The 126,547-nt window shown below is 51.7% G+C and overlaps 1 protein-coding gene across 3 annotated transcripts; it reads left to right on the plus strand.

Annotated features, from left to right (window-relative positions):
- The first annotated feature begins 24,778 nt into the window (after positions 1-24,778).
- UNC5B (unc-5 netrin receptor B) lies at positions 24,779-112,862 on the plus strand. 3 transcript variants are annotated; one of them, XM_032608184.1, is made up of 17 exons: positions 24,779-25,317; positions 90,099-90,323; positions 94,742-94,885; positions 95,352-95,455; positions 96,793-96,973; positions 97,713-97,880; positions 98,649-98,813; positions 99,026-99,058; positions 101,194-101,388; positions 101,733-102,122; positions 102,752-102,839; positions 103,694-103,862; positions 103,991-104,224; positions 106,277-106,426; positions 106,988-107,152; positions 108,195-108,376; positions 109,256-112,862. In XM_032608184.1, exons 1-17 carry the CDS (start codon positions 25,239-25,241, stop codon positions 109,419-109,421), a joined length of 2,838 nt encoding a protein of 945 aa, XP_032464075.1. In that variant the 5' UTR covers positions 24,779-25,238; the 3' UTR covers positions 109,422-112,862. The 3 variants fall into 3 exon arrangements, with proteins under 3 accessions (XP_032464075.1, XP_032464074.1, XP_032464076.1); XM_032608183.1 differs by having other exon boundaries at positions 24,783-25,317; positions 103,946-104,224; XM_032608185.1 differs by lacking the exon at positions 99,026-99,058 and having other exon boundaries at positions 24,784-25,317.
- Positions 112,863-126,547: the final 13,685 nt, after the last annotated feature.

Here is a 126,547-nt window from a genome sequence, read left to right on the forward strand (position 1 = left end):
CACCAGGAAGGTTTTGAGATCCTACAAAGACATGGCCCCAAAATATGTCACCTCTAGCCTTTCACAATGTCTAAACTTCCACCATTAGCACTGCATCCCTTTGTATCCCCAGTACTTTATGTTCCACTCAGATGTGAAAATACGGGGAGCTATATGTGAGAGACAGAAACAGCCCATCAGATAAGACCTTGGGGAAAATGAGCTGGCCTCTGGCAGAGTTGGGCTTGGGATGACAGTCAAGGAGGTCAGCCCAAGAACCAAAGATCAACTTCACAAACGCCATCATTTTCACTAGCAGGTACTCGGGCAGACAATCTTGAGATTTTAACCAACCTCAGGACCGACCCAGCACAGCCAAGCTTCCCTGCAGACTCATCTCCCACCCAGCCCCATTCTTGCCTCCCAACCCAGCCACCATGCTGTGCTGATTTAACTCCATCAGCAGCCACTGTCTGAGCACCCAGTGTGCGCCAGGCAATGTTCTCTGTGCCAGGGATTCAGCCGTGAGAGGACAGACCAGGCCCTGCCCTCAGAGGAAGACACACAGTAAACAAAAAAGTCCCCAGCAGATTGTGCAAGTGGTATGATCTGGTTTATGCTTTAAAGGATCACTGGCTGCTGGATGGAGAAGGGATTTTTAAGGAGACAGGAATGGAGACATTTGCCCAGGAAGCTGGAAAAGGGCCTCATAACCATCTTGTCCAACTGGGGAAACTGGGACCCAGAGCGGGAAGTGGCAGCAGTGTGGTGTAGTGAAGCCAATCTAGGCTGACTGGTCTCATCGTAAACCCAGCCTTGACATTATTGTGGAGTTCCTCAGCCTCTCTGAGCCTCACTTCCCACATCTGGTAGTGCGGCCCCCATCCTGCCTCGTAAGGACCTATGAGTGAGGATAAGATGACTTGTGCAAAGAGCCCAGAGCATAGTAGGTGCTCAGTAAACAGTCATTATTATTGCCATCATCATCAGAGTGACCTGCCCCAGGTCACACAGGAAGCAAGCAGACAAGCCAAGACTGGACCCCAGGCAGTGCAAAGAGGAAGGCTTTGGAGTGACCGCTGAGCCTGATTCCCGACATTCCCCTCTTGAGCCGGCTTTTTCCCAGTGACTGTGAGCTTCAGTGTCTTCATAAAGCACAGGGCTGGCAGCAACTTTCTTGTGGGGGCAGGGCTGCAAGAATCCCAAGGGACCTCATGTTGCAGAGACCAGGAGCACACGAGGGACTCAAGACTTGTTTGCCTCCCTGTGGGTGCAGGTCCCCCCTTTGGAGAGTGAGGGCAGAGGTGGTTTCTGGAAGGCGAGAGCAGGATGGAACTGGGGGAGCAGGGGCAAAAGGAGGAGGGTCGGGGGAACCAGTAGCTCCTTCTCTGGGTGGGGCAGGGGCAGTGGCAGCTCCAGAGCCCCAACTAGGAGGGATTCAGGGAAGAAACTCAGATACTGAGGAAGCACAGAGAGGGGCATAGGGGACACACTTGGCTGTATATTAGGGTCAATAAAGTAACACTTTCTAGGGCTTCCCTGGTGGTGCAGTGGTTGAGAGTCCGCCTGCTGATGCAGGGGAACGGGTTCGTGCCCCTGTCCGGGAAGATCCTACATGCCGCGGAGCGGCTGGGCCCGTGAGACATGGCCGCTGAGCCTGCGCATCCGGAGCCTGTGCTCCGCAGCGGGAGAGGCCACAACAGTGAGAGGCCCACGTACTGCAAAAAAAAAAAAGGTAACACTTTCTAAAGGGGCTTGTCTAGTTTCCTAGGGCTGCAACAACAAAGTGCCACAAACCAGATGGCTTAAAACAATAGACATTTATTATCTCACAGTTCTGGATGCTAGAGGTCTGAAATGAGGTGTCGGCAGGGCCGTGCTCCCTCTGAGATTGGGTAGAATCCCTCCTCGCCGCTTCTTAGCTTCTTGGTCGGCAGTCCTTGGAGTTTCTTGGCTTGCAGCTGCACCGCTCCAATCCTCCGTCTGCACGTGGCCTTCTCCCTGAGTGTCTTCATATCATCTTCCTTCTGTGCGCGTCTCTGTCCAAATGTCCCTTTCTTGTAAGGACACCAGTCATACTGGATTAGGGCCCACCCATATCAAGCAATATTATTTTGGGTGATGGCTTGAGGAAGGACAGATAACATCATGAGGGGACTAAAACCCCTACCAGGCCCTTTTTGTTGTTGCCACTGGTAAGAGACAGAGCTAAAGTAGCCCCTCCAGGAGAGGTGAGTACTCTGACCTCAGACTGGAGTAAGCAACGCTGAAAAGGAGGGGCTGGGCGTCAGGCACTGTGCTAATACCACACGGCTCATCTCATTTCCTCCTCACAGTAACCCCATGAGGGCTCTTTCCCAGGGAGGGATCATGCCCATTTTCCAGGTAGGAAACTGAAGTTGAGACAAGCGAGGGGTCGTTTTCAAACGCACACAACTGTCAAGGACAGGAGCTCCAATCCCAGTCCAAGCAGTCTGTCTCCACTGCCTTTGGGTTTCACCAGGAAGCTACGTTGCCTCTAAGAGAGAGGATCACATGGCGCTATGCCTTCCTCTAGCCGTTGAATTCCAAGGTCCTGTCAGAATTAAATCCAAAGGTAAACCAAAAGACCATCTGAAACTGCAGCCAAACCCTTTCCCAGCTCAGTAACGAGACTGAAAAGCTGCTCACTGCACTTGAGGTTGCGGATAGAGCTAATCATAGGTGACCTGATCTAACTAAAGTTGAAGCCCAACACCAATCAACTCAACCCAGGAAGAATCTTATTGATCTGCTCCTCACCACAGACAGAGGGAAGTGTTTATACTCCCTGTGAAAGACATAAGCAAATAAAGCAAAATTACAGCTCAGTCCTCATATTTTTTCTAGATAGTATTCATTTAAAAAATTTTATACATATGAGGACGTAAGAAAATATGCAGCGGTGTGCTGGAGCTAGCTCTGCTCATGCGAACCAAATGTGCACATCTTTTTATAAGTCGGTGTTCGGTTATGTTATTGGTATGTTGGTAACTTGAACTCAGCTTGAGTGGGAATATTCACACAATGGAAATTGGCAAACACTACAAATCAGGGCCGCTGCTGCTGCTGCTGCTTTTTCTTTCCCTTTCCCCTCTCCTCTTCTTCCTCCTCTTCCTCCATCTTCAGAGAGCTGGTTGTTAAACATTTATAACATATCACTGCAAATATGACCCATAACTAAGGAAAAAACGGTCACTAGAAGCAGATCCATAGATGACCTAGTTATTAGCTAAGCAGAATGGGATGTTAAAAAGAACTGTTATAGATGAACCAGTCTGCAAGGCAGAAATAGAGACACAGTTGTAGAGAACAAACGTATGGACACCAAGGGGGGAAAGCGGGGCGTGGGGGGTGTTGTGATGAATTGGGAGATTGGGATTGACATGTATACACTAATATGTATAAAATAGATAACTAGTAAGAACCTGCTGTATAGCACAGGGAACTCTACTTCACTTTGCTGTACAGTAGAAACTAACACAACATTGTAAAACAACTATACCCCATTAAAAAAATATTACAGGCTATGTACAGGAAAAGATGTGCATAACGGGTGAATAGATGGAGTATTTCAGGAAAGAAATAGTAACTCTAAAACTAAACAAATAATAGAAAAAATATTATATGAAATAAAGAATTCACTTATGGACTTAGACATTGCAAAAGAAGGGGTAAATGAAACTTGAAGTTAGGTCAAGACAATTTTCCAAACAAGAGCAGAGAAATAAAATTGATATAAAAATAATTAATGGAGCATCAGTGACCTGTGGGATAATATTAAGCTGTCTGACATGTATTTGGAGTCCCAGAAGGAAAGGATAGATAATGGGCCAAAAAAATTTTTTTTAAAACTAATGATTAAATGATGAGAAATATTAACTCACAGTTCCAAGATGCTCAATGAATCCTGAGCAGAATAAGCAAACAAACAAAACAAAAAACCAAGCAAAAAAGCTCACACAACCTAGATATATCATAGTCAAATCGATGGAAGTTAAAAATGAAAAGTACAGTAGTTTTATAACATGTCTACAAATTCTTTGATACCCTTCCCTTCAAGAGGTTATACCTAATTTCTCGCCCCTTGAGCGTAAGCTGGACTTAGTGCCTCCCTTCTAACAAAGAATATGGCAGAAAGGATAGTGTGTCTGTCAAGACTAGGTCATAAGAGGTGGTGCTCACTCTTGGATCACTCACCCTGGGGGAAGTCAGATGCCATGCTCTGAGGACCAGAGCATGACCCTTGGAGAGGTCCACATGTTTAGGAACTGGGGCCTCCTGCCAACAAGCAGCAAGGAACTGGCTCCTGATGGTGCCATGTGAGTGAAGCATCCTGGAAGTATATCCTATGATCTCAGTCAAACCTTTAAATGACTGTAGCTATAGCCTTGACTGCAATCTCATGAAAGATCTGAAGCAAAAAATCATGAAGTTGCTCCCAAATTCCTGGCCCACAGAAATTACAAAATAATTAATGTTCAATGTTGTAAAACTCTAAGTTTTAGGGTAATTTGTTACATAGCAATAAATAACTAATGCAAAAAGAAAATCTTAAAGCAGATAGAGAAAAATGACCCAGTATATTCAGAGGAACAGTAAGAACATTGACTTCTAAAAAGAAACAATGAGGGCTTCCCTGGTGGCGCAGTGGTTGAGAGTCCGCCTGCCGATGCAGGGGACATGGGTTCGTGCCCCGTTCCAGGAAGATCCCACATGCCGCGGAGCGGCTAGGACCGTGAGCCATGGCCGCTGGGCCTGCGCGTCCGGAGCCTGTGCTCCGCAGCGGGAGAGGCCACAACAGTGAGAGGCCCGCATACTGCAAAAAAAAAAAAAAAAAAAAAGAAACAATGAAAGCTAGAGGATAATGGAATAAGATTTTACCATGGTTGAAAAAAAAAGCTTGTCAACCTATAAGCCTATATTCAGCAAAAATAATCCTCAAGAATTACAACAAAATAAAGCATTTTTCAGATAAATAGAGTCTTAATTTATAGTTATTATATGCACATTAAAGAAATAATAAGGATACTCTTCAGGTTAATGGAAATAATGGTAGAAGGAAAGGCATTTGTATAAGAAATGCATCTATAAAAAGAAAGCTGTGAATAAATATAAAATACTGGTTTTCTTTTTTTAATTAAAGAAATTAAGTCTGTAAATTCTATAAATTTATAAATTCATAAATTCTTTCTTAAGAGAAAATTGTAAATTCTGCTCTTAGGATGAAGTAACAGGGGTTGCATATACCCTCCCATGTGAAATAACAATAAAAAAGACAAAATACATGGAACATGGCTTTCAAGACACTGGACATGAAAATAATGAAAGACAGTGATTCTTGAAATATGGGAAACAAATGAGGTATACCCAATGATTTCCCCAGCTTACTGCATTGAAAAAATTTCTAGGCTACAGTGCAAGGAAGGGGATTTCAGGCAGAGCCTGGAAGATACCCTAAGTTGAGGACACGGAGCTGAGAGTCCAGGGAGATTGACTCATCTAGAATTCACAAGACAGAGCACTAGAAAGGAGAAGATGGTACAGAGAAAGAATTCCAGAGATCTGCAGAGATTGCCCCTTGAGTATTCAGTAGAGTACTGATCAGCAAATTCATTTGAGGAAACTACCTGAGGCCGGGGTTGGAACCAACCAACATGATTTGAAGGAACAGTGCCTAAATTTCACACAGGGCTGAGATCAGCAAAAAGACAAGTGTGCTCACTGTCACCACTCTAATTCAACATAGTAGTGGAAGTCCTAATCAGAGCAATAAGGAAGAAAGGGAGAAAGAGAGAGAGAGAAAGAAAGGGCATCCAAATCAGAAAGGAAGAAATAAAATTGTCTTTGTTTGCAGATAAATATGATCTTATATACAGAAAATCCTAAAGACTCCACCAAAAAACTGTTAAAAGTAAACAATGAATTCAGTAAAACTGCAGGTTATAAAATCAACATACAGAAAACAGTTGCATTTCTATACACTAACAATGAAATATCTGAAAAAGAACTAAAGAAAACAATCCCATTCAAAATAGCACCAAAATCAATAAAATACTTAGGAATAAACTTAACCATGGAGTTAAAATCTGTACACTGGAAACTACAAGACTTTGATGAAAGAAATTTAACAAGACACAAACAAATGGAAAGCTTTCCCATGTTCATAGTTTGGAAGAATTAATATTGTTAAAATGCCCATCTATATATTTAATGCAATCCCTATTAAAATTCCAATAACATTTTTTCACAGAAATAAGGAAAAGCAATCTAAAATTTGTATGAAATCACAAAAGACCCCAAATAGCCAAAGCAATCCTGAGAAAGAACAAAGCTGGAGGCATCACATTTCCTGATTTCAAAGAATACTACAAACCTCTAGCAATCAAAACAGTATAGGACAGACATAAAAATAGACACATAGACCAATGGAACAGAATCCCAGAGACCAGAAATAAATCCTCACATATATGGTAGACTAATATCTGAAAAGGGAGCCAAGGATACTCAATGGGGAAAGGACAGTCTCTTCAGTAAATGGTGTTGGGAAAACTAGATAACTGCGTGCCGAAGAATAAAATTAGACCCCTATTTATACCACTCACAAAAATTAACTCAAAATGGATTAAGACTTACACATAAGAACCCAAACTGTAAAACTCCTAGAAGGAAACACAGGGGAAGAGCTCCTCGACATTGGTTTTGGCAATGATTTTTATGATATGAGACCAAAAGCACAAGCAACAAAAGCAAAAATTAATAAGTGAGACTACATTAAATACATCAAACTAAAAAGCTTCCGCACAGCAAAAGAAACAATCAACAAAATGAAAAGGCAACCTATGAAATGGGAGAAAATATTTGCAAATCATATATCTGACAAGGCGTTAATATCCAAAATTTTAAAAGAACTCATACAACTCAAGAGCAAAAAAAAAAAAGCCAATTTTAAAATGGGCAGAGGAACTGAATAGACAGTTTTCTAAAGAAGACGCACAAATGGCCAATAGGTACATAAAAAGGTTTTCAGCATCACTAATTATCAAGGAAATGCAGATCAAAATCGCAATGAGCTGTCACCCCACACCTGTTAGAATGGCTATTACCAAAAAGTCAAGTTAACAAGTGCTGGCAATGATGTGGAGAAAAGGGAACGTTTGTGCATATGTATAATGTAATATTATTCAGTCTTGAGAAAAAAAAGGAAATCCTGCCATTTGTGACAATGTGGATGAGTCTTAAGGGTATTATGCTAAGTGAAATGAGTCAGACAAAGACAAATATTGTATGACCTCACTTATATGTGGAAATTAAAAAAGCCAAACTCACAGAAACAAAGTAGAGTGGTGGTTGCTAGGGGCTGCAGGGGTGGAGGGAATGGAGAAATGTTGGTCAAAGGGTACAATCTTCCAATTATAAGATGAATAAGTTCTGGGGATCCAATGTACAGCATGGTGATTACAGTTAATGATACAGTATTATATAATTGAAAATTGCTAAGTAGCTCTTAAATGTCCTCACTACAAAAAAGAAATGGTAATTATGTGACACAATGGAGGTGGTGATCATTTTGTAATATATAAGGGTATCAAATCAATATGTTGTACACCTTAAACTTATACAATGTCATATGTCAATTATATCTCAATAAAGCTTGGGGGGAAAAAACATTATACAGGTTCTAGCCAGTACAATTAGGCAAGAAGAAATAAAAGGCAACCAAATCGGCAAGCAATAAACAAAACTGTTTATTTGCAGACAACATGATGGTCTATGTAAAAAATCTGATGGAATCTGCAAAAAAGCTAGAAGATTTAATGAGTTTAGCAAGGTTGCAGGATGTAAGGTCAATAATATATTTAAAAATCAGTTGTACTTCTATATATTGGCAATGAACAATTGTAAATTGAAATTTTAAAAAGTATCACTTATAATAGTATTAAAAAATAGTATAAAAATATAAAATACTCAGAGATAAATCTGATAAAATATGTGAACACCTGAACATTGAAAACTGCAAAATAATGCCAAGAGAAATTAAAGAAAGGCTAATATTGTTAAGATATAAATCCTCCCAAAATTGGTGTATAGATTCAATGCAATTCTAATCAAAATCCCAGCAGGGTTTTTAGTTGAAATTCACAAGCTGATTCTAAAATTTATATGGAAATGCAAAGGAGTTAGAATAGTCAAAACTACTTTGAAAAAGACGAACAAAATTGAAGAGCTAACACTACCTGATTTTCAAGACTTACTATAAAGCTAGGGCAATCAAAACAGTGTGGTATTGATATAAAGCCAGACAAATAGATTAATGGAACAGAATAAAGAATCCAGAAATAAACCCACACGTAGATGGATAACTGATATTTTACTAAAGTACAAAGGCGAATCAAAGGACATGAGTTAGTCTATTCAACAAATGCTGCTAGAAAAACTGGATGTCCATATGCAAAAAAAAAAAAAAATGGAGTTGGATCCCTACCTTGTACCATGTACAAAAAAGTAACTCAAAATGAATCATAGACCTAAATGTAAAACCTAAAACTATAAAATTTCTAGAAGAAAACATAGAGAAAATTCTTCATAAAAAAAAAAGAGATTTCTCAGATACATGACCAAAAACAATCCATAAATGAACAAATTGATAAACTGGATTTCATCAAGATGAAAAACTTGCAATCTTTAAAAGGCACTATTAAGAGACTGAAAAGTCAAGCCACAGACTGGGGGAAAATATTTTTTAAAGATTATATCTGATAAAGGACTTAATACCCAGAATATCAAATCTCAATAATAAAAGAAATAACCAACTGAAAAATGGACAAAAGATTTAAACAGATGCTTCATCAAAGAAGATGATACAAAAAGTACATGTAAAGATGCTCAACATCGTTAGTCATTAGGGGAATACAAATTAAAACCACAATGACATATTACTACATACCTATTAGAATGGATGAAATTCAAAAGACTGACCATGCCAATCGTTGGAGGAACTGGAACCACCATGCACTACTGGTGAGAATGTAAAATGGTGCAACCACTTCAGAAAACTAACAGTTTGTCGGTATCTTAAAGGTTTAAATATACACCAATGGTATAATCCAGGTATTCCATTCCTAGATATTTACCCAAGAGAAATGAAAGCATATATCCATATGAAGACTTGGACACAAATGTTCATGGCAGTTTTATTTGTAATAGCCCCAAACTGGAAACAACCCAAGTGCCCATCAACAGATGATTGGATAAAAAAATTGTGGCAAATCCATACAACATATTCCTACTCAGCAATAAAAAGGAATAAACTATTGATATACTCAACAACATGGATGAATCTCAAAATAAGTGTGCGGAATGAAAGAAAACAGACAAAAGAAGAGTACATATTGTATGATTCCATGTTTATAAAACTGTAGAAACTTCACACTAACGTGTAGTGGCAGAAAGTAGATCAGTGTTTGCTTGGCAGGGATGGAGAGGACAGGGTGGGATGGGTGGAAGAGATTACAGAGTCACAAGAGAAAGCTTTTAGGAGTGATGGATATGGTCACAACCTTGATTGTAGTGAAGGTTTTACATATATATCTCCAAAATGAATGTTTTTACATGTTAATTTAAAAATGAAGTTTATTACATGTCAATTATATTTCAATAAAGCTGTCTAAATTTTTTAAAGTGTATGGTACGGTCCATATGTACAATGAATCTAAGTTCATATTGATTTATTTGATAGATTTGTTTGCCTTTTATCTTACTGCTCAAATGTAACCATCTTTTTAATTATCAGTTTTGTATTGTAATATGTAAAACAAGTTTTTCGTAACATATAAGAAAAAATTGTTGCTATATTAATATCAGACAGCAGCCTTCAAAACAAAAACTATTACCGGCAATAAAGAGAGAGATTGCATCATGATAAATGGTCAATTCATCAAGAAGACATGATGCTACTAAATGTTTATGTTCTTAATAATGGAGCTTCAAGACACACGAAGCAAATATTCACAAAACTGAAGAAGTAGAGAATATTCCAACAGTAGTCTTTCAGCATTTGATAGAATAAGTAGATTAAAAATTTTCTAAGGATAGATTGGAACAAAACTATCAATTTGTTAGTCGTTTTCAACTAACAAACTACCTAATTGACATTTGTAGAATATTACAGTTAACAATTACAGAATGCACATTATTTATATGTATTTATTATTTACAAATGCACACAGCATATTCATCAAGACAGACCATATATGTTCATCCAGAAAACAAATTCTAATAAATTTTAAAGGATTGAAATCATGAAAAGTTTGCTCTGTGCCCACACTTGAGTAAATTAATTATCAATGACAAAAAGGTATCTAGAAAACACAACACATTTGGAAATTAAACAGCACATTTATAAATAATTCATGGGTCAAAGAATAATCCCATAGGAAATCAGACAGTTTTTTTAACTAAATGAAATTGATTTGAGATCCTTTTCTCTTTTCCAGTGTAAGAATTCAGTGTTATAAATTTCCCTCTCACCACTGTTTAAGCTGCATTTCAGAAATTTTGATATACTGTATTTTCATTATCACCCAATTCTAAGCATTTTTAAAATTTCTTTTGAAACTTCCTGATTGACCCACATATTATGTAATTATTTAATTTCCAAGTGTTAGGAGATTTTCCTGTTTTTTTTGTTTTGTTATTGATTTCCAGTTTGATTCCACTGTGGTCAGAGTACAGACATTTTATGATTTCAATTCTCTTAATTGAGATTAATTTTACAGCCTAGAGTATATTTTTGTGACTTTTCCATGAACACTTGAAAGAATGTGTATTTTACTGTTTGGGATGGGTCATTTTATGAATATCAGATCCTATTGGCTGAGTGGCATTGCTCTGTTTCTCCATAACCTTGTCGATTTTCTGTCTAATAGTTCCACCAGTTTTTGCAAAAGGGATGTTCAAGTGTCCAACTATAATTGCAGATTTGTCTATTTCTATTTCTCCTTTCAGTTTTATCAGTTTTTGCTTCATATATTTTGAAGTTCTGTTGTTTGGTTCATACACATTTAGGATTTCTATGTTTTCTTGACATTTCGTCTCTTTTATCAATATTTAATGTCCCTCTTTGTCCATGGTAATTTTCTCTGCTCTGACGTCTAGTTTATCTGGTATTAATATAGCCACTCCTGCTTTCTTAAAATTAGTGTTTGCATGGCATATTCCACCCCACTTTTTACTTTCAATCTACCTGTATTGCTGTATGTGAAATTAGTTTCTTGTATAGTCATTTTTATCCACTATGCTAATGTCTGTCTTTTAATTGATGTATTTAGATTATTTTTATTTAAAGTAATTATTGATATGGTTTAAGTCTGCCATTTTATTATTTGTTTATTCTGTTTCTCATTTCTTTGTTTCCTTTTTTTTTTTTTTGCCTTCTTGGAGGTTACTTGAACAAACTAAATGAAATTAAAAACAAAACATAACAAAATTTATGAAATGCAACTAAAGTGCTACTAAAAAGAAAATACTATTTTATTTTATTATTATTTTTTAACATCTTTATTGGAGTATAATTGCTTTACAATGGTGTGTTAGTTTCTGCTTTACAACAAAATGAATCAGTTATATATATACATATGTTCCCATATCTCTTCCTTCTTGTGTCTCCCTCCCTCCCACCCTACCTATCCCACCCCTTCAGGCGATCACAAAGCACCGAACTAATCTCCTTGTGCTATGCGGCTGCTTCCCACTAGCTATCTACCTTACGTTTGGTAGTGATTATATGTCCATGCCTCTCTCTCGCTTTGTCACAGCTTACCCTTCCCCCTCCCCATATCCTCAAGTCCATTCTCTAGTAGGTCTGTGTCTTTATTCCTGTCTTACCGCTAGGTTCTTCATGACATTTTTTTTCCTTAAATTCCATACATATGTGTTAGCATATGGTATTTGTCTTTCTCTTTCTGACTTACTTCACTCTGTATGACAGACTCTAGGTCTATCCACCTCGTTACAAATAGTTCAATTTCATTTCTGTTTATGGCTGAGTAATATTCTATTGTATATATGTGCCACATCTTCTTTATCCATTCATCCAATGATGGACACTTAGGTTGTTTCCATCGCCGGGCTATTGTAAATAGAGCTGCAATGAACATTTTGGTACGTGACTCTTTTTGAATTATGGTTTTCTCAGGGTATATGCCCAGTAGTGGCATTGCTGGGTCATATGGTAGTTCTATTTGTAGTTTTTTAAGGAACTTCCATACTGTTCTCCACAGTGGCTGTATCAATTTACATTTCCACCAACAGTGCAAGAGGGTTCCCTTTTCTCCACACCCTCTCCAGCATTTATTGTTTCTAGATTTTTTGATGATGGCCATTCTGACTGGTGTGAGATGATATCTCATTGTAGTTTTGATTTGCATTTCTCTAATGATTAGTGATGTTGAGCATTCTTTCATGTGTTTGTTGGCAGTCTGTATATCTTTGGAGAAATGTCTATTTAGGTCTTCTGCCCATTTTTGGATTGGGTTGTTTGTTTTTTTCTTATTAAGCTGCATGAGCTGCTTATAAATTTTGGAGATTAATCCTTTGTCAGTTGCTTCATTTGCAAATAAGAAAATACAATTTTAAATGCTTATGTTAGATAGGAATAAAGACTTAACATCAATGATCCAAGCATCTACATTAAGAAGTAAGAAAAAGAAGAGCAAGTTAACTCCATACTAAGTAGAAGGAAAGAATTAATAAAGAGTGGAAAACAATGTAGAAAATGGAGAGATAATAGAAAAATTCATCAAAGACAAATTTGGTTGTTTGAAAGATTGATAAAATTGATAAACCCTTAGCTGGCTTAAATAAAAGCAGAGAGAGAGCAAGAGGGAACTCAAATTACCAATATCAGAAGCAAAAGAAGGGCTATTACTATAAGTTCCACATACATATTAAAACCATATACAAATAAATATGACAACTTAGACAAAATGGATAAATCCCATCAAAGTACAACTTCCCAAAACTGGCCCAAGAAAAAATAGAAAATATTAAAAGCCCTAAGTGTGTTAAAGAATTTATAATTAAAACCTTCCAACAAAGAAAACATTAGTCCCAAGTGACTTCACTTGTAAATTCCATCAAATATGTAAAAAAGAAATAATACCAATTTTACACAAACTCTTTTCAAAACTAGAAAACGAGATAGCATTCCCTACTCATTTTGTGATATCAGAACCCTACATCTAAACCTCACAAAAATATTACAAAAATTAAAGTTATAAACTAATATCCCTCATGAACATCATTGCAAGCATCCTTAACGAAACATTAGCAAATCAAATCCAGAAATATATAAAAAAGATATCACGACTAAGTATTGTTTGTTTCAAGAATAAAGGCTGTGGCTTCCCTGGTGGCACAGTGGTTGAGTCTCCGCCTGCCGATGCAGGGTACACGGGTTCGTGCCCCGGTCCGGGAAGATCCCACATGCCGCGGAGCGGCTGGGCCCGTGAGCCATGGCCGCTGAGCCTGCACGTCCAGAGCCTGTGCTCCGCAACGGGAGAGGCCACAGCAGTGAGAGGCCCACGTACCACAAAAAAAAAGAATAAAGGCTAGTTTCACACTTGAAAATAAATCAACATAATTCACCACATTAAGAGAAAAAGAAGAAAAAAAGTATGATCATCTCCATAGATGCAGAAAAAGCATTTGACGAAATCCAATACCCACCCATGATATTAAAAAAAAAAAACCCACCTCAGCAAACTAGGAATAGAAGGGAGTTTCCTCAATATGATAACATAACTATGAAAATCTGACTGTTAACATTATACTTAAGGGTGAAATATGAATGCTTTCCCCCTAAGATCCAGAAAATGGGAAGGTCCATCTCACCACTTCTGTTCAACATTGTACTGTAGATTTTAGCCAGTATAATAAGGCAAGAGAAATAAATACACTTCATAACAATTGGAAAGGAATGAGTAAAATGTTTTTTATTCATAGATAATATGTTTGTGTATGTATAGAATCCAAAGGAATTGAGAATAAACCAACTAGTACTGAGTGAATTTAGTAAGTCCAAGGTCAGTATACAAAGTCAATGATATTTTTATCCAAACAATTAGAAAATGAGCTAAAAATATTTTAATTGCACAAAAACCTATAAGATGTATAGAAAGACATTTAATAAAAATGTACAAAGCCTCTACACTGAAAACTACAAAACAGTGCTGAAAGAAATTAAGAAAATGGAGAGGTATGCCTCTTTGTGGGTTGGAAAAAATATCAAGACATCAGTTCTCCCTAAATTGATCTATATATTTTGTATGGAAATTTAACAAGATGATTCTAAAGGAAATGGAAATGCTAATGATCTAGAAGAGCCAAAATCATATTGAAAAAAATGAACAGGGGTAGAGGGCTTAAAAATTAACTATAAACCTATAGTAATAAAGATGGCATGGTATTGGGGTAAAGATAGACAAATAGATTAATGAAACAGAATAAAGGATCCAGAAATAGATCTACACTTAACACAGTCCATTGATTTTGATAAAGAGGGCAAAACAATTCAGTGAGAAATGGAAAGTCTTTTCAAAAAGATGGTGCTAGAAAACTGGATAATCATATGGGAAAGAAATGAACCTCAACCTCTACCTCACATTATACATTTTTAAAAATTGGAGACTAAATAAAAAGGCTAATTACTATAAAACTTCTGGAAGGAAACAGACTGTCTTTATGACAGAAAATGCAGTAACCATAAAAGAAAAAAAGTATAGAAATGTCTTGATCAATGTAAAACATTGGCTCTTTGAAACACGCTTAACAAAATGAAAAAGCAAACTATAGACTGGGAAAAAGTATTCACAACATATGTCTGACAAAGGATGTGTATTGAGAATGTTTACGGAACTCCTACAAATCAATAATAAAAAGACAAACATCTCCATAAAAATTGGGCAATAGGTTTAAACAGATCCTTCATGAAGGAAGATATACAAATAGTTAATAAGCATATGAAAAAGTGATTAGCACCACTAGTCATCAGGGAAGTGCCAATTACAACTAAATTGAAATACCACTTCACACCCACTGGCTAACACTAAAAAGACAGACAATATCAAATGTTGATGAGGAACAACTGGAATGCTCATCCTTTGAAGGTAGGAATATAAAATGTTATAATTACTTTGGAAAACAACTTTGGCAGTTTTGTATAAAATTAAACATATACTTACCTGATGATCCAACAGTTTCACTCCTATACATTTCCTGCTGAAAAATGAAAACGTATGTCCACAAAAAAAAAATTGCTCAAAAATATTTTCAGCAGCTTTATTCATACTAGACTAAAATGGGAAACAATCCAAATGTCCAACATAAGTGAAGGGATAAACAAATTACCCAGTGTTCAAATAATTAATCCTCCCAACAATCTTGGGGAATGAACTTCCACTTTACCACAACAACACAGCACCCTGGAATGAACCTCAGCCATTAAGCTGTGAGAAAGAAGCCAGACACAGAAGACTACGTGTTATTTGATTCCATGTATGAGGCATTCAAGAATAAGCAAAACTAGTCTCTAGTGTTAGAAATCAGACCAGTGGTTGCCCCTGCAGGGTGAGGACTGACTGGGAAGGAACAGGAGGGAATTTTCTAAGATGATGGAACTATTCAAATCTTGATTGGGATCATGGTTACCAGGTGTTTTCCCTTACCAAATGTCATGGAATTTTATGCTTAAGACCTATGCATTTTGCTGTATGTAAATTACACCTCAATCAAATTTTTTTCAAAGAGAGAGAGAAGAGGACGCACTGGGCAGGAACATGGGTGTGCTAGTTCTTTAACTTCCTTTCCTCAAACTTGACCTTCTTCACCATTGGGCTTTCCTGGTTCCAGCAGATGATGCCAACCAGGTGACAGCAGTCTTAAGCCCTGATTTCTGCACATCTTTGGGTGATGATGTTCTGGGTAGCAGCCACTGGAATTTTTAATAGCTCTCTTAATTTGGAACTGAAGTTTTCACTTGTTTAAAAATCTCTCACCTGGGCTTCCCTGGTGGCACAGTGGTTAAGAATCTGCCTACTAATGCAGGGGACACGGGTTCGAGCCCTGGTCCGGGAAGATCCCACATGCCGCAGAGCAGCTAAGCCCGTGCACCACAACTACTGAGCCTGCGCTCTAGAGCCCGTGAGCCACAACTACTGAGCCTGCAGTGCCACAGCTACTGAAGCTTGCATGCCTAGAGCCTGTGCTCCACAACAAGGAAGCCACTGCAATGAGAAGCCCATGCGCCGCAATGAAGGGTAGCCCCCACGCGTCGCACCTAGAAAAAGCCTATGCACAGCAACAAAGACCCAATGCAGACAAAAATAAATAAAATAAATACATTTATTTTAAAAAATCTCTCACCATACAACTTAACCAAACTACTTGAAAGAAAAGGTAAAACTCTCAAGAAACTTAGCCATATTAAGACAGAATATGTATATCTATGTAGGCATTCACACTGACAGCCTCAAGTCCTGCCTAAAAGATGCCAGCATGATAGAATCATCACATATATACACTAATATGTATAAAGTAGATAACTAATGAGAGCCTGCTGTATAGCTCAGAGAACTCAGTGCTCTGTGGTGACTAAAATAGGAAGGAAATCCAAAAAAGAGGGGATATATGTATACACATAGCTGATTTACTTCACTGTACAGCAGAAACTAACACAACATTGTAGAGCAACTATACCCCAATTAAAAAAAAATGATAAAGAGACGTCAGGAACAGCAGCTCTAGAAGCAAATAATGAAAGCTAAATAGGTCCATCTTCGTAGTTCAGAGTGGAGTCGATTTTATAGCAAAGATGCAGAACAAAGAGAACCAGATGAGTTGATGGCTGATACTGCAAGAAAGAGCAGAGGATCAGAGGACCTGACAAGGAATGCTCCCGATAAGGAAAGGTTTTCACTACCCCTCCCCTTATACACACCCTCTCCTATGGGGTTTCTTTCCTTTGCTTCTTCCTCCAATTAAGATCTTTCTTGCTGATGCATCCCAGGGGACAGAGTTCACAACTCAAGGACCTCTTCTTCCTCCTGGTCCTGTGGAAAGCTTGTATGCTCAACCTCAAGAATCCTTTTCACTGTAGGGTATCTTTGGTGTGTATCCTGAAAACAATAGTGAGTTATCTTCAGTGTTGACTCAGGCTTCAAAAGAACCTGCTCCTAAAAGTCCACAACCACAAAAGAAACGCAGGAATTTTGCCTCTCTTCCAAATTAATTTTGAATTCTCCCTCTGTCTTAGTTTAAGGAACTGCTGTAACTAAAGTGGTCATACTTTTGCCCAAAAGAAAGCTTTACAGAATTATAATTATCAAGATAGTGTTTTGTAAATAAAGTTGATTGAAGTATTAATCTCAGTGAGTGAATTATTTACATTATCTTGTAGTCTCTGCATAGTTTAAATATTGTGTTTAATTTGATTAACTGTCCTTATTATATGAACAATACTGGAAATGTCACATGAGCAATTCTGAAATTAGACATATTTGGGTTTTTTTTTATTTTTTAAATTTTTATTGAAGTATAGTCGATTTACAACGTTGTGTTAATTTCTTCTCTACAGCAAGGGTGATTTAGTTATACATATACACATTCTTTTTCATATTCTCTTCCATTATGGTTTATCACAGGATATTGAATATAGTTCCCTATGCTATATATAATAGGATCTTGTTTATCCATCCTATATATAATAGTTTGCATCTGCTAATCCAAACTCCCAATCCTCCCCTCCCCTAACCCCCTCCCCCTTGGCAACCACAAGTCTGTTCTCTATGTCTGTGAGTCTGTTTCTGTTTTGTAGATATGTTCATTAGCGCCGTATTTTAGATTCCACATATAAGTGATATCATGTGGCATTTATCTTTCTCTTGACTTACATCACTTAATATAATAATCTCTAAGTCCACCCATGTTCCTGCAAATGGCATTATTTCATTCTTTTTTATGGCTGCATACTATCCATTGTATATATATATATATATATATATATATTCCACATCGTCTTTATCCATCCATCTGTTGTTGGACATTTAGCTTGTTTCCTTGTCTTGGCTATTGTGAATAGTGCTGCTATGAACATAAGGGTGCATGGATCTTTTTGAATTATAGTTTTGTCTGGATATATGCCCAGGAGTGGGATTGCTGGATCATATGGCAACTCTATTTTTAGTTTTCTAAAGGAACCTCCATACTGTTTTCCATAGTGGCTACACCAATTTACATGGCTACCAAGAGTGTAGGAGGGTTCCCTTTTCTCCACACCCTCTCCAGCATTTGTTATTTGTAGACTTTTTGATGATGGCCGTTCTGACTAGTGTGAGGTGATACCTCATTGTAGTTTTGATTTGCATTTCTCTGATAATTAGCGATGTTAAGCACCTTTTCATATGCCTATTGGCCATCTGTATGTGAAATTAGACATATTTGAAATGGCAAAGGGCATTTCTATATGCCAAGGGCTGTATTCTATAGTTTTAAAACAAATGTGAAGTGCCTTAATGTTTTTATTAGGCAAAGTAACTTGATGTTCACCTGAATACATTTAAATTGGAATGTTTATAACAACAGAGTATGAGAAAGTTTAAAAGGTCTATCTTGCTATATTTTATAGTCTCCCTATTAGATTGTACCCTCTCCTCTTCGTCTTCCCTCTACATCAATAATTTCCCACTGAATTCCAGAGAGGATCTGGAAGAGGCTGGTAGTGTGGACTGGTCATAAGAATGTGGGTTTAAAGCTCAGTCAGTACTTACCAGCTGACCTTAGGCATGTCCCTTTCCCTCTCCGAGCCCCAGTTTCCATTTTAATGGGCCCATGATTAACGCCTACCTCCAAGAAAAATGGAAATGAACAAAGGGAAATCACATTGTTATGATAAAAAAAAACAAAAAACAACTACACCCAGGGGATTTGTTGGATGTGCAGGCTCTGGAACCAGGCTGCCTGGGTTTGAACCTGGCCTCTGTCTCACTAAGAGGGGATAATCATAGCATCAATCTCACTGGTTACCACGATTGAAGGAGCTAATTCATGCAGAGCCCTTGGCACAGTATCTGGCTTGCTGCAATTGCTTTAGTATACGTTAGCTGGCTTTGTTATTTTTCAAGACGGTGACCACTGCTGTAATCACTGGTCAGTGCTGCGGTCACAGCTGTGTGCTGGGAAGTCCATAGCCACCTCTGACTCACCACGTGAGGACCTGGAGCCGCTACCCCCAATCACACCATCCACATTCCTGACCCTAGGCCTTCCTCACAAATGTTCCCTCTGCCTGGAATGCAGTCTTCTTTCATGTTTACAGTTTCCTTCTCGCCCCTCCGTCTAGCCCCCAGTGCTTCCCCTTCAGAGCACTAAGTAAGCCCCCTCCACCAATGCATGCAGGACCAAGCCATGGTGGCCACAGTCTGCAGCCTGTTCCAGCTCTGGCTTCACCTGCCTTTTCTGTGCCCCGTAACCCACAAGCAGAACCTACTGCATAATTTATGGGACCCGGTGCAAAATTATTTTGAACAGGGCTCCTTGTTCAAAAATTATTAAGAACTTTAAGATAGACAAATCCCAACTGAGGGGTATTCTACAAAATACCTGATGAATAATACTCAAAACTGTCGAGATCATCAAAAACAAAGAAAGTCTAAGAAACTGTCACAGCCAGGAGAAGCCCTTAGTGTCCTGACTACTATGTGTAATGTGGGATCCTGGAACAGAAAAAGGACATTAGGTAAAAACTAAGGAAATCTAAATGAATTTTAGTTCATAATAATATTTCAATATTGGTCCATTAATTGTAGCAAATCCACCATACTAATGTAAGTTATTAATAATAAGGGAAACAGGGGTGAGGGACATATGGGATCCTTCTGTACTATGTAATTTTTTCATAAATCTAAGACAGCTCTAAAATTAAATTTTTTTAAAAAATTAACAACAGCAAAGAATTTTGAGAACACAACAGCAGAGTAAATTGTCCAAGACAGAGCCAGGATTTGAACCCGGATCTGCCTGACCCCAGAGCTTTTGTGAATGACTGCTTACACTGCTTGAATTCCCAGGAGAAAGCCCTCCCCTGGAGGTAAGAGAAAAGATGTGTATGGAATGGGGGAGGAGGTGGAGGGTTGTCACATTATTTAGTAGAGAGGTTAAGAGCCCAATCTTGATGACTCAGGCCACATAGTGTGTGATTCCATTTATATGAAATTCCCAGAATAGGCAAATCCATAGAGACAGAAAGTAGATTTCCTGGTTGCCATGGGCAGGGGGAGGGGAGGGGAGAATGGGGAGTGACTGCTTAATGGTATGTGGTTTCTTTTTGGGGTGATGAAATGTTATTGAATTAGATAGTAGTGATGGTTGCACAACCATGTGTAGATTCTAAAAAACACTACATTGTACACTTTAAAATAGTTAAAGTTGTAAATTTTACGTTATCTCGATTTAAAAAAAAAAAGAGTACAAGCTTGAGATCCATTCTGCCTGGATTTGAATCTCCAGGGTACCCTTTACTAGCAGTATGCGACCTTGGGCAAGCTACCTCTTCTCTGCCTCAGTTCCCTCATCTGGTAAATGGGGTAGTAACAGTAGCCATCTCATAAGGTTGTTGTCAGCAAGGTCCAGGCGTTTGGGGTCCATCCTGGCCTTGATGGGTCAGGGGAGGGATTATGTACTCATCCCCAAATCTTCCCACCCAAGATCTTGCAAACCGAGTGGTCTGAGAGCCCCCTCCCCTGTCAACCTGAAGTGGAGACCCACTCCTGGGAGGCCCCAAGGTGGAAGCCGGAGCGAATCTCCCTTCCAGACCCGCTGCTTTGGGATGCAGGCTGAAGCGGCCGCGGAAGAGGTGTGCGCTGCAGCGCGCCGCCTAGTGGCACCTTCGAGCATACCAGTACCGGCCGCAGGGTGAAGCGCCAGCCAAAGGCTCCAGCCACGCCTGCAGAGCACCCTGACAGCTGCTCCTTATTATAAAATAAGTGGCTTGTACTCAGCCAGATTAGGGCATTCTGTATATTCTTTTTAATCCCGCGATCTAGTTATTGTTCCCATTTTATAACTGATGGAACTGATGCTTGGAAAGGTTCAGCAGCCAGCCCAAGTTCTCCCAGCAGGTAAGAGCAGCCCCACGTCTGGTTTTCCATCAGCTCAGCTCCATATTCCAGTACTCTGTCTCCGACGCTCACTTGTGATTTGGGATAAATGAGGGTAGCCCATGGAAGCACTACAGCCCCCGCCAAGTGTCAGAACTAGCTCTGAGACTGATTTCAAAGCTGCTATACTGCACAAAGGCTGCCCCACTTCCAGCCTCAGGCCCCATAAACCCCCTAGGAAATGGAGGGGAGGTGGGAGGCTCCTTCCAGGGCTCATTTGGCAAGGCTGTAGGCCCTTTAACCAGTAACCCCTCTTTCCCCAGCCTCACTGATGCGTCCACTCAACCAATATTTATGTATGCTTACTATGCGCGGGACAGTCTGAGGTGCTGGATATATCATGGTGAGCAAGAAAGGGGAGGCCTGGCCTCCAAGCAGCTCACTGCCTCATCCTCATTCATTCATTCATTTACTTATTTATTTTTAATTAATCTATGTTTTGGCTGTGCAATGCGGCATGTGAGATCTTAGTTCCCTGACCAGGGATGGAACCAACACCCCCTGCATCGGACCACCAGGGAAGTCCCTCATTCTCTTTCTTAACTCACAGCAGAACCTCTTTGCTGTGAGTCTGATGGCACTGGGTTTGGGAACACCCTGGTAAGTCTTAATCCAGCTACTCCAGTGTGTCATCCCAGGGCCAGGGCCTTGCCCATTCTTCACCCATACTGGGGAAAGGTGTGGGCTCAGGGCAGTCTGACTCCCTCTGAAGTCCTTTCCCTGGCCCCAGCTGAGGGCCAGCACTTGGAGATGCCCAGGCTGGGAAGCAACCACACCCGCAGTGGTTGCTTAGCTGCAGGTGACTGGGGAAGGGGCGTTCTGGACACTGGAACAGCAGGGGATCGGGTGCAGGGGAGTTATGGAAGGACCCTAATGTGGTAAGTCCCCTACCCTGGTATGGGAGCCCTGGAGGGAAAGCAGGGTCTAGGGCCTCCCATGGGCATATTTCTATGCTGGGGCTTGGGGGAAATGGGACGAGGGCCAGCAGAAGACAGGGAAATGGCCACTCTCCTTTTGCCTGCACAACCCCCCCCATCCCCCTTCTCTCCAGTTAGGAATTAAAGTCTTGAAACCTGACATTAGGACTAGAAGGGCCTGCCTGGTACAATTACTGTCTGAACAGCAAAGTTCTGAGCACTGGAACTTTTTTGAAAAATCTCCAATAACCCACCGTCCTTCTGGTTAAGAGAGAGAATGAGACAGAGAGAGTGAGCGCGCCTGCCCTGTGGTCCCTGCCTGCCGCGGTCCTACTGAGGTCCCTGCTGAGTTATCCAGCATAAAGCCCTTGACCTTGTGCCTGTGCCAGGTGTTGACAGTCAGATGCTGGGCCTCGGATGTGTCCCTATATGTGTTGCCTGGTGAAAGTTAAGCATCTAAGTATCTATTTGTCTTTAGCGTCATCTGCCCAAGAGTGTATTTGTGCTTTTGGATGTACGTGCCTGTGTGCGTGTTCATGTCTGTGATGAGGTGTATGTGTGTGCTTTTTAAAATCCTGTGTCTTAACTATGTGGGTGTCTCTGCAGTTGGGTGCCCCTGTAATGTTTCTGGGAGGGTCATTTTGCACCTGTATATGTTTGTTGTATGTTTGCTTGTGTGTACCTTTGTAGGTGTGCCTGTAACTGTCTAGGGCTGCGTGTGCGTATGTGTGCTTGTACTTCTGTGGCTGGGTGGGGCTGGCTGGGTGTGATGCGCTGTTGACTCCCTCACCCACTGCCCTTGCCTGGGCCAAGCTAAAAATAACCCACTTATCTTTGCCCACGGGGACCTTTCTTAATTGACCTAAGTTCTTCCCAGGGAGTCCCACTCACCCATATCCACCCTCCTGGTCCTGGGTGCCTGGCCAGGGAGGGCTAAGGAGGTAGATTGACCACATGCACACTCCCCCACATGTTCCAGACCCCAACCTGTGGGGGAAGTGTGTGTGGATAGGAGTCCTGGGCAGTCCTACCTTTCTCTCTTCTCTGGGGAAACAGCTGGGGCAGGCCCTTGTTGCTTCTCTGCCCCCTCCAGCAACCCTTCCAACCTACAGTTCTGGCCCCCAAGTCCTTTCTCCTCCAGTCTAGAAAGCGCCCCTGGGGACACTGACCCTATTCCAGCCTACCCCCCTACTGACTCCTGGGCCTGGACCAGAGAGAGGCTGGACCTCTCTCTGCCTTCCTTTACCCCTTCCTGAAGCAGCCACTGCCTCTGTATTTGAGGAATGATTCCAGATCCCAGTTCTGGAAAAATCCCAAGTAGTGAACAGATCAGTGGGGAGGAGGCATTCCTGCTGGCTGCCAGTCATTTCTCACCTGCCAGCCCCAGAAGAGGTATAAGTGTCGAGGATCCCCAGCTCAGAGGGTTTCTTTCCAATCCTCTCTCTCCTGCCCTTTTCACTCACCCACTCATTCACTCAAAGCTGTGTGATCTTGGGCAAATGACTTTACATCTCTGTGCCTCAGTTTCTTCATCCATAAAAGGGGGATACAAATGGTACTTACCTCAGAGAGTTGTGAGGATTAACTGAAGTGACGCATATAAAGTGTTTAAAAGTGCTTAACCCCACGCCTGGCACATACAAGGACCCTGCCAGTGTTAGCTGATCCATCCCTTCTAATGTCACTGGGTTTCAATCTCAAGATATCGCCCACTGCCTAACCTCCACCTGACTCCACATGCCCTTTGGCTCACCCTTGGGTGGTCAGGATTTTCCACCAGGAATCAGATTGGCTGAGAGGGGAGATCTTGGAAAGAGAGATTACTGACATTTGTGCTGCAGTTTCTACATATATATTTAAAAATCAGTTCTACATTCCCTTATAAAATTATTATCATTTTTCTCCATTTTGGAGATGACGATGATGAAGGAAGCATCAGAATGGTTAAGTAACTTGTTCAGGGTCACACAGCAGGTAAGGAGCAGAGCCCAAATTTACACCCACCCGAGCCAAAAATGGCTTCCCTATGCCCTATTGTCACTTGCAGAGGGTGGGGGTGGGGTGGGGGAGTAACATCCTAGGCCCTGGGTGCTACAGGAGGTTCAGAGGGGTCTAGTCAAACAGTTCTGCCCAAGGTCATACCCACAAGTAGGGCCAAACAGGATGATCCAAATCCATACCCAAGTCCACATAGCTGTAAGCCCCTGCTTAACACGGACTTGAGTGTTTGAGATTTCCTCATTGAAGGAGCTTTTTTGGTAAAGACCCGCCCCCCCCCCCGCCCCCTGTAGAAGGCTTAGATTCTACGTAGTACAAACCAGGGAGCCAAAAACGACGGAGTCCTGAGTTTAATCAGAGGAGAAAGCTGACACAGCCAAGTCAGAGGAAAGCGCCAAGATACATTTCTTTAGTTTCTGGAAACAAAAATTGGGCAGACTCCGCTTCCAGCTACGATCTAGCGGCCGGGATTTCCAACGCTCCGGGCCCAGAGTTTCGCGCGTACCCCCCGTGAAGGGCCCCAGCTCCGCCAAGGCCGCGCCCAAGGGGCCGTCGTTACCCCCTAGAAAGGCCCTCCGCCGGCTCCGCCTTTGCCCGCCCAGGCCCCGCCCCGGCCGCGCGGTGCCCTGCTCTGCTCGCGGACTCATTTGGGCGAGCGAGCGGCAGCGCTCGGCCTTGTGGAAGGCGGCGGGGGCCGGCGAGGGCGCCGGAGCCGCGGGCAGCGGCGGGGCGCAGGGAGGCGCGCACGGGGGCTCGGACGGCGCGGCGTTGGCCGCTGCGGGCGCCGCTGAGCGCTCTCACCCTCAGTCGCGCAACTTTGAAGCCAGGACGCGGGAGTCAACGGAGCGCTCGAGCCCCGGAGCCTGAGGAGCGCAGAGAGGGGCACGCCGGAGCCTGGTCGGAGAGCGGGCGCCGGGTACCCATCGCGTTCCGAGCGCCGGGCAGCCCTCTGCGAAGCGTGGCTGCCTCTGCCCCCACGGAGGGCACGGGCTGGCGCGGCCGGGCGCCGGGGAGGACGGCGAGGAGGAGGCGGCGGCGGCGGAGACGGCGGCGGCGAGGCTGGGGCCAGGGAGAGAGCCCTGGGGGAGAGGCGCCCGAGCCGGGCCGCGGGAGCATGTGGGCCCGGAGCGGAGCGCGGGGCGCGCTACTGCTGACACTCCTGCTCTGCTGGGACCTGAGGCTGAGCCAAGCAGGTAGGGAGCGTTCGGGCATGGGGGAGGGGAGCGAGGGGACCCTGGCGCCTCACTCTGCTCTGAAGTTGAGGTGGTCTATCGCTCCGTCAGTGCGCACAGGGAAAGCGGTAAGGGCGCCCAAGTTAAAAGGTAGATTTTTCTGCCCCAGCAAAGTGGGCGATGGCGCAGCCATCTCGCGGGGCGGGGCGGGGGTGTTGCTCAGGCCCTCCAGCTCCCGCCTGGAAGGGAGAGATCGCTTCTTTTCCCTGGAACGGTGTCCAAGTCGGGGTGTGCGCCTCCCGGAGTACCGGCCTCCGGGGGACCCCTGGCTTCGCGCGCGTCTGGCAGCGGCGCCGAAAAACCACAGTTGCTGCACAGGCCAGGTGTGCGCTCGCTTGCCGTTCGCCGGCAACTTCCTAGTCCAGGTCCCGGCTCGCCCAGACTCCTAGCGTGGCACAGACCCGAATCCGCAGATGAGAAGGAGGGAGCGAGAAACCTGGGGAACACGGGAAGCGCGGGTCCGCTCCGCCAGCCAGATGAGGCCGGCTTGCAGGGTTTTGTTATCGAAGGGAATAGGGCTGTCTTGGCACGTACAGCTTTCCTCGAGATCTTGGGATCCGCAGGCCTGGAAGAATTTTTTTCTGGGTGTTGGTGTTGTGTGTTGTGGGGAGGAGTATGTAGTGATCCTGACGAGTTTCCTTTTAAATGAGTCACTGACAGTCTCCCTGTCTGGGAAGCCGACAAGGTGCGCTCTCCACGCTCCTACTCCAGACCCAGCAAGATGCCTTAAGGGAGTCGCTGGGCTCCTAAAATAAAGTCCCTAATTCCCCTTCTCCCGCCGTGGTTGTGTACACGTCTCGCTGGTCTGTAGCTGGGCCGGGCGTAGCTGACTGGGCTGCGTCTTCCTGGGGAGCGGGTGGACACACGGGAGCCAACCCATCTCTGTCTCTCTCTCACTCTCTCTCTCTCTCTCTTTCTCTCTTCTCTCTCTCCCTCTTCTCTCTCTCTCTCTCTCTCTCTCTCTCTCTCTCTCTCTCTCTCTCTCTCTCCCCTCTCTCTCTCTCCTCTCTCTCTCTCTCTCTCTTCTCTCTCTCCCTCTCTCTCTCTCTCTTCTCTCTCCCTCTCTCCCTCTCTCTCTCTCTTCCCCTCCCTCCCCCCCTCCGTCTCTCTCACTCTCTCTTCCCCTCCCTCCCCCCCTCCGTCTCTCTCACTCTCTCTCCCCAGAAACCAAGCACCGGGCTTCCGAGGTTGGGTGGGCGTGGGCCGCATCCTGCATTGACTCCGAAAACTGGTGCACAAAGTGGACAGATGACGCAGCCCTCCCCCCTCTACCTTCCGCTTGGATGTTGACGTCCGCCGCCCTCCTCCCCCCCCCCCCCCCCCCCCCGCCCCGAACGTCCCACTCCCGCCTCTCCCACTTATAGTCAGCTATTCCGCACTCTGGAATTAATGATTCTTTTTTTTTTTTTTTGCCAGCCTTGTGTTGTAAAGTTACGACACAATCATTTGATCCACGTTAATTATGATTTGGGCAGAGTGGTATTTAAAGCAGTGTTTTGAAGTTGGAAGGTAATGATGGGGGAGGAAGCAGGCTGCTGAGTGACCAACTTTGTTTTAAAGAGTGCAGTTGGGTGTGGGAGGTGCTGGGTTGGGGTGTTGGTTTCTGGTTTGGGGGTGTTTGAGGGGAGGTGATTGGAGGGTTGGGTGAAGTCTCTGTAAATGGCATATGGGCAGGATTGGGTCTTGGGAAGCTGTGTTTGGACCGGCAGGGCAAGGGTATCAGGAATAAATACTGGGGTTACTGGGGGTGGGGAGCTGGGGAGGCAGGAGAAAGACAAGACTGTTTGGCCTAGAGTTCTCCAGAGCTGCAGAGTAAGCTCTGCTGGGGAGGCTGGGGGTGGCCTGCCTTGCCTGCTTAACAAAGCCTCTGGCCCCCACCTTCCCCAGAAGAAACGCCAGGCCCAAGGCTTTGATGGATTTGAGCACGATTGGTGCCCAGCCAGAAATGGGTGGCTAATACCGGGCTTTGATTTCTCACTAGCGAGCAGAACTGGCCTTGGAATTGTGCTCATTACTTAGCGCAGCAGGGGTTGCCTGTCCACCAGCCTGGAGAGGGGCCAACTGGTGGGGTCAGCCTGCTGCCTTCCCTTTGCCCTCAGAAACCTGCCTTCAGGAGAGAGAACATGCCCCTTTCTCCTACACAGCCCTTGTACTCTAATGCCACAGGCACAGAACATTTTTCAGAATGTTCTTTAGGTCTTCCCAGTGATTTCTTATGAGCTCCATTGCACAGATGGGGAAAATGAAGTCCAGGATGTTGCCTTTCCTCAAATCTTGCCTTCACGTGACCGCAGGTTGCAGATTTGTATCCAGGGCTCCTGTCCGATAGCGGGCTGATTCAGGCTACTTTGGACTCCTCCTTTTGGTCCCAGCCATGGGAGGGGGAAGCTCCTTCTTGGGCGTGTCCAAGCTCTCCTCAAGGGGCAGGCATCTCTCTCTCCTTTCCCCTACCCCCATTCCCAGTGAATATGGGAATGAGTTCCCTTTCCAGCACTGAGAATTTTTTTTTAAAGCCATGAAGTTTGATGGTGGAGAAATCAAACCTGGAACCGTAAGCCCGAGACTCTTAGAAGATTTCAGCAAGTGACTGGCCAGGAGAGGCCACTTCAAAAGCCCAGGCTGGCCCTGGGAATCTCCTCCCACCCACCCCTCAGCCTTTCCTGGAGCTTTTTTTTGTGTGTGTGTGGTACGCGGGCCTCTCACTGTTGTGGCCTCTCCCGTTGTGGAGCATAGACTCCGGACGCGCAGGCTCCGGACGCGCAGGCCCAGCGGCCATGGCTCACGGGCCCGGCCACTCCGCAGCATGTGGGATCTTCCCGGACTGGGGCACGAACCCGTGTCCCCTGCATCGGCAGGCGGACTGTCAACCACTGCACCACCAGGGAAGCCCATTCCTGGAGCTTTTAATGAGCCTTTCCTTGGCCTCTGGCTGGGATGGTTGAGAAGGAACCAAGGTGTCATGATAGCACTTCTTTTTAAGGTGCAATTAAAATAGGAGTTTTCCTAATGTCTCTGCTGTGTGTGTGTGTGTGTGTGTGTGTGTGTGTGTGTGTGTGTGTATGTATGTGTGGTGGTGGCCTGTCCTTGTCTTCCTCTACTCTGTACCAAATGCCCATTTCACTTAAACAAATGGAAAATCAAGAGCGTCTTACTGGGTTTTCTCATTAAAGTGAAAGTACCACTGCAGGGGAGGAATTTTGTATGTAGTTTCTCTCCCCACCCCACAAACTGGGAATTCCATAGGAATTCCGAGACAATTCCTCTCTCTTCCAATCCACTTGTTTAACTGCTGAAGCTTTGGGACGGGCCCTGACTTGCCCAGGACTGCACTGGGACTCAAGGATAGAGCTGACATTTGAACTCAGGCCTCATAAACCTCATTCTAGTTGTGGCTCCTTGATTCCACCTGGGCTGCAGACTGGCCGCATGGGTCTGGGATTGAGATTCAGAAATCAAGGCCCAGCTAAGGCAGGCAGCTAATGATGAAGTAGGTTTGGTAGCTGAGTTAGACTGGGACTTGCTGGGGGATGGTGGAAAGAAATTGGGAGCAGGGACCTGGGAGAGGTGGAACAGGGCTGGACCAAAGGTCAAGGGGAGACCCTGAGACCAGGCAAGTGCCCAGGGGTAGCCTTCCAACACTGATCCTCTCAGAAAAAGCCCCCACCTGCCCCAGGTGAGATAAATCACAAGCCAGCCTCAGAGCTCTGTACCTATTTGTATAGTTGGGGGCAAAATAGGTTTTTACTTTTTTATTTTGAAGCTTTGGGGGCTCATCTCCTGCACTCACTTTGTTGTTGAGTTTCTCCTGGACTGAGGTACTATGACCTGTTCCTGGCTGTCAGACCACGTCGTCAGGTCTGCCTACCACTTCCCCTTCCCTTTTACCAGCAATGGCTTCTAAGGAGGGTCTGGGCTGCCTGGGACTTCGAGGATGAGGCTGGAGGGGAGGTGGATCTCTTACATTCCAAGCGCTTGGTTGGTGATTCTCATTGGCCCATCCTGGAGCCTCCTCCTGGGCCTGCTGGCCAAACATATGGTCATTTGAACCTTATCGCTGGGGTTGGAGTAACAAGGAGGCACCTTGGAGCGCCCTAGGCCTGGAGGAAAGGGAGGAGAGACAGGGGTCATAGGTTGGGGTTTAGGCGTTGGCTTCGTGGGGCTGGGGAGTAGAGAGAAACTGCTGCCTAGGCAGGCTGGCACCAGGGGCAGAGAGGACGATGTTGGCCGCTGAGGCCAGAGCTGGTGACTCTGGCCTCTTCCTCCTCCTCTTCGTCCTCCCCGGTTTTCTAAACAGCTTCCACAAACGGAATCATTAAAGCTGTGAAGGCAAAATGAAACCAAACAAGTGTGTTCTGTGCTTTTCTGTTTCTTTCCTTTTATTAAAGGAAAATTTAGAATACCGTGATTAGAATAATATGAGGAAGGGCAGTTTCAGAAGGGTGGAGGGAATGTGTGCCCTCCATCCTTTTGATTTGCTTCTGAAGTTGGGCCTGGGCCGCCACCTCCTGCCCGCCTTGGACCCGCACCCGGCCTGGAGCCCCGGGAGTTTCTCCCCCACCCAACCTAGTGCATTTTGGCGAGCCAGGGCCAGGTGAGACCCCGTCCTCTGTGCCAGCCGCTGCCCCCCACGACCCCGCAGGGCAGGCAAGCCCTGGCGAGGCCCGACCACCGGTACCCCGTGGCGCCCCTTTCTCTCCTAAGCTGCGAGGCTAATGGCAGCGAAAACATTTGCTGAAGTGCTGGCATAAATCAGCCGCCTCCCCGCTCCCCCAACCCTACCCCCTTTGTTTCCTCTTCCTTCTCTCCCAAAGCCCTGGGTTGCTGGAAGCTTCCTAATTTACCCTTGCGGACACAGCGGCCCGGTTAGCATCTCCGCCTGGTGGGCTGATTCAGCGCGGGTACCTGGGGGTTGTGCACACCTTGGCACCGCCCGCCCCCCCTTCCCTTCCTATCCTGAACCGCCCTGATCCCCCTCAGCCCCCTGGCCAGTCCCGTCCACCCCGTCCCCTGTGGAGCTAAGTCAGTCTTTGGGAGTCCGCACCTCTCAGGGCACGGTTGGTTAGGGAGTGAGCTCACAGCAGAGCCTCCCTCCTTCTCACCTCCCAGAGCAGGCTGCCCCCAGTGCCTCACAACTTCCCCGCCGCTGGGCGGCTCTTTTCTCGAGGAAGACAGGATGTGGGTGTGAGAGCGTGCATGGAGGAGTGAGTGGGGTGAGAATGTGTGTGGAGGAGGTGGGCGGGGGCGGGAGTGTGCAGGGGGAGGTGAGGGTAGGTGTGGTGCTGCATTGGGTGCTGGGCGTGGAGGTGAAGTGTGCAGGAGGAATGAGTGTGTGTGCTGAGTTGTGCCTTTTGCACATGGGATGTGTGGTGTAGGTGGCTGTGTGTGTATTTGGGTGGGGGAGGTATGCAGTGTACATATGGGTGCAGCTGTGGTGTGTTTGTGTGTAAATAGGAATGTGTTGTGTGGGGACGGTGAGTCACCACCAGGCTTGGGAAGCTCCTCTCTTGTATTCTTAGGGATGCCTGTTTGAGGTGGGACCCAGGTGAGCAGGATTTGGTCCATTTGGTCTGAATGCCGGGTTGTGGAGTTGGAAGGGTGGAAGCTGGCTTCCCCCACTGAGGGCGGGTGGGACAGACTGGCCACAGACAAGCCCTAAAGCCAGTCCAGGAGCTTCAGTGCCTACCCCCAGGAGGACAGGTGTCCGAGTCCTGGGGTCTCCTGCAGTCAGCTCCCAGCTTCCCTAGAACAGTGACAGGGCCTGTGGTTTGAAGTTCTGCTCCGATCTGGGTCCGGTTCATGCTTCACCCTCCAGGGGGAGTGGGGTGTCCACTGGAATTTGCCAGAGAAGAGGCAAGCAGAGCTTGGGTGAGTGGCATCCCTCATGGAGAGCAACATGGGCAGGCACGGCTGGGCCTGGGACTCTCGTGGATGCAATTAAGAGGACACATGCACACACAGACACATACATGAGCCCTGGACTCCTCTGTTCCTCATTTCCATGATCACAAAGGGCTCCCCTGCTTTCCCAGTTCCCCTGCCTTCCTTAACTCTAGGATAAGGTGTGCTGTTGTGGACCAGAGAGACCTATAGGAAAATCACAGCTCCACCGATATACATATTGCTTTACAGAGTATAAAACCCTCATACGTAAGACCTCAGTTTGTCCTTGTAAGAACCCCACTGGGGAGGTGGGTGCCACTTAGGAAGCCCACCTCAGACCTGGGTCAGAGCCAGAGCAGCCCTGGCCACAGCCCTGTCCCCAGGCCTCAAGGTGGTCACTGTGTGGGAGGGATGCTGATTTCCACTCCAAAAAATGGTAAATGACATTCCGAGGGCCCCTGTATGTAGCAAATGAGAGCAACGACACTACAGCTGACCTTTGAACAACTCGGAGTTAGGGGCGCTGACTCCCCAGCAGTTAAAAATCCTCTGTTTGCTATCTCAGCCCCAAAAATAAAGGAATTGATAAGCTACTCACCCAAAGGCAGGAAGCTGAAATGGTTTGGATAGAATCAGGACTCAAACACTAGTTCTTTTGATTCCACATATTATAATCTCTAATTGAACATAAACTCATCCCCACAATTAACTTAAAGATCTGTAAAATGAAGATACAGCTACTATGTTTATTGGAAAAAATCTGCCTATAAGTGGACCCACACAGTTCAAGCCCATATTGTTCAAGGGTCAACTGTCTATTCAGGGAAGAGAGCCTTGGGGCTTCCTGGAGGAGGTGATGTGAGCCAGACCTTGACTCTCATTTTTGGGTCTTTCTAAGAGCATTTCTGAGGAGGAGACAAGATGGGGGCGGGGTGAAGAAGACCCGAGACTTCTCCCACTCTTGAGAAGTTGGCCCTGTCAGCATCTGCAAGGCCTCTATCCTGCGTGGACACCAATCCTTGGTGAGTCAACCTTCGGCCATATTTCCGTCCTGGCCTTCCCAGGCCCAACTGAAGGGGTGTGCCTTGGGGGACCCGCCCCTCTCAGCTACTTCTTGCATTGGAGATGAAAAGATTTCTTATTCTTTGATTTGCTCTCTGTGGTTCTTGAAGATGGAGTGTGCCCAGAAAACGCGTTTTAAGAAATGGTAGGGATTATGTTGGGGGTGGAAGCATGGGGAGGTATACTTCTTTGCCTCCTGCCAGGCCCCCATCAGAGAACACAGAGTGGGTAAGAAGGGAAGCACAGAATCCTCAGCCCAGCTACTTCCATGAGCCAGTTGGAGGGGGCAAGCTCACTTCTCATCACCTCCAGGAAGCCCCAGCCCCTCTACCTACCCCTTCTCACAGAGGCCCCTCCCCAGGGCCTCAGCTGTGGGTGCATGGTGTGGCCAACTGGGATTCTGAGGAGTTTAGCATAGCCCCCCAGCATTGCCACTTACTAACTCTGTGGCCTTGGGCAGTTCACATAACTATGCTCTGCCTCAGTTTCCTCATCTGTAAAATGGGGATGATAATAATAATATTGTCCTCACAGGGTTGTTTTGAGGATCACATGACCTGATATATTATAAAGTACAGGGCCTGGCACACAGAGCTCAGGGAGCACTCAGGCAAAGCCTCCTCAGGAGAGAGCCGTGCAATGCCAGAGACGTCCTCCTCCAGGGGAGTGGGGGGAGGAGAAAGCAGGGAGGCTCAGGGCCTGGAGGCCCAGCAGCTCCTGGCCTGCGAGTTAGGGGACTCTGGTTTTTGCTCTTTCTCTGCTGTGTGACCTTAGGCAAGTGGCTTTCCCTCTCTGGGTCCCATCTGTAAATTTGGGATGGGGGAAAGGTGGAAGGATGATCCTTAGGGGCTCTGGGGTTTTTGTCTGGTTCCATGTGAATAGGCCCCAGCAGCCAACAAGAGACAGAGGTAACCATGGCCCAGAACCACTGTATTTACAGAGGCCCCTCCAGAAAGTCAATATATCGACTAGAATGCCCTTGTGAGCATTATGCGGCCCTGGGTCTCTCTCTCCAAAGCTATAAATCACCCTCTGGGACCTCGGTCCCTTTTTCTTGTTTCATGAGCATCTCCTGCCTCACAGACTCAGAGCCCCAGATGCCAAGCAGGGCCCGGGAGGCAGAGAAGGACCCCATCGCCAAAGGCATCCTGGGCATGTGAGCAGAGAGGCACTTGCTGCCCGACCCTGCCACTGCCACAAGGCCCAAGGGGGCCCTCTGGAGGGTGTGGCAGGAACACACTGTCTACACCTGGCCATCCCATCCACTGTTTCATTTCTCAGGAGTGGAGGGTGGCTGAGCGCGGGGGTGGGGAATGAGGACTCCTGTCACCACATTGGGTGTTGGAACACACCGAGCCCTAAAACTTGGTGCACATGGACATTCGTTCAGTCTGAGCATTTGCTGGGCTCTGGGGTCAGAGGTGGGCAAAGTACCGGCCTGACCCTTGAATTGATTTGTGTCTCTTCTTGAAGCATAAGCCACGTGCCAGACCCGTGATGCTGGGGTGCAACAGGAGTGTATGATGGGGCAACAGAGAGGAGCCCTTCTGAGGACGAGCCAAGATGTGTGTACTGGGAGGGATCTGGCATGGTGCTTAGAGGGCCGACTGTGCAGTCAGACTACTTGTGTTCAAATCCTGGCTATTCCAGCATCTGGCTATGTGTCCTAGAGCAAGTTGTCTACCCTCTCTGAGCTTTAGTTTCTTCATTTGTAAAGGGGGAGTGGTAATAGCACCAATCTCATCAGATCCTTGTGGGGATGAATGAGATAATGTATGCAAATGCTTTGCACATTCTAAGTCGCTCAGTAAAACTCACTGTCCTCCTTCTCCTCCTCCTCGTTGTTATTGGTGCCACGTATCGGGTGATAGCAACAGGAAATCCTTCAGCTGTTGAGAGAAGCTCCTGTGGGCCTGGGTGGTTGGTCAGGGAAGGCTTCCTGGAGGAGGGGAGGGTGGTGCTTGGCTGGCTTTGGAAGGGTGAGCAGAGCTTGGGTGAACAGAAAGGGGGCGTGTCTGTGAAGGTGCGGCGTGGGAATGTCTGACACATCCCCCAGGAAACGGATTCTGAATTCAGCCACCTGATCATCTGGTAAAACAAGACTTCTGGAGCCAGGGGTCCCTTCTTGGTCGGAAGAGCCAAGGCTTTGGAATTAAAAGGATTTGACTCTTACTGAGTGCCTGGGCCAGGTGGCTCAACCTCTGTGTACCCCGGCGTCCCCATCTGTGGGGTGGGGATGACCCCGCTGACTTCACTGGATGGTGATGTGATGTGAGATAAACATGCAGTCCTGGCACAGAGTAGGTTCCACTGATCCCCCTTGGCCTCCCTCCTACCTGCCTTTCCCTGCCCCCAGTCTGGCTGCCCCCTTGGCTGGGCCTGGGCCCTGCTTCTCTCCCTGTACATCTCTGGGCAGGAAAGCGGGGGGACAGAGAGTTCCTGGTGGCGGTTTCCTTGTTGACCAGAGAGCCAGGGAGAGGGGCAAGAAGAAGGAGGCTGCCTTTTCTGGTCCCTGATGCCCACCTGGGCCTGGTGGATATCAGGAGGCATCCCTAGGGTCTGGGAGGAGCGTCTTCTGCTGAGATCACCCAGGAGGCTGTAACCCCCAGAGGCCCTGACTGGTATCTGGAGGCATTACTGGCGTCAGGAGACAGAGCCGAAGGCAAGCAGCTCTGTAATGCAATCAGAGGCGCCCGCCTGCCCAGCCTGGGCCTGGGCACCCATGGAGGATGCAGAGCTTATAAGAAGTTGACCAGGATTCCAGGAATGTTGTTCCCGGCTCCCCTCCTCCATCCCACCTTTGGTCATTCTGTGAAAAAGCAGGACAGAGACTCAGAGACAGAGGGGTGACCTGGGGTGGGGTGGGGTATGTCTTATGGGGCAGGTTCCCACCCTTCTGTTTCCTGTCACCCAAGCCAGGGTCCTGGGGACAAGGAGGCAGGGTCAGCGGGTGGAGACAGGATGGGGTTGAAACAACTAGATGACAGGAGAGCAACTGTGACACTAGGTGCCTAGGGAGCCTGGGTCTGCTTGGTCTGATTTTGCTCACTCGCATGTCCCTGGCACCCAGCACAGTTCCTGGAACACAAAGCGTGCTTGATAAACACTTGTAGAACAGATGAACGAGGATCCACGCAAGCCTTCCTCACCCCAGAGCTTGCTGTGACTCACTCCCTGCCACGCTTTGGACTTGCTACTGTAGATGCGCAACCAAAGAATTAGAAGATTCTCGTTGCTTTGCTCACAGCCCCACCCCTCCCCCGCTCTGCCTGCCTCTCTCCCTTCATTCTCTCCTGCTTTCCATCTTTGATCACTTACTATGCACAGGGTACCATGGATGTCAGAGCCAAGTCTTCAGTGGTCAGAGCCCCTAGGTAGCAAAGAATTTACTCACTAAATCCAGTGGAACCACAAAGAATTAATTGAGGACTGCCGTCAAGTGCCCTCTGCCCCTTTGTGTGGAGAAAGCAGACTGGCAGACATTTGCTGGGCTGGTAAACTTCGTACTCCCCTGCAAGGTGGCCTTCACAAGCCATAGCTGGCTGGTCCAGGCCCTTTAAAGATGTTTGTTTCCTGGGAATTCCCTGGGGGTCCAGTGGTTAGGACTCTGTGCTCTCACTGCTGAGGGCTCTGGTTCGATCCCTGGTTACGGAACTAAAATCCCACAGGCGACACGGCCAAAGAAACAAACACAAACAGACAAACAAAGATGTTTGTTTCCTATTTGCAGTCTCAAGCCCATTGATCATTCCCCTCCACCTTGCCTTCTAGTGGCTCAAGAGAAAGTCCGTTGCAGGGACACTGGCCCTGGGGCCTGGGAGCAGGTGTGGGCTGAGACAGTATATCTGAAGGTTCATGGGCAGGGTCTGACTGGAGGCCTCAGCCCTCCAGAGCAACTTCCAGCAGCGTCTTGGCAGGAGCTGGTTTGATACAGGAGAGCAGTTTTGACTGCAGAGTCTGGCTAAGCCAGGCTCCCCTTGGCACTGCATCCAGTGTTAACATTCAGGGAGCATCCCAGGGAGATTAAACACCCCCAGGCCCTTAGCCGAGGCAGCAGTAGTCCTGGGCCCATTGCCACACTCACAGCTGGGCACCCGCCGGCCCTTGCCAGGAGCCCCTAACACAGGTTCATCTGGAACTCCTGCCTGGCAGCCCAAGATAGCCGGAGCTGATGGACACAGCAACCCCTGCTGCCAATGTGAGACCTCACATTTTCCTGCTGGTTCGTCCCACTCTGTACAGACACACACATATAGAAAGAGTCCTAAGCTGAGGAGTGGGAAACCCGGATTCTAATCCTGGCCAGCAGCTAATCTGCTGTGTGGCATTGAGCTAGTCCCTTTCCCTCTCTGGGCTTCAGTGTCCTCATCTGTCCAGTGCAAGAGGGTCTGCCCTAGAATCAGTAAACTGGGTTCAAGTCCTGGCTCCGACACTAGCTGTAATTCCCCTAGCCTGCATCGCCTCACTGTGAAATGAGGGTCCTGATTGGTTGTTGGGGAGATGAAAACGAGATGAGGCATGGTCAGTAAAGGTCATCCCCCTTTTCCTTCTACCTGGGAGGAAATCAATCTGCAAATCGCTGGTTACACCCCTCCTTTCTTTCCAATATTCCCCTCTTGACATAGGGAGTATTAGACGTAAAGTTCAGGATGGCCCACAGGGTGACTTGGTGAGCCGCCTGAGGGGAAGCCTGCGTTGTCATAGCATTTGGAAAGAGCACTGGACGCGGAGTCTGGAATCTTCAGCCCTAAGGTCAACTGTGTCCGTACAGAGTGGGATGCACCAGCAGGAAAATGTAGGGCCAGATCTGTCTTTGTGTGACAGGCAAATCACTCACCCTCTCTGAGCCTCAGTTTACCCGTCAGCAAAAGGAATAAAAGAAGCTGAACGCTAGGTAGGGCCCAGGGAGAAAATGCCTGGACAGGTGCTTTGGAAACTTCTCCAAACCCCAGGGGCCACTGATCTGAGGTGGAAGGAGGCCGGCACAGCAGTCTCTGTTCCCCCAGGGGCTGTGCAGAGAGCTGTTCGCTGTGGGGCAGGGAGGAGAGGGCCTGCGTTTCCACTTCCCTGGCAGGAACCTCCCACTGGCGGGTGGGCCCTGGCTTCTCCCCGTGGCCTAGATGGCCACGGCTATTGAGGTAGATGACAAGAGTTTGGGTCGCTTCCCATCCCTCTCTGCTCCACACCCCAGAGTAGGGGAGGCCGGGGTGCCACGTCAGGGAAGGTTAGTGTCAGTGCTGGGTTTGAGGTGTCCAGCCAGCACGCCATCTGCCATGCCCACCAGAAGTTACATAATCCCTCGGCTGGCTGCCTGTTCTTAGAAAACAGGACAGTCAGGACCAGCAGGGAGTGGAGGTTAGGGTTTTCTTCCCTCTGCTTTGTTCCCTCACAGCCCAGCACCTCCCTGGACCCGTCTTCGTTCTCCTGGTTGTTCCCACACTGTCTGGAGCCTGAGACATAAATGCTGGGACTGATCAAGGCTGAGATTAGAAGGGGACGTGGCAGGCCTTGAGGGCTGCTTGCTGCCTGGCCTTGGGGCAGCCACATGGTCGGCAGCCCTCACAGCCCATCACAACCTTCCTCTGCTTACCTCGGGCAGGATGGGCTAAGGAGGGAAGCTCAGGGTTCTGGGAAGTAGGGGCAGGCCCTCCCCCCAGTTCCTACAAAGGTGTTCCCCTTCCAACACCTTATCAAATAATAAGCATTTTTAATATATCCAAATAACAGCTAAATAATGCTGCCTGTGTAGTACTAAGGCCTTTGGAATCACTGAGACCCAAGATCCAGCCCTGTCTCTTTTTTTTTTTGCGGTACGCGGGCCTCTCACTGCTGTGGCCTCTCCCGTTGCAGAGCACAGGCTCCGGACGTGCAGGCTCAGCGGCCATGGCTCACGGGCCCAGCCGCTCCGCGGCATGTGGGATCTTCCCGGACCGGGGCACGAACCCGCGTCGCCTGCATTGGCAGGCGGACTCCCAACCACTGCACCACTGGGGAAGCCCAGCCCTGTCTCTTTTATTTGCTAGCTGTGTGATGTTAGCCAGGCTACTTCACCATTGTTAATCTCAGTTTCCTTATCTGTGAAATGGGGATGATAAAGCCTGCTTCACATAGGTATCTTGAGGATTGAATCAGACAATAATGCGTACAGAGGACAGAGAAATTGTTCAGTAAATCGTAGCTGTCATCATTGGTATCCAATTCCATCCCCCCCTTTTTTGAAGAAAATAATATATAATGACTAAACCTTATTTATTCTATTTTTTAAATTAATTAATTTATTTTTGGCTGCATTGGGATCTTCGTTGCTGCGCGCGGGCTCTCTCTAGTCGCGGCAAGCGGGGGCTACTCTTCGTTGCGGTGTGGGCTTCTCATTGCGGTGGCTTCTCATGCTGCGGAGCACAGGCTCTAGGCACGTGGGCTTCAGTAGTTGTGGCACGCGGGCTCAGTAGTTGTAGTTCACGGGCTCTAGAGCACAGGCTCAGTAGTTATGGCGCACAGGCTTAGTTGTTCCGCGGCACGTGGGATCTTCCCGGACCAGGGCTGAAGCCCATGTCCCCTGCATTAGCAGGCAGATTCTTAACCATTACACCACCAGGGAGGTCCCCTTATTTATTCTAGAAAAGAAAGGTCGGTTCAAAATTAATTTATTAATATTAATAGCGTGTGCCAAATTAATATCATATACCATATTAATGGATCTAAAGAAACAAAATCATATTATATCTATAAATGTTGAAAAAACCTTGGACAAAATTCAGCACCTATTCATGATATAAACATTCAAGGAAATAGGGATTAAGGGATACTTTAAGTATAATAAAATACACACACACACACACACACACACATATATTTATATATATATATATATACATCCTAGTCCTAAAGCCAGTATCTTATTTAATGAGGAAACGCTAAAGGCACTTCCATTAAGATCAGTAATAAAGCACGGGCGCTCACCGTCTCTTTTACCATCCAACACTGTGCTGGAAGTATTATCCAATGTAATTTAACAAGATAGATCAATTAGAGGCACAAGAATGGGTAAAGAAGAAGTAAAACTATCCCTACCAGATATTAAAACATACTATAGGGGCTTCCCTGGTGGCACAGTGGTTGAGAGTCCGCCTGCCGATGCAGGGGATGCAGGTTCGTGCCCCGGTCCGGGAAGATCCCACATGCCGCGGAGCGGCTGGGCCCGTGAGCCATGGCCACTGAGCCTGTGTGTCCGGAGCCTGTGCTCCGCAATGGTAGAGGCCACGACAGTGAGAGGCCTGCATACTGCAAAAAAAAAAAAAAAAAAAAAAAAAAAAAAAACATACTATAATGCCTTTATAATTAAAATAATGTGGAGCTGGTGCCTGAATTGGCAGATAGGCCCCTCAAAGAAAAGAGAAAGCCCAGAATTAGACCCAAATGCATGTGGAAATGTGGTATATGCAAGGGTGGTATCCCAGATCACTGGGATAAAGATAGACTTTTAAATAAATGGTGCTGGACATTGCGTCCCTCTCACCTGCTTCTTAGCATACAGCTACCCTTAGTTATAACTTGTTGATTAGCCAATCACAAAAGCGTTGGGAACAAGGTATTGCCCACTCTGTATTCTGCATGATATTAAAATAAATAACACTAGAAAACTCAAAAAAAAAAAAAAGGTGCTGGGACAACTGAGTAGCCATTTAGAAAATGATAAACTTTGATCCATATTTCACACCAAACAGAAAAATAAACTTTAAATGGATTAGGGATCTAAATGTAAACACTCATACCTTACAGGTAGTACTAGATGGAAACTCAGGTGAATAGGTGAATTTCTCTTTAATTTTGGGACAGGGAAAGGCATTCTAACTGTGGCTCAAAATCCAGGATGATAAAATTAAAAATTGATAAATTTTATTACATAAAATTTAAAAAAATTTACAGTAAAACACCCTAAGGAAAGTCAAAGGACAAAATATTTGACAAACTAAGAGAAAATGTTCATAACATATGCTACAGACGAAAGACTAATATCCCTAATACATAATGCAGTCTAAAATATCGAGGGACAGAGGACCCAAAAATCTGATTAAAAAGTGGGAAAAAGACATGAACAGACAATTCACAAAATAAGATGTAACAGTGACCCTCAAACACATGAAAAAAATGTTACAACTCACTCATAATTAGAAAGACACAAATTAAAACAACTCTGAGATACCACTTCTTACGTACAAGACTGGAAAAAATTAAAAATTGTGACCACACATTCCATTGGGGAGGCTATGTGAAACAGGCACTTCCAGACACTGCTGGAGGAGATGCAAATTGGTAGAATCCTTTGGAGAACTGATATGGCAATACTTAACAAAACTGCATGTACACTTTATTTTCTGGCCCAACAATCCTACTTCTAGAAATCTACCCTTAAGATATACCTTTATCCGTACAAAAATGCTTATGTGCATGGTGATTCATTACAGCGTTATTTGTAATGGCAAAATATTTGAAACAACCAACACCCCAGTAGAGGAGCTGAATAAACTATGGTACAACCACACACTCGAGTACTATGCAGCTCTAAAATAATGATGCTAGAACTCTTCAAGAACTGATATGGAGAGATTCCTAGGACATACTGACAAGTAAAAGAAGCAAACCACTAAGTAGTATCTATAGGATGCAACCTTTCATGTAAGAAAGAAATGTATATAAGACCAGGCCAGACCCAGACCTCTCTTCTTATTCTTTTTTCATGGCCTCTTGAATACATTCTGCTTCCTCATCAGATGCCCCTTCCCACTCTGCTTATAGATCCAAGCAGTGAGCCCTGTGTGGGGAGACAGATTCTCTGTGCTGCCCCCGAGGAAGATGGAGAGGAGAGGGACAGGACCCCAAGTGCCATCCCTGCCCTGGCTTAAATTGTGACTCCTGGCTTCGTGTGGTCCTACAGCCCTCTGGGCCTTGCTTTCCTCTTCTGTCAAATGGGGGATAATGAATCCTACACCACTGGTCACACAGACAAAAGGTGGGACCAACATCATAATTAGTTCATGTGTGAAAAGGGCGTTGCATGATGTGGAATATGTTATTTATTATTTACCTACAGGCTCTGCACGTTGCTCCTTGGGACTCAGATGGGTCTTGGATCCTCTTTTCCAGTCCCTTGGAACACACACATGCGTGCACACACATATAAACACACACACACACACACACACACTCCATTCTATACAGAGCTGTGGAAGATGCTGAGGTGGTTGCTTTATTTGCTGTTTCCTTTACCTGTGAGGTTCCCATCCACATACACTCCGTCTGCCCGCCAGGTGTGTTTCAGGCCCTCTGAGCCCCTGGCCTCCCTCCTGCTCTGGGCCTGCTCTCGTGCCCAAATTGGCCAGTTCAAACACATTGTGTCATTTAGGCTTTGTAATGACTCTGGGAGGAAGGTCCTAGCAGAGGAGCAAAATGGGGCTCAGGGAAAGTGAAGTGACCCCCGCTCCCCGCCAGCCTCCCAGCTTTTGGGTCAGAGTCTAGTCTAGGTCTAACCCTAGCCTCTGGACTCCAAATTCAGTGCTCTTTCCAGGAGCCCACTCTGCATCCACTCTCCAGGGCCGGAATCAGGGCTTATGCCCTGTGTGCCTCCCTGGATGTCCCCGTGAGCGCTAGCTGCTTGGTGATAACTGGTGGAGTGATTGGGTGGTGAGTGAACAGAACTCGGAGCTGCTTTGTAAAATACAGAATCCCCCACTGATGTGATTCTGGCCTCAATAAAGCGCTGTGGATTGTTGGGCAGAACTGGGCTCCTCCCACAGGCTGGGCACAGCCAGCATGATCAGCCGGCCCCTCTCTCCACGGCCTGTGCCATTTTAAGGATTGGTCCAAGAGGGTGTGTGTTCATGTGGGCGCCTGGGGAGGAGCATTAGCGGCTGCAGGGGGTTGTCTGCACCCCTCAGGCCCCTGCAGGTCCAGTGGTCTGGGGGAAAGGGGCCGAGCCAGACCTGAGTCTCCACAGAGCAGGAGGGGCCTTGGGCAGGCGGTGGAGGGCATAATTGCTGGAAGGTCATGCTCCGAGCCCTGAGAACTCTGCTTGCCAGTCAGTAAGTCGTTTATTACACCCTTGACGGCATCCTTCTCTGCCCCAGCCTGGGTCCTTGCAGCTTGCAGAAGGAAGGGCAGGGCCAGCTGAGGGTCTGGACTCTCGAGGGAGAGAGGCCACCGGGAGCCTGAAGTAAGCCAACCTCTCCGCCTCCCCATCACGGCCCACTGGACCAGACCGATTGCCCAAGCCCCCAGGGGCCCTGATCACTGATGAAAAGAGCTGGTTACACAGAAGTTCCCAGGTGCTTGGGCATCTCCATCACACTGCCCTGGACTTCCTTTCCAAGGCTCCTTCCGGGGAATTGTAGTGCTTGCCAGGGAGGGTGCAGTCCTTAGAAGGCAGGTAGCGACAAAGCAAGTCCAGAGATGATGTGGGCAACCCCCTCCCTCTGTCTCAGAAGCCTGGCAGACCTTATAAAGGGGCACATGAGGGTCCAGCGTCCTCTTTGCTTGAGCAAGAGCTGGTCGTGAGAATCAGCCGCGTGCTGTCTTTGGCTCCCCCACCCACCATGCGTCCAGCTGGTGCCCATCGCTCGCAGGTGTGGAGCACTTCATGCAAAAAGCACCTTCACACGTGAAGCTGAGCTTCTTAGCAACCACAGGACATCGTCCGGGTGAGTGCTTGCACCACCACCACCCCGGCCCCTGCTTACAGCTGGGGGGACAGGGGCAGAGGGAGGGGGTTGACTTACCCACATCATCTCTGGACTTGCTTTGTCGCTACCGGATTTTCCCCACTTACCGGCCCCTCTCTACTCTTAACGTGGCTGAGAAAGATTAAGAAGATCATCCTTCCAGGGCACCCTGTCTTACCTACAGGTTTTACCCAGGAAACTCAGAGGGAGATTGAGAGGAGCTATCGGGGCTTTAGCTGTGGTTGGTCCGAGAGGGCAGCGGGTACAGCTGTACAGGGAACAGGAGCTCTCCTCGCTCTGTGGCCCTGCTAGGGAAGGTGCTGACGCAGCCCCTGGCCTCGCCCTCCTGTCCACACCACATTCACGGTGGAAATAAGGGCTGAGCAGGAACAAGCAGTGGCCTCGTTCAGTGGTCTGTCCGCAGAGTGACCTGGTGACCCAGCTTGCCTCTCCTGGGCAGGGGTGTTCCAGAGACAGGCAGCCACCTTCTCTGCCCACCCTGCCCTCCCCTCGACGTCAGTCCTCTGACCCTGAGTGCCTGGGCCACCCGCCCCCTCCCCGGAATATGCCATACCCTTCCCTTGTATGCTCACCAGGGGTGGGCAGCGGGGACCAGCCTTCCACATGGGGAAATTCCAGCTCCCACTAAGTTCCAAATTCCATGGCCTTATCGCGCACCATTTTCTCTGACCTTTGATGGGCTTCCCAGTGTAGGAGGAAGGACCTCCCCACCCTCAGAGAGACAATGGGGGGAGGCCCCACTTTCCCACCACCCAAGCCCCCTGGGTGTATCGTGGCCTTGTACCTGGAACACACAGGTTGTTGATACAGAGAGAAAGAGCAGCAGGGACTTTGGGGGAAGGGTGGACATTGGGCCTGACAGTGACACATGGTGGAGTCGTGGTCCTGTTGAACCCTTTCAGAACGGAGATGCCACACCAAAGTAAATCACTGCCTCTTGCTGAGCCTCAGTTTCCCCATCTGTTAACTGAGGAAGCTGGACCAGGGAACTCTGAGGTCTCTGACAGATGTACATTTTCTAAAATCCCTTTATTCCAGCCACCTGTTGAATTTCCTGAGCGCCAAAGAGGGCAGTTGTGACACCACTGGCCTCTCCTCAGCATTTCCTGTGTAGCCAGGACCTGTAAACAGGGGTTTTGATGAGAGTGTGGGTCTGCAGCTGACAGGAGGCTGCAGCTTCCACGTCAGTAAACATGCCTCTGCACGGGGTGCTCTCACCACGGACCTTGGCGTGGCCTGCTCCTTCCTGTATCTGGGTCCCAGCTTGGACGACCCTTGCTCGGAGAGCCCCTCCCCGATCCCCCTGCCTCGTTTAGCTTGTTACCAGAGGGAATTATGATTTGTGTATGGACTTACATGCTTGCTGGCTTATTGTCGGTCACCCCTCTAGCATGTCAACTCCACGAGGACGGGGCCACGTCACTCAGTACTGTACCCCCAGGTCCGGGACAGTGCCCAGCACAGACTAGGCCCTCGATGTCCAGGTGCTCCGTGAACAAATAACCAGGCTTGTACTTAAGAATCTCCTAGAGTTTGTTTTTGGTTTTTTGGTTTTTTTCAAAATTCACGTGCCTGGTCTTCGCCCCTAGCGGCTCTGGTTTAGGAAGTCTGAGCATATGATTTTGACAGAGCACCCCAGGTGATTCAGATGCACACCTCTTGTTAAAAAGAAAAGGGCTTGCTGGTTCTTAGCCTTGGCTGATCAGTGGGACCACCTCTGCCTGGTTCCCGCCCAGAGATTCTAACTTCACTGGGCTTAGGGTCTGGCCTGGCCATTGGGAGCTTTAAAAGTGGCTCAAGTGGTTCTGTCGTGCTGCTAATGTAGAGGCCCCAGGATCCAATCATCGCCAAGGCCTCTCTGGTCCAAAGGTCTGCCATTCTTGCAAAGCCCTGCAAAGTTAAACCACTGTTTCTTCCAAACCTCCAACGGGGGTCAGCTCCTTGCCCTACCCTTCTGCACAGATAAAGAAGGTGACACCCTGCTTGACCCTCGTAGGTGAGTTGGGAGCGTTTCCCAGGGCCCCATAGCCCCTCTCCAGTGACTTCCCAGGAGCGACTTGTGGCTCTCTGCTCTATCCAACCTCCTTTTCCCGGCAAGACGGCTGAGCTGTGTTGGAACCTGTCTCTTCCTCTCCCCTGATAGTACACAGTTTTAAATAAGATCTTCATTTACCAGAAGTTCACACCACAGCTTATGTGTTATATGAGAAGCCGCAGTCTTGTGTTGGTGGGGGAAATGCTCTGGGATGCGATCAGGGGGCTGGAGGAGAAGCGACGGCAGAGGGGGTGCAGGAGGAAGGAGGAACCTGGGGAATCCGAGCTGGCGCCTGCCCTGGCCCTGGCAGTGCCATGCTCCTCTGAGCTCTGCGTGGTGGCTGGGGGGAGGTGCTACCACTCTGCAAGCTGACCTCACAGCTGCTAGAAGGCTGGGAGCTGGGGGGTGGGGAGGGAATGTGATGTCCACGCCAGCTCTGCCAACTGGTGCCCGCAGTGCTGTTCCGGGTCATTTATGCATCTTCAGTTGGTTAAGCGGGTGCTATGGCTGTTGACGTGTCAGCTGCCTCCCGCCTTGCCTTGGAGGCTGGGATTAGGAAGGGATTTGGTGCCCGCGGACACACACCTCTCCTCCCCCATGGCCATCCTGCCTCACTTCTTCCCAGCCCAGCCTGTGCAGCATCTAAATCAATAAACAAATTCCAGTTGTACAGCACTTTACCATTTCCAGTTTTTTTTCCATGCAATCCTCCCAGCCACTCTGTGAGGTGGGTGTGATCACCTTGCTTGTACAGAGGAAGAAACTGAGGCCAGGGGTGGGGGGGGGTTGAGTACCTCGTAAAAGACTCCTGTGGCAAAGCTGACCTGGTGCCAGGATTCCTCTCCGCTCTACCTGCACCTGGCGGGGGACTGGAGGGCAAGGCGCTGTCCCATCTCGCCATGTGGTCTGTGGTATTTTTACTGCAGCAGTGTTTGTTCTGGGGGCCTGAAAGCCGAGAGATCAGGGATCAGGTACCAGAGTGCCCTGTGACCTTGAGCAAGGCTGCGTCTCCCTCTGGGCCTCAGTTTCCCGAAAGGTGAACCAAAAGAATTGGATTAGATAGTCTTTTGGGAAGGTGCTGCCCTGCAGCTCTTCTTTGCAGGTGTTCAAGTGCCCTGGCAGGGAGGAGATGTGGGGAGAGGGTCCTGCGGTGGCCCCGGCATGGGGTCCGTGGTACAAGGCCGGTGTGCTTGTAATAAATATTGAGCTGACAGATGCTAAGCCGCATCCCCAGCCTCTGAATAAATAAAAAGTTGCCCAGAATAACAGCCCGGAAAATGCTGGGGCTCCAGCCAGCTCTTACCTTCGCCCCTGCCACTGGCCACGCCTCTGTGCTTCCTCCTCCCATCCCCCTCCCCATCCCCTGTCCATCATTCACTCCAGCTCCAAAGGCGGGTGCTGTCCCAGACTGGCTTTAATTCACAGCCTGCCCCCAAACCCACATCCCCCCACCCCCAGCTGCCACAGCAGCTAATGAGAACCAGGCCCTGCCGATGACAGCTGGGGGACAAGCCAGCCAGGCCCTCACGGGGCTGGGGACGGGTGGGGCACAGGGGAGCATGCCTTTAATGCCCAGTGCCTGCCAGAAGCCTTTCTTCGTGGACACTCCCTGGCATTTTTGGCTTCTACCCTGGGAGATGAACTAGCCGAAATCCACAGCAAGCTGCCCCACTCTCACTGCTCCTGGCTGAGGCCACCAGGAAATTAGGACCAGGGTGCACATAGGTGGCCCCAGGGTGTTCCCAGATACATGGCTCACACTTAGTTTGATGTTTCTCTGATATGTGTATGAGTACGTGTTTCCTGGCCCCCAGCTGCTGGGTCAAGTGTAAAGTCACAGAATGTTAGCATGGAAGAGACATCTCCCTCATTTTACAGAGGAGGAAACCGAGGCTGAGGACACCTGCCCAGGGTCACATAGCCAGACAAGTGACAGAGCCTGGATTTGAACCCACATCTAGGGCCTGTGCCCTTAACCCCCGCTGATATTGCCCTTCTCCAGGGGCCTTTGTTAGGGCCTGACAAAGATGACGCCTCATCCTTGGGGTTTAGCCCAGCCCCAGAGGAGAATGTCCAGGCCAGGAGATCATGGCTCCTTGATCCTATTCTTGGTTTATGGACCACCCTGGGAAAACATTGCGCCATCAGAAAACCTGCTTTCTGCTTTGTGAGAGGGACCACTGCATGTGGGGAGCCAATGCCGAGAAGCAGAGCCCCCCGCAGACTTCTTTTGGGCTCCCACGCTGTGTGAGCACCGGCAGGGAAGCCTCCTGGGTGGGGAGCACCAGGCAGAGCACAGCCCCCCTTTGCACGGCCCTTGCTGGTTTCCACGGACATCTCTGTGGAGGATCCCAGTAGTGCAGTGCAAGAGGCAGCGGGGCTTTTAATCCCCATTCGACACGTGAGAGCGCTGAGGCATGGCCAGTCAGGAACTTGGCTGGAGTCTTGTGGCCCAGCCAGTTTTGGGCCGCAGGGTCCGGGGACTCACCCCAACCCACCTCCCTGGTTCTCTTGGGGAGGTTCCAGAGCCAGTCTGAACAAGTAGGGCCTGAGAGCTGGGCTGGAGAGGGGAAGATTTGGTGTCTAGACCCCCTCCTGGGCAAGGCCAGATTCCCTTTGGTCCTCAGGCTCTGCTGGCCCAGAGCAGACCATGCCGGCCCCCTCCCTCCCCAGTGCCCAGGGCGGGTCCACCCTCCCCCTCCCCGGCTGCAGCGGCAGGGCCTCCTCTGCTGCAGGACTCCTGCCCTGCTGCTGCTGCCTCTGACATTCCGCCCCAGAAGATAAGGATCCTGTCTGGCGCCTGAGTGCTTTTTTTCCTCCTACTTTCCGAATCTGTTCCCTGATTATCTGCAGACAACCCCTCAGTAGGGGGGCCACCTGGGAGGGGGCTCAGAGCACAGAGAAAGGCGTGGGGGAGGGGGACCAGGAGGCATGCAGCCACCCACCTGGGGTCTTGATGGCCATTTACTAAGCCCCCACTGCAGCCTGAGCCCCCAGCTCAGCAAAGAGCTGAGGACTGGTTTCCCTGGGTGGACTGACCCACTTCAGTGGGAAGAAGAGGTATGTGGGCTGGGGGCTGGGATGGGGACAGAGGGTGGGGTCAATTCCGTGGTCAGCGTTCCTCAGCACTGGGCCTGGACAATGCCCAGAGGGGATGTGGTGGAGGCTGCCGCCAGCCAGACGGCCACATCCTGTGGGAGATGCTGGCCCTTCCCAGGCCAGACAGGGGCTGAGGACACTTAGGGACAGGGGAGGGAGGGTGCTGGAGGGCTCCCAGCCTCCAGCTCTTGGGGACTGGTCTCAGAGAACGGCCAGGGCTCGCATGGCCTCCTGGCCTCAGCCTGAAAAGGAGGGGCATCCCCGTCCCCTGGGCCTAGGACTAGACACCATCAGGGAAGCCCAGCCTTAACAGGCCTGGGCTCCCCCTGGAGTGCATCTGTTCACATTCAGGCAGCGTACAGACAAGGAGACCTGTTCAGAGTGAGAAGGAATCATGCCCACCTCACCCCCCTGGCAGGTCAGATGCTCTTCCGTCTTCCAGGGGTCAGGAGTTTGCATCATGGGCTCCACTTACTGGGAGTTGGGAGTCCACGCCTTACCACTAACATACTGTGTGATCTTGGGCAAGTTTCTTTCCCTCTCTGGGCCTTACATTCTTCAGCTGTACATTGGGGGGTGGGGGGGAGGGCAGCCTGTGTGAATGAGGACACACAGCCTTCCCTCATTGGGGGCGGGAGGTGACAGCAGAGACCCAAGCCCACAGATACCACCTCTCCAAACCTTGTCAGACCTCCCAGGGTTGTTGTGAAGATTAAATGAGATGTAGGAAGTGATACCCTGGCTTGGAGTCGGCGCTCCATAAATACAAATATGGCCAGCTGTTAGCAGCACAGGCTGGGGACCCCAGGACTGGCAAAGCTGCTGCAGGAGCCTGGGCCATGGGGTGTCAAGAGGCTGAGGGGCCAGCCCTCTCTCTCCATGAGTATTTGCTTGTGCAGGCTTTGGAAAAGGCCCTACACCTTCCCTGCCCCCCAACCTCTGCTCACCGTCCCCTCCCCCACACTCCTGAAACCATTTGGGGGAAGGGAAGCAATGCAAGATCATTTTTTATGGCTTCCTGGCCCCGGAGCCAGAGGGCTGAGGATGGGGTGGTGTGGGCTGGATTCCTCAGCCTCCCCCGCAGAGCCTTCAGCTCGTAAATATGAAGCCGAAGCCGGGGCTGGGAGGAGCTGGCCGTTAAGCTGTCAGCAGAGCGCCCACTTAGAAAGTCGTAAAGTGTTTCTCGGAGCTCCTCGGAGCTGGGCCCAGGGCTCTCCCACCCCACCCGGATGGACAGCAGCCTCCTCTCCCATGTCTGCTGGGCTCCCTCTGCCTGAGCCCCCATTTAAACCCACCAGCCACTCGTGCTTCCTCCCCATTCCCACCACTAGCTGTGCCTTGGTTTCTCCTCTGTACAAAGGAAGTATGGGGGGATGGATGGGAGGCTTAGGCTCAGGGGTCCCTGGAGCTCTTTGAAGGCCAGTGGAGATTTCAAGAGGCTGTAGAGGGATCTGCTCCTGGATTTCTCCTCCTGAGAACATTGAAGCCCCCATTATTTCTAATTCCCTTCTCTGTGCCTAGCCTAAGGGGACCCAGAACCTGCCCCAAGGACCTCTCAAAATTGCGGTTAAGGAGAGAGCTCACGTTTTCTGTAGCTCAGAGGAAGAGGGGTCTCCATGGCTGGCATAGAGGAAGGCTTCCTGGAGGAAGCAGGAATGTAGGGGCAAATGGGCTTGCCGGGGGGTGGAGCACAGCTCAGAGCCCAGGGTGGGTATGGAGTGGCAGAGGCCAAGTAGCCAGGACCTGAACTTTGGGGCTGTGAGAGCCACGGAGCTTTGTGAAAACATCTCCCGAGGACCCTCTGGCTCTTGGTCACCTAGACTCGTGCTTATGTGGACAAGCTCTGGCAACAGACTAGGTTCAAATGCCACCTTCCCCACTCCTTAGCTATGTGTCCTGGGACAAGTTAGCTTATCTGAGACTCATCTTCAACCTCGAAATGGAATTAATAGCAATCCACCCCATAACGTCCATTGTCATAAAATTTAAATGAGAGCATGTGGAGGGGGAATATTGCTCAGTGGTCAGGGGTCTTTGGAATCTGGTAGCCTGGATCCCAAACTCAGTTCTACCTCTTAACCAACCGTGTGACCCTGGGTAGTTATTTCACCTCTCAAGGCCCCAGTTCTCCCATCTGTAAAACGGGGGTGAGAGTAGTGAAGATTCCATGTGAGCTGCTACCGTGTGCAGCGCATACACAGTGGCTGGTACAGAGTAGACGTAGGGTCAAGTGTGCGTTGGGAGCCCCTGCCTCCGTCCTCACTCAGCCTGCTGCCTCGATAGGTTTGGGAAGGGACAGCTTTATTGAGAGGAGGAATGATCTTTACCAGGGCTCCTTAAGTCCTTTTTTATGTCTTAAGAAACATTTAATGCTTACCCTAAGGCAAGTAAAAACAGTAAAACACCAGCCAGTCCATTTTCCTTGTTCATGGAGAGGGAGTTGGGAGAGGAGGGGTGGTAACCTGAGCTGGGAAGGCTGGGGAAGGTGGGGAGAGGCCCCTGTCGGGCAGGTAATTGGGGATGGAGGGGCCTCCTCTGTCTTCCCACAGGGGGGTGGGAGAGACGTGGCTTCTACTGTGTCGCCTCATTAACTTCACCACAAATAGCCCAACTGCCTGTAACTCCCTCAGGCAGAAATCAGGGACCGCTCAGAAACTAAATAAATAGGAGTGTGATCATTAAATATAAGACTGCGCTGGTGGCCCCCGCCCCAGGTGGAAAGCTTGCTTCCTGTTGGAAACACCAATCTCCATTTGGAGTCCTGGGAAGGGACTGCTCAGGGAGCCCAGGGGTAGACTGTCCTGGAGGGTTCTGACTGCTACCAAAGGGGGCGGACACCCTCCACACAGGCTTGGTCCCTGCCCAGGGAGCAGGGAGGCAAAACCGTTGGGGGATCATTTCTGCAGAGTTGCTGTTGTCTTCCCCAGGCTTCTGGTGACCCCGAGCTTTGCAGCTCCACTCACTCTTGTCCTGAGTCCTCCCCACCTGCCTCGACCTTGCCAGCACGTGAGGCCCCGGCTCCATGCACCTCCCCTCCCCATGGCATCTGCAGTCTCCCACTGGGCCTCCTCCAGCTCAGACTTGGAAACTGAAGCCTGGTAACTTATGTCCCTGCCCTTGAGCCACCCTAGATGGTCGATGGTGGGGGAGAGGGTGGGTTCAGGTTTGAGTGGCCTGTCCTCCAGCCACCCCAAACCCACACTCTCTACTCCTGGGGTGCCTGTGACCCAGGAGAGGCTGACTTACCAGCTCCTGTCACCTCGCAGACACCTAGCAGTCTGGGGTTCACACAGCAGCGATGACTTTGGGGGTAGTAGGGTGGGTTTTAGCAGCAGTCTGGGAAGGGGAACCATCTTCCATAATCTAGGGTCAACAGAGACTCCCTCCCCCAGGAAAGCCTAGTCAAGGGGAAGGGGCGCTGACGCGGCAGCAGGTGCAGGGAATGAATGAGACTGACAGTAGCCATCTCATCAGTGGGGTGGGTGGCACAAGGGAAGGCAGGCTGTGGGTCCCTATCCTGCCGAGCAGTTAGGAGCTCCCCCCATCCCCCGTGAGTCACCCGGATGCCCGATCACTTCACCTGCACCCCATTTCCTCCCATCCCCCCTGTTGCTACCGCCTAGGAGCCTGGGAGGGTCTATTGAGGATCCCAGAGAAGTGTCTGGCTCAGGGCTGGTAAATTGTTACTGCTCGGAAGTATATGCTGTGCCTCTCCTGATGCTAATACTGGTATTTGGTGCTAAGCTGGACTCCACCTCCACCCCACCCCACCCCGTTCTCTGTTCATCAGTGCAAGAGCAGGGCTCCCCAGGTGGGCGGTGGGCAGCAGGCTCCTGGGCCGTGAGTGATAGCGAGTGCCAGAGGGTTCCTGGGTGAGCCTGAAGCCCAGATTTCTCGGGTCAGCTTCGCAGGGTTCTCTCCTGTTTCTGCAGGTACACCCTGTACATAGAAACCACCAGCCCTGCCCTATGGAAGCTGCTCGCTCCAAGGGGGAGACTGGCCTCCGGCTCCTGAAGAAATAAATAGGTGTCCTATGTGGGGTGCTTGGAGGTGGGAACGGAGGGGCTCTTGGGGCTTCAGACAGGGCGAGAGGGTGGCATGTTAGATGCTGCCCCTGCTGAGCCTGCCTCCCTGGCCCCACCTCCTCCCCCATGGTCTCTCCTCTTCCCCCAGAAGCTCTGCCCCCCAAAGAGCCCCAGAGCTTGTAAGCCATACTTCTCACATGTCAACCTCTGCTCCTCACCCCGAGTGGCACTGTCACTCTCCTGCCGGCGGCCTGCTCCATTTGGGGATGACTTGAACGGAACAAGCCTAAATCTGCCTCCTCTGGCTTCCACTGGCTGGAAGCAGGCCAGCCACTTGCCACTGAGGAAACAACAATTCCTCTACTGACGTAACCTCCTGAGTCTTAATTTCACCTTCCCCGAGGACCCCAGTAACCTCAGAGAGGAACGAAGGCTCTCAGGGCCTGGGCAGTGCCCACAAGAACCAGTGTCCCAGATGTGGAGGTGACGGTGATGCGTGTGGCCTGCCTCTGCTAGGCTCCAGCGTGGGCACAGGGCCAGCAGGGTTGGCGTGGGCGGCGAGGTTCGGAAGGTCCGGTCTCCATCCCTCGTCCTGCATTCTCTTCCCTCAGGGTCCAGCCTTGCAAGGGGCCCACGCAGTCGCTTCCTGTTAGGGTCACAGCTAAGCAGAGGCCAGCAGCAGTGATTTCCTCCCTGCCTGGTGGACGCCTGTCTCCTCTCTGACCAGCCCCTCCTGTCCCCCCCATCCATCCCCTACTACTCCTCCAGGGGCAGGGGAAAGCAGAAGGCATATGTGATGTTTCTGGCCACTCTTCTAGCCTGAGGACACCTGTGGCTGAGGAAACTGAAGGAGGTTCCTTTGCCAGCCCTTAGAAGTTAAGAGGAGGCCACTAGCTCCTCGGTACCAGTCCCCAAGGGCTAAAGAAGACTTTGGCGGGAATTCCTGCCTGGAGGGGAGTTCAGGATGGCCTGCTTCGCTTCTTTTCACTTAACAGCCTGGGAGTCCAGGACTCTATGATGTTTTTGCTTCAGGGCTTGATGCTTCTAAGAGTCTGTCATCTTGGTAGCTTCCATGTATGGCAGGGACAGCTCTGTGCTCTCTGTTTATTTTGACTCCATTACTCCTGAAAGCCTCCGTAGGTGGAAACCCTACCTCCATCTTCCAGAGAAGCCAAGCACCTAGCTGGGGTCTCACACTCTGGTGGCACACCTGCAGACCCCACACCCGTAATCGCAGCGCTACCACCGTTGCCTCCGTGATGCCTGGCTGCCTTCTATAGCTCTCAGAGCCTGTATCTTGAGGCTCTGGGGAGAGGTTGCCCAGGCAACCCTGAGAAGCCTAAGGGCTCACAGACGCCCAAGGGGCCCCCTAGAGAGACTAATAACCGCATGGGTGCAGCAAGAGCTCCCCACGTATGTCCTCGCCATTGCCTTGGCTCGTTGCAAAGATGTTTGAAGGGTTCCTCAAACACTCCACTTCTGTACTGCAGCTCAGCCCTCTGAAGTCAGAGGACCTGCGTCATGGAACCTGGTGGCTGAGCATGTCCAAGGTTAGTGCGGGCCCCAGTGGCCCTGGTCTGCTCAGGGAATGAGCCAGAGGCCACAGTGAGCACGTGAGCCCTAGAGCCAAGAGCTGCCCTTGGGAATGGCCTTGCTGTCCGTCCCCAGCCCTGCCGCCCCCTGCTGAGCACTGCGCAGGTAGCCCCATATTATCTGAGTAGGCAGAGGGCTGGGAGGAAGGGGAAGTGTGCTTATCAGGCATATCTAGCTTTGTCCCTGGGAGCATGGGCTGGACTTGAACAATAACAGTAGTAACTGGGCCCAAGACAGGCCCGTCTTCTTGTTGGCCTGGCACCTCCCCAGGAGATCTCTATCTTTAAATCATAGGCTGTCAGAGCTGGAAGGAGCCTCCCATTACCATTGCCCAAGTCCAGGCCCAGAGCCTCTAAGTGCCGCCCAAGGACACAACATCATCGTGGTGCTCCCGGGCCTGTTAGAATGGGTTAAGGCCAGGTTAGTCTTAATCATCAACTTCTAGCCATGAGGCTAATCACAGCCCAGGCCACTGCCCTGTTATCCTGTACATCACCTCCGATGAGGTTACAACCCAGAGAGGATGCGGGGTTGGCCTGGAGTCACAGAGCGAGGAGGTGAGGATTGCCCCGGAGTCCCTGGCACTAGTGAAATGCTCACATGTGGCCTGGTGCTCCTAGAGGCTGCAGAGAAGCCCATCTTGTTGATCTGCTTTGCTGACGCCTCAAGCACTTCTTCCTGGGCTAAACCACAGCCAGCGGCCGCCGGCCGCCATAGAATAGAGTGGGGAGGGGGTGGGGTTCAGGGGGCCACTTTGCTTTCAGCCCTCCCTGTCTCCCTGTGTAGGCTCCCTGACTGTGTGCCAGGCCCTGTGCTTGGTGCTCACACACAAGAGCTCACCTGATCCTGCCGCAGGCGAGATGATCGCCTTTTGTGCCGCTGAGGGAGCAGAGACTCTGGGTGCCCCACACGACAAGGCCAGAGAGTAGTGAGATCGATGGCGAGGTGCTGTGAGGTCCCCCAATCTAGTGCAGCCAGAAGAGGAAGCCCGCTGAGGGAGAGGGGACACTGCCCTGGGCTCCTGAGGGGCGGCAGCATCTTCACCTGGTTCCTGCAGAGTCCAGTCAGGACTCCCCTCTTCTGCCTAGGGGGCTGGGGGTGAGCGCAGAGGGGATACTGTCTGCCTGGCTAGCCCTCTGAGAGTGACAGACACCGCGTGTGGGCACCAACCTTCCAGGAGGAATGCATTGCAGCTGGGATGTGGCGAGGCCGTTATCTCCTGTGAGACCTGACTGCCCCCCGGCGGAGGGTGGGAGCTCCAACCTGCAGGCCAAGGGTGCCCACTGACCCCTCATGCCGTGTAGACCCCTGGGTCTGAGCTCTTAGGGGCTCCCAGAATCTCACACACACACGCATACACGCATAGGAGGCACCTCGGTGAGGCCTGGGGGAGGGGGAGCGAACCACATGTGCCACCCGCTCTGTCCTGGGCCTGGCCCTGCCAGCAGCAGAGCAGCAGGTGGGATCCTGTCCAGGATGGTAGCACTGCCCCACGTGGCTATTGAGCGCTGGAATTACAGCTGTGCAACTAAGGAACTGGATTTTTCATTTTAATTAATTCAAGGTTCAACAGCCACATGTGGCAACTGTCTTAGATAGCACAGCTCTGAAGGTCCTGGGACGATGCCATCCATCATGTGTCTAGCACCACAGTAGGCACTCAGCCAGGGCTAGTCCCCTTCCCTGCTCCCCCGAGGGGCTCCTCACAGAGCACCCCTCCAGGCTGCCCGACCTGAATGGCCAAGGCAAGAGGACCAGAGAGTCCAGGGTGGGCTGGGAGGCTCTCTGCTTGTCTCAAAGCCTTCTGCAGCATCACGGAGGGAAAGAATGACTATGGCAGTGTTGATCACACACAGTGGCAACTTATGTGCCTTGTAGTAGCAATTGTTGAGTGCTAATCAGTTACCTGCCACTGTGTGAAGAGCCTGACATTCATGCTCCTTAACCCTTGCAGCTAAGCGTTGCTCTCCCCACTTCGTAGTTGAGGACACCAAGGCCCAGAGAGGTGAAGCAACTTGCCCAGGGTCACACAGCTAGTGTGACCAGGATCTGCACCTGGGTGTGTCTGTCTCCAGAGTCCGTGCCCTTTTCACAACTCCATGTTTATTTACTGTCCACCTATTCTGCTGTGGCCAGTATTAGGCCAGGCATCTTTGGAGACACAAAATCTTCCAAGTCTCCTTCATACGTCACTCCCTGAACAGAAATGGTAAAGGGGGCCCCAGTGCCCCATCAGCAGGAGTCTCTGAGCCCCAGCCTTCACAGGGTGTGGCAGGTCTGTCCCTGCAGCCTGGCTTCCCGCCCTGGGACCACTCAGGCACTATGGCTACACCCTAAACCTGGATGCTGAGGTTTGAATCATAATCTCTGACACCCAGCTCCTGGCAGTTTTCTGGCTCGCAATAAATATCAGCTGGATGGATGTTCTCTAGTATTCTCTCTCTGGTGAGCCAGGCAGGAGAATAACAGCTCTCATTTTTCAGAGGAAACTGAGACCTGGAGGAGCCTCGAGACTCACCCTTGGTCACACCACTGCTCAGGGCAGAGCAGGGCGGCCCCCCATTCTCCTGATGCCTGCTCCAGGGCTCCCTCTGCCTCCCGCGGCTGCTTTTCTAGGATAACCAGGGAGCAGGTGGAAGGAAAACACTCAGCTTGCATACTCAGAGGGGCAAGTCATAAATATAATAGCATCCAAGAAGGGGAGGAGGGGAGGCGGATGCTGAGAGCAAGGATGTCCGCTTCCGAGAACCTGTGTTCTCAGCCCCGCTGTGAGCAAGGGTCCTGGCAGTCACTGGGACTGCCCCGTGTGCGCGTGTGCATGTGCGTGTGTGCGCGTGCATGTGTGTGCTCCACGTTGGCCGGCAGGCGCGGGGCTTGCTGCCGTGTCAGCATGCGTCTGTGGGTGACCACGGCACACAGACAGTCTCCAGCTCCCTCTGGCCCTCCCCAACCCGCTTCCCTCTTCTCCGGCAGCCAGATGTCTCCCAGATGTTTCTCACTTCCTGCATGGCTCCGTGCAGTGTGTGTGTGTATTTATTTTGGACAGCCCACTAAATAATAACCATTTTAAGAAAAGCTTTCCATAACCCCGTTCCCACGAGGAGTCAGAGTTCAGGAAATAATCCCAACTCTATTCACTATTGTCCCCAGGCTCTCTTCTTTATGACCTCTACTCCCCCCCGCCCTCAGGGACCACTTTTGAAAAGATTTCTTTTTATTCTGCATGACGTGTCCTCTCTCTGTGATGCTGGCTCTCTGGGAAGCTGGGGCTGTGTGTTTTTGAAGAGTGGGGTGAAGCTGGAGCAGAGCAGGGAGCCCATTAGAGCTCTGCTACTCAAAGTGTGGTTCCCGGACCAGCATCCCCTGGGAGCTTGTTAGAAAAGTAAAGTCTCAGCCCTACCCCAGGCCTTCTTCATCAGAGTCTACATTTCCACAAGGTCTCAGCTGATTCATACCTACTTCAAGTTTGAGAAGTGCTGATCTGGGCCCAGGTCTGCCTCGTTCATGAGGAATGGGGGCTGAGTCTGAGGGTGGAGGGCCCTGCCATCAGGCCTTCCTTAGCAGAACTGAGGTCGGGTCTGGTGGTACAGACTAAGAGGCTCTGAGCTCCCAGAGGTTGGAGCCTGGGTGGGCCGAAGGAAGAAGCAGCTCAGTGAGCCCCTGGTGGTGGGAGCCAAGGAGGTAGATTCGTCCCCCGAATGTCATCCCAGCCCTGGCAGCCAGGAGGGCAGCAGGCTAAGGGCTGCTCAGGCCTGGCCACACATCATGGTAAAGTGATTTCCAGCCAGCCCAACCCTCTGCTTCTTGGGCTCTGTTAGTCCCTGCTCTGTACCCAGGTGACCTGGGCTCTCAGATGGGGTGCCACAGAGTTTCTGTTCTTCTGTCCCTGTGTGACCCGGCTTGTGGTCCTGCCTTCTGTGAAAACAGAGCAAATAAGGTCAGCTCTGCTCGCCTCATGGGGACCTGAGGAGGCTGGGGCTGTGACTTCCCCATAAACTGTCAGACCCGACACCTGCCCCGCGTTTCTGTCTTCCCTCCACTCCTTCTCTCATTGAGGGTTTGCGGAAGGCGTGGCACGCCTGGCTCAGGGTGGACGCAGTAGATGCCCGGAGAGGCCTGAGACCCAGGCTTGGGCTTGACCACCAGCTTAACCAGGGAAATAAGACCCCAGTGCAGGAGACCACCAGCGAGCAGAGGCTGCCTCTCAAGCAAGGATAGAACTGACAGGAGTTCCTTTGTGTATAAGGTGGGGAGGGGGGTGCTACAGGCTTGGAGGAGAGAGATTCTGAGGAGAGTGAGGGAACGTGGAGGGGTCCCAGCAAGGTGGAGACCCCAGGGGAAGAGGATCCCAGAGGGCTCCTTCCAGAGAAATGGCTTTGTGGATCTCCAAGCCTGGGAAGGCAAGGTCCTCATGGGGGTGGGGGTCAGGATGGTAGAGGAGTCCTCCCTGAGGGAAGCGGGGACCAGACAGGGAATGCCCTTGTGTGCACTCTGAGCTCCTTCACTACAGAAGGTGACCAAGTCACATGTCAGAGTAGGTACACATTAAATATTTCTTCATAAGAAACAGTAGATTTGGGCTTCCCTGGTGGCGCAGTGGTTGAGAGTCCTCCTGCCGATGCAGGGGACACGGGTTTGTGCCCTGGTCCGGGAAGATCCCACATGCCGCGGAGCAGCTGGGCCCGTGAGCCATGGCCGCTGAGCCTGCGCGTCCAGAGCGTGTGCTCCGCAACGGGAGAGGCCACAACAGTGAGAGGCCTGCATACCACAAAAAAAAAAGAAACAGTAGATGAGTGATTAGGTGAGTGACAGGATGGAGAGAGGGAAGGGAGGGAGAGAGGAAGGAAGGAAGGAAGGGAGGGAGGGAGGAAGGAAGGGAGGAAAGAAGAATATAACCATCCTAGCATACTGCATTTGTCAAAACCCTTTCACATCCACCATGCTTTTGATCCCACTTGCCCTCTGAGGGAGGAAAAGCCACAGTATTTCTCCATAGACAGGATCTGTAAGACCAGGACCCAGACCCAGGGAGCAGCTGACCAGCAGCGGGCAGCCTCCCGTGAAGAGCGCCTCTTTCCTCACGCTCCCCGCAGTGGGGCGGGCTTGGCACCGACGTATCCATACTCCCCTGCCTATTCCCTCTGTGATCAGGGACCCACCCTGCAGGCTGTCCAGGGCCCGTCCGATCATGCTTGGAGCATGCCGATGCCAGCCTTTCCCCAGGTGCCAGCACAAACCCAGTGAAAACGTCGATGGCCCTGATTGTCCACCAAAGGCATGTCCAGGCCCAGCAGGGCTGTCCAGGAAGCTTGTCACTGAACATTTATTGAGCACCAGCTGTTTGGCGGTGGTTCCTTGAGACAGTAAAGACAGTAAAGGTGTGTTCCTGCTGCAAAGGTGCGCACGGTATCTGGGAACGGAGAGGTCTCACAGAGGTGGCAGCAGCTCAGGCTGTGGCGTGAACATCCCGGGCACTTTGGAAAGGCTTCCAGGGCAGGTGCCATTGGAGCTGGGCCTGAGGCAGGGTGCGGGCCCATGGAGAAGGCGCTGTCCCATGTGGCCAGCCTGTCCAGTGGTTCCCTACCACCCCGACCAGGTACCACGCTGGAGAGAAGAAGAGGGGGGGTGAATTAACAGGTCTGGCTTGTTTCTCTTTCGCCCACTGAGGGCTCCGCTCTTAGACGAGCTGCCTGGTGTTGCCGACACTGTCAGCTGGGGGCCTCGCCCTCTGTGCGCCCCCTAGACCCGACCTCTGCACTTCTAACCTGATGCTCACTCCCCAGACCAGCGGACCTGTTTCAGGGACCTGAGCCTGGGCCTCTCCTCTGCACCCCTGGCTCCCAGGCCCTGGATAGTGTGAGCAATACCTATATTCACCTAACTGGAGCCAGTGCAAGGTTGGGAGTTCTGTGCCACAGGGACATGGCAAACCAGGCAGCAGGTTCCATAGACATCAGACAGAGGGCCTGAGGAAAGACATGCTTCCTTTGGTTTGCCCTGGGGTCTGATGCCAGGGGAAGTAAGGCTCTCTAGTGATTTGGGGACCGACTTGTATCTGGGAGACCCCTCTCGAGACCTCAGGGAATGGAAGAGGGGACAGGGAACACCATACATGCTACTGGCTAGCTATGATCACCCTCCTTCTATGTGCCTTTATCTTCCTCTGTGAGATGAGGGGTGGACTCAGTGGCCACCCCCCCAAGCCCCTCTTCCAGGGCTGCCTTGCCATGTGTGTGATGTCTCAGGGATAAAGATGCCCTTCACACTGGGGACCTGTCCAAGGGCCCTGGGCCCTTGGACCAGCTCGCATTCTCCTGATGGCAGAGCCTTTGAGAAGCAGAAGACAGGCTCCCCTGGCCACCCTCCCTGGGCAGGCAGCCTTACTTCTTGCCTCAGCCGTGCTTACCCAAGCAGGAATGCCCTGGGAGGCTGCAGCTGGAGGGGAGGAAGGAAGAGGGGGAAGCAGACTGTACAGACGGAGCCCAGGGAGAGGAGTCCTGGAGCGGGAGGGCCCCCCTAACCTGGGATCCACCTGGGGCTGGCGCATCCTCACCCGCAGCCAGGAGGGATGATGAACCGGTGGAGGTCCACCCTTCCCTTCTTCCCCTGAACTGGCACTTTTTCCTCTGGGTGTTAAACTCAGCTCTTCCTCCCTTTTTCTCCCATTCCTGACTGCCTGTTAAATAATTTAAATATTTGGGCCTAAAGGGCTTCAATTATGCTTTAATTTACATTAGTAATTTATGTATTAGGCAGAATGGATACACAGTGAGTGTAACAACCCCCAGTAGACTGGCTAGTATCTGCTGTACTCGCTGTTCTTAAGAATCTCATCATTTCCCTTTGCAGCCCAGGGTCTTTGTTTTAAAAGTAGCTCCTGTACATGCACATTTACACAGACCTGCGCACACGTTCCTGTGTGCACACTGAACTCACAGTGAACATGGACGTGCACCCTCTTACACGCACGCACGCGCACTGAGGCAGAGGGCACACACACACGCACACGCACAAAGATATAAAACACATGCCTCGCTGACCTACCTTCTCCACTCCCACCTGTATGTTCTTCCTTATTCCTCCAGGCAGCGGTGTACACATAGGCCTGTATGTGCATCGGTCGGCCAGGTGGTCCCAAACATAGCTCCTTCTGGCAAAGAGGCTGGGGGGCCCCAGATGGTGTTCAGGTGGGCCATTCTGTGTGCTGGTTTTCTGTCCCTCCTTGTGTAGCCCCACACGGGCGCCTGAGTGACCCCAGGGTGGGACGCACACATGAGAACATGATCTCGGCCATGTCTCCAGCCTGCTCACATGCCAAGGGCTGGCACCAGCTCCAAAGTCCTCCTGGGTGTCTGCGGCGTGCTACCCACCTGGCCTTGGCACCAGAGCCTTGCAGCCTGGGCACCAGCAGCCTGAGCTCTTGCTCCGACACAGCCAGGCTGCCAAGGGGAGCCCATTCGGGATTGCCAGCTCCTGTCTTCCCTCGAGTCCTGGCCCAGTTGCCCCAGCGCCAGCTTGCAAGGGCTGGGGGCTTCCCAGGAAGTGGGGACAGTAGTGACAGAGAGTGATGTTCCGATGTGTGAGCGTGTGTTTCCGAACTCAGTGGCAGCTGAGATGGGCCCTTAGCCCTGTGGGAAGGCATCTTATAGCTCTGTGCTGAGACCATGCTCTCGAGCAAGGCTCTTAGGATCCAGAGCTGTCCTTGAGGGTGGCTTCCCAGCTGTCATTCCTAACTCCAGGAGAGCCCCTTGGCATGGTTCCTGGCCCCTCCCTCACATCACCCCTCATGCCTCCCCCATGGCCCCCAAAGCACAAGGTGGCTAAGGAGGCAATCAGCCCAGTGGGCATTGCAGACATATGGCTGCTGGGATAGCCCATCACAGGCGAAAACCAAGGCCACAGGACAGAATACTTAGGCCTCTAGAAAGGTCCCTTGTAGGCTACTGGCCACATATCCCGGTGTCTATGGGGCCTTTTGGAGCCCAGATTTATTGCTTCCCACTCTGGTACCCAGGCTGTGGCCTTGCTGCTTTGGATGGGGTAGGAAGGTGGTTTCCTTCGCCAAGCACATGCCCAGGCCCAGGAGAGCCAGGCGGAAAATGTGTGAGCCACAGGTGCCCATCTCCCTGACCCCTCAGGGGTCTGCCATGGCACAAGTACCTACCACTCCTGAGCAGGGCAGGGCCACTGGGAGCCCGTGGTACACCCCACTGGGTCCAGGCTTCCTGGTTGCTGAAGGCCTTTTACCCTGTGGCGGCCCCAGGCCCTGCTCCTCAGGATGCCTTTAATCAGGGGGCGGTGCCAGTGGGGCAGATTTCAGAGCCCCTTTTACCCGGTCTCCAGGGATGACCCTGACCCTCCAGCTCTAGTGCTGGATCCAAACAGGACGCCTCTGCCTTGGTTGGCATGTTCTTGGGTCCTCCAGGGAATCCCTGCCATGGCCCCTCCCCAGCCCCAGCCTCTCTCTCTTCCTTATTTGTCTGGTCTTGCTGGGTGTTTGGGTGCTTCCTCAAGTCCCAGTTTAATTCCTTCCTCTCCCAAGAAGTCTTCCCTGATAACCCCAGCTTCCCCAGGCCTGTATAGCCTGTTTCTCAAAATCTAGGGCAGCAGTGGCAAAAGAAACCCACAAAAAACAAAAAGAAAAAAACAGTTCATCTTAGGTGGCTGTTTTTAAAGCCTGAGGGTGACCGTGTGGTGTGTTACGTTGAGAAGAATTCTAGGGCCACATCATCTGCTGTGGGCACGGGATTGGAATATGGTAGCACTGATGCCAGGTATTTGCAATCACTGATCCAGGGCTAAATCCCAAAGTTTTGTTATTACTCTCTAGTGCTTTCATGAAGGGTATCCCCCTTCTGACTCCCAGCACCCCAATATAGATTATAACTTTTCATGTGAGCAGAATCTGTTTCCCATAGATTCTAACATAAGTCCAGATACATGTAGAAACTGAAGAGGGGAATACTTACATCATTCTAGAGGTGGAAGGAACTCTAGAGACCATCAAGTTCAGGGTTGGCAAATAGGTTTCCTCTTGCCTACCAACTCTGAACAAGCAATAATGATTTCCAGGAGCTGTGTTGGTTCTGAGACTAAGATCAGGCTCCATCAGAAAGAGTGCCACAATTGATTAGTGATGCCTGTCATGGGCTTAGCCACGACAGCAATCATCCCGCAGTATTGTTATCTCTGTTTTATTTCAGTCTTCCAAATATATTGATGTAGAAACTAGGACCCAGGGAGAGTCAATCTGTCAGAGGTCATTCCGTTGCTTGGTTGAATGATTAGAGAATCCTGGCTCCTGCTAAGGGAGACAAGGTAAGGAAGGCAGGAGCTTTTCCAACACATGCTCATAAATTTCCACTTGTGCTTGCATACTTGCACTCTCTGGAAACACATATACTCATGTACACACATACTCCCAAACATATACACATACACACACGTACATAAACACATACAGACACATACACACTCTCTGCCTTCTCACCTGGCAAGCCTCATCCTTTCTCAGCTGGTGAGCGGGACACAGCGACAGCTCAAGGAAGCCTGGACAGATACACCGATGATGTGTCTGTCTAAGGCCGAGCCCTACAGCTGCAGTCTTCTTAAGTCTTCATGCAGTTTTTAAACTTTTAAACTTTTACCTTTTCCCCTTTAATATTGTGGGTGGTTGGTGTGGTAGAAACACTGTGTAAATGGCATTTAAAGACAAATTGGATTTTCTCCTGGCAACTGCCCTGGACTTCACACTCACAGGCCACAGAGCCCTTCCCCATGGGCGAGAGCGATTTTCTATTTGCCCTTCAACGGGAAATGAGAATCCATCATGTGCTGGTACATGGCAAGGGTGGCCTGCACTTTAATAAGTTTGCTTTTAAATACTGTGTCTCCAGATTGTTTCGCTTGTGCCTGCAAAGTGATGGAAGTTGCAGAGTGTACACGGTCTCTACATCAGCTCCATCCCCATCTGAACCCCCTGCCCCACAGTCAGTCCTGAGCAGATAAAGGAATGAATGAACCAAGAAATAACTCCTGTCCTGGGAGAGTCTTACAGCTGCAGAGTGGTACACAGGCAGGGAAGAAATGGGGATTATTTATTTTTCTTTAAGTTTTGCTTTTCTTTTCTGAAAAAATCCACAGGCTGGGGATGTATATTTCAAGCCAGCCATTTCATTTGCTCTCATATTGACCTCACTTTTCTGGGACTTTGCATCTTTAAGTATACCAGGTGTGCCAGTTTTATAAGTAAACAAAGTGAGATGTAATGCTTTTTTTTTTTTCCTCCCTTAATAAAAAGGTAACTTGAGATCTGGGTTAAAATAATTATCGTATAACTTACAGTATTTTCCCAGTGTCTGTACTCTCTGTCCAGTGCTCTCTTCAGTGGTGTCTGAATCTTGAGTTTCATTTCTCTGGGTCTAGTTCCTTCAGAGTTGTGCATTCACTGTGCTGTGTGACTGTAGGCTGGTCTGTTGCCCTCTCTGGGCCTCAGTTTTTTCATCCATCACATGGGATGACTTAGGGCCAGGGCAGCAGACATGGTGATAGAGCTACAGAGGTGTAGCTACAGAGATGTAGCTACCAGGCTACAGCAGGCGGCTCCCTTTGTGGCTCTGTATCAGGGCGGGGCAAGGTTTGACCAGCAGGTCAAGGGGCCCAGCATCAGTCCCAGAGTGCTGATAACAGCAGCCTCACGCCTGCAGCCTCACCCACTTCTGTTTACAGAGTGCATTCATGTCTCTCATCCCTTTCTAATCTCACAATCACCCTGTGAAGGTAGGACTTGTATCACATTGTACAAAAGAGGAAACCAAGGCTCCAAGAGGTTGCTAATAATAAAACCCACTAGCAGTTTTCCAGCTCTTATTATGTGCCAGACACTGTGCTGAGCTTGCATTAAATTGCCTCCATTTAGTCCTCAGAACAATGCAAGGGGTGGGTGCATCTTTCCCATTTTGCAGTGGAGGAAACGGGCTCAGAGTGGTGAAGGACCTGCCCAAGGCTGGACCCCTTCATGGGGACTTGCCTCAGTAGACAGCACCTGTGGGTGCTGGAGGCATTAAAGTACACCCAGAGCGGGGAGGAGATGGCTGAGAGCTCCGGAGACAACCAGGGCCTGAGTTAGACCCTCGCAATCTATCCTGCCAAGGGAGTAGAGTGCAGGCAGGGAAGGGGGTGGGGGTCAGGGGAGCAGAGAGGGTTTTCCTGGAGAAGTCAAAGGGTGGGAGGAGGGCAGGGCCTGAGCGCCAGGGCCCCAGGGTCCAAGGGCAGCCCACCCTGTCCCTCTTAGCTCTTTGGCTCTTCGAAGCTCAGAGCCCTAACTCCTCCCCCTCCCCCAGCCATCCCCTTGTCAACTGTGGGCTCTGGGCCTGTGCCCTCTGCTCCCCACACTTGCTCACTGTAGACCCCAGCCTTAGGGGACCCCCAAAGGCTGAGTATCAGAAAGGCCACATCCCCACCCCAGTACGACCATCCTGGGCACCCCACTGCACAAGGTGCAGGTGCCGGAATAGACAGTTTCATGAGCTTTGGCGTCCTGCCCTCCCCCCAACACTGTGTCCCAGAGATCCTGATGCAAGGAGAAGCAATGGCTGAGCTTCCCAGGAATGAGGGTTTTTTCACCACCTCCTTTTTCCATTGCCCAGGAAATACCTGCAGCAGGTGGTCAGGCTCTCAAGGAAGGCCAGGGTGGCAGATGTCGGGAGTGACACTGTTTTGGTCCAGGCTACAGTGGTGGCGGTGGTATGTGTGTGTGTGTGTGTGTGTGTGTGTGTGTGTGTGTGTGTGTGTGTGCGCGCGCGCGCGCGCGCGCGCGTGCAGCAAGTCCTCTCAATCCCTGGATAGCCAGGGGCTTTGCCTCCCTCTTCCTGGGGCCCTGCCAAGCTCCCTGGCACTTGGTTCAGTGCATTTCCAGGGTGTCAGAGCTGTTGCGTTCCCAAAGGCTGCCAAGTGGGGGAGGGCCAGGGGAGCTGGGCAGGACCATATGAGCACTCTCCCTTCCCGGGGACCCATCAGCCTGGGGATGGTCCGGGGGCGGCCCAGGAGGCCAGTGCATTGGCTCAGGGATGTCTTTCAGGAGGTGTTCAGAGAGGACCTGTCCTAGGTAGGGGTCCCTACCTGGGAGGGGGAGGTCCCAGGGACCTCCTGCTTGCTCCATGTGTGTCTTTACTGCCCACCATGCCATGTCAACTTACAGACCTGCAGTGCCATCCCCAGTTCAACATATGGGAGACTGATGCCTAGAGAGGACAGGATTTGCTCAAGGTCACATTGAGTCAGTAGTAGTGTTGGGACTAGACTCCAGGGTTTCTGACTCTTGGGTTCAATGCTCTTTCCACTATAGCAGGTGGTTATGCAAATTGATGTAAATCACATGCAAATGTCCATGGCTCTCTGCACCTAGCATGGGGGGTACATTTCCTAGGGGGGCTGATGGGGATCTCCTCCCTTCACAGACTATCAGATTTGATAAGGCGCATGGAGATCATCTTACCCTCCCCAAGGCCTGGGTCCCAGCGGGCTGTGGTGATGGGGGAGGAGTGTAAGTCGGCTCTGAACTGTGGGCGCCTGGCATTCACCGGCTGTGAGGCTGACAACACCAGGAAACAGCCAGAGGAAGCCTCCAGGATGGGCCCTCAGAGTCTACAAGACGCCATGGGCTCAGCACAGGGAAGTTTTCTCACGCATCCTGGGAAGGCAGCTCACTCTCCCCAGACGCCCTGGGTCTCCATCAATAAGCTGGCCTGAATGGAGAGCCGGGTTGGGGGAGAAGATTTATTTCCTGGCTTTGGAACCAGCCATTCTCCCTGCCCCCCACCTTCTTCCTGGCCAGAGAACAACGGGACATCCCCAGAGAGGCCTTCTTGGTCCGACAGGTGCACAGAGCAGGGTAGATGGCCACTGGCCTCCACAAGCTCCCAGCCCCAAGGCTATTAGGCATTTGATGAGCCTAGACTGTCCGATCTACTTCCAGAACTGCAGCCTGAAGGTCACTTCCCTGAGGCTCTTTGAAAGAACACCAGGCTCTGGCCCTCTCCCCAGTACCTCTGGGTCTGAGAAGCATTTGTTTGTTTGTTTATAAAGGCCAAATAATGTTACCATATCACCCCAAATAATGGAAAACAAAGGTCTGAAAAATAATCAGCAGTTATCCCACCACCCAGACCCAACTACTGCTTACATATTAGTATGTTTCCTTTTAGGCTCAGGCCCAGGTTTGTTTCATGGTGTAATCCAAGTTAATGCTTCCCTTCACACTGTGGTCTCCTTACTTAACATGGTTACATGGACCTTTCTCTTGCGATTACATAGACTTCATACACAGCACTATTGATACTTGAGAATCATCCACACTCGGGATATACTTTAATTTATTCAACCCATTCCTCCCCCTCTATTTACCCTGGTAAATAACGCCACAGTGAACATCTCCATGCGCACAGCTTGGTCAAGCTCCTCTGGAGAGCATCCCAGAAGTAGAATTCTAGATGAGAAGACATGCCCTCCTTGACACATGTGTCTGTATTGTGGATTTGGAGCAAAGTTATTCTCAATTCATCCTAAGTCCCGGCAGATATGCATGGGCATGGGAGGTGGTAACAAGTGTTTCCCAGACAGTGCAGGCTTGCAGACTTCACCAGGTGCCCCTAATTATGGGGGCAGGGAATGTGAATTGGAGACAAAAGGAGCTCAGGGCTCCTGCCTCCAGAGTCCCTAACACGGGCCCCCAGGGACCTGTCTTACGGAGGGGGCCACTCCTTGTTGGTAATTAGCGCCATCCATCTGCAGGGAGATCTGCAGCGAGTGGAAGCCCTTTAAAGCAATTTGCTCTTTTAATATCACCCCTGTGATCTCATTTAATTTTCTCAACCAAACTTTCGTTTACTGAGGATGCCAAAGACTCCTGTGCTCTCCTAGCGCGGGCTGAGTTCTCACCCTTTCCAAACGGTGGGTCTGACTCCAGCAGCTCTGCTGAGAATTGTTTTGCCTCTGGCAGTTTGGATTCCAAGCAGAAGAGCTGTCCCTGTCCAGCTCAAAAGGGAAGAGTATGGTGTAAGAGATGTGGCTTTAAAGGTATGCAGACAGGCCACCACGGCTCCCAACTCTGAGCCCACACAGGCGGAAGGCAAGTGATTATTTACTGAGTCATACTCTGTGGCATTTTGTGTATACGTCGGCAGGTCCCAGGTAGTCCTCCCATGAACTCTGTCGGGTTGGTGTATGACCACCCCATTTTACAGACCAGGAAACTGAGGCTCTGGGTCACGATGACTTGCCAAGGAAGGTCCCTACCATGTCCCCTTCCTTGAGTGATCACCAGGTGACACTGTAGGGACCTGGGGTGCTGCTATCACAGTGTAATACACCAGAGGTTATGGGGTAAGTGGCTGTGTGCCTGCCATACATTTGTGCCACTGCCCCTCACAGAGCCACTCCGGGCTTGGCCCCAACTCCTCTAGGAAGGGAGATTCAGCTGAGCCAGCAGAGCTTCCAGGCTGTCAGCAGCCAGGCTGGGAGAGATTTATGGCCACCTCTTCCCCCAGTGCCCTGCCCGGGCCATTGTACGTACTGACTAATGGAAGCCCAGCACAGAGGGAAATAATTCTGCCAGGAGCAGGCTCCAGTGACGGGGCAAGCACCATGGCCATGGGGTGAGGACTGGATAGGGAACAGAGGGAACTGAGGCAGAGGCCAGAGACAGAGGCACATTGAAGGCTCTGAGAAAACAGATGGAGCCAGTCAGGGACTCAGGGGTGCAGAGGGTGGTACCGCCTGGCAGCCCAGTCCCTGGACCAGCTTCTCCAGGGCCCAGTGGGGAGCCGAGAGGCGAGCCAGGAGCCCAAGGTCCCAGGTGCCCACCAGCACACCAGTCTGAACATTTGGTAGGTTGTTATTTTTTCCCTATCTATTTATTTATTTTTGTCTGTGTTGGGTCTTCGTTGCTGCGTGCAGGCTTTCTCTAGTTGCGGTGAGCAGGGCTGCTCTTCTTTGCGGTGCGCGGGCTTTTCATTGTGGTGGCTTCTCTTGTTGCGGAGCACGGGCTCTAGGTGTGTGGGCTTCAGTAGTTGTGGCACGTGGGCTCAGTAGTTGTGACTCGCAGACTCTAGAGCGCAGGCTCAGTAGTTGTGGTGCACGGGCTTAGATGCTCCGCGGCATGTGGGATCTTCTCGGACCAGGGCTCAAACCCATGTCCCCTGCGTTGGCAGGCAGATTCTTAACCACTGCACCGCCAGGGAAGTCCCATTTGGTAGGTTTTGATATTCACAGAACCTCAGAACTTCTCACCTAACCCCTCAATGACAGATGGGCAAGCAGGGGCCCAGAGAGAGTCAGGGACTTGTCCAAGGTCACACAGCAGTCAATTACTGAGCTGAGACAAGAGCCCAGGTTCCCTGCCTCCTTGGGATGTCACAAGAACACTCCAGCCAGTGTGGAACCTATTGGGGTGGAAAGGAAGACCACGAAGAAGGCAGAGAGGTTGAGGCAAAGCAGAGAATGTGGAGTTGGTGGTTGGGGGGCAGTGAGGGTCCAGGGAGAAGGAAGGGCACAGGGATTAAGGAGGTCTACTAAGGAGGAGGATTGAGACAGCCCCAGGAGTGGGAGGGGAAGCGGGTGTCTAGTGTCCTCTATCCTGGCAGGGGCAGGTTAAGGAGGGACCCTGGAAGAACACACCATGATGGAGCCCTCTGTTAATTAGCAGGTGCCCCCTGAGGTTCTCTGCCTAGCACTGAGGGGCGAGCAGGGGGAGAGGCACCCGAAGATCTCGCCTTGTTCTTCTCCACTGGCGTCTGCCAGCTGGTGTGCCTGGCCTCACGGTGGGAAGAGAAAAGCCCTGGGGTTGAACCCCAGCTTTGCCACCAACTCAGCCACCAGCTCACCAGGCCCACCATTCACCTCTCTTGAGCCTCTGTTTCCTTATCTGTTAAATGGGATCATTCTGCCCAAAGAGAAAGTGAATCGGGCAATTTGGGCTGAGAGGAATTTGGGCTAAGTGAAGAGGAGGCGCTGGCCTCAGATCAGGGGTCTAAGGACCCCCGGTGCCCCTTTTGGACCCTTCTCCACTCCGGGCTCACCCAGGCCAGTCACATAGGTAGCTAGTGCCTCCGTGATGGGTCCCATCTGTGAAATGGGCAGAATCAGGCCACGTCCCCGGGCTCCTGGCTCGCTGCCAGTCCCTGGCAGGAAGGCATCCCCAGCTGGGTGGTGAGCTCCCGCCTCCTCATGCCAGGTGCTGCACAGAGGGGCCACGTGGGTTTGGAAGGTGTTGCCCCTGGCTGGGGGCCCAGCAGCCATCTGGGGCCTGACAACCAGGGCAGAGAAAACAACCCGCACATGTTGCAGGGCTGAGATGAGGCTTGGTCCCCTCCCTGGAACCAGGGTGGGCTGTTGCCAGGTGTGTGGGGGAGTCTGCCAGGTCACCTGGCCGCGGCGGCTTCCACAGACACCTAGCAAGCCTGCTACACACCAGGCCTGTGCCAAAGCCTCTCATACATGTGATCCGTCGGAGGTAAGTGAGGTCCTGATGCCCACTTTACAGACAAGAAAACAGAGGCCCAGGGACTTGAAGCAACATGTCCAAGAACTGGGGAATTGTCATTGCACTAAGTATTCCACACATAGTCCCACTCATTCTTCCCAGTTATCCTCTAGGCTAGGGGCTGATACAGGTGAAGAAACCAAGGCCCGAAGAGGTAAAGCCTCGCGCCTAAAATCCCACAGCTGTTGATGCTGAGTCTCTCCTGGGTGCATGGGGCTCTTTCCACTGAGAGCGAGGCACCCTCCTGATGCCTCAGCTCCAGCCAGGGCTCCCCGGTTCTGGGTCTAGGCTGGAGGAATCTGTGCGTTGCCTCATGCTGGCCTCTGGCTGCCAGCAGGGCCGGGGTGCAGCCCTCGTGGTCTCAACCACTTTTGCTTCTAGAGTGTCCAGAGGCCACCCCACGTCCCTCCAAACCAGCCCTACGGCCCCTCCAGGATACCTGGCCTCTCACTGAGCTGTGTGGAGGGGCTGGCTTCCCTTGTGCCTTTCCCAGAACCCTCCACTCCCGCCAAGCCAAGAGCAGCGGAATAAGCCATGTACTTGAAGAGTGTCATTTCAGAGGAAGAAGTACTTCCAAAGAGAGGAGGGGACTTGTCCAAGGTCACACAGCTGGGGGCATTCCAGGGAACCTTGCTGGAGTTCCCTCAGAGAAAGGGCAGGAGGAACCAAGGATGGGCTTTGCCCAGCCGGCTACCACCCATGCCCGTCTGCCCCCAGGGTCCCCTGGGTCCCCACCCCAACATTGCCTTTTCTCTTGGGGTTGATGCCCAGCAGAGGATTCACCTAATAGGTAAAGGCTTCTTCCCCAGAGAACTAAGCATCCACAGTCCCCCTTTGTCCTCCCTGCCCAAGGACCCTCCAGTCACCCCCCTGTCCAAGAGGCAGCTGGCAGGTAACAAAGAATAGGCTGAACCTCGGGGCAGGCGGCCGCATGGGGCCACATGAGCCAGATGTCACCAGATTCACACGAGTGAGCTGGGTTAGAAATGGGCCAGCCTCACCTCACGGACAGGGTGGAAGAAGGGTAAGTGTAGTTGTTCATTAGAAAAATCACAATGACTAATCTTAGACTTGGACAGCCCTTTATAGGTTATAAAACACTTTCACATCTTTAAGAAGAATGCACTGTTCACCCACCTGAATATTAAGAAACTGAGGCCCAGAGAGATGAATTTAGTATATGGGCAGCTCTTCAACCCTAACCAAGTCTGGCATGGGTTTTCTGAGCAGCCCAGCCAGGCCCTGTGCCGATTACTTTCACATTTGTGACTCTGTTTACCTGAACAACAGGCCTGGGAGATTCACTTGGGTCTCCCCATTTTATAGAGAAGGAACTCAGGTCACAGAGAAAACCTGTGGGCACAGAGCCTCAGCCACCTCCAAACTCAGCCAGGTCAGTGGGCCTGGGTCCTCTGCCCCACTCCTGACATTTAGGGGCAGACAGCCCCGGGCAGCTCCCAGGCTGCCCATCTGAGACGTGGGAGAACACTGTCTGCTGGGGAGAACGCCTGGAACAACAGCATGGTTTGGGTTTAAGCCAGAGCCTCTAGGAGACAAGCAGACCTTTGTCATTGTCCCTACTGGTGGACAGAGGTAGGGGCTCACAGGGTCAGGGGTGGAGTCTCCGGTGCCCAGTCCCTTTCGTGGCCCAGCATAGGGTGGCCACTGCTCCTGCCTCCCGCCTGAGGATGGCTTCTCCAGTTTTGCCAACCGTCTTCAGCACCCTTGTTTCCATGCCTGAGAGCCACACCTCGGCTCAAGCAACCACACCTGAGACATCCAGTGTTCCTTTCTAGGGGCCCCACCATGGGGGCAGCGAACAGGGCTGTTCAGGGATCTCCCCTCCCCACAGTCACAGGGAGGAGGTGGTAGTAGGTGGAGGCTAGAGAGGAAGGCTGGGCCTGGTAGTTTAGAGGCCTCTGACGGCTCCGGGTGTGGCCTACAATCCCGCTGGCTGGCCTCCCTCTTCCCTAATTAAAGTGTCCTTTTGAAAATGCCCTCCGGTCCAGGCCTGGCACTGCTGGGTGAGGCAGAGGCACCTCCCAGAAAGCTCAGCAGCTCTCACAGCTTCCCTGGAGGGCCTCTGAGCTCAGGACCTTTGGTCATCCTGGTGAGGCTAGGGGTGGGGGATGGGGGGTCACGAGAAGGTGAGGACCGCAGGGTTGTGCCTGTCCTGTCATGGTCACCGTCCTCCCACACCCACCTCTTTCCAACACCCCTTGCTGAAGGCAGAAGGCCGTCCTTGTTTAAGAGGCTGGAGAGCCTGGATCAAAGGCGCTATTGAAGAGGCTTGTCGGAGCGGGGGACGCCAGGGGCAGAAGATGTTGGGGGGGAGGAGGGGGAGAGGTAACAAGGAGACTTGAGTCACTACAGGCCAATTGTGGTGAGTGGGCAGTGGGTGGCTGGAGCCAGCTTTTTAGGCTGGGAGGAGAGCCCAGCCAAGGGGCCCAGGAAGGGGCATGTAGGCAGCTCGGGGCCATGTGGAGAGGTTTCCGCTGCTGCGTCTGGGGCACCTCCACCAGTGAGCAAGCCTGTTCCCCCACAGTCCCTTATGAAATCCACCTTCTGGTCAGAGCAGCAGATCAACCAGCTGGGTGAGTGCTGCAGGGCCTGGAGGGAGCCTTAAGGGAGTCTTTCCCACACAGGAAGCCCGGAGTTGACAAGGCTGGGCTGAGGATGCAGTGGGAAGTGGCAGGTTGGCATCCACAGAGGATGGGTCATTAAGGAATAAGAGTCACCCCATTACTGGGGCAAGTCACCCCAGCTCTGTGGGCTCCACTTTCCCCTCGAGTAACTGAGGGTGAGTGGGAACTAATCAGATCAGGGATGGTGGAATCTTCTTCATTGCTTGATTGGTATGGCTGTGTGGTCCTGGGCTGAGAAGGAATCTGAGGCCCTGTCCAGGCCTGCCATGATTGATGATCAATTAGTGATGTCTGTCACAGCCTTGGGATGGGCCAGGCTGCTGTGTATTTGCCCCTGAACTAGATTTTCTCTATAGCCCTTACATACTAACATCCTGAGATTCTGAGACCGACAAGGTCACCCACATCCTAGCTCTGCCTCTGGATCCTGAGACACCAGTGGAAATCAGAGTCTCTATTTCTCCATCTCTAAAAGGGAGAGGACTCATCTAGACCTCTCAAATGATGTGCAAAACTCATCATTCTCAGGACTCACTGAGCCCTTCCTTGTGCCCCACCCCATGCCCAGTGCAGTGAGGGGGGCTCAAGATGAAATGTACCTACCCTCTAGAACCTTCTCCCTGTGTGGGCCTGGCTCAAGCCCTGGGTCTGCCTCTTACCGGCTGTGTGATTTGGGGCAAGTTAGTTAAGCACCAAACCTTGGTTAGTAACACGGGGGTGATGTTGGCTGTGCCCATGAAATACGACTGTGCGGGGAGCCATTAGCCTGGCCTGGCAGAGAGCTCAGCCCGAAGATGGGGGCGAGGATGAACGCATTGCAAGAGCAGCCTCAGCTGGTTTCTTTGCTCGTTCCCAACCTCGGCTTTGGAAGGGCATTTTTGATGAGGGTGGGGCCGGGAGAGGTGCAAGGACAGTTTCAAAGCAACACAGGCCAGACTTCGGGCTCTCCTCGGCTTTCCACTCTTCCGAAACCAGAGCTCCAGCCTGAGCTGGCTTCTCTGTCAACTCCCCGGTCCCTCCCCGTAACCAGCCCCATAAAAAGGGAGCGGGGCAGGAGGGAGTCCGGCTGCAGACTTTGTAATTTGGCTTGGGGGCGGCTCCTGTTCGCTTTAACCAGGCTGTAATTACGGCTGGCACCCAACACCCCTCATTACTGGAGCCTGGAAGGAGGACTCTAATTATAGCATGCTGGGTCCTGGCTGGGGCAGTGGGGGGCCAGGCAGAGCTGGCGGCTGCAAGGCCAGCAAACAGCCCTCGGGGATGGGGCCACCCTGGGCCGTGGGTGCCTTCCCCAAGGCGCCTCATTTCTCTTGCTTCCAGAGCCTTCCATGGGAAGGGTGGGGCATAGGTCGAATCGGGGCTCCTCCCTCAGGGAGAGGAGCCCAGAAGGTTCATTCATTCATGCGAGAAGCGTCTATTGAACATCTGCTGTGTGCCAAGCTGGCACTGGGGGTCAGCAGTGGGCATACACGTGTCATCCAGCCAGGGGTGGTGTCCAGGCAGAAAGTGCCGGTTAGGCCGTTGTGCTGCTGAAAACGGCTGAATAGGTCGACTGTTCTGAGCCTTGAGTGCCCCCAGCCACTCCCCCGGGACTCCCAGTCTCCCCTGGCACAGCGGAGCTCCAGGACCCTGCCCCAGGGCCCACACAGGTGGTTAAATGTTGTATCTGCCCCTGGGACCCCAGAATCTGGTGGGGACTTGGCATTAAATAAGGAAATACACCATGAGTACCTAACTAAGAAAAGGTGCTGAGGGCAATAAGGAAAAGAAATACCGGAGGAAGAGCCAGGGCCCCGGTATAGTTGGGAGGGTGCAGTCAGGGCTGGGCTCCCTGAGGAGGTGACCTTCAAGGTGAGACCTGAGGACAGAGGGATTCAGCCAGGTGAGGGGTGTGGGGGAAGGGCAGGTGTCTCCACTGGAGGCCAAGAGAATGGGAGGCCTGCAGTCTGGGGTCTCACTCTCTGAGGTGTCCCCATGCTGGGTGGAAGCTCAGACAGTGGTGGGATTTCTCCTGCACCTGGTGCCAAGAGCACTGGACTGTGCTTAGGTCGGTCACACCCTCTCTGCGCCTTGGCTTCGCCATCTGTCCACTGGAGGCCCCTTCAGGCCACAAGCCCTCCTTCTCTGCCCCCACCCCTGACGAGCAGCAAGTCCTGTTTCAGCGCCGCATTTTGAGATGCGCTGACTGTGAAGCTAGGGGCCCTGTAGCAGGGCGGGGGAAGGGGCCTGGGAGCTCCAGGCTGTCCCCACGAGTTATTAAGAGTCACCCGGAAGCAGACACAAAGGGAATTGTCCTGAGCTGGAGTCAGCCCCTAGCCCCCCGGCCGAGAACAATCGGGGAGGAAAACCTAGGCCATTTGTCCTGCTCACAGTGCGGCAGTGACGGCAGCTGGGAAAATGCCGAGTATTTCTCAGCTAAAATTAGCCACCTACTGAACCTTTACATCAAGGGCGCCCTGAAGCCTCCATTGTTTTGAACTGGGGATCCTGGGGGTGGGGGGGGATGGGGGCAGGGAGTCTCAGGAGAAACAAGTGACCGTCCCCTCTCCCAGGACCTGGACCAGCCAATGCCAAGCCAACACTCGCACCTCAAGGGTGCCCAATAAGGAGGAGCAAGCAGGGGATAGATGGACAGACACAGAGGGCAGGGGTCAGGCCGCCCAAGGTCACTGAGTGTGGGTGGCTGACACAGCCTCTGGTTCCCTACTGGAGACATTCTCCCTTCACGGGTGACACTGAACAGAACCTTGGGCTAAGCTTAGGGGTTTAGAAGGAAGCACAGGAAACATAAGTAAGAAAATAACTCTTCATCCTTTCCAGAGGAAGCAGCCAGAGCGGGCTTCGCTCTTTGCTCGTGGTAGACAGTTTCTACCACTGGAGTCGCAAACCCGGCTCAGAATCTTCCCTCTGCTGCTCAGCGACTGTGTGACTTGGGCCAGTTACTTATCCCCTGAGCGACTGTAGGTAAACAGTGGAGGTGGATAGACATTGTTGGAAAGATAATATAGATGAAGTAGATAGTAACAATGGTAATAATAATAAAAAAATAATGCAGCTTATACTCAATAAGCCCTTTTGATGTGCCAGGCACCGCTCTAAGCAACTTGTGTGTATAGTGTGTTTCCTAGAAATATTATTACTCCCGTTTTGCGGATAAAGGAAACAGGCCCAGAGAGGCTAAGTAATTTGCAAGAACACAGGTGCAGGTGATGGGTATCATGATCTTGATTACCACACACCAGGGGCCTGATTCAAGCTAAAGCAAGCGGCACCAATGCTGCCATGTAATTCCTCTAGTTCCTCTTGAAAGGCCTCCAGCTGAATCCTAGAAGTGCTCAGGGAAAGGAGCTGACCTGTACTGAGCACCATTATGTGTGCTAAGTGTTTTATATTTCTGTTGGGAGGCACGGGAGTGTCGAGCAGTAGACCAGCGGCAGCACCTGGGAACTTGTTAGACGTGTACGTTCTCAACCCCCGCCACAGACCTGCTAAGTGGAAACTTCTGGGGGGAGGCGGAGGCTTTACCAAGCCTCCAGCTAATCCCGGGACATGCTGCAGTTTCAGAACCACTGGCATAGAGGTTAATGAGTATGATCTTCGAGTCAGGGAGATCCAGATTGAAGCACTGACAACCCTGTTCTGTGACTTTAGGCAAGTTACTTAACCTCTCTGTTTCTCAGTTTCCTTACCTGCAAATTGGGGATCAGAATAAGAGAACCTGTCTTGAAGGTTGTTGGGAGGATTCAGGTAGGCGCTGTACTCCTAGTGACCTGCACAGTGCCTGGGAGTGGGTTGGCCTATAAACAGTAGCTGTGGTTGGCTAAAGGGAAAGATGGGTCTCTGTGGCCAGGGAAGCTCGCGAATCCCAGCTGGAGTGCAGCTCCCCATCCAGTGCAACCAAGTAGGACTGAGGGCCCAGTTAGGAAAGGTAACCCCTCTCTCCCAGGCTGAGGAGTTGGGCACGGCTGAGATGGACCTCTCCTCCCCACCTGGCTGGTTCCTGTCTTTTTGCCTTGAGTGTCAACCAAAAAGACACATGAACTATGTGAGGCTGTTTCCTCCTCCACCCTTTCTCAGGGAAAGAGCAAAGGCATGGCCAGGGAAACCAGATTTGAGAATTATAGTCTGGAGACTGGGCAATTCCCAGCCCCTGGGCTCGTGGGGCGGGGAGCCCTCGACTGCATGCAGGTGGTCTTGCAGTTTCCAGGAGTGGATCCTGGCTCTGGTCCTTGTCACCTGTGTGTTTTTGATGATTCCTTGGAGGCCTCTGGGGAGGTGTGTGCTGCTCTCCATGCCTTTCTCCCCTAGGGGAGGCTCCTGAGCCCAGGCAAGGCAGAGTGCAGAGCTGACAGCCCCACCTCCCTTACCCAGCCTCTGGGAGCCCCAGGTTCCTGGCAAGAACCTCTCCCCAACTGTCCCCAGGTCCCCCGAGATATCCACATGCTTTAGTGTCATGTCACACTTTCACACCTCCGGCCCCAACTCTGTGAGGTGGCCTACAGAGATGTTGTGCCCATTTGATGGATCAACAAGCTTGAGGCCCCAGGAAGTGAGCTGGTGGCCAGCCCAGGACTATTCTGGTGTTTTCTTTCCACAGAACCACGCCTCCATCCTTTCTCTTTTCCTCTCTCAGACTTCCTTATCCGCCTTGAGACATCCCTGGAAGACAGTGACAAGTTGAGTGCCTGTTATGTCCAGGCTCAGAGACATGGGACCAGTCGCCTGAAGTGGCACAGTGGCAGAGCTGGGGTTGACCCAGGTCCTACTTACTTCTGAGCTGTGCTCTTATTCATGCTTTTTTTCTGGCTCTTTCCTCCCCTCTGCCCTCAGTGGGGCCCAGTCACCACCCCCCGAGAGAAGAGCCCTTTCGTGGCGCACGCGGCCGTGACCTCACACCCTTCCTCTGGATCTGAAGGCTGAGGTGAGCAGGCCTAGCCCTGAGCCAAGGAGGCCCAGCAATTACATCAGCAGGTGCAAACAAACAGCCAGGGGCCGGGCCCGCGTCCTGTGGGGCTGGGGGTGGAGCTCCATCCGCCCCACTCAAGTCTGTTTCATTCCCTTCTTCCAGCTTGCATCAGCCTTTTGCAGCTCCGTGTCATCACAGAGTGGGCTGGGCAGCAGCTGGAAGGCCGGGGCAGGGTGGGAATTGGGAAGTGGGGCACCTGGCCGGCACCTCAAACCCGGAGGGAGACCCTGGAGCTGTTGGTCAAGATGTCAGCCAGCGCCCCTGCCAGCCCAGCGAAAGTACGCCTACTGTTTCTCACTGCGAAAAAGCAATAATAAAAATTAGCAAATGCTCAGGGCAGCCCAGCTGGCAAAACACTTTCACACTTCTGACCTTGATGTTCCCAGCAGCCCTGGAGGGTGAAGCAAATCAAAGTGGCCCCATTTCCCAGAAGGGAAGACTGAGGTCCAGGGGGAAGTGGCTTACCTAAGGTCACCTCATGGGCCAGTGGCAGCACCAGTGTGCTTCAGCCTAAGAAATACGAGGGATTTTAGGAGCCTGAAGAATGAGAAATCCCTACAGTCGTCAAGGCAAAAGTAGTCAAAGCCTACTTCCTGGAGGAGGTGGACTGAGTCCTTGATGGAGAAGGAGGGAGCTGCAGACAGAGCTGTAGATTTATTTCTGCACCGATGGTGGCTCAGCAGGCAGAAGGACCATCACATGGCTGTGGGGCTAGGCTGGAAGCAGACTGAGCATGAGTCTGGGAGTCAGGCTGTCTGGGTCCTTAACCTTGAATCTTTGTTGTGAGCTTCTTGTTGGTGAAACTGAAGCTTGCTTGTTGCTCTCCAGATCCTGCTATAGGCATGATCAAGGGGAAGCACTCAGAAAATGTTTGATGAATGAATGAAGGAATGGGGGTGAGTCCCTGCCCTGTCTCCCTCAAGGTGCACCTGTGCGGCCACCTAGGCCTTCCCCTGGGCCAGTGCCACCTGTCTCCCCACATCTCCACCCCTGATAGCTCAGCTGCTCACCCAAGCTCAGGGCTAGGGTCTTCCCCACTGTTGGAACCAGAGGGAGGCAAGGGCAAGAGCATTGGGCTGAGTGCCCGGATGCCCACATTCCAGTCCTAGCTTTGCTTCCAACCCTCTGTGTGACCTGAGACCAGTTACTCCCTACCTCTGGTCTGCAGGGTATTCCTGGGAGCCTAGTCTGCAAGGTCTGCCTTCCCTGGGGCCCACGGAGCCTTAGGGCTGGTGCCGGCCTTGTGGAAGAGGCAGCGCTGAGTGTGGAGGAAGGCCAGAGACGGATGTCACCTTCTTCCCTTGCCTCCAGGGCCCCAAGCAGGAACCCAAGTGGGTTCCAGGTTCAGAAAAGTACAAGAGACCCCCCAAAGAGCCCCTCTCACCCCCCGCCATTGCCAGGTGCTCTCTTTCTCTGTCCTTCTTGCTGTGACTCTCCACCTCTCTGTTCACCTCTCCCAGTTTGTCCCATGCCCCATTTCACAGGTTGACAAAGGTCAGAGTCCGGGCACCCCTCTTCCTCTCTCCCTGTTGTGATTCTCTTTATGCCAATGTGATGCCAAGATACCAGGGGTGCTGCAGCCACTGACCGGCTCTTTGCACTGGAACAAGGCATTGCTCCTCTCTGGCTTCAGGATCCCTCTCTGGAAGTGAAGGGGTTGGACTTAGTTCTAAGGGCCCCACAGCCCAGGGTCTGAGCCACCTCCTGGTGCCTGCCAGGGGGCCCACACCAGCGCTGGTGGGGGGGGGGGGGGTCTGGCCAGGTGTGGTGACGGTGCTGACGGCAGCTCGCAACGATGGCACAGGTTTCCACTTTGCAATGTGTTGGCAGCCAGCTCCCCTTTGCGAGGAGGGGTGGCTCAACCCTAGAGCATGACGCTGGGAAGGCAGGGGAAGTTATGCCTCGGGGCGCTCTAAGAACAGCCCTGACCCTGAACTTTCCAGGGCGGCCTGGGGACACCTCACCTGGAAGGGCAGCGGGAACGTAACCCATCAGGCAGCCCCTGGGCCAGAGGCTGTACCCATGGGCATTTTGACTTTTCTGGGAGACAGGGATAGGACACCGGCATCTTTCTGCCCTGCGCCCAGATATGCAAAGAGATCCTGATGTCATTGCCTAGCGGCTCCCACACCAGCTCTGCACCCTGCAGCTCCTCCAACAACCCGGAATGCCATGCAGGAGCAGTCAGCCCGTGTGCCCCTGTGACGTGTGTGACTGTGAGAGAGGGAGAGGGAGATGCCTGGTGCACTTCGCTGTGGTTTAAAAGTCCTCAGTTAACAGCCTTGAAAGAAAGCATAGGATACACAGACTGTGTCTGGCAAGACCCAGTAAGTAACAAAATATGTGCACATCTAAAAAATGTCCAGTGTTAATTCTGGTCACCTGGGGGTGGGAATGGGTGATTTTTATCGTCATCCTCATTTTTTCCTAAATTGTAATCAGAAGAGGTCAAGAAAAAACGTATTTTCACTAGAAAGAAAAGGAGGATTTTTTTTTTTTTTGCGGTACGTGGGCCTCTCACTGTTGTGGCCTCTTCCGTTGCGGAGCACAGGCTCCGGACACGCAGGCTCAGCGGCCATGGCTCACGGGCCCAGCTGCTCCGCGGCATGTGGGATCTTCCTGGACCGGGGCACGAACCCGCGTCCCCTGCATCGGCAGGCGGACTCTCAACCACTGCACCACCAGGGAAGCCCAAAAAGGAGGATTTTTAAAATAAAGTCCTCACTCCCCCTGGAGTCTAGAGGCCAGTTTCTTTTACTGGCTCTGCTGCTCAGGTGCTTTGTGATCTAAGGCTAGCCCACCCCTTCTCTGGTCTCCATCCTAGAGGGCAGTAATTAGATGGTCCCTGAGGTTCCATCAGTTGGTGGCATCCTACAGAATGGAGTTTCCAAAGCGACTGGTTCCCATGGCCCAGGTCAGCCCAACCTAGGCCCACCTCCTCTGGCTGCTCCCTCCCACCCCCACCTGCCACCCCAGGTGTTTCCAGAGAGGCTGGGCAGCACAGATGGAGAAAGTCTTGTGTCCTCAGTGGGCCCAGCTAAACGAGCAAACAGGATTTCCAGGCTCTCAAGGAGCTTGCCTTCCAGAGAGTAGACCTGTCCAGACAGACATCGAACAATCAAGTACATGGAGATGGTAATTCCAGAGAGAGATGAACACTGTCAAGAAAAACAAACAAACCAGGACAATGTGAAGATAGCATCAAGGATGGTGAATTTACACTGGGTGGTCAGGGAGGGCCTCACGGGGGAGGTGGCACTGGTATTTGAGCTGAGATCTCAGTGACAGAGAGTCAGCCCAGGAATATCAGTAGACGGGTGGGGAGGGGTGTATTTCAGAAGGAGAGAGCAGCGAAGGCCCTGATGTGAGAATAAACCAGGCATGTACAAGGGGAGGAAACACACCTGGGTGGCCTGGAGCCTCTGAAGTCTGGGGGTTCGGTGGTGGCTCGGACTTCATTCCGGGTGAAAATGGAAGCCATTGGAGGGTGTGAGCAGGGAAGTGGTTTTTTTGTATTTTACAAGATCACCCCAGCTGTTGTGAGGAGAGTGCATTTGAGGGGGCAAGAGGGGAAGAAGGGAGCACAGTGAGGGGGTTCTGGGCCGGGCGCCGTGGGCTTGGAGACGGTAGGAGGTGGTGGTGGGCAGTCGCGGAGTAGTTTGAAGCACATCTTGAAGGTTTACCTGGCAGCATCCGGGTTCGTCAGCATCATGGGTTGTATGCAGGGGAGGGAAAGGGGGGTCTCCCCATGTGGGGACCTAAGCTATTGGGTGTTTGGTGGAGTCTGATATTGCAACTCAAGCTCACCCCATCCCAACTCTGGATGGGGGAGAGATGACCAAATAAAATAGCAGGTCCCCCACAGGCCAGAGTCACTGCCATTGCCTTAAAGTTGACATCAGCAGCCCTAAGAAAGGAGCCACTGTCCCAGCCTGGTTGGGGCTCTCTGGGTGTCCAGGGGGGTTGGTTGTGGATTGTGACCTTGAGCAGGGCTTGGGTGGGTCTGCTGGTGTGAGCACGTGTGTCTGAGTGTGACGTCTTAGGGGCTGCACCAGGCTACCAGCGGGCCCTTCCCAGGCTAGGATGAATCTCTGTTTGGCTGGGGCATCCCATACAAGTCCAAGACTTGTCCGGCCCACAGAGGAAGGGGGGCCAAGTGCTGGCATCAGGAAGCTGAGACCCTCTTCCCCTTCAGCAATCTAGCGAACTCTGGAGAGACCTCATTTGTTCATGTGCAAAATGGGCAAAACAATAGCTGCGGCCTGCCGGTCCCTCAGGGGCATCGTGGGCCAAAGGAGGCCTTGTGCTTTGACGGGAGGGGCTTTGTTTCTTGGCAGCTGAGAGCCTGAGCACGTCTTTTCACTTCTTTGAGCCCCAGGTTCCTCACCTGTGAAGTGGAACGCCTACTTCACAGGAGTTTTGTATTGTCTATGATGTTTATTATCACATTGTGTGCTGGATAAATGGTTATTATCTGGAGGGTGACGGATGAGAGGGTTTTGCGTTCCTTGTGTAAGAGAAGAAGGGGAAGCAGAATGCCCCCTCCTCAGGGCCCAGACCTCCAGGCACAGTGACTAGGACTTGGAAGGGGAACTAAGAATTGGCCCTAGAGGGACCGAGGCCCAGGCCGAGGGAACCCAGTGGCCAGAGGAAGGGTCTGAAGGGAGGGTCTGAGCCCATGGGAATATAGCTTCCCCAAGTACCACTGAGAGTCTGCGGATAGACCAATGACCCAGGAGCCGTAGTGTCCTCTCTCTGTTTTGTAAGCAGTGTGGCCCCTAGAAAATGGAGCCCAGGCTTCATGCCAGGGCTCTGCACCTGCCCTGGAGCCTTGTCCCCAGCCTCACATCAGATCCTTCACTTGTCCCAAGTCCTTCCAGGGGAAAGATTTCTCAGCGTCAGCCAGACACCCCTTCAGGATGCAGGCTCCTGCCCCAGCTGGCCATCTTGGTGAGGCTACTTCCTGTGGCCAGCAGAGGAAGTGACGTCATGGGCACGGGCAGGTCTGCAGAGGGTATGGGAAAAGGGCTGTGCAAGGGGCCTCCTTTGTTAGGAAGGAGGCCCCCCAAGCCCACCAGCCCCCATTTGTCATCAGTAACGGCCATTGTAACCACCTCTGAGGGGGCCCCAGCCTGAACTCCACAGCTGCCAGAAGCCAGGGCCAGATGGAAGAAGGGCTTTGTGTCCAGGGAGGGGTCCTTCCATGTGGGGTTTGTGTGTTTTTAAAACATAATAATAAGCGGGCTCCTCTCCCTGCTCTCTCCCCACTCCCCACTGAGCACATCCACCTCATGGTGAATGGAAGAGATTTTCCATGCAGTGGGAGGTCAAGTCTGGCGAGAATTAGCCGGTGTCCAGGGGCTAGACTGTGATTACGGATGATAAATGTGCCCAGCGTGGGGCGTTTCTCTCTCTCTCACCTCCCGCCTGCCCCCCATCCTCCCCTCCCAGGCCTGCTCCTCAGTGTGGCACCGCCTCGCACCAGCCAGCCCTGCTCAGCTACAGATGCCCACCCCCTGCAGTTGAGCCTGGGGTGGGGGGTGTCCCAGGCCTGGCCTTGTCACCCACCTGGGGACAGAAACCAAGGGGCAGGGGTATCGAAGCCTTCTCTACTAGACCACTGCAGCCTCTGAGGTCTCTCTGCCCTAGTGGCCAGGGGTGGACCTGACTGAGATGGATGGTAGTGAGTTTCCATCCCAGGCATGGGAAAATACAGAGCCCAAGCTTTTACCCATAGCCATGCCATGCTGTGCTGTCTCCCGCCTCAGCTGTGAACCAGAAATGGGGCTCTGGTCCAGCTTGGCTGTTAGTTTGCTGTGTGATGTTGCATTGGTCACTTCCCCTCTCTGAGCTGGTAGAACAGGGCTCCGGGTGCCTCTGCACTCGACTTGCTGTGCTTCTGGCCTACAGGGGCTCAGGTGTCTATAGGCCGAGGAGGCTGCCAGTGCGGGGTTTCAGGCCTCCCCACACACGGCTCAGCCGGAGAAGCTTTGCCTCTCCCTGGGGCATGGGCTCTACCCAGTTAACAGAGCACATTTGCATCTGTTTTCTCAGCTGACCTTCACAGCAACACCTCAAAATTGACATGGCAGTACCTATTAGCCCCTTTTTCATAGATAGGGAAACTGAGGCCCTCTCAAGGTCTCAGTGGCAGAGTGAGGATTTGAATTTGAACTGGTCTGCTGGCTCTCAGGCCAGCCCATTCCACCATGCGCCAGTCCAGTCTGGACCCCAGGCTCAGCGTCACCATAAGGGAAGCACAACCCCTCTGGCCTCTCCTAGCAACCAGGGACAGTCTCCCATCCAGGGATGTCTGAGCACTGTAGTTTTGGTGTCCCCCTCCTCTCAGGGGTAGTTCTGGGAAATATGGTTTACCTTTGTCCTGAACCCACTTCCTTCATCTCCAAGGCCCTTGGCTTCTGCTTATTCTAGTGGCTTAGATTCTGGTACGTCTTAAATAAGCCCGTGGCCTTGACTTCCACCCCATCAGGACCTCCCACCTGCCAGGTGTGTCTCCACACTAGGCTCTGCCCAGCCCCAGCCCCTGGGAAGGAGCACATGGTCTGGCACGGGTCCTGCTGTCGGGTGGCGACCGGGCTCAGACTCCTGGCTCTGTCTTGCAAGCTCCACTCCCGTCCCAGGGGACGGGTACCCTGTCCTGGACCCCATGGGGGACACCAAGAACCATGTGATGTGCTCCCTGCTTTCTAGAAGCAGCCACCCACAACTGCCAAGCAGCCTTCGAGCTGCCAGAAGCAGGGAGGCGCCAGCAGACCCCCACCCTGGTCACCTCCCCTCCCTACATTTTAAGCGGATTGTGAGCAAAATGGAACTTGCCCATGAGGAAGCCAGGTGGTGAGGAGATGCCAAACAGTGTCTTGTGAATATTTGAGAGAAAGGCTAGATGGCCAGGGGGGCACGCCGCAACCTTCAGAGGCTGGGACGCTGTCGTGGGGAAGAGGAAGCACACTGTTTTGTGTAACCTCAGAGGCTGAAATTACAGCGATGGCTGGAGCCTCCGACAGCAAATTTCAGCAGAAAGTAAGGAAAGCTTTTCTGTTAGATCTGTCTAAAGGAGAGCCTGGCTGAGAAAGGCAGTGGTGAGCTCCCTATCCCTGGAGGTATGTGAGTCAAGGTTGGATACGGAGTTGATGGGCAGGGGGATGTCGTACGAGATGGCCCTTGCAGTAACCTTTATCCCTGTGATTCAGTGCATCCAAGTGAGCCCCGCGGACAAGACACCCCATACAGGCAGGAATAGGTAAATGAGAAGCGAGGGTTTGAATGGTGCCCACCAGAGAGACTCTAGTGGTCATTTTCATCCGAGGCCGGGGTGGGTGGGCTGCGGCATGGTTGGCAGAGCCCAACAGTAAATAGTTCCTCCTCCGCCCTCCCAGCCTCCCCCCAACGCTGTGCATTAGGATCCCAGTAGGTGCTGGGTCTTTGCACCAGGAATAACACTGGCAAGAAAGGTGACCCCACTTTAAGCAAATTTGCTTCGTGCAGAAAAACTTTACCCAACAGCGCCCTGTCCTGCATTAACAGATTCCCCATCAGGCATCTTCAAATCTCAAAGTGTGAGGACCATAGTGGAGCTCAAAAGATTGACTCTACCAACTTCCCGATTTGACAGATGGAGGCCCCGAGGCCTGAGAGGAAGGCCACACAGCAGTGCCGGTCCCCAGCTGGGGTGAAAACCCAGGGCTCCTGACTTCAGTGGTTCTCTTCCTATGTTTGACCATCTTTGGTTACATCTGTGCAGGGATGCGTTCTCTTTCATACCTTCATTTTGGATTAGCTAGGCCATTCGTGTATGCAGCTGTAAAGGCAGGTTGCATTTTTGCAACTATAGGTTCAAATGAATTCTGCCATTGGAAAACCACACTTTATGTGGGCCATTTTCACACCAGGGGGAAATTCATATCTGGCCTGGCGGTGGCAAAGACTCCTCCTCCTGGGGAACCTCTTCCTCGGTGTTTTATTCTCCTCTGTGAAGATGGGGCAGTGGGGAGAGCAGTAGTGAAGCCAGGGAGACGGGTGACCGAGGGATACGGCTCCAAGCCTGGCTTCCTCCCGCTGATCAGGTGACCTCAGGCAAGTCCCTTGATGCCCCATGTCTTCATCTGTAACATGGGAGGATAATGCTCACCTTGGGGGTTGTGAGGAGTAAATTAGATGAACTATTTGAAACATCTGGCAAATAATTCCCAGTTCAGAAGTCAGATTCAGGTGTCTACCTGTCTGGATGTGCTCCCCAGCTCTGCTACATACTAGCTTTATAGCCCTGTATCAGCTACTTAAACTCTCTTGGTCTCAGTTTCCTCATCTGTAGTATGAGGTTAATAGTAGTACCTAACTTATAGAGATGTGGTTCCCAAAGGGATGTGGTTCCCAACCTGTGTGCCCAGGCACTCTGGAATGCTACAGGGGGTGCTGTGGGATATTTTTAATCTCCATGGAAACACAGCAATACTGGACAGATGCCAGATACCACAACAACTGCTAGCTCAAGATAGCTTACAATTTCAGCGTGACACACACTTCTTTCCTTTAGATGGCACTATACCTTTGCAAAGCTGGGAATTTGGCATTTGGGAGTACTCTGAGACAAACTGTGAGGGCAGCAATGTCTCCTATGATTCCAAGACATCCCCATTATAAGTCATTGTAGCTGTATAGGAATGTAATACAAATATTACCTTTCTTTCAATTTACGTGTATTATTTTTTCCAATGGATACTAAGTTGTTAGGATATACACACACCCACCCACAAACACGTAAGCTGGTTGGATCTAACTACTTAATAAACAAAACCACTAGGAATTTCTTTTGGCCGTGGGGTAAAATTACTGGGTAAAAATTACCAAGACACTAAAGACCAAAAAAGTTTGGGAAGCTCTGTCAAGGATTGCCGCAGGGCTCAGTGAGTTAATATAAAATCACCCTCTGAAGGCCTCTGGCAGAGGGGGCACCCAGGAACCCCCAACTTCATGATTCTTCCTCCTCCAAGCTGAAGAGGGAAGGCTCAGGTGTCCCCCCTCCAGGACACCTGAAGAACCTTCCTCAGCCGCTAAGGCCCAAGCCAGGGCCAAGGAGGAGGGCACATGTCCACTGGTCAGGACAGGGGCCCAACTCAGTCACTACCCAGGCCCTGGCAGCACCTCCCACACACCTTTAATTTGTGTTCACTGAGCACCTACTGTGTGCCGGCCAGCACGTAGTCCATGGTGGTCCCTGTGGGGAGGAATCTCAGGTCGGCTCTTGCTGCTGCTTCCTTGTTTCCTGCAGGACGTCTGAGGGACGGGGATGTGGGAAAGCGGGCAGTGGCTGCATAGAGAGCCACCCAGCACTGTCCTGAATGACAGGGAGGCAGTGATGAGGATGCCCAGCCATCCTCTTGCGAAGACCAGGGCTGAGTCTTCGTGCCAGGGCTGAGAGGAGGGGTGGGGTGGCAGGGTGGGGCACGGGGCCGCCAGACTCAGGCCTGCTGCCCTAATGGATGTCTAATGTTGACTTTCCTCAGTCGAGTCTCCGCCTGCTTTGTAAATGAGCCACATTAGGGTCATGAAACAAAGTCATAAATGCAGCCCGCAGTGCCACAGAGAGCCAAGGCGGCCGTCACCTGGAGGCTGTGTGGTTAGAAGGTAGGGCAAGCCTGCAGCTGCATCCGTGGGTTCCCATATACCTGCTCTCATGGCCACCATCCCCAGAGGGGGGTCCAGTCCCCCTATTTCACAGATGAGGTGCCTGAGGCCAGTCAGGACTGGTTCAGACCCTGGGGTGTCTGAGTCTGAAGCCTGAGCCCTGCCCTACACTCCTCAGGCCTGAGACTGAAGCAGGGATGCTGGTGGCGGGAGGTGGGCCTGGAGTCCTCTTGGCTGCACCCTGCTCTCCCTAGAACTGCCCGCCTGGCGGGAGGGCCACAGTGAGCAGCTCTCAGGCCACCGGGAGACCCATGTCCAGCTCCCTGGGCACTGTGTCATCTCGCCATCAACTGCCCACATTCCCAGACCCTAGGGGCTGCCAGTTTACCTACAGAGAAGGTGTCTCCCTGTCTGGCAGAGGAAAGCAGGTGTTTGGGAGCCCTGGCCTCGGGAATCCTCGGTGCTTTTCTTAGTTTAGATGCCCACTAACCAGGTGACCTTGCGTCAGTTTGATGGACTTCAATTTCCCAAGCTTTGAAACACAAAAAACAGTCCTGGCCTTGTTGGCCCTTTGATGAGAGAGCCCCCATAATTGCAGACACCCGGCCAGTGTCAGGGTGTATTAGGAATCTCAGGTATGGGGACACCCACAGTGTTATGGAGCCGCTCCAAAGATAGGCAGTGTGGAGCCCCGGGCAACACTGAAGTCTGGTTTCTTGGGTTCAAACCTTGGTTCTGCCTCTGGCCAGCTGTGTGACCTTGGGCAAGTTGCTTAACTGCTCTGAGCCTCAGCTTCCCCATCAGTAAACTGGGGACCAATATAATATACCTTACAAAGTTGTTGCAAGAATTAGGTAAGTTAACTGTGTAAATGGAAACATAGCAGTTAATTCCAGGGAAGCATTAGTTGCTATTTTGATGCGGCAGTTTGTACCTAGGCTCCTCCTAGGCGCTCGTGCATGTTTATCTCATATGATCCTCAAAAGATCCCAGAGAGAGGAGGAGTGCTCACTTCCCTTCCCTCTTCAGAGACAAAGTAACGAGGTTGGAGTTAAGGGCTCTCCATGGGTCACAGGGAACATGCTGGATTCATCCTTTTTCTTGCTGGCTTCCCCTTCGATCCCCCAGGTCACGCACACATACCCCACCCACAGCCCAGAGCTTGGAGCCAGTGACAACCCACGCATTTTCTCAGAGCCTCCGTCTTAGCAGAAGCTGTGATCCACAAGGAGATGACACTGATAAAGCATGCTAGGCACATTTTGTTCATTCTGCTCTTGAAGAACCATGTGTCCCTTTGGCCCCTCTGCCCAAAGGGGGACTCCCCATACCTGAGAGTCCCATGGCCTCCTGGGGCCCCAGCTCCACTTGATGGACTGGAGCTCTGGGACAGTGACAGGACTGCACAGGCTGGCGAGGGGCTGGGCAGACACATGCACCGCTGCAGCTTAATTCGTTATTTCCTCGGGAGCAGTTAGCAGAGGAGGACAAGCCCCCTGCCGCTTGTCCCCAGCCACCTGATTGTTTGGGGCTTGGCATTGGAAAGTCAATTTTCCTACGTGGATTGTAAACCAGTAGCCTGGCCCAGCCTGGTTTCCCTCCCTCCCCACACTGGTGGTGGCCAGGCCCCTCTCCCTTCCTGTTTGTCTCACCTCCCGAGGTGCTGTTCTTTCCAGGGAGCCAGCCGGTTTCCATCTGGCCCCTTTGCGGGAGGAGATGGCCGCCTGCACAGCCTCACTGCCTTCCCAGCCTCCCGAGTGCCCTCATCCATAGGGCCGACGGTGTGGATTTGGCTGAAGTGGGAAATGCTAAGGGGGTGGATCAGAGCCACAGACCAGAGGAAGGGAGGGTCTGGGGGAAGGCTACAGGGAAGGTGGTCTCCCCTGCATGCTGCTGCCTGCCGTGGGCTTCCTGGAGGAGGCAGCACTCTGGGAACGAGCACCAGGGAGCCCAGGCCTGCTGCTGCCACCCCACCTCAGCCCACCCTCGCCCCTGTGGGCCCTGACTTGTCTCCCTGCCTCCATCAGCCTGGCTGGCTGGGGCTGCACAGGGCAGCTGTGGCTTCGGGGCAGAGCCGGCCTGGTTTGAGCTCCAGCCTCAGGCCCATTTCCAGCTCTTCACATACTGTGGCATCGCCGTGGGAAACTGGAGGGAGGCCGGGGACGGCCGGTGGGGAGAGCTGGAGAGGGGTGTCCTTGCCCTGACGGGTCACCTCACCTCCCTGGGCCACCCTGACTCCTCCATCTGTAAAAAAGTGGAATCACACAGCATCACAGGGCTGGGACTGGCTCCAAAACACAGCCTCTTAAAAGCAGGTCACAGTGGGGAAACCGAGGCCACAGGAGTGTCAGACCTCGCCCAGGCCACAGAGGGCGTCCCAGCAGGTCTCCTCCAACTGCCTAGCCCTCCTCCTCCCCCTGGCCTCCTCTCTCTGCCACGGCCCCCAGGGGATGGAGGGGACCCGGGCCTCCCAGCCTGTGGCCTCACGGAGCCCTCCCACCCTCCACCCTCTGCAGGCACTGATTCTGGCAGCGAGGTGCTCCCAGACTCCTTCCCGTCGGCGCCGGCAGAGCCGCTGCCCCACTTCCTGCGGGAGCCGCAGGACGCCTACATCGTGAAGAACAAGCCGGTGGAGCTGCGCTGCCGTGCCTTCCCCGCCACGCAGATCTACTTCAAGTGCAACGGCGAGTGGGTCAGCCAGAACGACCACGTCACGCAGGAGAGCCTGGACGAGGCCACCGGTGAGCCCACCCCACTTGCCGGGCAACCGCAGGTCACCCCAGGCCCAGAGGGTCCTGGGCCTGGCTCCACCCTGGCTCCGTGTGAGACCTCATACAGCCACGGCAACCCCGGGCCTCTGTGTCCCCTCTGAGGTTCACCCTGGACCAGTATTTCCCCAAGGCTTGGCCGCTTGCCCTGTCTGACTGGGTGACCAGGTGAAACAGCACCAAATCCCTTGCTGAGGGTGAGCTCCCTTTCCCAGTTACCTTCCATCCTCTGCTTACATCAGAGAGCAGGTCCAGTCGGGGACAAGGTTCTTCCCCGCTCCCCCAGCATCTGCTGTGCTTCCTGTTTAAGGAAGAGGAGCCGGCTCTGTCTTGCAGCCCTGCCCCCAACACCCAACCAGAATTCTAGACCATCGCTAGTTTCACAGGTCCTCTGTGTTGGTGAGAAGTGATACTGTTTTTGTTCACAATAATGATGCAACGCTTCCTTCATAGAAATCAGTTGGCTTCGGTTTTTTTAAAAAGGCCTGTAATATTAAGTAAATAATCATAGAGGTGGTGCTAGGATGCAGCCCAAGTCCTGCAGGAGGGGAGAGTGGCAGAAGCGTGGGAAACTAGGAGGAAGCGTGGGATGTGTGCAGGACCCTGGGCACCCCCCACCCCAGGCAGGAGGCAGAGCCTGGGGCTCCTCACATCTCCCAGAGCCCAGCCCCTGTTTACAGTACAGGAGCTTCGGGGGTGGAAATCCTTTCCCCGACTCAGGCCAGGAAGGGGGGCCACCCACTGCGGGTCACCTGCGGACGGCCGGCTTTGGGCAGCCCCAACCAACCCCAGGCTCAGGGTGGCTCCTTTGCCCCAGGGCCTGCCTTGACTTTGATTTCATTTTTACCATCTCTTCCCTGACCTTTTCTTTCTCCTCCTTTTTCAGCCCTCTCTTCTTTCCTTCTGTCTCTCCTGCTTCTCCCTTCTCATCCCCGTCTCCTTTTGTCTCCTTTTGTGTCTTTTTTCCCTTATGTTTCTTTCTCTGCCTGAGTCTCATTCTTGTGTCTCTCCCCTGACATACCCTCTTTCACTCTCTCTCCTTCTTTCTTTCTCCTTCAACTTCTATTTTTCTGTGAAAAGCTGACAGATTTCAGAACCACTCAGGCTTAAAATCATACCCCAGAATGTACTTAATGTCATTCAATGCTGTACCCTAAAAATTGGTTAAAATGGTAAGTTGTAGGTTATGTATATTTTACCAAAAATTTTAAAGAATTCCAAGAATTTTAAAAGTTAGAGTTGGAGTCTCATTCTCACTCAAAATCTAAAAATAAAAAAACGATTTTTAAAAAAAAATATTTATTTATTTATTTTTGGCTGCATCGGGTCTTGGATGCAGTGTGCGGGCTCTTCGTTGCCGTGCGCGGGCTTCTCTCTGGTTGTGGTGCACGGGCTTAGTTGCACCGTGGCGTGTGGGATCTCAGTTCCCTGACCAGGGATCAAACCTGCGTCCCCTGCATTGCAAGACAGATTCTTAACCACTGGACCACCAGGGAAGTCCCAAGAAAAGGATTTTTTATTCTTTTTTTTGGCCACACCGCACGGCTTGTGGGATCTTAGTTCCCCAACCAGGGATTGAACCTGCGCCCTCGGCAGTGAAAGCATGGAGTCCTAACCACTGGACCACCAGAGAATTCTCCAAAAAAGAAACTTTTAAAAGGAAAAAAAACCCATATCCCAGCTGCCCCCATGCTCTGGCTGTGTGACCCTGAGGAAGTCACTCAACCTCTCTGAGCCCCAGTTTCTCTCGTGGTAAACTGGGATATTAACAGGTCTTGGTGAGGATGGAACAAGGTGGTACCTGTACAGCGTTGAGCACAGTGCCAGGACCCAGCAGGTGCTCAATAAACACCTGTTTCCTCCATCTTCTTTCTGGGTTTTTGTTAGCTTCTTTCCTCTTGAAAACTACTCTTACTTCTCTGTCCCCCCGAGCCCCTCTGGCCCTGCAGAGCAAGGGGACAGTGTATCCTGCTAGGGCCCCTCACAGACCCTGTGATTATTAGTAACAGGGTGGCTCTTACTCCCCTGCTACCAGGCACACAAGTCCTGCCAGCCCTAGAAATCAAGACACTGTTGTCCCTATTAGCTACAAAGAATGGACAGTGGTCCAGCAGGCCACACCCTTGGCACCAGTGTGGCTGGTTCCTCCTTCTCTCCACCCCTAGCCCTCCCTGGCACTCTCTGAAGCCTTGAAAACAGGCTGGGGGCCAACAGGTGGGATGAGCCTATCCACTAGCTCATGCCAGGTCAAGGCAGGCAGCCCAACTCTGGGTGTCCTGGTCCAGGCACTGCCTGCCACTGGCCATCATGCTGAGGGGGACACCTAGTCTGGGACCCAAGTCTGGGGGACCAAAGGCCCCTGTCCTCTTTGCCTGCTGGTGACCATTGCCACGGTGTCAAGCCCTGCTGGGTGGTAGTTTATCTGTCCAGCTGTTGGGTGCTTCTGAAACATTCTGGATGGATGACCCCCTTGAGAGGGGCCACTCCTCCAGGCTCCCAGCCTGGTGAATAAAGGCCAGGGCCCCACTCTCCTGCCCCGGGCCATGCAGCATAGCTTGTAGAGCAAGCAGTCCAGGCAGCCACTGGCAGCAGGCAGGGCCCCTGTCCCCCAAGAAGCCTCTTCCCTCCTGGTGTTCCACCCACAGCAAACACCAGCCCCCTCCAATTTAGATCCCTGGCCATCAGGAGGGGTTCCTCACTGTCTGGGCTCCCAGTGCAAGGGCCCCCCTCCCTCAGGATGCAGGAGAGTTAAGGCAATGATTTCACTAGGAGAGGTCCAGGGAGCTGTCATTCATTACTGGGCAGAGCTCTAACTGGGGCAGGACGCCAGATAGCTGATCTCAGCTCTGCTGGCAACTTGCTCTGGGACTTTGGGCCTGCCACCTACCCTCTCCAAGCCTCAGTTTCTCCAGATGAAAAAGGAAGGGGCTGGATGAGATCCAGATGAGCTGCCGATTAGATTTGTGTCCAGCCTGGGCTGGGTGCTGTAATTGCCATGATTCATTTAGAATTTACCCTGAGTGTTTTACTCTGATGAAGGAACCGAGGCTCAAAGAGGCTACGTAACTTAGCGAAGGTCACACAGTTGGGGAGTGAAGGTAGGGCCAGAATTCAAACCTGTCAAGAAGCAGTCCAGCCCTCCACCTAACCACCATGCCACAGGACTACAATGTGTACACTCAACAGTCCCGCCTTTGAGGGGCTTATCAGAACCCACAAGCAACCATGAGAAGATGAGCTCAGATACATGATGGCGAGGAGGAATAGCTTTAGGAATTCCGAGACCAAGGGGGTAGTCAGGGAGGGCTTCCTGGTGGAGGAGGCCTTACAGTTCTCACACAAGCTTTGGGGAGGAGCTTCGGATGGGTGCCCTCATCCAGGAGGGTTCATCCTTTTCCTGAATGTAGAGGGTTTTGTCAAGGGAGGATTGGCAAAGACTGAGTGATTCCTTCTCTGTGGGCTGGTGGATCCAGTCATTCAGGGAGGCCCTTGGGCCCTAGCAGGGAGTCATTGAGAGGTGAGGGGTTCCCAGGAAGAGGGGCCTTCCCTCAACTCCAGCCCCACAGGCTCCTGAGCCATGACCAGAGAGAGGCCACATGCTTGCCTCATACTTGTTGAGCCCATTGTCTGTGCCAGGCCCTGGGCCACGGCAGTGAACAGGGCAAAGCCCCACCTCATTCTCCTGCAGGAGATACAGTTAACACATGAACACGTCAATAAATAGTACAGTTCCAGGTAATGGTCAGTGCCATGAGAGAATCAGGCCTGGTGGGGAATGATAACTGCACAGACCAATGTCCAGTGCAGTGGTGGGAGTGCTGAGCGGTACTTTGACAGCTGGTGGGGGTGGGCCAGCATCAGGGGGCTTCCCTTTGAAGTGAGGCCCAGCCCAAAGCTGACAGTGACTGGGAGTTCACTGGACACAGAAAGGACAGAAGAGAGTTCCAGGCAGGGGGCTGGATGTGCAAAGGCCCTGTGGCTAGAGAGGCCAGGAAAACATGAGGGCCTGGAAGACACCCAATGAGGCTGCAGTGGGTAGATCGTGCAGGGCCTGGAGGCCATGTGGAAGGTCTGGGTCTTTACACTGGGATGACTGGAGACATAGCAGGGGAATGACATGCCATTTGTGCCTTTTGAAGAGCTATCTGCAGGGTGGAAAGTCGATTGGAAGGGGGCAGCGGGCTTGGGTTAGACACTGAGTTTCCATGTGAGCTGCAGTGGTGGCTTGGGCCAGGCTCGAGGCAGATGAGATGAGAAAAATGGAAACATGAGGCACTTGGGAGAGGAGCCCACAGGACTCAGCGGGTTGGAAAGGAGAGAGATAGTATGGTCCCATGTCTGGTGTCTTCTGTCCTCAGACCTGCCCCCTGATGTCTCTCTCCTCCTCCCAGGCCTGCAGGTGCGAGAGGTGCAGATCGAGGTGTCGCGGCAGCAGGTGGAGGAGCTGTTTGGGCTGGAAGATTACTGGTGCCAGTGCGTGGCCTGGAGCTCTGCGGGCACCACCAAGAGTCGCCGGGCCTATGTCCGCATTGCATGTATGCCACCCTGACACCCTCACCCCATTTCTCCTGGGCCCTTTCCCCTTCCCTGTGGATCCTGGAGAGAGAATTTCACACACAGACATCAGGGCACAGGGATGCCAGCACAGAAGGCTCCATGACCCAGAACCTGTGACACCTTTGGCCCCAGGATTTCCAACGGCCCTTTTTTGCCTACTTTTATATAAGGAAGCTGCCAGCTTCCTCACCATCCCCGGCCACCATGTGCATAGGATCCCAGCGTCAGGGAGGGAAGCTTGTTCCCCCGAGTCCACCGGCTGAGGCCCCCATCTTGGAGAAGAAGTTCTCCAGGTAAAGGCCGGGTGTCCCCGTAAACATTCCCTTGGTGTGCACTGCCACCTAGTGGCTAGAATGGGGCCCTTCGGGATCCAGCTCTGCCTGACTGGCCTCCTCCCTGCACCGCCTGACTGTGCCTTGGAACACTTTTCCTTCCTTCTCCCAGACCTGCGCAAGAACTTTGATCAGGAGCCTCTGGGCAAGGAAGTGCCCCTGGACCACGAAGTTCTCCTGCAATGCCGCCCACCAGAGGGGGTGCCTGTGGCTGAGGTGAGTGGGGATATGGGGGACTTTGGGCATGGCAGAGGCCAGCCAGGCATGGTATTTACCATCAGCCACAATGCCTCAGCCTTCCAGAGCCCTCGCATTTCACAGATGGGGATATCAAGGCTAGAGACAGAGAAGGGAACCGCAACCTCTGTAGAACTCGGCGCATGCCAGACCCCAGCTGGGCCCTCCGTAGGCATAACCCCACAGGATGGGGCAGAGCTGGGGCAGGAACCCCCAGGGCTCCTTGGGTTGACCCCAGGCTCAGTCTCCTGCAAGAGAAGTGGCCATATACACCATTTTCCCCCACCCCACCCAGAACCCAAGGCCCCAGCTTTATGTGTATCATAATACGTGCATCTGAGCACAAACTCAGCCCACAAGCTGATCACCCCTTCCTACACCACATGGCCTGTGCATCCGTGGGTGATGCCCACCTGTCCTCTTACTGCCCTGCTTGTGTTCCAGGCCTGCTTCCTCTCTCCCGCTGCCCGCACTCGTGGTCCTCTAGTCAGAGCAAGGCATGGGGAAACATCTCAGCTTTGTTGCCAGGGACCTCAGTAGAACAGGATTGGGGAAGATGGAACCCTGGGCTTCCAGCTCAGAACCTTTGCTCTAATCACTTAGCTTCCCCCCAGCCCCGGCCCCCATCTGGAAATGAGCTCAGACAGACACCTTCTGTAATAGCTACCCCTCGTGACTGCTACATGTGCCAGGCACTTGGCACGCTGGTCCTCTTAGCAGCCCTTCAAGGTGGATATTGTCGTCCCATCTTATGGCTGGGAACACAGCACTGGGACAGGTGAAGCGGTCACCCAGGGTGAGCCAGCTAGTGAGTGGCAGAGCTGGCATTTGCACACCCAGGTCTGCCAGACCAGGGACCATGTTTTTAATCACCTGCCAGGCCTCTCACCCTGGCTCAGGGAGTCGGTTTGCGGTGTTAATGAGGAAGACATGTTCTTATTTAGTACCAGTACTTACCGTGAGCCAGGCATGGCCTCCACACTTTCCATATACTGATTCATTTCATCCTCACAGTAGTCCTATGGATAGTGCTATTAAATATCGTCTTACAGTTGATGAAATTGAGGCCAAGTGGAAGTCCCTTCCCAAGGCCACTCAGCTGGTGGGTGGTCATCTTAACCACTGTGTTCTGTAGTGTCCAGCACAGTGCCTGGCCCGTGGAGGCCCTGCCCCCTGTGTCACCACCATGGGTGGACATGGCTAGGACTGCCGTCCTGTTTATGGTCAGGCCTCCCTTCCCCCCAAGAGAGGGCCCACTCCCGGGGGTGCAGGGGATCGGGCCTTGGGCCCTCACAACTGAAACCGTGCCCCTGCAGGTGGAATGGCTCAAGAACGAGGACGTCATCGACCCCACCCAGGACACCAACTTCCTGCTCACCATCGACCACAACCTCATCATCCGCCAGGCTCGCCTGTCAGATACGGCCAACTACACCTGCGTGGCCAAGAACATCGTGGCCAAGCGCCGCAGCACCACCGCCACCATCATTGTCTATGGTGCGACCCAGAGTGGGCTGGGTGGGGGTGCGAGGGAGGGGGAGAGCCTGGGGCTATACGGCTGACCCTTCCCTACCCGGAAGCCAGCAGGACCTTGGTGAACGGGTGGGGAGGAAGAGGAGGCCCAAAGAGGGGAGGTGCCTTTGCAAGGTCACACAGCAAAGCCAGTGGTGAAGTCAGGGACTCCTGGGTCCCCAGCCAGGAGCACTTGCCCCTTCTCAGGCCCTTTGCTTATCCCTGAAGGGGAAAACCCAGTTCTCTGAGAGTCAGGGCTAAGGCAGGGCCCAGTCGGTATCCCCATCCCTGAGCCTGTTGTTCTAGCAGTTACGGACTACTGCTCAGGCCGGTCATCTGTTCCTTGCTTTCCCCTTGGGTGGGAGGGCCAGAGCCATGGCTGCAATGAGTGTCGTAGAAAGAGCCCTGTACTGGGTTCCAGTTCCAAGCTCCCCATTACTCACAGGGAGACCTTGTGTAAGTGTCAGCCCTCTCTGGACCTTTGTTTGCCATTGTACAATGGGGCGGGGAATAGACAGTGACCTCCTGGGTTGCCTCTGGTGCTGACAGATGCAGCCCAGGTCTGCCTGCTGGTATCTGAGTCCACAGCCCTGGAGGCAGGAGGGGTCCAACTAGGAAGGGCCAGGCCTCAGCAGAGGCGCCTCATCATGGCTGGAGGATGGGGCTTGGGGGCCCCACGGGGCGAAGAGCCATGCCAACCTGCTGACAACTGCTACCCCTGCAGTGAACGGCGGCTGGTCCAGCTGGGCCGAGTGGTCACCCTGCTCCAACCGCTGTGGCCGCGGCTGGCAGAAGCGCACACGGACCTGCACCAACCCCACCCCACTCAATGGAGGTGCCTTCTGTGAGGGCCAGGCCTTCCAGAAGACTGCCTGCACCACTGTGTGCCCAGGTGAGGCCACCGGCCAGGTGGCAGTCCACCCATGCCCAGCCCCATGCCAGCCCCAGCCCTGCCTTCTGTGCTCTGGTGTCTGACAGTGAGAACAGCCCATCTCTCCCCGTTGGGGTGAGTGAGGGCAGAATGTGCTTGTCCCGGGTCCCCCAGCTGGCTCACCAGGCTGGACTGGATGCTACGCCCGCTGACCTCCTGTTCTGCCCTGGGCTGCGGGAGACACAGCGGCAGAGGCTCTGAGCTGCGGTCTGAGGGGTGGGCGGTCTGCTCTCCGGGCCGAGGGTTGTCAGCGTCATCCCCCAGGCCGGGGCCCCAGAGGCTCCTGGGGTCAGAGAGCCTGTGCTCCTGCCCTTGACTGCTAGACACACCTGGCCGCTGACCCTGCAGTCCTCTCTTTCTTCTGTGTTACTCTCTGGCCCCATCGGTTGGTCTGTGTTCTCTCTTTGGTGACATGTTTGTGTGACTGATGTGGTGTTTCTCACCCTGGGTTTGCGCCTCTGTGTGTACACTTGTGCCCTGGGCTGTATCTGCGTCAGTGACCTTATGTGTCTATTTGGGCTGTCTTCGCCCACCTGGTGCTCCCGTCTCTGCACTGGCACGAGGCGTGGATTTCTCTGGATGGCATGCGTGTGTCTTGGGTTCCTCTTTCCCTGCTGCACTGTGTGTGTGTGTGTGTGTGTGTGTGCACTGCTGTGTTGTGCACACATAACTGTGTGTGCATTCTATGCATGCATGTGTCCCCATGCACCACGTGCTGTGTCCCCACAGTCGATGGCGCGTGGACAGAGTGGAGCAAGTGGTCGGCCTGTAGCACCGAGTGTGCGCACTGGCGCAGCCGCGAGTGCATGGCGCCCCCACCCCAGAATGGAGGCCGGGACTGCAGCGGGACCCTGCTTGACTCCAAGAATTGCACCGACGGGCTGTGCGTGCAGAGTGAGTCCTTGGAAGGCAGGGCCCAGGGTGGGGGCTCTGGAGCCAGATACGGGCCCCCTGGCCCCCACCTCCCAGCCTGCAGTGGAGCAGCCCCTCGGGGCCCCTGCCCACCTGCTACTCTGTCATCTCATCCACGCATCTCCCCGTCGCCTCCTCTACCACCCTTTCCCTGCCGTCTGTGTCATTGTCTTTCCCTTTATTTCCCTCAACAGATAAGAAAACTCTAAGTGACCCCAAAAGCCACCGTAAGTCCCATTTCATGGCTGTTCTCTTTCCTCTGGGGGGATCCCTGGTTTTCCTCAGCTGGCTTTTCCAGGGGGTGGGGTGCAGGGCAAGGTGAGGGGCAGGGAGAGATGAAGGTGCCCACTACCAGCCCTCCACGGGGTTCCCAGCACCTGGCGCTGCATGTGGCATGGTCTTCATCACAGTCAGACAGGCAGACCCTCAGCTGACAGAAAGGCCCTAGGATGCCATCCTGACCCCTCCCGTTATAGGAGGAGAAACTGATTCTCAGAGAGAAGGGACATACCCAAGGATCCAGCCAGGATTCGAACCTAAGTATTTGGCCAGAACTGGTGCTCTGAGCCCCACCCCTCGGTTGTCCTCTGTGGGAGGGCGCCAGCAAGCAGGCCCACACCTGCCCCTCACTGTACCCCCAGCAGCCGACTGAAGCCTCCTAGGTCCTTAGGATGCCCGCTGCTCTGCGTCAGACCCTGGGGGCTCATCATCCATCCCCCAGGGGCTATGCTCCGCTGTAGTAAAGCTGCTTGGGCAGGTTGGCGTGTGGTAATTAAACCACGATTTCCAAATAATTCTGGAATTATCAAATCAGTAATGAGGCCTTCAGTGCAACTCACAGTGGGGCCAGACTGGTGACTGATTAGATATTGTAAATCACCAGGCAAGTGACCCCCATGATTAGTGACGATGTCATGAGGCGAAGCCCCCTGAGAGGTGGGAGCCCAGCTCTGGGGACCTTCTCCGGCAGTTCTCCTGGGGAGCCCAAGGATGAGGAGAGATGGGGGTCCAGGAGGTGGTAGAAGCAGGCAAAAATGAGGGCTGAGAGCCCTGCCCTACCTTGCTGAAGCTCAGGCCTCCACCAGGAAGGAAAGCGGGCCTTCCTCTCCGAGGGTCCCTGGGGAGGGGAGGGAGTGGACAGGGGCTTCCCAGAGCTCCCAAAGGAAACAAGGGAGAAGGGCAGCCATCTTGGCTAGGCTGTGCTGTCCAGTGTAGTAGCCACTAGCCACGTGTGGCTTGAAAATTGTATTTATCTTAGCTGAAAATAAATATTTTTTTTTTTTTTTGCGGTACGCGGGCCTCTCACTGTTGTGGCCCCTCCCGTGGCGGAGCACAGGCTCCGGACGCGCAGGCTCAGCGGCCACGGCTCACGAGCCCAGCCGCTCCGCGGCATATGGGATCCTCCCGGACCGGGGCACGAACCCGCGACCCCCGCATCAGCAGGCGGACTCCCAACCACTGCGCCACCAGGGAAGCCCTGAAAATAAATATATTTAAAAACTCATTTCCTCAGTCAAGCCAGCCGCATTTTAGTTGTTTAATAACCACCCGTGGCTAGTGGCTGTCATGGGGGACAGTTCTGTTGGGCAGCCCTGCTTTGGACCCTGCCTCTTGACCCCGACACTTCCTCGCCTAGCTATGTGGAGTTACTTCTAGCTGAGCAGCAGCCTGCCCTGCCCCTCACCCAGAGCTGGACCTTCTCCAGCCCAGCGGCCTGTCTGGGGGCAGGGAGTGTTGACATGGGTTGCCTCCCTGAGCCCCTTCCTTCCCTTCCACCTGCTCCCCTCCTCTCCATCCCATTGCCACACATCTCATTCCCCTCATCCTGTTCCCCCTCCATCCCTCCCCCCACCCACCCACCTCCTGCCCTCAGCACAAAATGGAAGGTGAGCTCAGAGCGGCTACTTGCAGAGATTTCTGGGAATCAGGGCCTTGGGTCCTATAGAGATTGCTGCAGGCTGCTAGTAAGGCGCTAGGTCTTAATCCCAGCTCTGAGAGGACACTTAGTGGTCCTGTGACTCTGAGCCACAGGCGCCTTACCACCTCCTGGGCAGAGAGCAATGAGTTAACTCTCGGGAGTGTTAACTCCAGGAGTCCCTTTGCCTCTCCATGCCACATGGGGAGGGAAGCAGGGCAGGGGTGCAGGGACATTTAGACCATTTTACTTATAGAGACTGATGCTCAGAGAGGTTCAAGGCTTGCTTGAGGTCACCAGCCTGTCTGGCAGGGCTCAGATTAGAACCTAACACAACACCAGTCTGTCCCAGGCCCTGCCTTTCCCCGGGGACCAAGGGAATCTCTGGCTCCCTCAGGGCCAGTGCCTCTGCCCCCTGGCCCTCACTCAGCCCTCCTGTCCCCACAGTTCTGGAGTCCTCGGGGGATGTGGCGCTGTACGCAGGCCTTGTGGTGTCCATCTTCGTGGTGGTGACCGTCCTCGTGGTGGTAGGGGTGGTTGTGTACCGCCGCAACTGCCGGGACTTCGACACCGACATCACCGACTCGTCCGCCGCCCTCACTGGCGGCTTCCACCCAGTCAACTTTAAGACTGCGAGGCCCAGTAAGGACCTGGGAATGCCTGGGGTGGCGGGTGCAGGCAGGGTTCCCAGGGGGTGTGGCAGCCAGCCAGACCAGCCAGACCAGAGCAGAGGCTCCTGACTCCCTCAAGAGGTTTTCCTAGAGTTTTCTCTAAAGATCACTGGATGAGTTTGGTTACGGAGATGCAGGAAAGAAGAAGTAACCCAGGTGGTGAGTCCCTAAGCTTCCTACCGCAGGTGGCAATGGAACCTTTCAGAGCTGGACGTTTGGGTAGGATTTTGTAAAGGAAGGTGTCCCGGCAGGTGCAGACAGTGGGACGGGGCCAGCGAGGCACGGCTGGTCTGACTGCAGCCCCCGGCCCTGCAGACAACCCGCAGCTCCTGCACCCATCTGTGCCTCCGGACCTCACTGCCAGTGCAGGCATCTACCGCGGACCCATGTACGCCCTGCAGGACTCGGTCGACAAGATCCCAATGACCAACTCACCCCTGCTGGACTCCCTGCCCAACCTCAAGATCAAGGTCTACAACTCTAGCACCACCAGCTCTGGGCCAGGCCTGGCAGACGGGGCTGAGCTGCTGGGAGTCCTGCCACCCGGCACGTACCCTGGTGATTTTGCCCGGGATGCCCACTTCCTGCACCTGCGCAGTGCCAGCCTCGGCTCCCAGCAGCTCCTGGGCATGCCCCGTGACCCGGGGAGCAGTGTCAGCGGCACCTTTGGCTGCCTGGGCGGGAGGCTCAGCATCCCTGACACAGGTGGGTCCCTGCTCTGCTCACCCATCAGTCTGGCCTCAGCATATCCCCTCTAGACAGTCCCAACACTCACCCAGCAGAAGATAGGGCTTCCCTGGTCCCATTTCACAGATGGGGAAAGTGAGGCCCAAGGGGAAGAAGTCATTATAAAATAGAAGACCTGGAGTCCAGGTCTGCCTCTGCCTCACAAGGGCAGGGGAACTCTCTAAACCTCAGTTTCACCATCTGGTGAGTGGGAAAGTATACCCCGATGTAGTCGAGAAACCTACAGAGTGCTGTTGAAAAGGCAGGGCTGCCCAGCTCAGGTTGCAGAACCAGCAGTTGACAGTTTCCCAGCATCATACACTGAGCTAGGCTGGGGCTGGCACTGCACCTTCAGACTCCAGGTCTTTGTCCCATCTCTACACCCCATCGCAATGCCAGTGGCCCCTGTGCTACTTGACAGCCCCTCTGCAGTCAGTGACCTGGCCTTTCCCTGCACCCAGTCTCCTCTCCCCACTCCTTGCTGGTGACCACCAGGAGCTCAGATGTCTTTCTCTCCCTGCTCCAAGATGGGGGCCAACCCCCCATCCCCTGTTCTAAGCTCCTGGACTCCCTCCAGCCCCTCCCTACTGACCTCCCTCTCCCCCTAGGGGTCAGCCTGCTGGTGCCCAATGGAGCCATTCCCCAGGGCAAGTTCTATGAGATGTACCTCCTCATCAACAAGGCAGAAAACACCCCGTGAGTATAGAGACCCCAGCCCCAGCCCAGCTGCCCCCTCCTCGGCCTCTCTCTCCCTGCTGCTTGCCCACCTTGGGCTCAAATGTCACCATCTCCCCTTCTAAGTCCGATCCTAAGGCCAGAGGTAGTTCTCCAAGGAAGACATTGCTAGATCTTTTTATGTTCACATTTAAACCATGCAAAACCAGCACAACAAATCATAAAACTGAAAGCCAGTTGACCAGCTGGCTACAATATGACAAAGGGCTACTATCCTCACTATGTAAAGAGGTTTGGGAGACCAATAAGAAAAACTGAACATCTCAGTACAAAAATGGACAAAGGATATGAACAAGTGATTCACACACACTCTCTCTTATACACACACACACACACATAGCGGCCAGTAGGTTATGAGAAAATGTTTGACCTAATTTGTAGTCAAAGAAACAGTCATTCAGACAGCCATAAGATACTGGAAGTTTTTTTACTTCATCAGCTTGCAAAGCTATTTTCAGATGTCATAATACCTTCATACTGGTGAGAGAATGGGAACACAGCCCTCCCAAGGTGCGTCGGTGGGAGCGTGGATGGGTACCAGCTTTCCAGAGGGCACTTTAGCAGCACCTATCCACAACATCCCTGGAGTGCAGAACCTTTGAAAATGGGAGCAAAGATTTGGCTATGAGAATATTGCGGAGTAATAGCAAAAATTTAGAAACGATCTCAAGGCCGGTGCCATTCTTCCTTAACCTGTGGCCTCTGGGAGCCCCCAGGGCGCAGTCCTGCCTTCTCCCATCCCAGGAGCTGGGGCAGAGCCGGGAGGCCAGCACCGCTCCCTCACTGCCTCCCTCCTGCCCTCCATCCCACCCCAGCCCGCTTTCGGAAGGAACCCAGACAGTATTGAGCCCTTCAGTGACCTGCGGGCCCACGGGGCTCCTGCTGTGCCGCCCCGTCATCCTCACGGTGCCACACTGCGCTGAAGTCAGTGCCGGTGACTGGATCTTCCAGCTCAAGACCCAGGCCCACCAGGGCCACTGGGAGGTGAGGAGCCAAGGCCGGGGGGCCGGTCCCCTAACCCAACCTTCCCCCTTCCTCCTGGCCTAACCTGGTTGGACCTTCTCCAGGGCCTTGGCTGGTACAGCCACCTCACCTCCACTGTCACCCTGCAGGAGGTGGTCACCCTGGATGAGGAGACCCTTAACACCCCCTGCTACTGCCAGCTGGAGGCCAGGTCCTGCCACATCCTGTTGGACCAGCTGGGCACCTACGTCTTCACGGGTGAGTCCTACTCCCGCTTGGCAGTCAAGCGGCTCCAGCTGGCCATCTTCGCCCCCGCCCTCTGCACCTCTCTGGAGTACAGCCTCAGGGTCTACTGCCTGGAGGACACGCCCGTAGCACTGAAGGTAAGGCCAGGCCATTTGGTACCCACACGGGCCTGCACGCTGCGGGTACCTCGCCCACAGCCGGCCAGCTGCATGGTACCTTCCAGTATCCCCCTCCCCAGGATCATGGTACCTGCCAGGCACCCTCTGCCACCATCAGCCTCATTCAGTCATTCATTTGTTCCTCAAACATTGAAGTCGCATCAGATCCTCGAGATACAGAGATGAGTTGGGCACAGTTCTGCCCTCACCAAGCTGTGGGCTAGAGGTGGGAGACAGACCAGGGGATCACTGATGTGGGGCTAAGGGAACATCAGCCTGGGAGGGGCTGGCAGGTCCTGGTTGTTGGGGAGGGGTTCTGAGAAGGCTTCACAGCAGGGCTGACCTTAGACCTAAGCTCCAAGGGACAGGTGGGTGTTCCAGGCGGAGAAGGAAGAAGCGCATTCCAGGAGACAGAGAGGCTTATGCAGAGGCAGGTGTGTTGTTCTGTGTGCCAAAGCATGCAGGGGTATGAGAGGTGGAGCTGGAGAGACAGGCAGGGCTCAGCCTCCCAACAGCCTTAGGGTCGTGGCAAGGAATTTGGAACCTATCCAGTGGGCGGGGGCAGAGACCCGGTGGACACCTGTTCATGGGTGCTCTTTTGAAAGCTACGCAGTGGGAATGGGTAGACAAGAAGCAGGGAGACCAATTGGGAGGCTGCAGCTGGACCCTGGACAACAGACAGTGACAACAGCTGGAGAGGGGCCTGGAGTCTGTTTAGTCAGTAGAATGGACAGAAACAGTGACTGATGGGAGGAACAGGGGGAGGGGGAGGGGAAGGGGGGCGGCTGACAGCCAAGCTCCTAGTGTGTGCAAAAGAACGGACAGTGCCCTTAAGCGAGGGGGGTGCATGGCAGATGAGAAGGGGTTCGGGGCAGGAAGAGAGAGAAGGTGAAGGGACCGGATTTTAGCACCTAGAACCTGATAACGGCAGGTATTAGTACCACCCTGTCCCCCCAGCCTCTAAGACCCTGTCCATTCTCTGCCCAGCCCTCCCACCAGTTCCCAGGATCTCAGTCTCATCCTGACAAACAGTGGAAGAGCACAGAGGCTTGGCCCTATTTAAACCCCTTTTCCTTCTCCATCCTTCCATCCCCTGCTGCTATGAAGCCTTCTTTCCTGTAGCTCCAGGCCTCCTCCAGCCCACGATCTGTGGGCCTTTCTATCTCCTTTGCCTCTCAGTCTCATGTGACTTGTCTCAAACTCCAAGTTGCCGACTGATGCAACACAGGTTAAAAGGCCTTGTGGGAGAGTGAGTGTCTTCTGCTGGGACCAGGCTGACCTGAACTTGCAGGAGGCCCATAATAGCTAGAGGCTCCTGGGAAATGCTCTTGAAACCTGGATCCCTTGGTATTAGGGCATTGGCTAACATCTAGTTATAGTCAGAGAATGGAATGGAGATCAAGAGGGAAGTTGCCACATATTGGCTTGATGGCGTTCTTTATTTTTTCAATCCCCATCCATCCGTCTGTCCATCCATTCATCCATTCACCCATCTATCCATGCATCCATCCATCCACCCAACTTTCTGCCCATCTGTCTGTATATTCATTTAGTCCATAATCTATCTGTCCATCCAGCCATCACTCATCCACGCATCTATCTTTTCTTCCATCTGTTCTGTTTCTATACCATCCATTTGTATATTCATCTGCACATTTTGTCTGTCTGTCTCTGTTGATCTGTCTATCCATCCACTTGTCAACCCATCTATTTATCCATCTACTTAACCATCCATTCATCAGTGCATCTATTCAGTCATCTGTAAATCCATTCATCCATCCACCTGTCCCACCATCTGCCCATTCATCCATCTGCTTTTCCCTCCATCCATTCTTTCATGCATCTCTCCACACAGTAAGTCTTCTATGAGTACTTAGTCCCAGCCCTGTGGCTCAGATGGTTCCCTGCCTTCAATGTTACAGCCTAGTTCCCTCTGCCCACGTGTGTCCCCAAGCCCCAAACTTGCAGAAGGAAAGGGCCCTTTGGCCAAATGTGATGGGCTCCCCCTTCTCATTGCTCCCTGGCCCACAGGAGGTGCTGGAGCTGGAGCGGACCCTGGGTGGCTACCTAGTGGAGGAGCCAAAACCCCTGCTGTTTAAGGACAGTTACCATAACCTGCGCCTCTCCCTCCACGACCTGCCCCACGCCCACTGGAGGAGCAAGCTGCTGGCCAAGTACCAGGTGAGGACTGGGCCGCAGGAGGGGGAGGGATGGAGCTGGGGAGGGGCGCACCTGGGGGGCTGCCCAGAGAAGACCAACTCCCCTCCCTGCTTCCTCCCTCAGTCCTGCAGCCTTGGTCCCCACTCCCACCCCTGTGTCTCTCTCTGTCTCCCTCCCCCTGCCACCCCTGTCACATACTCCCACACACAAATGTCTGTACCCGTCATCTTTAAAGAGACCTTACCATCTCTAAGAGCGTTCATGGCTGGCAGATGGTCCAAACTAATCTCTGATGGTCACATCCCTCTGCCCGCGCCCATCTGTGTGACACCATTGAGTCCACAAGGCTTCCCAGACCCAGACACATGCACACACACAGTCACATATTCAGACTTGTGCCTTCTCACCCATATACTCCCTTTCTCAACTGAAGGGCCCTTGCCCAGCTCTTCTTCCTCTGCCCACCTGGATGGAGAGGTCCCAGCCCTCCCTGAGGCTGGCCCCCTTACCTGCCTCCGCCTCCATTCCCCGAGGGCAGGGCAGGCTGGCCTCGCCTCCCTGACCCTGCCCCTCCTCCCCCAGGAGATCCCCTTCTATCACATTTGGAGTGGCAGCCAGAAGGCCCTGCACTGCACCTTCACCCTGGAGAGGCATAGCCTGGCCTCCACGGAGCTCACCTGCAAGATCTGCGTGCGGCAGGTGGAGGGGGAGGGCCAGATATTCCAGCTGCACACCACGCTGGTAGAGGTGAGGGCCGGAGAGCGGACGCCCCACGGGGCTGGGCGCTGCAGCGTGCAGACCCCAGGCTCCCCCTCATGTGAGGGAGAGGCCACCTCCCACAGAGCTGTGCCCCTCACCTCCCAAGTCTGAGCTGGGACTTGGTCACTCTTTGCTAACAGCTGTGACTTACTGAGTGCCGACCCTGGGCTTGGCCTGTACCGAATCTCACCAAATCTGTACAACCACCAGGGAGACAGATACGAGGATCCCCACCTGGGAGATGAGAAAGAAGGTTTTAGGAAGGGCAGGTATTAGGACCTTGTATCAAGCCAACACTTGGCCCAAGCCTGTGGCTCTCCGCCACTATAATCCGGATTGAGGTTTATAAAACCTAGGCCACCCAGGGAGCAGTGCTAGGTCCTCCTTGCAGTGCAGTGTAAAGAGCACTGGATATAGTCTAGACCAGCGGTCCCCAACCATTTTGGCACCAGGGACCGGTTTCATGGAAGACAGGTTTTCCACGGACGGATGGGCGTTGGTGCGGGGGATGGTTCAGGCGGTAATGCGAGGGAACGCCGATGAAGCTTCGCTCGCCCGACCCCGCCACTCACCTCCTACTGTGCGGCCCGGTTCCTAACAGACTGCGGACCAGCTGGGGACCCCTGGTCTAGACCTAGCTCTACCACGAACATGGCATGTGACCATGGATTCATCACTTCTCCTTTCCAGACTTCATTTGCGTTTGTGTTAAAGGGGGTCCACGTGGATTAGACTGGGGCCAGGGCCCCTCGTGGCTTTGTAATCACGAGGTGGCATTAGCGTGTGCACCCCGAGGGCGGGGAGCGGCTGTACAGCCCTGGCCCTGGGGACGCAGTCACAGCAGCCGTGGCAGACCTTCCAGGGGAGGAGCCCTTTGACTGAGCAGCTGGAGCCTGCCCAGAGGCGGGGGAGCGGCCGGAGCCTCCAAGAGCTCCCAGTCCCCAGGCAGGAAGGCTGGAGGGGCAGATGCCCAGTGAGCCGTGCACAGGGAGCCCTCTGCCCCTCTCACCCTTACCCCCTGCTCTTCCAGACGCCTGCTGGCTCCCTGGACGCCCTCTGCTCCGCCCCCAGCAGCACAGTCACCACCCAGCTGGGACCCTACGCCTTCAAGATCCCCGTTTCCATCCGCCAGAAGATATGCAACAGCCTGGACGCCCCCAACTCGCGCGGCAATGACTGGCGGTTGTTGGCGCAGAAGCTCTCCATGGACCGGTGAGTGTCGGGACAGCCCGCCCGGCCTGGACCAGAGCCGCCCCCCTCCCACTGTCCCCATGGGGCAGGTGGGGCAGGCAGCCTGACGGTCCAGGAGCGGATCTGCCGTTTGCGGCAGACCAGGAGCTCAGGCTTGGGTGTGCTAAGTCTGAGAAGCTGGTTCCTTGAGGAGCACCGTGCTCAGAGTGCTGGCCCTTGAGAATCAGGTGAAGCCAGGATACCAGCCACGCGTGGTCACCGTCAGCAGTCCTGTGTCCAGGACAGGGCAAGTGTTTTGGAAATGCTTGCTGGGTGACAGAATGCATCCTGGTGTCAGAACTCTTCTGGAGAACTTAAAGTGCTGGATAAATATAATATAATGGCATTTAGTCATCATTATTGTTATGGTACACTTACTGAGAAACCATTTAATACACCTGCGTCGAGCAGATGCCATGTAGAAGACATCTTACTCAAAATGGGTGGGATCTATAAGGATGTCAAAGCCTTTGTTCCTGATTTCAGGGCAGTGCATGGGGCGGGTGAGAGCAGGCAGACAACGAATGTGGGATGGAGAGAGAGAATGGAGAGCTAGGTTTGGACAGCCTCTCCTGGGGCCAGTGTCTTTCAATGATAGTAATAACGATACTGATGACTGATGATGAGCAGGACAGTTTCCATTTTAGAGATGAGACTGGGGCTCAGAGAGGAGCAGTGACTTGCCCAGGGCCACACAGCCTGCAAGCAGAGGGGCTGGGAATTCAGACCCAGGATTGTGGGAGCCCAGAGCCCACCGTCCCGGTGCTCCTGGGATGTACCCTCAGTGCTCTGTCCACCCCAGGCTCCTGGGAGGGGCTGAGCATTTTGGGAGCCCAGTGTCCTTCTCCTTCCCTCCATCAGGTACCTGAACTACTTTGCCACAAAAGCGAGCCCCACGGGTGTGATCCTCGACCTCTGGGAAGCGCTGCAGCAGGACGACGGGGACCTCAACAGCCTGGCGAGTGCCTTGGAGGAGATGGGCAAGAGCGAGATGCTGGTGGCCATGGCCACCGACGGGGACTGCTGAGCTGCCCCAAACCCGCGGGCTGTTAGGGACCAGCAGGCGGCTGGCGCAGGTGGCTGGCACAGGCAGGCCCAGGGCAACCTCCTGTGGGGCAGTTGGGCCTCCTCTGCTCCCGAGCTCACAGCCAGAATCGCCCTTCCTCCTCCTCCTCCCCTTGCCCACCCCCCCCCCAGACCACGACCAGCCTTAGGAAATCCATGGACGTTGTTGTTGGGAGGACCCAGCAGTCCTTCTCCACCTCCTGCTGTCTCTCCTGACCTCAGACCGCTGTGCAGGAACCGGGGTGGGGATGGGGCCTCTGGGGGCAGCTAGGGGAGCAAGGAGGTGGCCCTCCCACCCTGTGCCCCAGGGTCTCAGGGGTACATCTGTTTTAGTTGTGCTCTTCATTTTCTTCCTCAGCTATTGATTTCTCCCTCCTCCCTAAGCCCCTTTCTCCTTTCACACTGTTTTCCTCTTCGAAGAGTCAAGTACAATTCAGACAAACTGCTTTCTCCTGTCCACAAGCAAAAAGGAAGAGGAAAGAAAGAAGGAAAGAAAGAAAGCTTCAGACTGCTAGTAAGGCTCAAAAAAAGAAGAAAAACACCAAAACCACAAGGGAAAAGAAAACCCAGTTTCTTAGGAAACGCAAATGATTTATTATCCAGATATTTGGATAAGTCCTTTTTAAGAAAAAAAAGAAAAAGAAAATGAAAAAACAACACAAAAAAAATAGAAAACACTTTTCTTGAGTATGGGTGAGTGTGGCCATGCTCGTGGTTCTGGCCAGGAGCGTGTGTGTGTGTGTGTGTGTGTGTGTGTGTGAATCAGGGAGAGAGAGACTGAATAGGGAACACTTTGCTGCTAATGATTTTATCTTAGACTAAATTCTTACAAGGCCTCAGCTTCCACAGTTCTACAGGGTCAGATGAGGTTTGAGCTGTGGTCCCATGTTTCTTTCTAAAATCTTAAGCAGATGCTGAATCAGTAAAGCCAAGGAGCCCTGAGATCTGGCTTGGGGTGGGGTCCTGCCTCCCTCTCACAGCCCCAGGCAGGTGCTCCAAGTCTCATCTGGGCTCCCAGGAATCCAGATGAAGAGGCCCTGGGATGGAAAGTGTGGGCGGGCCAGCCCAGCAGTGAGCCAGGGAGAATTTCCAGTACTGTGGTCTGGTGGCTTCTGGAAAGGGGCCATGGCCCAGAAGCGGGACCCTAACAGAGAGAGAGAAGTCAGGGATGAGAATCCCCCATGGACACATCTCTCTCCCGCATCCCAGGGTGGGGCCAGCCAGGACACGCCCACCCAGCAGCCTCTAGACCAGGTGGGCTGGAGCAGGTGGGTGTTCTCTTAATGCCCGGGATCTGCCCTTTCCCAGGCTTGGTTACTTCTGTAAAACAGAAGGGGTGGATAAGAGGGCCTCTCTAGCTGCAGAAGCCTGAACTTCTGGGGTCAGTGTGGCTTTGAGGAGCATGTTAGCAGCCATCCCTGCGGGTGGCATGGGAGGCTGGGAGGTGGCTGCTTGGCTGTGCTTTACACACTGGCCCGTAGTGGAGGAGGCAGGGTGGAGGGCTATTTTCCCAGCTCTGATCTCCACAGGCACCCCCTGTCACCCTCCCTCCACAGTCTGACAGAGTCTGAAGGAAGCTTTGACAGGCAGCATTGCCAGGGTGGAGGGCCTGGCACCCGCTCTCCAGCCTGTTCCAGGATGTTCCAAGGGGCCATCAGGGTCCCTTTTTGGCCATCTGGTGATGGCTGGAACCAGAATCTTGAGCTGGCACAGAGGCCACATCAAAGGCTTCTCCTCCTTGGCACCCAAGCCAAAGCAAGTACCACCTCTGGGCATTGACCCCAGGGCTTGCCCCAGCCGGTCCGTGAGCATCCTGGCCTTTAAAAGTCTGGTCTCCTGGGAGGAAGGCAGGTTTGGGGGTTGTAGTCCCAACCAATGTCCCCAGCCTGGCTTTCCTGCCATGCACCAGGGGGCTTATGGAGATAGTGGGATTCTCACCACCCACCAGCCCCCCTGGGCAATGGGTTGGCTGTGGGCAGTCAAGGGCCTGCTGGGTTTGAGAGAGGGTTCCTTTTTATCAGGGCTGCTGAAGGGGCCAAGCCTGCATCGGGCTTGGGCCCCTGAGGCTGAGACCATGGCTCTTCATTACCCCAGTGCCTGTGTGAACGTTGCCTCAGACAAAGGCAGTGAGCCTTCCCTGCCAAAGGTGCCTGTCCACTACAGGCTCAGCATCCCGGCTCGCTCCTAGTCTGAGCTGTGTGGGCCTGTGTGGTAGCTTGAGGGCAGCCTGGAGTCAGCGTTCAAGCTCCAGCTTTGCCATTAAACCTCTGTGTGACTTAAGGCATATGACTGCCTTCTTGGGGCCTCTGTTCCTTTTTCTACCAAGGCCCCACAGCTGCTGTCTGAGGACTTTGGGGCTCTGATACATCATTCTAGTCTCCTGATGGGAACGCTAGTGGGTAGAAGTTGACGGTGGTCTGCCATGTCCCTCCTCCGTGCCCCACCCTCAGAAGCGTGCTGCTTCCTCAGTGCCCAGGACGGGAGCTCTTGGTGGATGAGGCCAGGCCAGCCCCCCAGGTGCCATTTCTAATCGGATTCCCAGAAATTGTGTACCAGGGCCTGGAGCACAGAACCAACTGGCTGAAGCCTCCTGGGAGGGTTCAAACTGTCCAGCTTTATAAGAAAAGCCTGGAAAGGATTTGCTGGCTCCAACAATCTGCCACGGCTGCTGTGACTACGTCTGCAGACTGCCTGCCTCAGGGTGCGATGGACGTTCCTCCGCTTATTCAAGCCTGAGAGGCAGCCCCACACAGCCGAGTACCTTGAGAACCGCAGATTAAGTGCCACTGCAGGAATGCAGGGCCCTCGCGCGCTGTTGACGTCTCTCTCATCTCTGTGGTGTGTTTGCGCGTGTGCGCGTGTGTGTGTGTGGGGGGGGACTTTTGTCCGCGGGCACATTAGCATGCCTCTCCGGGAACGTGACCCCACCTGTGTGTGCATGTGTGCCCTCCTCGCGTCCAGGCTGGGCCATCTGGAGGTTGGTGTGCCTGGTTTTGCCCTCTCTGAGTCCACAGGGTCAGTCGGTGTATCTTCTATGTGCCTCTCCCTCGGCCTTCCCTCGCAGTGCCCTGGGCTCCAGAGGGACCCTCCCCACTCCTGGAAGATCCAGGACCCTCTGGTCCCTTTTCCCCAGCAACCAGGCAGCTGAGCCAGGTCCCTTAGCAGGCCCTCTGAGGAGAGGTGACCAAGAGCCTGGGTGCAGGGAGCAGCTCTCCTGTGGGCCAGGGGCTGGACCACTTGCCTGGGCCATGGACATGGTTCTATGCTCGGGGCTGCAGGGATGGCCCCAATCCCACCTCTGTTTATTCTGTAAACTACAACCTGTAAATAACATTTAGCATTCCTATTGTAACAAAATTAATTTTTATGAAATAAATTATATTTCCTAGTCTAATAAAAAATTCAGGTTGTATTCTGTCTTTTTTCTTTTTTCTTAGATTTTTTTGGTATGGATGGACTTCTTTTTTTTTAATGTCTTTATTGAAGTATAATTGCTTTACAATGTTGTGTTAGTTGATGCTGTATAACAAAGAGAATCAGCTATATGTATATATACATCCCCATTTCTCCTCCCTCTTGTGTCTTCCTCCCTCCCACCCTCCCTATCCCACCCCCTAGGTGGACACAAAGCACCAAGCTGATCTCCCTGTGCTATGTGGCTGCTTCCCACTAGCTATTTTACATTCGGTAGTGTATATATGTCCATGCCACTCTCTCACTTTGTTCCAGCTTACACTTCCCCCTCCCTGTGTCCTCAAGTCCATTCTCTACATCTACGTCTTTATTCCTGTCCTGCCCATAGGTTCTTCATAACCTTTTTTTTTTTAACATTCCATATATATGTGTTAGCATACGGTATTTGTCTTTCTCTTTCTGACTTACTTCACTCTGTATGACAGTCTCTAGGTCCATCCACCTCACTACAAATAGCTCAATTTCGTTTCTTTTTATGGCTGAGTAATATTCCATTGTATATATGTGCCACATCTTTATCCATTCATCTGTTGATGGACACTTAGGTTGCTTCCATGTCCTGGCTATTTTATTTTATTTATTTTTTTTTCAGGCTATTTTAAATAGAGCTGCAATGAACATTGTGGTACATTACTCTTTTTTTTTTAATAAATTTATTTATTTACTTATTTATTTATTTATTTTTGGCTGTGTTGGGTCTTCATTGCTGTGCACGGGCCCCCTCTGGTTGCGGCGAGCGGGGGCCACTCTTTGCTGCGGTGAGCGGGGTTTTCACTGCGGTGGCCTCTCCTGTTGCGGAGCGTGGGCTCTAGGCACACGGGCCTCAGCAGTTGCAGCACGTGGGATCAGTAGTTGCAGCTCATGGGCTCCAGAGCACAGGATCAGGAGCTTTGGCGCACGGGCCTAGTTGCTCTGCAGCACGTAGGATCCTCCTGGACCAGGGCTCAGACCCGTGTCCCCTGCATTGGGAGGTGGATTCTTAACCACTGCACGACCAGGGAAGTCCCACATGAATCTTTTTGAATTATGGTTTTCTAAGGGTATAAGCCCAGTAGTGGGATTGCTGGGTCTATGGTAGTTCTATTTTTAGTTTTTTAAGGAAACTCCATACTGTTCTCCCTAGTGGCTGTATCAATTTAACTTCCCACCAACAGGGCAAGAGGGTTCCCTTTTCTCTACACACTCTCCAGCATTTATTGTTTGTAGATTTTTTGATGATGGCCATTCTGTCCCATGTGAGGTGATACCTCATTGTAGTTTTGATTTGCATTTCTCTAATGATTAGTGATGTTGAACATCCTTTCATGTGTTTGCTGGAAATCTGTATATCTTCTTTGGAGAAATGTCTATTTAGGTCTTCTGCCTATTTCTGGATTGGGTTGTTTGTTTTCTTGATATTAAGCTGCATGAGCTGCTTGTACATTTTGGAGATTAATCCTTTGTCAGTTGCTTCATTTGCAAATATTTTCTCTCATTCTGAGGGTTGTCTTTTCATCTTGTTTATGGTTTCCTTCGCTGTACAAAAGCTTTTAAGTTTCATTAGGTCCCATTTGTTTATTTTTGTTTTTATTTCCATTTCTCTAGGAGGTGGGTCAAAAAGGATCTTGCTGTGATGTATGTCATAAAGTGTTCTGCCTGTGTTTTCCTGTAGGAGTCTTACAGTGTCTGGCCTTACATTTAGGTCTTTAATCCATTTTGAGTTTATTTTTGTGTATGGTGTTAGGGAGTGTTCTAATTTCATTCTTTTACATGTAGCTGTCCAGTTTTCCCAGCGCCACTTATTGAAGAGGCTGTCTTTTCTCCATTGTATATTCTTGCCTCCTTTATCAAAGGTAAGGTGACCATATGTGCATGGGTTTATCTCTGGGCTTTCTGTCCTGTTCCATTAATCTATATTTCTGTTTTTGTGCCAGTACCATACTGTCTTGATTACTGTAGCTTTGTGGTATAGTCTGAATTCAGGGAGCCTGATTCCTCCAGCTCCATTTTTCTTTCTCAAGATTGCTTTAGCTATTCAGGGTCTTTTTGTTTCCATACAAATTGTGAAATTTTTTGTTCTAGTTCTGTGAAAAATGCCATTGGTAGTTTGATAGGGATTGCATTGAATCTGTAGATTGCTTTGGGTGTATAGTCATTTTCACAATGTTGATTCTTCCAATCCAAGAACATGGTATATCTCTCCATCTGTTTGTATCATCTTTAATTTCTTTCAGCAGTGTTTAATAGTTTTCTGCATACAGGTCTTTTTCTCCTTAGGTAGGTTTATTCCTAGGTATTTTATTCTTTTTGTTGCTGTGGTAAACGGGAGTGTTTCCTTAATTTCTCTTTCAGATTTTTCATCATTAGTGTATAGGAATGCAAGAGATTTCTGTGCTTTAATTTTGTATCCTGCAACCTTACCAACTTCATTGCTTAGTTCTAGTAGTTTCCTGGTAGCATCTTTAGGATTCTCTATGTATAGTATCATGTCATCTGCAAACAGTGACAGTTTTACTTCTTTTCTGATTTGGATTCCTTTTATTTCTTTTTCTCTCTGATTGCTGTGGCTAAAACTTCCAAAACTATGTTGAATAATAGTGGTAAGAGTGGGCAACCTTGTTTTGTTCCTGATCTTAGAGGAAATGGTTACAGTTTTTCACCAGTGAGAATGATGTTGGCTGTGGGTTTGTCATATATGGCTTTATTATGTTGAGGCGAGTTCCCTATATGCCTACTTTCTGGAGGCTTTTTATCATAAATCGGTGTTGAATTTTGTTGAAAGCTTTTTCTGCATCATATGGTTTTTATCCTTCAATTTGTTAATATGGTTTATCACATGGATTGATTTGCATAATTGAAGAATCCTTGCATTGCTGGGATAAACCCCACTTGACCATGGTGTATGATCCTTTTAATGTGCTGTTGGATTCTGTTTGCTAGTATTTTGTTGAGGATTTTTGCATCTATGTTCATCAGTGACATTGGCCTGTAGTTTTATTTTTTTGTGACATCTTTGGCTTTAGTATCAGGGTGATGGTGGCCTCATAGAATGAATTTGGGAGTGTTCCTCCCTCTGCTATATTTGGAAGAGTTTGAGGAGGATAGGTGTTAGCTCTTCTCTAAATGTTTGATAGAATTCACCTGTGAAGCCATCTGGTCCTGGCCTTTTGTTTGTTGGAAGATTTTTAATCACATTTTCAATTTCAGTGCTTGTGATTTGTCTGTTTATATTTTCTACTTCTTCCTGGTTCAGTCTTGGAAGGGTGTGCTTTTCTAAGAATTTGTCTGTTTCTTCCAGGTTGTCCATTTTATTGGCATATAGTTGTTTGTAGTAATCTCTCATGATCCTTTGTATTTCTGCAGTGTCAGTTGTTACTTCTCCTTTTTCATTTCTAATTCTGTTGATTTTGAGTCTTCTCCCTCTTTTTCTTGATGAGTCTGGCTAATGGTTTATCAATTTTATCTTCTCAAAGAACCAGCTGTTAGTTTCATTGATCTTTGCTGTTGTTTCCATCATTTCTTTTTCATTTATTTCTGATCTGATCTTTATGATTTCTTTCCTTCTGCTAACTTTGGGTTTTTCTTGTTCTTCTTTCTCTAATTGCTTTAGGTGTAAGGTTAAGTTGTTTATTTGAGATACTTCTTGTTTCTTGAAGTAGGACTGTATAGCTATAAACTTCCCTCTTAGAACTGCTTTTGCTGCATCCCATAGGTTTTGGGTTGTCGTGTTTTCATTGTCATTTGTTTCTAGGTATTTTTGATTTCCTCTTTGATTTCTTCAGTGATCTCTTGGGTTATTTAGTAGTGTATTGTTTAGCCTCCCTGTGTTTGTATTTTTTACAGGTTTTTTCCTGTAATTGATATCTAGTCTCATAGCATGTGATCAGAAAAGATATTTGATATGATTTCAATTTTCTTAAATTTACCAAGACTTGGCTTGTGACCCAAGATGTGGTCTATCATAGAGAATGTTCCATGAGCACTTGAGAAGAAAGTGTATTCTGTTGTTTTTGAATGGAATGTCCTATAAATATCAATTAAGTCCATCTTGTTTAATGTATCATTTAAAGCTTGTGTTTCCTTATTTATTTTCATTTTGGATGATCTGTCCATTGGTGTAAGTGGGGTGTTAAAGTCCCCTACTATGATTGTGTTACTGTCGATTTCCCCTTTTATGGCTGTTAGCCTTTGCCTTATGTATTGAGGTGCTCCTATGTTGGATGCATAAATATTTACAATTGTTATATCTTCTTCTTGGATTGATCCCTTGATCATTATGTGGTGTCCTTCTTTGTCTCCTGTAATAGTCTTTACTTTAAAGTCTATTTTGTCTGATATGAGAATTGCAACTCCAGGTTTCTTTTGATTTCCATTTGCATGGAATATCTTTTTCCATCCCCTTACTTTCAGTCTATATGTGTCCCTAGGTCTGAAGTGGGTCTCTTGTAGACAACATATATATGAGTCTTGTTTTTGTATCCATTCAGCCAGTCTATGTCTTTTGGTGGGAGCATTTAATCCATTTACATTTAAGGTAATTATTGATGTGTATGTTCCTATTACCATTTTCTTAATTGTTTTGGGTTTGTTTTTGTAGGTCTTTTCCTTCTCTTGTTTCTTGCCTAGAGAAATTCCTTTAGCATTTGTTGTAAAGTTGGTTTTGGTGTTGCTGAATTCTCTTAACTTTTGCTTGTCTGTAAGGTTTTAATTTCTCTGTCGAATCTGAATGAGATCCTTGCTGGGTAGAGTAATCTTCGTTGTAGGTTTTTCCCTTTCATCACTTTAAATATGTCCCGCCACTCCCTTCTGGCTTGCAGAGTTTCTGCTGAAAGATCAGCTGTTAACCTTATGGGAATTTCTTTGTATGTTATTTGTTGCTTTTCCCTTGCTGCTTTTAATATTTTTTCTTTGTATTTAATTTTTTTTTTTTTTTTTTTTGCAGCACGCAGGCCTCTCACTGTTGTGGCCTCTCCCATTGCGGAGCACAGGCTCCGGACACGCAGGCTCAGTGGCCATGGCTCACGGGCCCAGCCGCTCCGCGGCATGTGGGATCTTCCCAGACCAGGGCATGAACCCGTGTCCCCTGCATCGGCAGGCAGACTCTCAACCACTGCACTACCAGGGAGGCCCTGTATTTAATTTTTGATAGTTTGATTAATATGTGTTTTGGAGTGTTTCTCTTTGGGTTTATCCTGTATGGGACTCTCTGCGCTTCCTAGACTTGATTGACTATTTCCTTTCCCATTGTGGTTTTGATTTGCATTTCTCTAATGATTAGTGATGTTGAGCATCCTCTCATGTGTTTGTTGGCAATCTGTATATCTTTGGAGAAATGTCTATTTAGTGGTTTGGAAAATTTTTAAAGTCTTTATTGAATTTGTTGCAATATTGCTTCTGTTTTATGTTTTGGTTTTTTGGGCTTGAGGCATGTGGGCTCTTAGCTCCCTGACCAGGAATTTAACCCGCACCCACTGCATTGGTAGGCGAAGTCTTACCCACTGGACTGCCAGGGAACTCCCATCAGCTGTCTTCTTGAATGTTTTTCTGTCAGCAATTGGGAATGACCTTCCTGCTTTTCTCAAAATTCCACAAGTTAGGGGCCAGGAGGTCATTGCCAGAGCTCTCTGAGCTCCTGGAAATGATCAAGTTCAACTGCCTAATTTTACAGAAGGGAAAACTGGCCCAGAGACGGATAAGAACTTCCCCATGGTCACACAGCAAGTCAGAGCCCATGCTACCTCTGGATCCCAGTCCCTGCTCCTCAGCCAGTGCTCTCAGTGTATAAGCATTCATGGGACATATTCAGGAGTCAGTCATTTGAGCCTGTCATGGGCTAGGTGATGGGTGGGAGGAACAACAGATGTGAAGCCCTCAGCGTCCCTGTCTGCCTCTGAGTTCAGAAGGGTGTTTCCCAGCTGGGGCTGAGGCTGAGGTCAGTTGAGAGCACTCACCTGAGACATAAGAAAATCATGCCAGCAGAAAGGGAATGATGGGAGGGCTGGGATTGTGTGACTTTAGACCCAAGGCTGTCTTGCATGGTTGGGCTTAATCACTGGACAAGAATGCCATACCTAAGGGGGAGGGTGGTGCTATTCTACACATTTATGTACATTTATATTATGTACATTTATGTATTTACTGTGAGATATTTCCAGCAGATGGCAGTAAAAGGTCTTGTTCTAATAACATCAACACACTGGTTTTAATTTTCCTATAGATGGAAATGTCTTTATTTATTATTTATTTTTGGCTGCATTGGGTCTTCACTGCTGCCCATGGGCTTTCTCTAGTTGCAGCGAGCGGGGGCTACTCTTTGTTGTGGTGTGCGGGCTTCTCCTTGTGGTGGATTATCTTGTTGCAGAACACGGGCTCTAGGCATGCAGGCTTCAGTAGTTGTAGCACACAGGTTCAGTAGTTGTGGCTCATGAGCTCTAGAGCGCAGGCTCAGTAGTTGTGGCACTCGGGCTTAGTTGTTCTACAGCATGTGGGATCTTCCTGGACCAGGGCTCAAACCCATGTCCCTTGCATTGGCAGGCGGATTCTTAACCACTGAGCCACCAGGCAAGTCCTGGAAATGTTTTGAGGGGACTTTTTTTTTCTAATTTGCACAAAGGTGTCATACGGCTGGCAGTAGCCCTGGTCCCCTCTACCCTGTAGACCTCAGGTCTCCCTGTGTGAGTTGAGTCTGGTCCCAGCCTTGTCCAGCATTCATTGCCTGCTCTGTGAGTAAATTTTGTGATCTCTAAAGTTTGGGGTAAGAGCACCCTCTGGCTTCTTAGTAGAGAGTCACAGCACATTAAAGGCTCTGAGAAGGCCTGCGTGAAGAAGCTGGTCTCATAATCCAGGGCGTCCCACATGTATTTGGCCATGGGACCCTTTTTTATTTTTAAAATTTTTATTGGAGTATAGTTGATTTACAATGTTGTGTTAGTTTCAGGTGTACAGCAAAGTGAATCAGTTATACATATACATATATCCACTCTTTTTTAGATTCTTTACCATATAGGCCATTACAGATTATTGAGTAGAATTCCCTGAGCTATACAGTAGGTCCTTATTAGTTATCTATTATGGGATCCTTTTTTAAACTTTTCATGCCCTGAAGGGCCCTGCCAGCTCTGACTTCCAGGGACCTGTGGCTCTAGGGTGTATGCCAAGGATGGCCTGGCTGTCCCACTGTGGGTAGGGAGCACCTGTGGGCTGGGTCCTCTGCAAGTTTATGGCCTAGTGGGGGAGGCGGGGGAGGCAAGGCACATACACGTACATGCACACAGACCCACCACTGAGATTGTCATCATTCTCTGGGGACCCAGAGTACCTGAAGCCATCACATTTCGTGAGTGTGTGTGTGTGTCTGTATGTAGGAAAGGAAAGGGGTAATAGCCTGAGGTGGGGCAGCAGCCCAGGGAGGGGGTGGGCAAGGTCAGGTAGAGGGAAGTTATTTCGTACAGGTAGCCCCCATAGGCAGGTAGATTATCTAGGGTACCCCCAGGGGTCAAGGGTACCCATTTAAAGCTCCTCACCCTCTGCCCACCACCTAAGCAGGAGGGCCTTGTTTACCACCTGCTCCTTGGTGAGGCGCAAAAAGTTCCAGCCTGGGAAGCAGGAGACCTGGGCTCTAGTCCTGATGCTGTGGGGGTCACTATCCCTCGCCAAGCCTCAGTTTCCCCATCCATGAAATGGAGGCCTTCGACCTGCTGCTCTGTAAGTTTTCTCTGGCTGTTGTAGTGCTGTAATTTGAGGCTGGGGGTCCTCGTTCTAGGCAGGGGTGTGACAGCCCCACGCGTTGGACCCTCCTCTGTCCCTGTCCCAGGGTGGATGATGGAAAACCAGGAGCAGGCAGAAGATGGGCTAGTTCCACCCCTGTGACCGGGTAGCTGCCCAGTGAGATGCCCTAGAGCAGAGCAGTGAGGTGACAAGACTGCCACACGTGCCAGCCAGCCTGGCACAGCCTGCAATCATCAGGCCACCCGCTGTTGCCCCTGAAGGGTTGCTGGGTGTGGACGGGCCACGGGCTGCCCCTTCCTCCACTAGGGGCCAGAAGGAGAAAAACTCCATTCCAACCCCAGCCAATGCCTTGAGATCAGACTCAGGAAGACCTCATCCACTGCCGTTTAGCAAATTTTCGAAATTTTGCCCATTTTAATTCAAAATATGATAATGCTTATGGTTTAAAAAAGTACAAAAGAATAGGGGAAAAGTAGATCCTCTTCCTCCTGTCTCACCCCCTCCCCTCCCGCCCTCCCCAGTCCCCAGTCCTCCCCCATGGACGCAATTGCTACTTTGCTTATATATTGCCTCAGGAAGATCTATGCATATACAAGCGTACATTTGTTCATGTAAATATTTAAATAGAATGGGTTTGATTCAGGAGTCTCAAGCCCTTAAGGTATAAACATGAAATAGTTTTATTTTTCCAATAACTGCTCAGATACTCATTTTGTTGACACCATCTTTCCCCGCTGGATAGCAGCCTCCCTTAATGATGTCTCCATGGAGGTCCCTAACTTTTCTCTCCCTTGCTGTTGTTAAGACAGATTCATTTTTGTTGCTAAGGCTCCACCCATCCATCTTGGAACTCCAACCTCATCTTTAACGAAGGCCCTGCTAGCGCCCTCTACAGGCCACTGGGGGCTGTGCTGCCTGTTCTCCATGCCTCCCCCTTGACCTCCCCTTGCACCCCCATTCACTGCCTCAGCCAACAATTCCCTGCTCCCAACAGGGGGATGTCTTTCGCCCTCCCGACCTCCTCCCTCGTCACTTCGTCAGAAAAGCTGCCCTCAAGCAAGCTGTCGCCTCCTGCACCAGGTACAAGCATCTCACACCAAGGCCCTGGCCTTCTCTGAACTGGGCTCTTGGAGCGTTTAGGGACTGTTCTCAACAGGTTGCCGTTTCTAACCATAATCCCTGCCCTGGATCAACATTGCAGGGACAGGAGGCGCTTGAGATTAGGAACCGCCAGGCCCTGATATTTCAAAACAAACTGGCGGGGCAGGGAGCGGCCCCCGTGCTGCTGCCCATCTCACTCGGCACAGTGCCCGTCACTGCTGGGTGCCAGGTCCGAGCAGCACACACTGCTCTCGGAGCCACGGCCTCGGGGGAGACGGGGAAACCGATGGGCAAGGGGACCACGGAAGCTGAGAGAGGCTCCAACTAAGCCTGGGGTCCACAAAGACTTTCTGGAACTAAGATGTTTTAGAATGCTGGGGCTGGTTTCCCTCAGACAGTTTTGCAATTATGCGTTTTGTGGAAGATGCTTTTAGGCAAAAGCAGCAATTTTCTTTCATGAAACTTCTTACAAAGAGAAGATGCTGTTGTCCTTTCAGCAGCTGGTGGGCCAGATATGAAGGCTGCTGTCTGCCGGAGGTGCTGAAGTGGCCTCAGGGCCCTATTTGGGTGCGTGTATGAGTGTGAGGGGTGTGTGCTGGTGTCCTCTTAATGACCCTAACCTGGGAGATGGAGGGGTGGGTGCAGGGACGGGGGTGGCACCAGCAAGTCTGTGCTATTCCAGCAGCCCCCAAGGGGCTGGCCCAGCCCAGGCCTCACTGTGGGTGATTTTAATCTGCCCATTCCAGTTCCTCGGCCTAAGAAGCTTCCTCAAGGAGAGGGTCTGCATAACTGGAAATTCAGTCAGTATTTATTGATCTAATCCATAGACCTGCACAGCACAGGGAGTGCAGCGGGAAGCGAATCAGACCTGGACTCAGTCCTCAAGCCACTCGGCGGAATAAAAAGTGAATTCTCGTAGTGGGTACACCAGGACCGAGCAGCAGCCAGCCTGAGAGGGACACCAACGGAGCACGAGGGAGCTTGAGGAAGGGAGGGGTCCCCCCGCTGGCCCGCCTTGAAATGTGTGGAATCTAGGCAGGTGGAGATGGGGTGGAGTGCTGGATCCAAGGGACCACCAGGTGGCAGGAAAGGCGTGATGACGAGTACGGAGGTGAGAAAGCCCATAGTGGAGCAAAGGGCTCATGGAATCAGAGAAGGGGCAGGGTCAGTCTGGGAAGGACAGAGGGGCTGTGCTGACCCACCTGCCACAGGGGCATGGCTCCCCATAAGGCCACCCACTCGAGGTTCATCCACGGATCTGCTCCCTGAGGCCAGGGGTCAAAAAGAAACGTCTCCAGGATCCATGCTGCCCGGTCACGTGAACAAGAGAAGCGGCCTTATTAACACTTCACAAAGAGATGTGCCCTCTCGGCTGTTTCTTGAAACACAGGCTGTCTCAGCATACTGCCCACTTTCCACTGTTGTTAGCAGCACGGGTCTCAAGGAAACAGGAGGGTAAGTGTTCTGTTAAATGGCCTCTCTCATTTGGCCTCAGCGCAACAGGGAGGTGATGGGGGAAGTGGCGACTGTGGCTCCCCCAAGACCCCACAGCCCACCCGAAAGGGAGGCCCTCACTACTGGCTCAAACGGTGGCTGCCAGGCAGGAGTGAGTACCCAGGGCTGCTCCAAGCTCCTGCTCTTAGAAACCAGAAACCAGGATTAGGATTTGTATGGGAAATCATTCCATTTGTAATTCTGGGCTCAAATTTCTTTAAATACTGGGTAGGCCAAACAAGGCCCACCCAGTCTGTGACCTGCTAGGTAGTGGGAGCTGCGGAGGGGTTTTGAAGCGGAGGAGGGTCAGGCTCAGAACTGCTCTGGTTCAGGGCTCTGCTGCCTGGGACAGGGTCCCGAGCCCCTGGCCCTCTCTGCAGACTGCCGAGAGGCCCCTGTCTGGGCGTTGCTTTCCCCGAGCTGCATCACAAGGACAGTGGCACCTGCCCCAGCCCCCCTCCTGCGTCCCTCCATGGGATGGCAGCCTCGGCTGGTCCTTTTCCCAGGAGCCTCTCCTCTGCCTGATGAAACCCAGGGCAGGGCTAAGCTGCCAGCCCTCAGGTCCCAGCGATTCCCCTATGACCAGGAGCTCAGGGACAGATGCCCTGCACTCACACCGGTAAATGCTGTGATAACCCAAGGGGGTTACACTGGGCAGGGCAGCCCCTGAGAACTGCAGGGGCTCATTGGGATCCATTTCACAGACTTCTAGGATGGCAGAGGTGGGGGTCCTTGGCCATCATCTAATCCACCCTCACCTGATGCCAGAATTCCCTTCACAACGGCCCACACATGGGCTTGACCAATCTCTGCTTGAATACTTGCAGAGTTAGGGAAATCATCACTTATTAACAGTAATAATAACAGCTGACATTTGAGTGCTTACTTGTTTTCACTGTAGGGGCTGATTTTAGGAACCAACAGGAGTAAGTCTAAGACTTCTAGTCCCTGAAAGCTTATCAAATATTTGAAAACAGCTCTCATGGTCCACCCTGGAGCCATTTCTCCCCCATCCACTACTGCAAAGGTCACAGGTTCCAGCTCGTGTCACTAGTAATGTCCCATTTCTTAATCCGGGTGCTGGTGGCATGGATGCATCCATTGTGTAATCATTCATAAACGCTACACTTATGATTTGTACGCTAGGCGATATGTAGGTTACACTTCCATCAGAAGACATGGAACAAGAAAAACAAAAGAAACAGTGGAAAGAATGCATTAAGGAGTGTGAGGTTGAAGCTGTAAGAAAGAGAAGGATCGATGGATCCTGAAAGGCTCCTGAGCTGGTGGGAGGGGAGGGGTTAGGATCTGGAGCCGGAGGGGGAGCAGACCCAGGACAGAGAGGGCAACTTTCCTGTTGTAACTGGAAAGACAGACAGAAAAGCAGGAGCAGATGGGAGCATATTTGGTGCTGAGAAATGAGGAAGGTCCTCCCTGGTGGCTTCTGTTTTCTCTGCCAAGTAGGAGGCAGGAGGCAAGGCCATCTCAGGATGGGGTGTGTCCAGGTGTTTGAGGTGAGTGGAGAAGGAAGGTGGCAGCCCTCCTGCGGAGAGCAGGAACGAAGACGTGTCGTGGGACTGCCGGTATCCTGGAGGCCCATCCCAGGTTGGTGACATGAATTTAGAGTGGAGCCACTGACCTGCTGGGGACTTTCTCCAGCAAGGCTCTTCCGCTCAGGTGTAGGTGTGTTCACCTGGGGTTTGACCGGCAGTGCCACTGGGAGACGAGGGGCATGGGAGTTGAGGGTATTGCCAAGATGTTACCGAAATGATGGACCATGGGATCTAAGCTGGCTCTGGCTGGAAGGAAAATGCCCAATGCAGGGAGGGGAGACAGATGGGGTTGGGGGCTGGAGCCTCCAGGAGGTCCAGAACATTCCCCAGAGGGAGCAGTTGAGCAAAGCAGAGGAGAGGTGGTTTGAGCCAGAGAGGTGGTAAGGACTTGAACCAGTGATGTGGGAGCAGAGAGTTACGGGTCAGCAGTTACGGACGATCCCTTATCTCTCAGGAGCCACGTGCCCTGCTTGGGGGCCCAGGAAATCCTAGAAAGCAGGAAATGCACGGAGCCAGCCCAGCCTGGGAGCATGGCAGTGACGGGGAAAGGCCACGAGATGACAGCACCAGCCTGATGAAGCCTCAGCCTCCCCCTGGTGGCCTTCCTGCTGCGCAGGCTCCTCTTATTGCTTAATCGCCTACAGGTTTTAAGGCTTTGGGTGAAATGAGGAGTTTCTGTGAGCCTCCCCCCGTCCCCACTCCCAACCTCCTTTCATGGAACCCCTGACTGAGTTCTGGAGGCAGAAAGGCGTTGATTTGAATCTTGGCTCTGTCGCTTATCAGCTGCGTGACTCTGAACAAGGTACTAACCTCTCAGTTCCCCGGGTTCTTCATACGGAAAATGAGGCTAATGAGAGTACCGACCTCACGGGGTTGTGTGTTAGGCTCAAGGAGATGGTTGCTAGGGGGAGGAGGAGGGCAGCCAGAGCTTTTTGAGAGCAGCTGTTACTACTTGCAGGGCCCCCCTCTGGGCCTCATAGAAGGCTGTTAGGTTGGGATGATCAGAGGAGGGAACCCAGACTTGTCTTCCTAGGGATGCCTAAACGGCATCCAAGCCCAGGGCCATCTGGCTCCAGTTCTGTCCACCACACCAGGTGGCCTCCCCAGCCAGTCCATAGCATCGCATCCCAGCTCCCTGGGGCCAGGAGCAAGTCCCTTTGTAATAGTGAGATGGCTTCTGTCCAGCACTTGGAACTTTCAGGGTATTTCCAAGCCTAGGAGTGACAGGATGCTTTCTCATAGCGCCGAGTTGTAAAGTATCAACCCAGTGGAGAGCACCTTGGATGTTTTGAGTTTTCCTTCCTTCCTTCTCCTTTCTTCCTCCCTCCCTTCTCTTCCCCGGCCCTCCTTCTTCTCCCTCACCTCCTCCTTTCTCTCCCCGCTTCTTTTTCTTCTTCACGTGCATTTCAGAACAATGAGGATGCCCAGTGGCTGTGCAGCAGTGTACCGTTTCCAAATATTTCCCTGACATGCTCTGGCAATGCCTGCAAGCAGGCATCAACTCCACCCACTTGCAATGCCTCTATGCCTCATCCCCACCCCAGACACAGAGGAGACGGCCCTCCAGGCAGGAAAGTGTTGCTACTCCATTCCTAGGCCTTATCAGAAGAGGCCTCCACAGCCAGCCCACAACAACACGGGCCAAGGGAGCGGATCCCACCAATCACTGGGGCCTACCCACTTGCCCAGCCGTTCCCATCCCCTCCCTGGTCCTGGAATTGGTCTGCTCTAAGAGTTGGCTGCAGCCTCAGGGTTTCCT

This window comes from Phocoena sinus, chromosome 16 (genome assembly GCF_008692025.1).
Source record: "Phocoena sinus isolate mPhoSin1 chromosome 16, mPhoSin1.pri, whole genome shotgun sequence".
NCBI classification, from domain to species: domain Eukaryota; kingdom Metazoa; phylum Chordata; class Mammalia; order Artiodactyla; family Phocoenidae; genus Phocoena; species Phocoena sinus.

Coding starts and splice junctions, on each gene's coding strand:
- UNC5B (XM_032608183.1), top strand. CDS start 25,239: ATGTGGGCCCGGAGCGGAGCGCGGGGCGCGCTACTGCTGACACTCCTG. Junction 90,324..94,741: donor GAGCCTGGACGAGGCCACCG/GTGAGCCCACCC, acceptor TCCTCCTCCCAG/GCCTGCAGGTGCGAGAGGTG. Junction 108,377..109,255: donor CAGAAGCTCTCCATGGACCG/GTGAGTGTCGGG, acceptor TCCCTCCATCAG/GTACCTGAACTACTTTGCCA.